At 43.4% G+C, this 138287-nt stretch overlaps 8 protein-coding genes across 16 annotated transcripts; 6 read left to right on the top strand and 2 right to left on the bottom strand.

Moving 5' to 3' along the window:
• Window positions 1–1501: 1501 nt before the first annotated feature.
• PTGES2 (prostaglandin E synthase 2) lies at window positions 1502–6022 on the top strand. Its single transcript, XM_033077895.1, has 7 exons — window positions 1502–1725; window positions 2664–2858; window positions 2966–3021; window positions 3624–3776; window positions 4301–4501; window positions 4783–4900; window positions 5275–6022. The coding sequence occupies exons 1-7, from the start codon at window positions 1510–1512 to the stop codon at window positions 5401–5403; spliced, it is 1068 nt and encodes a 355-aa protein (XP_032933786.1). The 5' UTR covers window positions 1502–1509; the 3' UTR covers window positions 5404–6022.
• Window positions 6023–8206: 2184 nt separating this feature from the next.
• Window positions 8207–25622, top strand: ODF2 (outer dense fiber of sperm tails 2). 6 transcript variants are annotated; one of them, XM_033077691.2, is made up of 21 exons: window positions 8418–8719; window positions 9055–9133; window positions 9804–9972; window positions 11117–11233; window positions 11848–12018; window positions 13850–14016; window positions 14846–14975; window positions 15252–15383; window positions 16243–16317; window positions 16927–16998; window positions 17557–17673; window positions 18530–18715; window positions 19004–19113; window positions 19795–19930; window positions 20539–20649; window positions 20830–20934; window positions 21489–21647; window positions 22504–22604; window positions 23139–23301; window positions 23629–23754; window positions 24500–25622. In XM_033077691.2, exons 3-21 carry the CDS (start codon window positions 9865–9867, stop codon window positions 24671–24673), a joined length of 2460 nt encoding a protein of 819 aa, XP_032933582.1. In that variant the 5' UTR covers window positions 8418–8719; window positions 9055–9133; window positions 9804–9864; the 3' UTR covers window positions 24674–25622. The 6 variants fall into 6 exon arrangements, with proteins under 6 accessions (XP_032933580.1, XP_032933582.1, XP_032933583.1 ...); XM_033077692.2 differs by having other exon boundaries at window positions 9819–9972; XM_033077693.2 differs by having other exon boundaries at window positions 9861–9972.
• Window positions 25623–26156: 534 nt separating this feature from the next.
• Window positions 26157–36429, top strand: GLE1 (GLE1 RNA export mediator). The gene is made up of 16 exons (XM_033077805.1): window positions 26157–26326; window positions 26619–26840; window positions 27871–27996; window positions 28155–28303; window positions 28610–28670; window positions 28929–29183; window positions 29922–30150; window positions 30270–30385; window positions 30568–30637; window positions 30974–31116; window positions 31936–32126; window positions 32564–32693; window positions 33014–33118; window positions 34093–34175; window positions 34322–34385; window positions 35073–36429. The coding sequence occupies exons 1-16, from the start codon at window positions 26231–26233 to the stop codon at window positions 35139–35141; spliced, it is 2109 nt and encodes a 702-aa protein (XP_032933696.1). The 5' UTR covers window positions 26157–26230; the 3' UTR covers window positions 35142–36429.
• A 4125-nt stretch (window positions 36430–40554) lies between these two features.
• On the top strand, window positions 40555–82959 carry SPTAN1 (spectrin alpha, non-erythrocytic 1). Of its 4 annotated transcripts, XM_033077476.1 has the most exons (58): window positions 40555–40602; window positions 45552–45791; window positions 46409–46534; window positions 47841–47981; window positions 48962–49108; window positions 49653–49786; window positions 50481–50625; window positions 50718–50872; window positions 52111–52246; window positions 52673–52774; window positions 53009–53146; window positions 53577–53687; window positions 54133–54210; window positions 54385–54540; window positions 54890–55094; window positions 55213–55394; window positions 55659–55902; window positions 56210–56332; window positions 57046–57263; window positions 57998–58090; window positions 58439–58573; window positions 58980–59128; window positions 60459–60518; window positions 62621–62819; window positions 63364–63468; window positions 63975–63998; window positions 64351–64386; window positions 65186–65233; window positions 65569–65660; window positions 65795–65939; window positions 66053–66234; window positions 66391–66490; window positions 66618–66815; window positions 66937–67083; window positions 67609–67712; window positions 67837–67999; window positions 68492–68506; window positions 70174–70305; window positions 70631–70768; window positions 71118–71222; window positions 71436–71644; window positions 72256–72376; window positions 72523–72644; window positions 73118–73250; window positions 73639–73737; window positions 74010–74169; window positions 74392–74468; window positions 74619–74828; window positions 75051–75347; window positions 75823–75935; window positions 76738–76755; window positions 78500–78562; window positions 79815–79869; window positions 80361–80557; window positions 80949–81002; window positions 81392–81538; window positions 81815–81962; window positions 82636–82959. In XM_033077476.1, the coding sequence occupies exons 1-58, from the start codon at window positions 40570–40572 to the stop codon at window positions 82759–82761; spliced, it is 7533 nt and encodes a 2510-aa protein (XP_032933367.1). In that variant the 5' UTR covers window positions 40555–40569; the 3' UTR covers window positions 82762–82959. The 4 variants fall into 4 exon arrangements, with proteins under 4 accessions (XP_032933367.1, XP_032933370.1, XP_032933368.1 ...); XM_033077479.1 differs by lacking the exon at window positions 78500–78562; XM_033077477.1 differs by lacking the exon at window positions 60459–60518.
• On the bottom strand, window positions 82750–89764 carry DYNC2I2 (dynein 2 intermediate chain 2). The gene is made up of 9 exons (XM_033077481.2): window positions 89608–89764; window positions 88728–88982; window positions 87935–88044; window positions 86771–86928; window positions 86258–86367; window positions 85359–85526; window positions 84763–84995; window positions 83935–84092; window positions 82750–83374 (listed from the first exon to the last, which is right to left on the bottom strand). Exons 1-9 carry the CDS (start codon window positions 89683–89685, stop codon window positions 83136–83138), a joined length of 1509 nt encoding a protein of 502 aa, XP_032933372.1. The 5' UTR covers window positions 89686–89764; the 3' UTR covers window positions 82750–83135.
• An 11663-nt stretch (window positions 89765–101427) lies between these two features.
• SET (SET nuclear proto-oncogene) lies at window positions 101428–111129 on the top strand. The gene is made up of 8 exons (XM_033077721.1): window positions 101428–101771; window positions 102933–102990; window positions 103973–104115; window positions 104714–104817; window positions 104995–105108; window positions 106403–106573; window positions 106672–106818; window positions 107711–111129. Exons 1-8 carry the CDS (start codon window positions 101699–101701, stop codon window positions 107732–107734), a joined length of 834 nt encoding a protein of 277 aa, XP_032933612.1. The 5' UTR covers window positions 101428–101698; the 3' UTR covers window positions 107735–111129.
• Window positions 111130–113172: 2043 nt separating this feature from the next.
• PKN3 (protein kinase N3) lies at window positions 113173–131906 on the top strand. The gene is made up of 22 exons (XM_033077897.2): window positions 113173–113246; window positions 116616–116898; window positions 117435–117583; window positions 118367–118496; window positions 118604–118755; window positions 119129–119324; window positions 119615–119803; window positions 120047–120156; window positions 120634–120777; window positions 121713–121788; window positions 123207–123393; window positions 124091–124202; window positions 124998–125074; window positions 126377–126443; window positions 126997–127088; window positions 127443–127619; window positions 127707–127769; window positions 128312–128388; window positions 128896–129038; window positions 129273–129380; window positions 129938–130018; window positions 130841–131906. Exons 1-22 carry the CDS (start codon window positions 113223–113225, stop codon window positions 131051–131053), a joined length of 2850 nt encoding a protein of 949 aa, XP_032933788.1. The 5' UTR covers window positions 113173–113222; the 3' UTR covers window positions 131054–131906.
• Window positions 131907–133096: 1190 nt separating this feature from the next.
• ZDHHC12 (zinc finger DHHC-type palmitoyltransferase 12) lies at window positions 133097–137878 on the bottom strand. The gene is made up of 5 exons (XM_033077892.1): window positions 137787–137878; window positions 137319–137455; window positions 136344–136418; window positions 135049–135215; window positions 133097–134577 (listed from the first exon to the last, which is right to left on the bottom strand). The coding sequence occupies exons 1-5, from the start codon at window positions 137869–137871 to the stop codon at window positions 134268–134270; spliced, it is 774 nt and encodes a 257-aa protein (XP_032933783.1). The 5' UTR covers window positions 137872–137878; the 3' UTR covers window positions 133097–134267.
• Between the last annotated feature and the right edge of the window lie 409 nt (window positions 137879–138287).

Consider the following 138287-nt stretch of genomic DNA (forward strand, 5'->3'; position numbering starts at 1 on the left):
CAAGTCCTCCCAGATTCTCCCGCTTAGGGGCTGCCATCAGCACTAAGCGCTTCTTTCCCAGCACAAGTGATGCTCCGTATGGATGAACCTGCATCCTGTCTGTGCGGGCCATCCCGTCCCAGCGAGGGCTTTGCTGCTGAGCCCCCAGCTCCAGCCCTGTCACCAGCTCTGCTTTGTCTGCTTAGCTCTGCTAAGCGGCTTGAATCAGCCTCAGGTCACCTTCACATTCTTCTTCCCAAAACAACAAACACGATTCACTTTGCCCTTCCCTGTCTTTGGCCTGGTATCAGCTGCACCTCAGTCACCTTGAGGAAATCTCATTGCCGTGTGGTGTTTTCATCCCCGGGAGAGAAGTCACTGGGATGAAAATAACCCACAATTAGAGCATCGATTCAAGCAGCACTCCTGATATCAAGGACTCCGTTATTGAGTGGGTATTTGGGACAAAGACAAAATAAAAGGTCATGTCCTCATTTAACATTTCAGCCATCTCTCCTTTCTGCAGGTAATAACCCTGCTGCACTGCAGAGTCAGGCTCATGTTGCACCCCAAACAGGGAAATTGGATATAAGTGTAATTAATGGATGTAACCACATGTAAATAAAACAGAAGATGACTTTCAGTGTGGAGATGTGCACTTACACTGTGGGTGCTGGTCAGAATTCACAGCCCCACAGGGCAGAGACCCACAGAACGTCAGAATGGGTCAGGTTCAAAGGATCACAGTGGCTCATCTGGTGTCACCTTCCTGCCCAAGCAGGGTCATCCCAGCACACATGGCACAGGATTGTGTCCTGACAGTTCTGGAGTATCTCCACAACCTCTCTGAGCAACCTGCTCAGGGCTTGGTCACTGCACAGGGAATATTTTCCTCATGTTCAGGTGGAACTTTCTGAGCATTAGTTCCTCTTGTTCTGTTGCTCGGCTCCATGGCCTGATCCACTGTCTGCCCTCTCACCGACAGACATCAATAAAGCCCTCTGTCAGCCGCCTTTTGTCGCCACTGAACAGGCCCAGCTCCCTCACCCTTTCAACTGCTTATTTTATTCCCAATTTACACTGTGGTGCGTTCTCAGATTACATAATTACAGGGCAGCCTTGTCGGGTGTCCCGTGGGAGGTGTCCATGCGGGGTGTCCCGTGAGGGATGTCCCGTGTGGGGTGTCCCGTGTGGGGTGTTCATGAGCGGTGTCCCGTGAGGGATGTCCCGTGTGGAGTGTCTGTGTGGAGTGTCCCGTGTGGGGTGTCCGTGTGGGATGTCCCGTGTGGGGTGTCCGTGTGGAGTGTCCCGTGTGGAGTGTCCATGAGGGGTGTCCCGTGAGGGATGTCCCGTGTGGGGTGTCCCGTGCGGGATGTCCCGTGTGGGGTGTCCCGTGAGGGATGTCCCGTTCGGGGCCTGCCCTCAGCGGGCGCGGTGCCGCCATGCCCGAGCGCCGGGCCGGGGCCGTGCCGGGGCGGTGCCGCCGTGCCCGGGGCGGAGCGGCCGCTCTCCGCCCGCCCTCAGCCGAAGATGGCGGGTGCCGGCCGAGTGTGGCGGGTCGGAGCGCTGCTGCTGCCGCCAGCCTGGCGGCTGCGGGCCCCAGGACGAGCTTTCGGTACCGCGGCGGGACGGGGAGGCAGCAGCGGCGGCGGCCGCCTGGTGCTGGGCGCTGCGTTCGCGCTGGGCGGCAGCGCCGGGCTGTGCCTGGCGGCGCGGCAGCGCCTGCGGGAGCACTCGGCCGCTGAGGTAACGCCGGGGGCGGCTCCCCCTGATCCCCGCCGTGCCCTCCCCGAGGCCTGCGGTGACCCCGCTGCGAGCCCCCGGGGACAGCGGTTCCCCAGGGACCCAGCGGCTCCTCCTGCCCCGGTTTGAGTGAGGGAAAAGCTTAAAATGGTCTGGGAGGCCCGTGGCAGAGCATTCCTTGAGCAGCTGTAAGGAAAGCCTGTCAGTGTGGGCTTCCTGCGGGTGTGGAGCCTTTTCTGTTGTTGCTTTTTTGCAGCACCCGCGCAGGGTTGTGTAACCCAGTAAATTGTAAATGAGAAACAAAGTGGGGTGGCTGCATTTGTTCTTTAATGTGTGAGGAATGATTGGCACGGCCTGTCAGGCTGCTGAGGTGTAGCAGCTTTGCGAAACGTCCCATAGCTGATGTCCCTGTGGCCCTGGGCTCTCCCTGCCCTGTCCCAGTTGTGCCCAGGTTGTTGATCCTAGGAGCGTGTACTTGGGCGCAGACACGTGCCTAAAATCAAATGCCAACTCTGCTCTCTCCACCTTGTGGCCTCAACAGAGGCTGATGTGGGGGAGGGATTGGCTTGTAAAGGCTTTACTTGTGTTTATTGTAATACTATTCAAATGGTTGTGTTTTTCTATAGAATTCTGTTTTACAGAATAGAAACTATAAAGGGGTAAACTGTCTGGATTTAACTTTTTTTTTTTCCTGGCTGTGGATAGGAGTTTCCAGCATATTAAATAGATGTTTAGAGAAACAGGTTGCTGGTCCCAGTGGGTGAATATTTAAATATTTGATGCCATTTAAAGAAAGCATCTGATAGCCAAGATATGCTCATGATCAGATGTTGACACTGAACATCGGTGACTATGACTTCGTGACAGAAATAAGGGTGGAAGGAAGGTAGTGTTTTATGTTTTAGCAGAAAGTTGAATTTTCTGTTCTCTTTCTTCCCCAGCTGCCTGTGGGGAGTCTGCAGCTCACTCTCTACCAGTATAAAACGTGTCCTTTCTGCAGTAAAGTCCGAGCTTTTCTTGATTATCATGGACTGCCCTATGAAATTGTGGAAGTAAACCCAATTATGAGGAAAGAGATCAAATTCTCTTCCTACAGAAAGGTGCCCATCCTCCTAGCTGATGCTGGGAGCCCTCTGGTAAGTCTTCCTGTCTTGGAGCCTCAGCATGCAGGGGAAAAGGTTTTGAAGAATTTCCTTTTCAATTTAACCTCCTTTTAAAAGGTTCTTTTAATCCTGTTTTTCAGCAATTGAACGACTCCTCGGTGATAATCAGTGCAATAAAGACCTATCTTATTTCCAGGTAAGAAAACAGAGTGATGAGAGAAGAGTTGAATGTGGAGGGCCCAGGTTAAGTAGAGATTTAGAAGACTCTGAGTGTGCTGTAAGTCCCTTGCTGACCTCAGGCTCTGAAGCTCTGGGTGACCTGAGCCTGGCTGTGATAATATGGGGGGTGGCTATATGTGTTGTGATGTGTGTGATGTAAAGCAAAACTTGTACCTTTCAAAAGTAAAGTCTCATCCGTGAGATTCTGTTTGCACAAAACCTACTTAAACACGGACCAATGTTAGTCCTGGAATTGAGCTTACAATTAGCCACTTGTAACATCTAGAATGAAATGGCATTGTTGTGCCTATGGCCTGTCCTTTAGGTCTACTTGAGAATGGTAGGAAGTTTTATGCCTGCAGAAATTTCTGTTCTGTCACAGACAAAGGTAGATGCGCTAATAATAGTTATTTGCAAGTAGCTGTTCCAGTCTGGCTTTTTTTTCCAAATAGAATCTGGAACATTGTGCACTTACTTTTAGAATAATACATTTTATAGTGTGTATCTTTCAATCTGTCCTTTGCTCTTGCTCCTTTTTTGTAGCAGCTAGATCTGTGCTAACTGTGTTTCTTTTCACAGGAGGAATAGCTTAGAAGAAATCGTGTCCTTTTATCCACCTATTAAAACGGTGACTGAGCAAGGCAAGGAGGTGCTTGAGTATGAGAATAAATACTGGCTCATGCTGGATGAGAAGGAGACAAAGAAAGTCTATCCTGTCAAAGAAGTGAGAGTGTAAGTGCTCTTCAGTTTCTGGGCTCTCCAAATAGGGTCACAGCCCCCTCCATATGTACTCAGGGTTAATGTAGATGTAAAATCCCACTAGGGCTGACAAGTCTTGTCACACCCCTGTTAGTGTTTCACGCGTCATTAGTTGGTTTGCTGTGTTTGTTAGATAATTCAAAACAAAGCTGTTAGACAGCCTAGTTACCACCACCATGGTCACGCAGGCCTTCAGCTGCCTCCAGTTTCCTTCTTGGCCACAGAGGAATGCTATTGAGGGAGAGTTTCCCTTCCTGCTTTATTTCTCATATTGGGCAGAGAACCTAATGCTCTATCTTAATCTTAAATTCAGTTTGAGATTGGAGGAGCCTTGCCAAGGATAACAATGCTGAGTGCATTTAAGGAAGGTCACCAGAATATCTGGGTAGGAGTGTTTGACCGTGGAAGGATCTCTGACTAAGGCTACTGTGATCCTGCCTCTTGTAACCCTTCTGTTGTACCTCATTCACTGAAAACTTCCTTTTGACTGCTTGCAGGGAAGAAATGAAGTGGAGAAAATGGGCAGATGATTGGCTTGTTCACCTCATCTCCCCCAATGTTTACCGCACCCCCAAAGAAGCCTTGGCATCTTTTGATTACATTGTCCGTGAGGGGAAGTTTGGCACCTTGGAAGGTCTCTTTGCCAAATACATGGGGGCTGTTGCCATGTTCTTTGTTAGCAAGAGGCTGAAGAAAAGGTTGGTATCACTAAGCACCAAGTACACAAGAGGAGAAATAGCTCCTCCTTAGCTGTGAACCACAGCTGTCAAAGGGCAGAACCTCAGAGTTTTAAACTGAACCATTTAATCCTGTATTTCTTCAGCTGGAGGTACTGAACCCCTCTACTCATCCACTGTTTAATTACTGACTGCCCCTTCACTCTGAAATACTGCCCTTACTTGCAAACCAAAACCAGCCCGTAAAGTGAGAAGTGATAGAATGTAAGGATAAAAACAAACTGATTCTTCCCTTTATCCAGACACCGGCTTCGAGATGATGTCCGAGAAGATTTGTATGAAGCAGTTAATGAATGGGTGAAAGCTGTTGGCAAAAATCGACTGTTCATGGGCGGGAACCAGCCAAACCTCGCTGACCTGGTAAGGGCTTCATCCCTGCAGTTATTGTCAGTGGTTCACAAATTATCCTGCTGCTCATCTCTGTGAAATGGTAAATACAAGTACAGGCAGAGAAGTTGAGCTATGTGAGTTATATTTTCCTTTGTGCAGTAATACATGGTGGGAATGTCCCCATAACTGCACATAGATTCTGATCCTTCTTTGCTGTTTCCTCATAGAAAAACATGCATAATCTTAATTACCTTTCTGCCATTCACTCTTGCTAATCAGAAGGATGGATCAGATAGCAGCACAGGGGAAGAGCCGTACTGGCTTGGCTGTTGAGACACTTATTGTACCCTAAACTATTCTCCACAGCTGTTTCAGTGTTGTTCTGACCTCTCTGCTCTGCACAGGCAGTGTACGGGGTGCTCCGGGTCATGGAAGGGCTGGAAGCCTTTGATGACATGATGGCTCACACCAATGTTCAACCTTGGTACCAGCGCATGGAAGAAGTCATTCAAAAAACTGGAGTTGCAATCTGATGCCAGCTGCACCTGCCTCCCTGAAGTAACTTGCATGGTGAAAACTTCAGAAGAAATGGTTCTTATTCTTAGAGTTGACTGGTCACGCCTAATGGACTGACACGTGAACATCAAATCGCTGTGAGAGAAAAGTCCAGTTGGGTGTTTGTAGAAGGACGGGGACAGGTAAAAGAAAGGGATCTTGGATTCTGCTGGAAAGGAGATGCTCTGAACTGAAGAATGCAGCAAAAAGGCTTCTTTCAGACAAGAGACATCCTCAGAGCAGGTTACTGTAATAGCAAGATGCTCTTGGCTGATGTTATGGCTGTGTCAGATGTGGTAGGCCTGACCAGCTTTTGCCTTAGGCTGTCTTCTGCTACTCATCCATGTCACCTGAAGTGTTTTTCTGACTGAAACACTGGATACTGGTTTTTAAGTGACAATATTTCCTGCAATAGAATCTTGTAAACCTAGTGCTAAGGGAACTGGAGGAATCTGCAGTGCTGGAGAAGGCACCCTTCCTCTGACAGCAGCGAGGCTGCGCTCTGCAGGGCATCTGCTTTCACTCTTCCATGTAAATGGTTCTCTCAGGACTTGATTCTGTACGGTCTGCAAGGATAAAGGCTGGCTTTGTTCTGTCCCTGGTGTGAGATCTGAGTCCTTACCTTACGCTTTACACCCAAAGAACATGGCCTACATTGAAATGACAAATGCAGAGCAGTTATCGGAAAGGCTTGTCTTGCATGAGATCTGTCTGGAATATCCTCGAAGATCAGTTTGTTCTTGTTTTAGAAAAAGGAGGATTAAGAGCCATCTGCATGGCCAGGGGATCTCTAGATGTTTCTGTCATGCAAGAGTAACAAAGGATTTGCTGATGTGGCAGTCAGATTAGGAGCTGTACCTGCAGCTAAGTCTTCTGAGCTGTGCTGGGTAGAATCATATAATGATTTGTATTGGAAGGAACCTTAAAAACCATCTTGTTCCAACCCCCTGCCATGGGCAGGGACACCTTCCATTAGACCAGGTTGCTTCAAGCCCTGTCCAACCTGACCTTCTAGGGATCCAGGGGCAGCCACAAGTTCTCTGGGCAAGCTGTGCCAGGGCCTGCTCATTCTCACAGGGAAGAATTTTTTTGTAATATCCCAGGTAACCCTGCTCTCTGTCAGTGGGAAGCCACTGCCCCTTGTCAAAGTGCCGCTCTAGCTGCAGAAACAGTATTTGTCATAGCAAGTGGCAATGCAGGTTCAAATTTGAGTAATATTCTGCACAGCCCAAGGCTTCAGAATCCTTAATTACCACCTTGATCAAGTTCTGTTTCCGTGGAAGAACACACAGTTTTCAGGCAATCTGATTTATTGTGGTATTTCAGGTGCAGTTGAAATTGGTCTATAATACAGCTGCTTGCCCAGTGTGTGTTCAGGGGGAGTACCTTTATTGGTTCTAAGAATGGTAGTGATAGAAATTTGGGTTTTTTTCTGAATGGAGGACTAGTTCCAAATTCAGTTATGATCTGACATTGAAGGAAGAAAGAAAATGTTTACAGTACAAATGGCTGTGTGGCTGCTCTGACTTGGATTTCTTTAAACTGTTCTGTACTGAAACTTGTGTTCCACACTATCAATAGGCAATGTTCTTTTAAACATTTATATTGAGCATGCATAAGCAGGAGGTTGAAGAAACCCTTGATGATAATTTGAGCATCCACCTCAAGAGGGAGGAAGAGATTCTCATGTTAAATGAGGATCTGAAGCACCAAGGACTCAGTGACTCCACTTCTCCTTGCTGTGCTGTGCTACATGAATCAGTCCTCTCAAAATGAATATCCGTAACACTAACATGCCATAATATTACATTAAATAAAGATTGTTTCAGGATTTTGTATCACCTTTTATAAAGTCTTAGAATGTTAAGAGATTGGAATGGACCTTAAAGATGATCTACCCCCAACCTTAGGGATGGCCATGGGCAGGGATACCTCCCACCAGACCTCTTATCCAGCCTGGCTTTGAGCACTGCCAGGGTTGGAGCATCCACAAACTCCCTGGGCAACCTGTGCCAGTGTATCAGCAGCCTCACAGGGAAGAATTTCTCCCTAATATCTAACCTAAATTGCCCCTCTTTCAATTTTCACCTCCTCCTATCACTAAAGGTCCTGATGAAGGGTCCCTCACTGGCTTTCCTGTAGCCCCCTTCAGATCCTGGAAGGTGCTGCAAGATTTCCTTATGACATTTCTCTTTTCCAGTCTGAACAGCCCCAACTCTCAGCCTGTGTTCTTAGGAAAGGTGCTCCAGTCCCCTTATCAACTTCTTTGTAGTCTCCAACAAGTCCATGTTTTTGTGTTGGGGACACCCAGAACTGCACACAATTCTGGTTAACAGTTCACAGTAAAACTGGCTGTGCACACACTTCAGCTATCACCTTTAAGACGCTAAACCTCATCTCAAAGGCAACGCCAATAAAATTCACTTAATAATCCAGCTATTCCACCCTCTCTTCAGCCCTCCCCATTTCAGCGCGGAGCAGCAGCCGTTCCGGAGGGCGCCGTTCTGCCGTGTGCGCGGCCGGGGAGTCCCGTGCCCCGGCGGGTCCCGTGCCCGGCTCGCGCCGGCCGCATGGAGCCGCGGGCGGTTACCGGGGGCGGTTACCGCCGCTCAGGATCGTTCGAATCGCCCAATGGTGGAGCCGCGGGCGGCGCGGCGGCGACGGCGGCCAGGTCCTTGCGGGCGGGCCTGTTGTCCTTGGTGTGGGAATCAGTCTCCGTGCCCAACTCATGCCCGCACCTGCACCGCCCGCCGCGCCGATGGGGAGCTGAAGTGGCTCCGGACCCCGCGCGGTACCAACTGGTGAGAGCGCCGAGCCCGCGGAGGGCGGGGCGGGGCGGCCTCGCCCTGGGGGGTGTTCCCTCACCGTGTGGGTGTCCGAGCCCCGGAAATTTTTCCTTGCTCCCTCCTTTTCGGGGCCCTTGGTGCTGCGCGGCCGGCGGAGCCGTCGGGCTGGGGGTAACGGCGCGGCGCGGGCGGGCGTTGGGAGTTGCCGGGCCCTGCTGGGTGAGGCCTGCCCTGCCCTCAGAGCTGCGGGCGCACACGGCCCCCAGCCCGCCTCTCTGCCAGCCCCAGGTGGCCACAGATTCCATGGAAAACCTCCAGAGACTGCAGGAGGAATTAAAATTTACGAGTGAGCCTTGTTGCTAAGGGAGGCGCGGTGACAGCGTTTGGTTGTCACTCGTGGTGATTCGAAAGCTTCTGTCAGTGCTGGGCCCGGGGAGACTTCAGCCCTTCCTTGGAAAAACGATGATTAAAACACCCAGCAGTGTTTGGAGTTGTTCATAGCTGGAAGGTGGGGAATCCTGTTCTTTCAGAAAGCTGTGTCTCCCTCTTCCTGAATTAAAGGAAGTACTGCTGTGTTCCTTAAAAGTTGCAGCTATAATTTGAAAGTTTCTAAGTGAATAGTGCCATCATGCTATTACACAAAACTTTTCCACTGTCTGAAACAATTGCCATTGTCAGTATCTTAGGAATTGCAGTCTCTGTCCTTCCCTCATCCCGTGTTTTACCGAGAAGCTAGTGCACACCAACTTTTGTTGTTTGGGTTCATGTACTTGATATGTTTGAGCCTTGGTGTTCAGAAGTTGGCACCTTTTCCTCTTAATAATTTTATTATTTCTCTATCAGGTGTATCTCATCCGTCAACGAAGAAGTTGCCTCTTCCCCCAAATCCGTGTCCAGGAAAGTCAAAAGCGTGAAAGTAGCTGTAAGTAACTTTACCTAGGCTGACAATATCCTTTCTGCCAGAATCAAATCAGCACTGCTGGAGGCTTTGTGTAAGATTTGCAATTCCATTATGCTGTTACATCAACTGAGGAGCATCAAGCTCCAAGATGAAGACTTGAACCTTGTGTCTCTAGGCTTTTCTGTGTTGTGTCAGGTTATGCTTATGTGTTTCTGTGGAGAATAAAGAAATGCTGTGATGCAATGGCTTTTAAGGATTTATGCTTAAAAAAGACACTCAAAGTTAAGCACATATGAAGGAGCATACAGGTTCAGGGTTCTAGGATGGAGTGGTCTGATGATTTCCTGATGGTGTTTCTTAACTGTTAAATTAATTCTCCTTCCTGTTTCAAATTTCTCTTTGTAATCAGATTTTGTTGGTTATAGGAACCCTTGATTTGCTCATTTGCTTTATGACTTTGAAATTCAATGATTCTTACAGATGTCTGCTATCAGTCCACCTGTGTTTGATCTTCAATAACCAGGTTAAAAGCAGAAAATACTGGAAGCAGAGGAATTGTTTGTGTTAGTCCTGCCTTTATAGAAGAATAGTGTGCAGTTCAAAATGGCAGATGCTACTGATAAAAAGCACAAATGTTAACCAAGGCTGGCCACTGTTCCTCTCTGAACACTGAAGAAAATGTTATTTCCAGTTTCCTTATTCACAGGTTTCCCTTCATTGTATTTCCCTTTCCCATTTGTGGGAGAAGAGCCATGAAGAACCGTTGCTCATCTCCCCCTTTGCACGTCCATGTGGATGAAAACACCCCCGTCCATGTCCATATTAAAAAGGGGCAGAAAACCACACCTACAAAATGCCAGGTACGAGTGTGCATCTGCTTGGTTGTAAGGGCTGCAGAGAGGAAGGTGAATGGCCCTAGAAACATCACAAAATCTTCCAGGTCTGTTCTACTGTTGTGTTAGAGCTGTGAGACTTCATATTTAGTGGTGAATTTGCAGTGACACATTTGCTATGTTGATTTGTTGAAAGATGATTTTACTTTTCATGTTCATGTGAGAAATGTTGCTTCCAATGTGATTTCATTTGGAGGATTTTTTCACTTTTATTTATTGGATTTGTGTCCTGATCATGTTTTCTATTTTGCTTCATATCTATTTTTGGAGGAAGGCTTTGAGGAGAGGTAGTACTTAGGCATTTCAAGTACCATCTTGTATTAAAATAAATGTGCTTAGAAAAAGAACCTTGATTCAAACCATCTTCTGGCATTAAAGACATTCTCTGTCCGCTGAGCTCTGCAGCAAAGAAGATCTCCTCCCAGCCTTAACCACAGGAGGCACAAGGCAAAACTGAAGTTGAGGTTGTAGCTATTCCATATCCTCTTTTGTTGCTGGATATTTATGGAAAATTGTCCTAAAAAGTTGATGGAAGTTGCGATCTCATTCTTCCTTATCTGCAGACATTCTGTTCCTAAGTCTTCCATTAATTCTGTGTTTGTTGCTAACGGCTAATTTCATAATGGGATGGAATGACAGTGAAAATAATGAGTCCTATTAATTAATTGCCAGTAGGGAGTGTTTACAGCATCTGATTTTTCTCTAAGGTTAGAATCGTGCAAAACCACTTTAACTCTCCTTCAGTTAGAGCAGCTCAAGTTCAATACAAATAAATATGGATCTTGTAGTTGACTGCAGAGTAGGGGAAACACTTCCAGAGCTTTCCAAAATCAATCACAGTGTCAGATGGTACAGCTGCTTTTTTGTGAGGTGAGTCTGGGATGGAGAAGGGATCTCCCAGAGATCTCTCAGGTCCTACCTCCAACCATCCTGAGTGTGCAATAGCCTTTCCTTCTGGCTGGTGTCAGCTTCCTTCAGTAGCTGCCTCATCTCACCTGATGCATCCTGCGAAACGCTACTGATGAATGATCTTTCATTTGGTTTTGCCGCACTAAAAATTGGAAATGGTTCTTTAAGGGTCTGTGATTTATTTTATTTTCTCTTTCTTCAGCAAAAGCAGAAACAGAAATCAAAAGGGGAAGGTGTGCGAGCTGTGCGGGTGAAAACTAAGGCCCCTTGGATCCCCCCAGGCAAAACAAGTACCCGTGACTCCATCTTGAAATGGGAGGTACAGCTGGTTTGGCTCTTTAAAGCAAACTTTGCGGCTTAGCCGAAATGGAAGAGAGCAGTTGAGTAGTGAGAGAGTTGGGCAGATCTGAAAGAAGCCTACTGTCACTTACCATCTATTTGAAGTGTCTTCTATAAATCTTTCTCACTTTTTAATATAGAAAAATGGAGAATTCATAAGCAGCCTCTGGCCATGCCTTTCTGTCTTCTCTAGAAGCCAGACACATTTGTTTGTTTCTTGTCATACAGTGCCCTTCAACATCTCATCTGGAGGCTCAGCGAGGGACTGCTGGTCTTAGTCTCTTCCGAAGCACGGAGCATTTGTGTACCATTGTGTCATATTTTCTTTCTCATGGGCTGATAGTTTTGCATGTTGTATTCCTGGCACTTCCTAGATGAGGATTTCAGCTTCGATTAGTTTTGCTTCTTCTTTGTGCTCTTTCTGCATTCTTGACCTTTCCCCGATGGAAATGGACAAGCCGTTTGTAAATGGTTTTTTTCTTTGCTAGCCTTGCTGCAGTGATGTGACCCAGTCTCAGTTTTTTGGCAATGTTAGCTTTGGAATACTATTTATAATGTTATACTAAAAAAGTTAAACCCTTTATTCTCTGGCAGGAATCAAGTGACCGTGTTGCAGCTATACCTAGAGAGTCAGGCAGGATGCAGTCGGTTCTGCAACTCAGCGACCTCTCCACAGAGGATGATGATCCCACTTGCTGCAGAATTAACAAATATGAAAGGAAGATCGATAACCTGATGAATATGGTGGGAACTCTGAAGAAAGAGGTGAGGAGACAGTGGAAAGACCTGCTGGGGCTTTGTAACTGTTCCTTTGACAGGATGAAGCTGGAGGCAGGTCTTGGTGCAATGGAAGGCTACCCAGGCTCTTGGTAGCTTGCTTAAAAAACAGTCTGAATTGTTTAGAAAAGCTGAACTATCCTGGTGAGAAATTCACTAAACCACACTATGAAACATTTCAAAATATTACTAGTTTAATAAGGTATTGCTGTACTTTAATTTCCAAATAATCTCTCTTGCTCAAGCCCAAAATCTGAAAACTGATGATTCCAGAAAGTGAAAAATACAATACATTGATATTTTATTGTCAAAAAATCCCCTTATTCAATGAGATTGTTTTTTCTGATACAGTTTGAAAAATGTGCAACCCAGTGATGTTGTGTTTTCCAGATAAACAGGCTCTTATGCAGTTGACACCACTTTAAAAATACGTGGGAGATGTTCCCAGGTTTCATAAGATGCAACATGGTGGGGGTAAACTGCATTTTTAACATCAAGTTAACACTCAGAGTAGCAAATCTTGTATTATTATTTTACTCAAAACTACATGGATGTCAAATCAGTGAACAAGAATAGGATTTGTGTCAAGTACATTCTTACATGAAGCATATTCTATTTTATTTATGCTACAAAGTTTGGTGGAATTACTTGCATGATTATAAAATAAAAATCAATTTTAGAACCACAGAGTTACTGAGAATTACAGAATGAGCTAGGTTGGAAAGACCATGGAAAGATCATCAAATCCAACCTGTGACCTAACATCTCCTCATCAATTAAACCGTGGCAATGAGTGCCATGTCCAGTGTTTTTTTAAACACATCCAAGGACAGTGACTCCACCACCTCCCTGGGCAGATGATTCCAGTGCCCAATCACTCTTTCAGTAAAGAATTTTTTCCTGATATCTAACCTAAACTTCCCCTGGAGCAGCTTAAGACTGTGTTCTCTAGTTCTGTCAGTGGTTGCCTAAGAGAAGAGACCAACTCCCACTTTCAGGGAGTTGTAGCAAGTGATGAGGTCTCCTTTGAGCCTCTTTTCCTCCAGGCTAGACAACCCCAGCTCCCTCAGCCATTTCTCATAGGGCTTGTGTTCCAGGCCCTTCACCAGCCTTGTGTGCTCTCCTTTGGACATGTTTGAGCATCTCTACATCCTTCCTAAACTGAAGGGTCCAGAACTGGACTCAGCACTCAAGGTGCAGCCTCACCAATGCTGAGTACAGGGAAAGAATGACCTCCCTGGTCCTGCTGGCCACACCATTCCTGATCCAGGCCAGGATGCCATGTGCCTTCTTGGCCACCAGGGCACACTGCTGGTTCATGTTCAGTCAGCCGTCAGCCAGTACCCCAGATCCCTTCCTTCACTGTGTCCAGCCACTCTGCCCCCAGCCCGTAGCACTGCAGGGGTTGTTGTGGCCAAAGTGAAGGACTTGGAACTTGGACTTGTTAAAGGTTGGAAAAGACCTTCAGGATCATCGAATCCAATCTTCGATCCATCAAATAAACTAGAGCACTGAGTACCATGTCCAGTTGTTCTTGAGCAGGGATGGTAACTCCACCACCTCCTTGGGCAGCCCATTCCAATACCTGACAACCCTTTCTATGAAGAAATTCCTCCTGATGTCCAACCTGAACATCCCCCGACGCAACTTGAGGTCATTTCCTCATGTTCTTTCACTTGTCACCTAGGAGGAGATACTTCATTTTTTAAAATACTTTCAATAAGTTTATTGACTCTGGCTGGTTCACTGATTTTTGGGATTTGGGTTCTGTGTATCACTTCCAAAACCCCTGGTTTAAGTTTTATTCCAATATCTTCAGGTCAAGATGCAGCAAATGGAGGAACAGGAGGAGATGACAAAGCGGCTCCTGGAGGAGCAGAAAGAAGAACTGCATGAGGTGACGCAAGAGCTGGCAGAAACAGAGAATGAGAACACGCGGCTGCGGCGCAACATCGAGCGCATAAAGGAGGAAAAGGACCTGACTGTGTAAGAAAGCTTCACTTCTCACTGTTCCTGCACTAGTGGTATCCACAGGCACCTCTCTCCTTTATTGCTGACGTGATTAGAGGTCGTAGCTGCTGCTGCAGCTGCACTGATACACTTGGATTTTTTGTCACCTTTTAGAAGGGGGACTCCAGATTGCAATAGCTGCAGAGAAGGGCTCTAGTATGATTTTTGGAATGGGAAAAAACCCCTACTTTGAGAGGAACCTGAGAGCAGTTGGTTTGTTTGGAGAGTCAGCCTAGCTCTGCAATTAGTATTTTGAAGTTAAGGGATTCTACTTGAATTGTAATGATATTGATAGAACAATAAATGAGCAAACACGGACATGAAAACTAGAGGAGAATTTTTGACCTTTATGAAAATCATACAGAGCCAGGAGTGACAGTCCCTGAGAGGACTGAACCATGGGCTTTTTTCTTACTGGTCCTGAAGGTCTGCAAGTCTGACATTTTTGCATCTGCTTTGTATCTAAAGAATTAGTGAAGTTTGTGTCTGCAGGGGGACATTAGTGTTTTAGGAGAGTTAGTTTTATTTTTGGGTTTAGCAATGTGTGCAGTTTTGGTATAAGCCTGATTTGTCCCCTCTAAATTTCATAGCTGTGATCTTAGCAAGCTCATGGTGTCTGCTTACTGCTTTTTCTCAAAACAACTTCCACACTGAAAGAGGGTAAATCTTAAGCAGTTTTTGTTTAGAGCTTTTATCCTCTGATTTGGGCTTTTTATGAATTTTAACCCAATCAACTGTATATCAATAGTGGCTGGTACAACTGCCAAAGCTTCTTGTTTCTCTGATGGCTGAATTCTCCTTGCAGGCTTCAGAAGGAGTGCTTGCAGCAGGAGAAGGAGTGTTTGATGACCAAGCTGAATGAAGCAGAAAGGGATGGAGCAGCAGCTGCCAGACAGATCAGTGCCCTGAAAAATACCATTGGGAGGCTCAATGTTGTAGGTGTCCCTTTTTGTTCTTACCTTTACTACATTACCCTGTTATATGGCTGTCTTAAAAAGTAATGTTATAGTTGCTAATCCAGCAATACCTCAGGAAAATTGAAGGGATTTAACATCTTTTAGGTGTTTGCTAGTTAGGTTTTAAAGTGGGATATTTACTTCCAGTTACCTTCTGCACACAAGTGTTTGTTTATATCGTGTAGGTTTTGTTTTGTTTGAGTTTGTTTTTCTCATATCTTTGTTTATTTTTTTTGTTTAATGTTTTTCTTTCAGGAGAAACACATGAGCAGCACAGATATAAATGCTCTAACAAGACAAAAAGAGCTTCTGCTCCAGAAATTGAGCACCTTTGAAGAAACCAACCGGACACTCCGAGAACTTCTTGCAGAGCAGCAATGCCGCGAGGTGAGAACTGCTGTGAATGGAACCTGGCTGATTACAGGAGGCTGTGTTGTCTCATGGGCTGGAAGGGATTTTGAAATCTTTCAACTCGTTTTTCCCAGCCCTGCAGTAGACCCTGTCAGCCCATAAATGTTGGATAGTTTTTGTTTAGGATTTTTTTCATCTGCCTAATTTGCAGAGTAAGACTCGCTTTTCTTCTCTGAGGATGGTAGAGCCTCTAAGTCTTTGACTGCTTTAAAAGGTTCAGGCACTGCTGTGTTGCCAGCTGTCTCCTCGGGATCTGGCTGTATCAGCTGATCCTGCTGGTCCCAAACACTGCTTCTGCACTTGGATTGCTGGAGTCTGAGGCCTTGATACAGCCTTAACTAATAGGAGCCTGTGGATATTCAGAACTTTGATTTTGTAGGCTCTGAGGGCAGCAACAGAGAAATTGAAAACAATTCTGTGCTGCATGTACAGAGCAATTCTCTATTGCTTGTAAGAGCAACAGAAAAATGAAATTTCTATTATTTTTGTAGTTTATATTCCATTTCAGCAAAAGCAAGGCTGATGGTAGCAGTTACCTCAGTCACCAGTGAGGCTGGATAAAAGGTCTTCCACATGACTTCCCCTGAGTAGTGGGAGAGTTCAGAATGATCTTACATTGCCATCATGCTTTTAATTTTAATCTTTGACTGGGAAGTGGAAAAACTTTCTGAGATGGATAATGGTATGTGAAATATTTAGCAAATGTGATGCTTCTCTATATCTAAGAATTGCTGCTGCAACTGGGAGGAAATACTTGATTTTCCCAGTTCCATTAAAGAGCCTGTATAAAATTGACTTTTTAGTTAACAATTTTTCTTATGCATTTATTTTGTAGAAAGATGCCCAGAAGGTTCTGGATCGTCAGGCATTTCTGCTGAAAAGGATGGCTGACACAGATGCAGAGAACATGGTAAGCAAACCCCAATCTCTCCTTTCTTTAATGAAAAAGCAGAAAGATCTAAAATGAAAAGACCTTCTTTGTCTTATATTCTGCTGTCAAATCTTACTCTAGTGCCTTTTAGATCAATTAAAAAATCATTTTCGCTTTTGTGGTAATCAGAGCCACCACATTGCTCCTCTGGTTAAAAACCTGCATTTCAAAGTGGGTAGATTTTCATTACCTTTGAAATATGGGGGCTTAGAATGGGGATATCTATATTTTGGACTCTGTTACTGAATGAGTTACTCTGTCCAGTTTTTGTTGATTTCCTTCTCTGTAAACTGAGACAAGAGTTTTTGCTTTGCCAGAAGTTGTAAAACTTGCTGTGAGACACAGGTAAATGCCCCTTTTAGTTTGTGGGGTATGTACGGTCCTGACTGGATATCCTGTGCCCTGTTGCACAAATGTATGTGTATCCCTTTTGCTTCCTGCTTGAGTAGGGTGCAGCCTGTTTTTCTGGGGATGAGGATGCTGTTGTTGTGGATAACAGACCATGCCACAGATCAGGGAGGCAGTTACACCCCTTGCCTGCTGTCCTAAATGTGTTACTGAACGTCTGTGTGGTGTTTGTTTTTCCAGCAACTTCAGATCAGGCTTCAGGGAAGAGAAAAAGAACTGGAAAACCTCACAGTTCAGATAGTGGCAGAAAAGGTAATATTGTTTTTCTGGTTTTCCCTCTCTTCTCTACTTTCCAATTCTGTAAAATCACAGGCTGTCCAAAAGATGGGGTTGTTTGCAGACCACTGTTTTGACATCAGATGACTGGCTGGCTTTAAAACTAGGCAGATACCAACTCCCACACCGTTGTGGGTTCCATATTCTGCTAATAAGACACCTATCATAAAGATGGATAGGGAGAATTCTCTTTGTTTGGACACTGAATTGTTCTGTTTAAGGTCCTGTTGGTTCCCAATGGCAAACTCCAATCTGTTCCTTAGTTTAGGAAGTAAAGGGGGAATGCAGTGGAAAAGATCAGATATGAAGGACATTTTGCCCTAGAACTTCAAGCCAGTCATTCACATGTGTTGTAAAATAAAAGGCTGCTCATTTGGTCCCTTTTTGTTGGACAAGAAGAGCTGTGAGGGTCCATCTGGAGGTGGCTGGAGATCATTCAGTGAAGAAATCTGAGATTACTACTGCATATTATACAGTGTTCTTTCTATTAGCTTGTTGAGTAAAAACACGTTTGTCTTGTTCCTGCTTATCTAGGAACAGGCAAAGAAAGCAATTGAACTCTCCAGAGCTATGGAGCAAATGAAAGCGCATTTACAAACCCAGCTGCGAAACAAAGACGCTGAGAACAACCGCCTGCTCACACAGCTGCGGGTATGTCTGCACTGCTCCCTGGGGATTTTCTCTTCCTTTGCTCCCATCGACTGAATTACTCACAAGGGGAGTAGCACAGGCTTTTTACAAAGCCTGGTTGACTGAAATATTGGCTGGTGATGTTTATACCATTAACACACAGCATGATTTTCAAATTAAGAGAAATCTTACTTTTGAGGCATGAGGCAAAATCTTAGCCTTAAGGTCTGTGTGCATTAATTAGATTTTCTTTTTCCTAAGTTAGTTACATGATAATTATTGAAAAGTTGGCTTTGGTTTAGTCAAGCATCAAGACAAACTGGAACTATTTAATTTGCTTTTTTTGAAAAATGCTGTGCCAGTTTGATCACCCTTGTTCATCTGTTGTACAGTAATAATGAGGAGGAGAAAGTTCCCCTGGTTTATTTTGATTAGAGTTTCATATTTAGAATATGTTGGGATGATGTTACAAGGAACATAAATGTATTAATAGTTTAAAGGCGCTTTAATCTGTTTTAGTAAGAGCTACATAAAGCAACATTATTATACACAAACATTTCATCAATAAAAAGAATTTTCTCAGGTAGATTGAAAGACTGTTAAAACAGTGTTATGGTCAGGAGAGAAATCAGTATTTTAGGAAGCAGCTTATGAAAGAAGAAAGCAAGACTCTTGGAAGAGGAGGAAGATGTCATGCTGCCATCTTTTTCAGCATTTAGACAGGATTGTGTAGGTGAAACTTGACTGCAAATAGCTTCAGGCTGAACACTGGAGATTTGTGCCTGGTTCTCACCATTTCTAGGAAATTAGTTGCTGCTTTGGGTTTGCAGGTGTAATAAGAGCATTGATCTATATGGTGGGTTTTGTTCCCCTGCAGAATGTGGAGATGAGTGAATCTCAGCTTAAGGAAGAACTGGAGCTTGCCATGGAACAGATGAACGACGTGAAAAACAAGATGGATGGTGATAAAGAGGCCCTGAAAAAAGCAGTCCGTGCACAGAAAGAGCGAGCGGAGCGGAGTGAGGAGTATGTGCAAAAACTGACTGCCCAGCTAGCAGAAAAGGTACCTGCTGGAACAGGAGAGGCCTAGTTTGAGGTCATGCTTTTAAATTTTTGACTTCTGGTAGCAGCCCTGGGGAGAGTCTCTTTCAACTAATGAAATTTATTTCTGTCTTGATGCCATGACCCATTTATGCCAAGTTTAGAACAAATCCAGTTTGCTCAGCTGTCACTGTATTCACTGCATGTCTTAAGTAAAGGGCATCTCTGTGTATTGTCTGCATATCTCACACCAGTGATGATTTTGTCTTCTCCCTTACTTTTTTCCTCTTGTATTTCCCCTGTCTGACAGGAGAACTGTCTTGCTGAGTGCCGGAACACTATTGAGAGCTGGAGGAATCGCTGCACCAAAGTAACAAAGGAGAAGGATGACCTTGAACTAGAAGTCGTTACACTGAACAGGTTAGAGTAAAATCAGTGCAGAGAAGGAAGCATGAGTGGGGATGAGTTCAAAGTTCAAGGATAATTTAATTGAATAATAGCATTGAAATGAATATTTTAATTGGATTGCTTGTAAATAACCAAGCAAAACCAGCACTGCCTAAGGGCTAGAGTAGAATTTGAAGAGGTGGAGAGAGACATGTGACTTCTGCTGCTGACTTGCCACAGCAAAGGCAGACTTTTTAAGGGTTGCTGACCCTTAAAACTGCTCCTTTGCCATTTTGTAATGCTTTGAATTAAGGTTATTTTTGTTTTGAAATCTTTTTGAATAGCCGGAATGGAAGATTAATTAAAGAGCTAAGTAGTATAGTTGATGGCAGTTTTATAATGAAGGGAAATAAACTTGTAGATATCACTGCAGTACAGTTGCTGCTGCAGGGAAAAGCAGGTAGCTATGAGTTGAGAGAGGCATATCTTTATCCTGTGCATCTTTGAGACAATTCATTTGAGCTCCAGGGTTAATTTCCAAGAGATATAAAAAGACTGAAGTAGTCAAACAGTGTAACAGAGAGGTGTGCGTGCATGGCTGGAGAAGAAAGATGAAAGGATAGAGAAAAGCCCTGTTCCTGTAGCTAGTTTTCAAAGGTTAGGAGCCTTACTCTTTTTTGTCACTTAAGGATTAATTTTCTTTCTGTGTGGCAGCCGTATTGCAGACTTGGTGGAACAACTGGCAAAGGTCCAGGAGAAGACACGGGATGAAAACGAAGCTTTGATGGATAGAGTGCACCAAATGAATGGAGAGAACGGTGCTTTAAGGAAAGATAACGAAAGACTAAAGGTCAGTGACTCTAAAGGTTTGAAGATTGAATGCTAGGAGGAAAAGAAGGCTGAATTATAGCCATTTGCTTGGCCACTGAAGACAAAGTCAAATTGCACCCATTGCTCCTATGCAGTTTCAAACAAGTTCATATAACCTGTCTGTGACAGGGCCAGTGTGCTGGGAGGAGACACAGGAAGTGTGTGTACCTACTTGGAAAACTGTGTTTCTTCCATGTTTTCGTTAGGAGTATCTCCAACTAGATACTAGATGTTTCATCTAGCTGGGATCTTAAATCTTGTCCTTTCACCTTCATGCTCCTGACCAGAGAACAAACAGCTGTTGTAGCTCATACGGAGAGAATGGTAATCTCCAGAACAAAAAAAAAAAAAAATTGCATATTTCTCCTGTTGTCCTTTACCATGAAGTGATCTTGTGGGTGACCTACGTCTTTTTTTCCAATACAAACCTCTGTGCTCTGCTGATGCAAATTTTGCAGACTACTGAAGTCTGGAAAGTTTTGGCAACTTATGTGGACAAAACTCTATTTTCTTAGGCTAGACAGCATTAGACAGCTCATGTGGCAGGTACTTCCAAGCACTCAATGAAAAATGTTTTCTTTTTTTCAGTCTGCTCTGAATGCAATGGAGGACAAGCTGAACCAAGCGCAGTTAGAATTGCAACAACTCCAGAACTCTGTCAGGAGCTATGAAGGGTTGATTGAAAACTACACAGCACAGGTGGGTCTCAGAACCTTCAGCCCTTGCCCAAAGGTGTTTTCTCCTTCCACTGTGGCTTATTCTGTCATGCCTTAGCTTTTGGCAACGGGAGCAGTTTCAGTTACTCCAAGGCATTGCACACACGTGTGTTGAAAACTGTACATAACAGATAAAGTCTGGGGTCTTTTTTTGAATATCCAGGCACAGAAGGCCCGAAAGGAAGCAGATGATCTGGCAGTAAGACTGGAGAAGTGTGAAAAAGAGAACAAGTCATTAAAGGAGGAAACTAATAAGAAGCTTGAAGAGGTAACTATGCTTCTAAAGATATGTTGTAGACATTCATGGATCTTTGTATTCTGAATCTAGTGAAAAACAGCTGTGAATAGGAAATCAAAGGTTTTCTTCACTCTGCCTTCTGCATAATTTTTTTCTCAGGACTTAATAAGTCTTGAAGAATGAGCATTTAGCAGCTTCTTTTTGACTGTATGGCATTCTTCAGAGATGTATAAATTATTTAGTCCTTTGCTGCAGAAATTGGTTTAGAACAGTGGATTAGGTAGGTTACACCATTATCTGATGTGGAACAGCTGACCTCAAAAACAGAGCTTGTACTTCTAGTGAAACTGTAGCCCACAATCCAGAATATTCATTCCTACACCATCCATAGGGAATGCCAGATCCTAAGTGAAAGGTTTTTGGAGTAGGAAAAGACCTTAGGCTTTGAACTCCAGCACTGGCCAAATATCCACACAGTGTTACCATGGTTGTGGACTAACAAAGCTTCATTGAAGTTGAGAAATGTTTTAGTCTTGATCTTATCAACGTTTGAAAGTTCCTCACCTTCTCTTCTTTGATTACAGGCTCATCAGAAGTTCCAGGACCAGCTTTCTGAACTGGAAAAGCTGCCTGAGATCTTGAAGTACACTGAGACACAGCTGGCAGAGTGCCATCAGCAACTGATGGGTTATGAGAAGAAGAACACGGACCTGTGTGTCATGATTTCAGATCTCCGTGAGCTGGTAAGGGACTGGCAGAAAGTACCCACGACAGTTGAAAGCTCTGATGAATGAAAACAGCATGAATTTCTAATCACAGCAAGGTTCAAACTTCGTCTCTGTTCTCGTCTCTTTTTGAAAAGATTAAACGTGCACTGCAAAATAAAGGTGTGTGGCATGTCTTTGTGCAAGAAGTTAGTGGCTTTGCTGGTAGCATTCCTTAATATTTGAAAGCTTTCTCATCCCTTGGTGCAGAATCTTTCTGGGACTTATTATCAGTTGTGCTAATGCCAGCACTCACTTCTGTTACCTCCATCCTCTTGTCAGCTTTCTGTCCTGTAGTTCTCTGCTAGTGGTGCTGGCCCAACCATTTTCTCACTCTGATTTCAGGTTTTTCCCAGTTTCTGTTTTTTGCCCAGAAAGACTGTGTAGGTATTGCAGAACAATTTCAGACAGGGATGACACCTACAGCTCTGCCTCAAGATAGCACATGATCTCTGTCTGACCGCTTTAGTCTGCTTGGTTTGGAATTATAACCCTCCCTGGTGTTTCAGACTGATGCTGTAGTGGGCTGCTGGCGTGTTTGTGGCTGCTGTTGTCGTGTGTGTGCTTGGCTTTCAGGTGCTGCTGTACCTTCAGGAATTTATGGGCCTGGCTTTTCTTTTGCAGTACAGATGAGTTTTCCTACACCTTCCCAGACTGTAACTGGAAGCATCAGCAAAATGGATGTTTAGTTCTTTTAAATCCACTGTTCCCTTTCTGAAGCTCTCCATACATTATGATTGGAACATATTTCCTTCTGAGAGCTGCATATGTTTTAGGTGGTTGGACATGTGTGTAGTGACTACTCTGTGAAATAATTAATTCCTGTAATTTTTAGATTGACCTCCAGGGGGACAAAATGGAGATGACAAGAGAGAGATATCAGTCTGCCCAAGAGGAGAAAAAGCAACTCACCTTGAAGGTGGAGGAGCTAGAAAGGTTAGAAATACTAGGCTCTCTTGCTTTTTTAACCTTCCATTTCCATTGTTTTTACAGGGGATTGAAACAGCTTCAGTCTTGTTCCTGTTCCCCACATGCCTCCAGGATTCTGTGCATTTGCTTGTGTCACAAGATTCTCTATTTAGGAGCTGTCCTCTGAAGGTTATATGCTTTTGCAGCAGCACCTGTTGTGAATGTTGTTAGACAGGATGGTGGCTTAGACAGCAGAGAAACCAGCTTCTTGTCCAATCTAGCCTGGCAATTCTGAGGTTACTAGATATTACAGTATTTTTACCTATGTTTATAAATTTCTTTTAGTGACAATGTCTCAGAAAATGCAGGTATATGGGTACTCTGTAGGTCCTTCAATCTCTGAAATTTTGATTTGAGGACTGGGGAACTGTTTCTTCAGGCTCTCACCTTTCAAAGGGGAATATAGTCTATTACCAGAGGAGTCAGGACCTGACAAAAGGCAGAATGAAACACACTCCATTTAAAATGAATAGGTTTCCTTCCCTTATTGTCTTAAACTAGAAAACTAGAGTCCACGAATGCCCAGAACATAGAATTCCTTCAGGTCATAGCAAAACGTGAGGAGTCGATCCACCAGTGTCAGCTGCGGCTGGAGGAGAAGAGCCGTGAGTGCAGCTCCCTGGCACGTCAGCTGGAGATGGCCATTGAGGATGCCAAAAGACAAGTGAGTAATTTCTCATGTTTGTGAATTCACCCAAAGCTACCCAGGCTGTGAAAGGGGAACAGTGACAATGCTGAAAATATCTTCTCAGCTTATGACCAAACCCATTAAAATCATCATGTTCAGTGAAATACAAGTAATGTGCTGGTGCTATTTGGCAGCACTGTTGAAGAGCTGAACTCGGTTTGCAACAGAGAAAAGCACTGGACTGAGCTGCTGCTTATGTATGAGAATGTGTCAGTTAAACTTTAGAGGGCTTTTCTGGGCAATGGGTAGGAAAAAAACATTCTTCCACAGACATCCCTTTAACAAAGTTGTTGTTCTGTGTAGGTGGAACAAGCTCGAGAACGAGCAGTCTCCAGAGAGAGGGCAGCCCAGTCCAAGGTGTTGGATTTGGAGACCCAGCTGAGCAGGAATAAAACAGAGCTGAACCAGTTGCATCGGAGCAAAGAGGATGTGAGTGGCTTATGGGGGATACTCTTGCTGTACTGGTGGTGTCCTGGCAACAATTGAATTCCATAAATCACACTGTGGATGTGCTGCTGAAGTCATGAAGGGCTGTGCCTGAATGTGATGTGCTGTTGTGTGTGTCCATGTGTGTGTGACATAGGACATGTCTGCTGTGTCACCAATTCAAGACTGTGTAGTAAGCTATAGGCAAGTCAGAGTACCATGATGTGAATGAGCCTGGTGTAAGGTTATGTGTAAGAAAAGAATCAGACTTTGCTTGTGTTCAAAGGAGATTTGCACCAGGTATCATGGACAGATTTCAGCTTCATTTTGCCTATGTCAGAGAGAGTGCAATTTCTTTTCTAGAGGAAATGATTTCTTCTAGAAGAAAGACTGGGAATCTTTTGTCATGTCCTATTTACCTTGCTTCCTTGCTTTAGCATTACGTGAAATTGTGTTAGCTGATGGATCAGGTCAAGTTGCTTTTCAGAACAGAGTGTGTTTCATTCCCTAGAACTACAGCTAATATATTTTAAAAGCCTGACTGATTAGCCACGTTGTCTCCTGCTTTTATCAGCGGGTTGCTGAATGGAGTTGGGAATGAGCAGAAATTATAAATATCACAGCACCATCTATGGTAATGTCATCTGCTGTGCTAATTCTGGCTCTCCCCAGCACTTTGGGGGAAGAGTTTAACATGAGGAGGATGGATGTTGCTGCCTTTCAGCCTGTTTTGTGCTCCCCTGTGCAGGCAGAGCGCCGATACGAAAGCCGCCTCCAGGACCTGCGCGATCGGCTGGAGCAGTCGGAGAGCACCAACCGCAGCATGCAGAACTACGTCCAGTTCCTCAAGTCTTCCTACGACAATGTTTTTAGGGAAAGTGCTTTTCTGGGCTCCCCCAGCCACACTCACTCTCTTCTCTGAGGGCAGTATTTCACTTGCACCTTTTTTAAGCACACAAAAGGAGCTTTGTTTCAAAAGCCTTATTGATATAGGAAACAACATTTCAGGGTCACTGTTGGGAGATTTTTTTATTGCAGAATGAGAAAATAAAATTATGTTGGTATCTGTTTAAAATGTGGGGTATCAGCAATACTGGTTTGGTGCTAAAGGTTGGTGTTACACCATGAACTGAACCCCAAAACCAAGTGGATTTGCGTATAATGGAAAAGATCCTTTTCCTCCTGTTAGGTCATGATGGTTTCAGCTCTTAAAACCTGCCAGAGGTTTGTTGAGTGTGTTGATTTTTGTAAGAACTCTCTTTGTGCTTCACTTCTCATTCAGTTTCTCTGTTGGGGAGATCATGTGGAAGCTTTTTACCTGTGGGATTTTTAAAATAATTTTTTATACTGTTGGTGTGATGCTGAAAATAACTGAGGTGCCTAGGCTCTGCCACTCACATGAGAGAATGTCCTGCACAACCACAGTGTTTGTAACAATTTTATACCAGAAATTGTGAGTTTGGTTTGGGTTTTTATACTTGATTCTTACATACTCCCTGATCCTTACCTTTATTTGTGAGTGTGATACTAATATTGCTTTTCTTCTCCTACCCTGATTTTCTCATCTTGAGTATACCCACCCAGGACTGAGCCAAAACAGTCTAAATTTGAAGGAAATCATTGTCACTTCATTTGGGATCTTGATGCAAATGCCATGTGAGTTCTGGGTGTCCATGAAATCCTGACTTTGTCTTAAGCCAACTAAGGAGAAGCTGCAGATATTCAACTTCTTCATCAAATTCCCTGCACCTTCTGGAAAATCAGGTCTTTTGTGTGTCAAGTCCCTAAAGTCCATGTGCTCTCTAGTGGCCTGTTGTTTCTACTAAATGGTTCTTAGGGGAACAAAAATAAACCTTGTTTTTATTTCTCTCTCTTTTGTATCCTATTTATATTCCTTGTGATGTGGTCATTGGCAGTGTAAGGTTTTTAAACAAATCAGGTTCCAAAAGATACGTAATTGCGCACATTTAGCACTTTAAAAATCCAAGATGTGCTGGGGAGAAACCAATAAACTACATTTTAATTGGTTATGGTGGGGAGGGATTTCCTCTTCAGGTGCTGTGTGTGTCTGAGTTTGGAAAAGTGAACACATCCCAGGGCTGTTGGTGCAGACAACTGAATTCAAACTATTTCTGTGGTTCACGGGTGGAGCTTCCCTCTGCTTCTGCGACCGGGGCTAAGCAGCGCAATGCGGCTCCAGCCCTCCCTCGGGAGAACACACAGAATAAATAAAAAATCGGGGAAGCTGCGGGTGTTTGTCGTTCTTAGCTCACAGCTGGCGGGGGCGGGACTCGAACCCGCGGCTCCGGGCCCGCCCCGCCCGTCCGCCAGGGGGCGGCCGCCGCTCCCGCCCGGCCGGAGGCGGATGCGGCCATTGCGGCCCGGAAGGGGCGGGATGGGACCGGCCCGGCCGTGAGGGACCGCGGCCGTGAGGGACCGCGGCGCTCCGTGCGGCTCTGTGCGCCGGGCCAGGGTCGCCATGGAGTCGTGGCAGCTCCGCTTCGACACTCTGGAGGCTCTGCGCCTCTCCAGCAAGGGCCAGCTGAGCTACTGCAGCCGCTGGCAGGAGGACGAGGTGAGGGCTCGCCCCGGGAGCCGGCCCTGCCCGCTGGGACACACCGAGCGCTCGTCTCGGTGACACTCAGGGCTTGAAATACCCCAGGGCTGGCCAGCGCGGGGTCAGGGAGCGGGGCTAAAGTAGGAGAGTTCGGAAAAAGTGTTGGAAAGACAGCAGAAAAAAGTGTTAAATGGGATACTGAGCTGCGATGCTAAAGCAGCTGCTGACTGCGCATTTGTGCTCATGGTGTGTTTGAGTTGTAATCAATGTTAAGGCTGTGCCGCATTCACGGAGGATGTTTTCTCTCAAGGCTGCCTTGGAAGGATGTGTGGCTCCCGTTGAGCTCTCCCCTTACTGCGGCTGGGTGCTGGACAGCCTCAGTGGGCAATTGGCCCAAGAAATCACACCCTCCGGGACTTCCACGCCCAAACAATCCACGCCACTCCCAAAACGGGCGGCTGCAGAGGGGATCCCGCCCGGCAGCCACCGGAGCTCGTCACCGCCTTCATCTACAGAGCCCAGTGAGACCAAGGTAGCTCTCTGATTACAATCCATATATTTATGGAGAAAAGAAAGTCCTAACTTGCTGCCACAAATTGTCAAATTAAGGCTGGTTTGTGTTCTGTTAATTTATGGGGCAAACGTCCTTAGTTTTAAGTTTTTGGAACATGAGCAGGTGATGATAAAAGAAGTATTAACAAGATTTTCACAGAAAAATATTTCACAGTAGACCCAAAGCAAACTCCATTTTTCACCGTAACTGGAGAAAATAGTTGGAGCTCCGTTGTGTTATATATTAGCAGCACAGGATTTGTCCATTTGGAGGGATAAGGTCACAGAGGAGGGTCAAGGCTGTTATAAAAGTCCATGAGTAACCACACCGAGTTTTCTGGAGTCTTTGAGTGACTTACATGTATTCTAATTCTGTTTTACAAGGCAGAAGGGTAGGAAGCTGGGCAATGAGCACTTGGGTTTTGGAAGTAATTAAGTTGATTAAATCATTTCATGATTTCCCTCTGGAAAGAGTAATGTCCATTGTTGTGTTCAGTGATGGCTTCACCACATGACAGTGATACTGAGCAGCAAAGTTTTGTATCATCCTGCCTCTAGTGAGACTTAAAAAATACATTTTGAGGAAAAGATATTAATGAAGCAGTAAGATGTGACAAACCTCGTAAGAGGGTCTCAAGACTCCTCCTGAAGATTGATTCAAAGTACTTGACTTGACTTCTTCCAGTGTAATATCTTCCCTGATTGTTCAGAGGACATGAGGGGTTGTCTGGGCTCTCCAGGTGTCATTTGGCCTTTGTCAATGTCCTTGAGACTCTTGGTATGTCTGCTCCCAGTTTTAGTAATTGGAAAAGTAATTATCCCAATCTCATAAATGTGCTGGAGGATATGCAAAATAGTGAGGTTGCACTGCTCTAGAAATTTGTATTTGTTGATTCCTTTGTCTGTTTCTTCACAAATGACAATTTAGGAGACTTGCTTTATCTGTTTTCCTCTGTGAGTTACTGATCCTGTGCTTAGTCACTGATTTTGTTTTGATTCTGACCATGCAGGAAAATGATCATCTTAGTCTCCTGGAAATAAATCAAGAAGTTGCTCCAGCAGTTCTGTCATCTAAAGTTGCAAAAGTTGAAGGCTGCATTCGCATGTACGAAGAGCTGCACAGACTGAAAGCAAAGGTAAGAAACAATGATTGAGGGGATGTCTGTGAATCCCAGGAGAGCTCCACAGTCAAACAGTGCAAGGACAGCAAGTTATAAATGTTAGGCAGTTTAGGTTTTGTTTTCTTCTGTCCAGACTGTTCAATGACTTCCTCTGGTGCCCCTCTGTAATGCAGGAGAGGCTGAGGCAGCGGCAGGAGGAGCAGGAGCAGATGGTGAGGGCAGCCTATGCTCAGGCCAGCGAGCAGCTGAAGCGCTTTGATGAACTGAGGGAACTAAAGCGGCATCAGGAATTCCAAGAGTTGCAAGAAGTAATGGAGAAAAGGTGAGGGTACCTCTGGTATCATTAGAATTTTATAGCATTTAATCAAAGTGAGGATTAATTCCTGACAATTCTGTGCTAGTCACTTGTGGTTGAAAATCTCACCTGCTGCTTGTCTTACCTTAACTATCCTGTTAGAGTTTGACCATCAGAGTAGATGTCTGGCTATTGTTGAGGTTTCAGTGGTTAGAAAAAGACAATATTTGTGATAGCTAAAGCTTGTTTTAAGAATAACTTCCTGTGTGTTGCTTTGTGTTTTTTCTCCTGAATGTCTTGAATACAGTTTTTTTGTCTTTATGTGTGTTGTAGCTCAAAGGAGGCTCAGGGGCAGCAAGAGAAGTTGAAGGAAGAACACCGACACAGAGCAAAGGTCTGAGAGTCTTAAGAATTCTTTCCTGACTGCTGGGTGGGAAGTGGAAAGACCAACTGATTTATTTGTATTTCCATGACACTCTGAAGTGAGGGTGGATTATCTGGTGCTATCCTGCTGCAGTGTGGAAATGCAGTAAAGGCACTTGTGTCATAGGAACAGGGAGGTCCTGTAAAGCTGGAGTCATCAGACCAGGAAGGAACTGTACAACCAGCGTTATTAAAGTATTTTATGACTGTTGTGTCTTTTTCTCCCCAGATATTGAACCTAAAATTGCGTGAGGCAGAGCAGCAGAGGCAGCGGCAGGAAGAGCTGGAACGTTTGCGCAAGGAAGAGGGCCAGGAGAGACTGCGTCGCCTTTATTCCATCCAGGAGGAACTGCTGCAGCTGAACCAGCAGATTGATCCCAACTACAGGCATAAAGACTTGCCCAGAATCGATCTGTCTGCGTACAGCAATCGTGGCAACCAGATCTGTGGGCTGGTGTCAGGGCTCATCCGCACCACGAGCGAGGTACAGGCTCTGGAGTTTTAACTTTGGCTGTCATTCCTTCATAAAGCTCCCTGTAGTTGTCTTCAAAGGCAGCTTGTCATGAGTCCCTTAAATAAGATGTCACAGCAATGATTTTAGATGTTCATCCTATAAAGCACCCAATTTCAAAGAGGAATTCTTTCCTCTGGCACTTCAGCTGTTCTTTTGAAAATGGCTTGTCAAAATGCATGAGAACTTCTGCAGGAGAAAGATTCAAATTAAATTGCTGCAAACTCTTAGTGCTGTAAAGTTCTCTCTGTGACAGTGGACTGGTTCATGAATTGTTAAATACTGAACATCTCACGGTTCTCCTCTGCTCATAAGCTTTCCTGCAGTAGCTGGCTTTCTCTTACATTTTCTCTTTCTAGGATGGGATACAAATCTTGAAAGACAAAACAATAATAAGGCTAATCCTGTGTTCCAGCTTGTCACAGCTGACAAGCACTGGAATTTACTTGCACTTGTCCAAGTGTATTCTTAATTTTTGTTATCCAAGATCTTACAAGATTTAGTCATTATTTTATTTACATTATTTACTTACATTATTTACAAATATTGTGACCAATGTTATGTGCAAATAAAGGAGATAGGGATAAAATACGTAGTTAGCTCCCAGATTATCTGAAGGCAAATGCTTCAAAGGCTCCTTACTCTTGCTGTTGGCCCTCTGACACTGGAAACAAAGGTTGATGTTGTGTTACCTCTCATGTTCCTTGGCAGAAAGGGTTCCCAACTCAAGCAGATGTGGCCAACACTGAACGAGCCCTGCAGGAGATGCGAGGGTTGATATCCAGCATGCAGCAGGAAATCACTGCAGCTCTAGAAGAAAAAAAGAGGAAAGATGAAGAGGAAAAGAAACAAAAGCAGAAAGAGTTAGAGGAAAAAGAGCAGATGAAGAGTCAGACTCCTGCCCCTGCACAGCAGTCAGGAGGAAAGCAGCAGAAGGAAGGTTGGTTAGGCTTTTTTAAAAATCTTTTTTATTCCTTTGCCTTGCATTTTTTAAAAATTAGTTTTCTCACTAGAGGTTTAGGTCTTTCTTAGTTATCATCTTTTTTTTTTAAATAACAGGACTTCAAGTTAAAACAGAAGAAAGTATCATGCAGTGGTACCAGCAGCTTCAGGATGTTGCTGAGCAGTGTGTTGCTGCTTTCAGTGAAATTGGAAACTGCAAAGGCAACACTGAGGTATGAACAAATTACTAATACTGTTGAAGAGAGATTATCTTAATTTCTATGGTAAATAGGATCACTTTGATTTAAAAAACATTTAAAACTCTATTTAGCAGCCTCTGTTACCACTCTACTCAAACTATTATAGATATTTACTTGTTTGGAAAGGATTTTAAAGTTGTTTGTTTGTTTTCCAGGTGAGGAAGATAAAAACAAACTTGCAGAAAGCAGCCACAATCCCTGTGAGCCAGATCTCTAGCATATCAGGTCAGGAAAACACCAAGAGCTCAATCCCACTGAAATTCTTTTTGCTTTAAAGATTTTATCAGGGCACAAGCATATGAAGTGTTCCTGTAATTATCCCTACAGCAGAAAGCTGACCTGCACACAGCCTGTCTGTGCAGCAGGGTTTGCTTGTGTTTTGAAGGCCTGTTGCTTCTCTCAGAGGCATTTTCTTCATCAGGGTTAAGTTTGGTTAATCACATGGAGCAAAGGTGCCCTTTGGGATGTGGGTCTGGTGTTGGTGAGCTTGATGTGGTGTGGGTAAGACTCGTCTGCTGTTCCCTTACCTTCTGTCTCCATACATTCCTTATGTATTTGCAGGCTCTAAGCTGAGAGAAGTGTTTGACAAGATCAATAACCTGCTGTCTGGGAAGGCTGTTCAGACTGAAGGGCAGTCGGTGTCCGTGACTCAGCATCCACAGGGGCTGGACTTCGTTTATTACAAACTTGCAGAGAAGTTTGTGGTGAGGAAATCTCTTCTTTGGGGTGGCACAGGTAGCCAGTGCTCTAGGAGATGCTTTTGGACACTGAGTTGTCTCCTCAGCTGTGAAGAACAATATTATTGGATGTTCAATTTGCCTGTATTAATGCAGTGAAAAATCTCAGTGTCTCTTTCCCTTCCAATCATTATTTTATTTTTTGTAGGAGGAAAAACTCTTTTAAATTTCCGGCTTACATCTTTTATATTTTGAACTAGGTAGATACAGTGTTGTGGAAAATAGTTTGATAGTTAATTTATGGTATATCACAAAACACCAAGGCTCAAACCTTATATCTTGGCAGAATTTGGGGGACAAAAATCCCCAACACTAAGGCTCAAAAGGCAAACTTCAGTCCATGCTTTGTTGTTAGCGCCTCTCAAAAAATTAAGTTGTTTTTTGAAGTTGGCAGTATTTTTCTCTTGTCTTTATTTGCAAAATTTGGGCTATTTGAGACTTTTATCCCTGCAGGAACAAATGCATACAAAAATCAGCCCATGGAGTAAAACTGTGACTGATTTGTAAAAGTTTGAAAGTGATTGTTTGGGTTGAGAATATCTGTGCAGCCTGCACTTTGAGCCTCTGTTTGCTAATCCCGTTTTTCTATCCCGAGCCAGAGTTTATTGTCATCCTCTGTGGGAGCTGAGGATATGCAGCTTCATCAGCTTTTCTATCCTTGGCTTCATAGCCATGGAAACGTTTGGATCCTTTACTGAAGGCTAACTACAAAAATGAGGATTTCTTACTTTTGCCTGAGAAACGACTTGAAGGAGTGGTGGCTGACTTTCCTTTTCCATCTTCCAGAAACATGGGGAAGGAGAGGTATCTTTCCACCATGATTCAGCTTTCCCAATTGCTGTGGTGCTCTCAGGAATCTGGGAATTACACCCTCGAGTCGGAGACATCTTTTTAGCTCACCTGCACAAAAAGTGCCCGTATTCTGTGCCATTTTACCCTGCTCGGAAAGAAGGGACTTCTATGGAAGAGTATCAGAGGTAAATGTATTACTGGACTTCTTCTGCATGAACCTTGCAAGGGTGAAGACTATTCTGAGTGAACTCCACTTCCCCCCAGTCCTGAGCACATGGGTATTGACTCTGGAGGTTCATTCACAAGTGTGTAGAAACCATCTTGTTCCCACCCCCTGCCATGGGAGCTTCCTCTAGCTCAGGTTGCTCAGAGCCCCATCCAACATGTCCTTGAACATTTCCTTGGATGGGGTAGCCACAGCTTCTTTGTGACCTCTTCCAGTGCCTTACCAAGCAGTGGAACATATGATGCAGAGGGTAATGAACAGCTTTTGCAATAATTCTTGCATGTTTTTGAAGAATCCCTATTCTCAGTGGAGTTAACTTCAAGCAAGCTGAGAGCTGCAGGGACTCAAGTGAATGTGTTTTGCTGTACTAAAACTAGAATGATTTCTCATACTAAGGATGCTTGGATATGAAGTTCGTGATTCTAAAGTGGAAGAACAAGATCATTTTCTCAAAAGGATGTCGGGAATGATTCGTCTCTATGCTGCCATCATTCAGCTCCGGTGGCCTTATGGAAACAAACAAGGGGTATGTGTGTGCCATTATATTTAGAACCTTGTTATTATCCCAGGAGTCTATTAAATGTATGAGAAACTTGTTTTGTTGTTGAGGTGTGCTGAATTTAAACTAGCTCAGGATGTATTTGAAGGAAAATGGCCGTAACCATTGTGAACAAAGCAATGTCAAGTAATTCATGGTGTGGACTTCACTTCCCTTATGTTTTCACAATGATCACGTTTTATGTCAATTTTTATAAAGAAGCAAGTCAATCAGAAAACTGTCTGATTTGATAATTGTATTTTAAAGTCATAAAGCAAGTGCTGAGTAGCTTCTTTGTTGCTTTGTAGGCACATCCTCACGGTCTGAGCTATGGATGGCGCTGGCTCGCGCAGATGTTGAATCTGGAGCCTCTGGCAGATGTGACAGCTATGCTGCTTTTGGATTTCCTGGAAGTAAGTGGTATGGATAACTGTTAGTAGTTAAATGTCTCCAGTTTAGATCCCTTTTGGGTCCTGAAGGGATTGCTGAGGTGAGATTCACAGCAGGTTTTTTAAACTTGTTCTTATTCCTTCAGAAAGGAAAGTGAAAATTTCCATGTTCTTGCAAATACAGCTTTGAAGCTGAATGAATTCAAAATTGAGATTTTTTAGAAATACAAATTATATTGTTCTGTGTGATTCTGTTTAAGGTTTCTGGTATTTTAAAAATAATTGTATGGTCTTACGTAAGATCTGTTCTAAGCACTTGGCAGTTCATACAGTGCAAGGAGGTCCTGTGGCTGTTCCAGCCAAATTAGTTCATAAAACAGGATAGATTTTTTTCTGGCTGAAAAGATCAGAGCCTGATGGATATCAATCCTATATCCTAAGATACAGGCCTGTGCTAAATAAGAGCCAAAGCTAAAGGCTGGAGTCAGGGAACACGAACACTGTTGAACTCAAGCAGCTTCTCTGCTCTTCAAATGCTTCTAAAGAGCTGTAAAAATACAGATGAGAAAGTGGGAAATTAAATACCCCATGGGAGATTCTGTTAGGGGTGGTGAAGTCAGAGGAACATTTGTCCTGTAAACTGTGTGGAGAAAGCTGATGAATCACTGCACACAGCAATAATCACAGTGGGGAAATGACCACAGTGTGCTCCAGCTAATGGTGTTAGGGAAGAGAACTATTTTTGGATGGAGGTTGGGGTGAAACAAAGGATAACAAGATTTGTATCAGTGGCCACCACAGTCAACAGGAAAAAAGGTGATTGTGGTAGCTGTAAGCACATTTTAGCATTTAGTGGATTTACTTGTTTTAGTAGGTGTATTTCTTTAAATGTCTGAATAAAGCATTTAGTCGTTGGTGTGGAACAGGTTCACTGCAGCTGTCATGCAAGTCTGAAACCCAATTCTGTAACCTGCACTTTGTGCCTTTCTGTATCCCAGGTGTGTGGCAATGCTCTGATGAAGCAGTATGGGGTTCAGTTCTGGAAAACTATGTTCTTCATCCAGAAATCCTATATCCCAAGGTATGATAGCTGGGGTTAGGAATGTCAATGTTTGCTCTGAAGTGACTCATCCATGTTTTCCAATCTCTGCCATCCACCCCCACACCCACTTGTGAATCAAACCCAAGTTTCTAAATAGATTTTGAAACGTGCTGTTGTTTCTGCAGAATCGAAGCTGTCACCAGCTCTGGCCAGATGGGCTGTTTGTCACGTTTGAAGAATTTCATGCAGGTAAAGCAGTTTTGGAGTTGTTTTTTTTAGTTAATTTTATTTTCAGGTGTTTTGGGTTTTTTCCCATCATTGAATATATACATCATTTGGATAATGAGGCTGGCACTGCTTGCCACACACCTTATAATTCAGACCTCTCTGTGATCTAACCCATCTCTTGTAACTTTTCAATTACTGAATTACCTTAGTGATAGTTATGACATCAAACATCTCGCTGCTTTCTTAGATCTAATTTTTATCAATGGAAATGTGTTTTGATCATAAAGGAAGATCAGTGAGAGGAGATGTACAGGTTGAGGAGGATTCTGCTGAGTCATTTCTGTCATGGCTATTTTTTATGAGTAGTTGCTTGTTTTTACCACCTGTCCTGACTAAATATATGGGAAAGTGACACCTTGAACTGCTCTCAGGAGTGTTTGTTTAGCATTGCATTCTGCATATTTTTTTAATAAAGCTTGCAAAATTGTAAAATACTTGATTGTTTAAGTTGTTCTGTGAATGTTGACTTAGATTATGATATTAAAATATGACACCTTTGAAATTGGACTTTCATTTAATAATAAATTCTCGTACATTTTACTAACAATGCTTTGAATGTATAGTAAGAGCCATCAGAATTCCTGAGAAGAGATGTCACATTAAGATCCATGTTTATTTATCTTTATTATTTGTCTTTCTCTCCATTAGAAATGTCTACAGGCAGAGGAAATTCCATTACCAAAGGGCATTCTGACACCTTCCTTTTGGAGAACATAAATCAGTCTGTATTTCCTTTCCCCTTTATGTTTAATTCAAGAAGATTTATTTGTTATACTTAGAAACTAATCTTTGCATTAGATCTTTATAAGTTTTTGTATAATAAATTACTGAACCTTCAAGACTTCTCCTTCATATGTTTAATCACATGGAAGATGCTTTAATTCCATTGTCCTGATGGCTCCAGAGGTTAAGGACTCTTGGACTGAAAAATTGCACAGTGCTGTTCAGCTCATGGAAATGGAAATACCTCACTCAGCTTTATGAACTCTTAACAGCCTAATCGATCTCAAACTTACTGCTAGAACTTTATTTTTGTATTTCTTACATCTTTTATAATTGAACTGTAATTATGCTGATGGACTTGTTTGTCTCAACATCATCTAAAGTCTACGGTGAGGCTGGTGAAGGTTGAGCAGTGCTGACATTTTTCTCCCTTGGATGTAACTTCACTCCAAAAGGCAGGACTCTGGTTGAAGGGAGGTAAACTCACTGCTCCAAAAGGTTTGTGGGGAAAAGAAGAGCTCCTGTAACAATTGAAATTCCATGTTTTTTTTCTATTGGAGAGGGACAGGCAAGAAAATCCTCAGCTCCTTGATGTATACAGGAGATGGGAAATCTGTTGGATTTACAGTGAGATGTCCTTGAACTGTTTGGTTTTTCTAAGATGATAAAATTTACTTCTGAATTCTACAAGGTAGTTAATTATTCTGGCAATATATTGCTGCAAGTTGAAAATGTTATTTTTACCAGACTGGGGTTATTTTTTCCTGGAGGCACTACGGTTTGAAGCTGCAGAACATGAATTTGAGGCCCTATGAGAATATGAATTTGGTTTTCTATATAATTCTTGAGATTTCTGAGAAAAGGTTGTAACATGCTTTGGAATTCAGGCCTGTAAAACCCTTAATGTTGTCTTTAAAATGGTCTAGTACCTAAGTTAAATTTGTATTTGGTTTATATATGTTGTAAACTGACTCTGGAATACTTCAGACTACTGTTACCTTGTGATTGTTCTGGGAAATTGGAAATATCCTCTCGGTGTCCTTTTTGCCAGATAACTCTGAAGCAATGCAATTTTTATTAGTATACTTGAAAATGTACAAAGTTTTTTAATACTAAGTGGAGATGTTTTAATTATGTATTGCATATCCATAATTATGGTGGAGATTCACTTTGCCAAGACAGTAATTGGTCCTGTCTGCTAGAAACAATTGTCTGCCTGTGCCAAACCCAAGGAAGAATTTGTTGCTGTACTTGTGAAATAAAATACCTCTTTTTTTTTTTTTTTTTTTCTGACAGCTACTTGGGGTTTCTAACATTTGTGGGGTAAATAAAAGTATATTTTTTTATAAAAAAATAAGATATCCTTTTCTGCCTCAGTAAAGAGCATCCACATATCTACTGTTTTAAAAATACTAATAAGATTTTCAAAATGAATAATGTGTGTGCTTCATGAGAATCAATATTTATTTTTAGATGTAGCTTGAGGTTTTATCTGCTGCTTGAGCTGAATGTTTAACTTGTTTTTGTCATTTTAGCAGGTTTGGATGTTAGCCAGTTGTTGTTGTGAAGATGCAGTGCAAATAAGGTCATATGCACACATCCCTGGTGGTTTTACATCTATATTTTATCAAACATGACCAAGGAGAGCATTGCAGATGTGGAAATACTGTGCCTTCAGGTCAAGATGCATCAGAATTGGTGTGAGTCAGACTCCTGCTTGGAGACAGTAGTTCCAGGCAGTCCCAGGGATGCAATGTCACCATAAGTGCTGTGCTTCCAATTAAGTACTTCACTCAAATAAAGTGTTATTAATTCACACAGCCATCAAACCCACTCACCACTTTGAGCCAATAACATTCTTGCTGCCTTCCAGCTCTCTCATCTCTAATTATTTAATTTTTTTTAGAGTAGAATGTGTCTATTTTAAACATTGATTTAATGCTAAAGGCTCATTTTCCTTTGAATTTATGCATCAGCTTTTCAGAAATAGCTTTCCCTTGACAGGCATTTGCCTTTTGATGCTGTGTCCTTGCCAGGCTGCTGGGTGACACTGCACGGTGCTTCAAGCAGCCCCTCTTACAGATACATCTTGATATACATTTTATAAATATGTATGTGTGTGTGTATTATACGTATATATAAATAGCTATATAATGTAAAACTAACGAAGCTGCACAAACGCCCTCCGCCCCTTGGTCCCCCACTCGGCTCTTTCCGGAACCGCTCGGTTCTTTCCGAAAACCCTCGATCCCCACTTCGCTTTTTTCCGAACACCTCAGTCTCTCCGGAACTGCTCGTGTCGTTCCGGCTTCACTCGGCTCTCTCTCGTTCATCGGCAGAGCTCGGGTGGGCGTGGCCTCCCCGCATTCTTTTGCCGATTTTTTCCGAAGTATTTCGGCTCTTTCCGCCGACAGGGCGGGGCCCGCTGCGGCGTGACGTCATCTCCGCAGCGAGGCTATAAAGGAGGGCGCCGGCAGCGCGCGCGGTCCGTGGCAGAGGGCGCGGAGCCGGCGGGAGGTCCCTGCGCACCCACAGACCCGGTGAGGGGATGGGGCGAAGGGCGGGCGGGGGGCGCCGCGGGGCCTTCACCGCGCCCCGCTCGGGCTCACCCAGCCCCGCACGCACAGCCGGGCACAGGTGTGCGGGTGAGCCGGGGGAGGGCTGAGGCTGGCCCTGCCTCCGCGGGCGTCCCGGCCGCTGCTCGCTCTCGTCCTCCGCGGCTCCGCCGGGCGGTTCTTTATGTGGGGCGCCGCAGAGCCGGGCCCGGGGTCTCCCCGCGGCCCTCGGCGAGCGGAGCGGAGCGGAGCGAAGGGCGGGGGCGCGGCGCGGTGAAGGACGGGCTGGCTGGGAGCGGCCGCAGCCGCCCTGGGCAGCGCGACCCGCGCCTGGAATCCCATTCAGCGCCCCGGGGAGGGACAAACAGGCGGAAAAAACCATCCCCGGCGGGTAACAGCCCCTGCCGTGCCCGCCCGTCCCTTCTGGGGTGCCACCCCGCCTTTCCCGGGGAGCATTCCCGGGGGATGGAGCCCCCGGCAATCATTGCACAGCAATGGCTCCCGCGGCTGCCCAGCCCTGTCCAAGGTCAGGAGATGCGGCGAGGAGCAGGAAGGAGCGATGGAGGGGCCGGGGCTGCGGGGTGAGCCCGTTCCGCAGGGCCCGGGGGTCTCGGCACGGGCGGACACGGGGGTGGCTCAGCAGAGCTGACAAGCAGGGAGGCATTCCAATCTCCCGACCTCTGTTCCTTTTATATGTGTTACTTTGTATGTAGGGCAAGGTCTGCTGCTTCCTTTGTAAAAGAATCAGGATTTGTTCTTGCCCTCGATTTTTTTTTTTGTAAATCCAAGTCAAGTGTTCCTCAATTTGTTGCCTGCATACACCTTGCCTGGTTATAACAATATAAATCTGCTTTACTGGGTCATAAATATGTGCTAATAGGGCAACCATTTTCCCTGGTATTTAAGGAAAACCAAGCAATTATCACTGTGTATTTTTTCAGCAGGTTCCTATTGGCTGTTCAGGATTTTTTTGTAGCTGTTTTCTCATAAACCAGGTTCGTGTTCCTGTCGAAAATGTACGTGACTCTTGAGCAGTCTTTCATACATATTTAAATAGGTTTTGAAGAGCAGTTGTCTGGAGATGGCGAATGAACATATCAGGGGAAAAAAATAAAAATAAAAACCAACCGAAAAAAAACCAACTCACCCTGAAATGGCTCTGTATCTTTCTGAAAAACAAATAATCCATTTTCTTTTGGCAGTTTTGCTTTCAGCAAAGTGCCAGAAGATTCCAATGACTGTGTTCAATGAAAGGCCTTAGTCAGGGATTCAGATTTGTTCAAAACAAATTTTAAATCCCAATGTGGGATTTTCGTGCATTTATATACAAGTAACAGAGAGTTCTTCCTTGAAATCTTAATTTGTCCTTATTTATGGACTGTGCAGAGAAAATAATGGACAAAAGGTTGAAAATTAGTTGCTTTTTGCTGCATTGTGTGCAGGATCTGTAACTGTAATAATGGAATTGCAAAACTGTGTAAAATACTTGAACCAAGATACCAGGTTACATTGTTCAAAATAAGTAATTTATTTCCGTTCTTGTTAAAATAAAAAGTCACAATATCCATATTGATCAGACTGAAATTTTATTCAAAGAAGCAGATTTGGATGTAATGCTTATCTGAGATCTGTAGTTCAGGAAGTTAAATATAATTCTGGTTGATTTTTTTAATAACAAAGATGGCAACAATAACAAAAAAGGTGGTTACACTGACACATTTTAAGCATTTTTTTGCACATTTTTCTCCTGCACAGCATTAGGGTAAGAGAGGCCTTGATTCTCTTGGTGGAGGGTGGTACCTCTTGGTGAGAAATTTGCATTTCTCAACTATGACATTTGCAACTAACGTTAGTAATTTAACACAAATAGCTTAGTATCTTCACTGCCTTTTTTGGCCCATTTAATGTATTTGTGGGGTTGTGGCTGTTTTAATCATAAATACATTGCTTTTTGGAGACAATTGATCACTTCCCTTTATCAGAGGAAATAATACAAATTCCTCCTCCCTTTTCTCCTCTGCCTGTTAGTGTAGTGTGGGAGTTTGTTTTTTCCATTTGTCCCTGGAGTGAGTGTGGGCAGCAGGAGAATGGGGTGGAGCAGACTGCAGATGCCGTGGATAGAGACCTCAGCCCGGGCTGTGCTCCTGGCTGGCCATGGATCCAGCACGGGGGAATGTGCTGGCTCCCTGCTGCAGCTGGCACAGGTGAATCTGTGCAAATGCCACAGAGACCTGCCGAGCCCCAGCAGGCACCGTGGCACACACACTGCTGCAGTTCTCCGTGCAGAGATTGCAGCGTGTCCATGGGGTTGGGCAAGGCAAAGAAATTTTCAGCTGACAATTCAGTGGATTGGACACTCTTAACAGCTACATCTCAAAAAATACCTTCAGTCACAACTGCTACTTACCTATCTTTTGTTGTGGCAGTTGAAAGTCAATATTTTTGTAGAAACTTACATTCCAAACCTTCTGATTGAATTTGTGTCTTCAAATTAAGCCGTCACGCCTGATTATGCTGTAGCAAGAACCGTCATTTGCCAAATCCAGATAACTTGCTTTACTTTCTGTTTTGACCTTCAGATTATGGTAGTTTCCTCGTTTGTTTTGAGCTAACTGGAAAGGTTAGTAGGTACTGATTTAACTGAGTTTTCCTGTTGATACTGTAACCTTCTTTTTGCATGAGGGGATCTGTAATTTTCAATAGCTCCGATAACACTAACACCGAATTGTTTTATGTGACAAAGAAGCAAAAGGAAAGTGATTAACAGGTACTGTGACAGAAAAAAAATCAGCCATATCCTTATGCTGGTCATTAGTTGAATGTTATCTTGATTTCCCCCTCCCTTTTAGACTCTACATTCTTCCATCATGTTGTCATCGTTTCGTAAAGTCAAAGTCCAGGTATTTTTCCGTAATGCATGAAGTGCCCTTGCCACACTTGCCTGCCTTTATTGCAGTGACCTGTTTGTAACAAAAGCCACTAGTTTGACTTTATTCTGTACAGCAGATGCTTTATTTGCACTTAGTGTGAGTCTGGTCTGCCTTTCCTTTAATACTTTTGAGTTGCCTAATTTCTGTCTGTCATGCATGATGTGTGAACATATTATAGGAGTTATAGTTCAATATAATCAGGTTTTGATACTGATTAATTTCCCAAAAGGTTTTTATTTTGAAACATACTTTAGCAAAATCTTTTTCTTTATAACAGCTGCAAATCAACCATGAGGAGAACATTGTGCATTCAGAGTTGGCTTTGGTTCCTGTTCATCCACTTGCACAAATTTATAATCCTTGAGTTGTTGTGGTGTAACTGTTTCTACAGTGATGCTTCTGTTTCAGTGGTGTTAAAATAAATAGGATGTATGGATCAGACTTCAGCTGGGGAACACAAGCAACTAGATTTCATTTGGAAATGGGAGTGATGTAAATGTTTATACTGCAATTAAAATGATAATGAAAAGATAACAAAGTGGGGATGAAAAACGCTGGGGTTAATTATATAATCTTACATTACCTGTAAACTCTGCATTTCTGCAATGCAGTCAAGGTAATTTGCTTTCTCAGGAGTCTCAGCAGAGTGCAGTCCTTGCCAGCCCTGCATAGTTTTATCAAAGGTCTCTGATGTTAAAGCAAAAACAAATTTTAAAAAACCCCCTTCTATGTAAAGACACCAAATTCAGATGGACAGATTCAACTGTTCTTGTTTAAATAGTGGAATTGAGATTTTAAGATTAAATGCCTAAAAATGAACAAGTCATTATCTGTCTTCATATTTCAAAAATGCATAGTCGAGGCAGTGCTCAAACCCTCTTGTCAGCCTAAATCAGCTTTGCAACCACTTTGGTTTAAACAATTTACATTTCTTTTTTCTTCTAATGCGACAGTTTCTGTGTCCCTGCAATACCTGCTTAAATTTTGGGGCTGGAATTTTACCTGCGCTGTGGTTACACTGTAGGAGTCTACAGCATCAAGCAGCAACTTCAGCACATCTTGGATTTTTATTATTTTGGTACTGCAGTACTTGACTGATTTTTCTGACTTAGAATTTGTGGAAGTTTGGGGCTGTTGGTGACCTTCCCTAATAGCATATTTGAGCAGTGTTCTGCTGCATGTAGTCTAACCTTTAAAATGTCTTTATTTTGTACAGTTAAATTCAAAAAACCAAAAGGCCAGGCATTCATTTTGCCCAATAGTGTTTTAAATCTCTAGGATAGGATATGGCATCCTTTAGTTTCTTCTCTGTAACACACCATGCTCAGGCTCCCTTTGCAGGAATCAGTGCTGTGCACGTTTCAGGAGCGTTCTCTTTGATTTTCCAGCAGTGCAAGTACTTATGGACTTCCCTAACCAGGCAGTCATGGTGATTTGGTTCTTCCCTGGTGTTTCCAGGGAGCTGTGAATGGGAGAAATGAAAACTGGGGAAAATGTGTGTGGGTTTTGGTTTTTTTTTCCCTCCGTCCTTTTGAAGGTTATTTTCACATCCATTTTTTTTGCTTAGAGAAGAAAGATCAGCAATCTGTTCCCGTTCCCTAGGAGGGAGTAGCTGATACCAGTTAAATCTTCTTTAGACAAGATTGACGATGTGTGATGTTGATGAACATAAAAAAAACACATTGAGCTGTTCATGTGGGCATACTTGGGAAGCAGGAATGTTTTTGTAGGGAAAATATTTCTGTTGCAGGCTACTGCTGAGGTCATGTATGCTGAATATATGAAACACATCAGGACTTTTCTTGAGAGACGATTATTTTACTACTTCTGAAGATCTTTATGTACTGATATCTGATTGTTTTTCAGGCAAAGGAGTTGAATTTTTTTAAGCTTCATGTGATTGCTTTTAAAAACACACTAAAATCTTCTGCCTAGCACTGTGTTTCACATTTGTGCTTTTAAATCCCTGAAAACATGTTTTGGTAAGGGAAATGCTGACAGCTCTGCTGTGTGCCCTGCTGTAATTCCTGTTGAACCCACCTCGATTCCGCTGCTCCCAAACTTGAATGGTGTTGCTGACATCATCGTTGTTGCACTGCAGTGTCTGTAAATACCTGCAGTTGTATATTTTAGTGTTCTGTTTTGTATAATTGGTATTGACTGGGGAAGGCATAGATGGAAGGATGAGGGTAATAAGTTTGTTTTGTTGTTTTGGGTTTTTTTCCCTTAATTTTCCTACTTCTTTTTGTTGGCTGGTTGGTTGGGTTTTTTCTTTTTAAATAATATCACCAAAACAGTGCAGTGTGAAGAAGCATTTCTGATTTTTTAAGACATAAGCCGACCTAATGTCAGTCTTACAACATGAAAGGAGGAATGAAATGTCACCAGGCCATTCCAGATCTGCTGTCTGGGGCCTGGAAAGTTCCCCCAGCCCCGTCCTTATCGCCCTGCACCGGCTGTGCCGGGCGGGGCCGCAGGGATGACGCTGGTTTATCTGGGGACACCCTGGCACAGTCACATCCCAGGGCTTTTCACCTTCAAAACAAAAAGCACAACTTTTACAAGTGCACAGGTGTATCCTGGGTGTCTTCAAAGGGTGTGGTTGAACCAAGAAGTTTTGGGAACGTCTTTGGAGGGGTGTTTGGTACTCCAGGGAGTGCTGCAGTTGGAGGTGATGCCATGGGAGGGAGGGAGGGAGGGAAGGAGACTGCATTGTTCTGCAGCATCCAGGACTTTTGAGTTCCCAGCTCCCTGGTGGCTCTGGCAGCACAGACACTGCTGACGTCGGCTGGGGCTGCAGGAAGAACAGTCCATTATTGCTACACTAAAGCACTTCTTTTACAATTGACTCGCTCCACTGTAGTTACAAAAGGAGCCTTTCTTTTAACCAATTCCAGCAAAAAGAGGAGCCAGATTGCCTGGCTTGTCTGGTGAGAGGCAAACCAGCTCCCAGGGTAAATTACAGAAGGTCTCCCATTTGGTTTTCAATATTGTAACAATGTTTGAAATGATAATTTAAGTAATTTAAATATTTCCCTAGATTAATAATGTAAATAATTAAATAATTTAAAATGTTTTCAAATTACTGTGCTGAGGTTATTTTTAATATTGAAATACAAGTTGAGTTGTACAGTGAGTGAGTGTACAGTGTTCTAGAGACTGACCAGGATTTAATTTTCTCCCAGCACTGCACAAAACCAGACCCAGCAGAGGGGCTCCAGCCATGCAGGACATTAGACCAGCTGCCACTGTGTTACTGCAGAACACAATGCAGTTTAAAAGAACTGTTGTTGGGATTCAAACACAGCATGACAGGACAGGAAAGGAAGTTTTTAGCAATAACTTCCTTTCCTGGAGGAAAAATGTTGTTTGAAAGAGTGCTGGAAAAAACAGCTGCTTTCTCAGGGAATCATATCTGTGCTTGAGCTCGAGTTATGTTCAGGGGTTTGAGCTTTTAATACTCAGATACACTAATCAAGTGGAGATTTTGGTAGCACTGCCAGGCAAAACCTGGACTTCGTTTATGTAACAGAGTCTGCACACACCAGGGTGGTTTTTTTCCTTGCCCTCTTTTGACAGTAATGAGTAGAAGAAAAAGCCAAGCTGAATTTCATTCCTTCCTGCAAGTGCCGCAGTGCAGTTGGGGCTCAGAGTTCATGGGAGCAGGGAGTGCTGCTGGCACGGCTGTCCTCTGCAGGGTGGGGACTTGGAAGGGTAGCTCAGGAATGTCTGGATTCGTCCCCATATGTTCCTTTCTATCAGATTGTCATTTTACAAATGCTTGGAAAACATGGCCCTGTAGATCACTTTCCAACCTGTGGAGTTTTCCATACAATTATGCAAGATACATGTCTAATTAAAGCATGCAGCTAACTAATGACTAAATAACAATTTAATATTTAATGACATATTTTAACTGATTCCCCATGCCTTTTAGTCTGTAGTTCTAGTCTGGATTTCTTCCCTGTGTGATAGGCTTGAGAAGTTCCTTTAGTTTGTAGAGTGCAGAATTAATGGTAGAAAAGCATTAAGTGAGTGACTTGTGTAAACACTTGTACACAAAGATATTAACTGCAAAATTGTTCAGGCACAGAGTTTTGAGTGTTGCAGCAACCTCTGGATATGCAGTTAGTTGTTAAATAAGTGGTTAAATATTCAAACTTCAATTATAATAATGGTTCCACTTTTAAAATTTGTGTTACAGTTCTATTCTAGCACTCAGATCTTTTGCTGAAAGTCAAGTTGCTTTTTGAAAGTTTAGGAACCGAAAATTAAAGGTTATTGTGATTTTAATACAAAAGAGAAGAAGCAGATCAGTAGTCAGGTCTTTGCTGCCTGTGGTACCAGTATTAGGTTTTAGTACATAAAGCAATGTGGAAGGATTTTCAGTCAGAGCAAGATCATTGGTTAAGCAAAACGCTCCTTGACTTACTTGTCTAAGGCCAGATCTGTGAAGCCTCTTACTGGTTCTTGAAAGGTTATGTAGAGAGTGGCAGGATGGATTTGTAACTTTTTTTAATTGAGAGAACAAAGAAGAGATGCATCAGACAGAGGTATTTTATTTTGTGTCTGTATCTACACATATTTGTGCACAAACCCACGTTTTTAGCTGGTGTATTGGACACTTGCATGCTACAGTTTGAGATGACACAGATTTTATATGACTGCAGCCATACTTGTCCAAACCAAAGAGGTGTTAAATGTCTTTGTAAATTTTCCTTCACCACTTTCTGCTAGAAGTGTGGTTTTATTTATATGTATGGTGCTTCTATTTTATACACATACCTGCACACACAGAGTAAGATTGTAAGTAAACCACGTGTGATTTTAAACAAACGGCTTCATTGCTGCATGGATCTCTTCCTGATCTACCAATGTTTTATAAGACAAACATAATGGGGTTTTAATTTTGCTTTCAGAAAATGGATCCAAGTGGTGTAAAAGTGTTGGAAACGGCAGAAGATATCCAAGAGAGGCGTCAGCAAGTGTTGGACCGTTACCACAGGTTCAAGGAACTCTCTTCTCTAAGGCGCCAAAAACTTGAAGATTCCTATCGATTCCAGTTCTTCCAGCGTGATGCAGACGAGCTTGAAAAATGGATCCAAGAGAAACTGCAGATTGCATCTGATGAAAATTACAAAGACCCAAGCAATTTGCAGGCAAGTCCTCCTGCCACTTTATATTTCCTGTACTGTTAATTTTAGGGCGTTACAAGTCAGCTAGGATAGAACAAACACAGAAATGAAACTTGAGCTGAGAGTGAAGAAAGATGGATGCAAATACCCATGACCTTGCAAAGTGCTCTTCAAAAGCCTGGCTTTTTTGCTGATGTAATTGAAATATTTCTAATAATGGATTAGATGCTACATCAGCATAGAAGAAGTTGCTCAGTGTAATGTAGTGTAAAACCAACTTTGTTTAATCCTAGAATTTGTTGGATGCCTTAACTCTGTGAATAAATGTGAATTATCACTTATTTTTTCACAAAAAATATATTTGTAGAAAATAAGCTTGTGTGGATAGAATTAGCTAACAGGTTCTCAGGAGTTTGAACAGTCATGTGCAAGAGCAAACACAAGGAAGAAATAACTAAAACTTGGATGTTTAAACCACCTGTTGATCCACTACATGATATGACTGATTTCAGCTCTGCAGTTTTATTACTTGTTTGCCAGTCCTGAATATGTATAAAATACACTTAAAATCTTGCTGCTGGGGAATGTGGAAGAGTCCCTGCACCAAATCTCAGTTGCATTCTTTGATGTTTTCCTCTCAGGGGAAGCTGCAGAAGCACCAAGCCTTTGAAGCTGAGGTGCAGGCCAATTCAGGAGCCATCATTAAACTGGATGAGACTGGAAATCAGATGATTAATGAAGGCCATTTTGCATCTGAAACCATAAGAGTGAGTTTTAAAGCTTTTTTCCCTCCCCCCCTCTTACAGGCCTTTCCTTAAGCACTTTGTTCAGATTGCACAGATAACTCTGTATTCAAAACCTCTCTTGAAAATTCGACAGATATTTGATTAGTGAAATCATAAGGAAATTTGTATTTGTACAGCTCAGAGGTGATTTTCTCTTTGCATGAACACCCAGCTCATAGCTTCTTTTGAATCTGGTTCTGAGGAGAACTGTTTAAAGATGAGATGTTTTTGTAGTGATTGTCAAATTTAATTGCTAAGTTCAGCATTTCATTCTAACGTGCCTTTACTGGTTCAGTCCTTCACGCCGTACCGGACTGCCCAGCGCCCGATAGTCACAGCCACCCAAGTGGGGTCCCACATACGAGTAGGTGAAGCTTGTGGCTCTGCAGTGCAACTTGTTTTTGCAATGTCTCCTTCCTTCCTTGGTTGACAGTTTGCACCATCCTTCTGGGCAGTGCTCAGAGCTCTTTCCTCCCTTGAAACCTCTTTAATTGAACTTTCTGAGTGGATCAAGTGGTATCCGCCCATGATGTTCAAAAGCTTCTCTTGAATGACTTTCAAGTTTCAGGTCTTGATGAGCAAAGTGTTATAGACAATGGGTGGAGCAGTTACTTTCCTGTTTTGCAAGTTGTATGCATGTGTGGGAGTGTGGTTTTACTTTTTGTTGTCTATAAAGTTTATAGTGGCTCTCAATAGTTTTGAAAGGCCAAGTGCAACCAGAGAAACTCAGTATTAAAACTTGTAATTGCTCCTAGTATGTCCATGTCACTTCACAATATTAGCTAAATGTATTAACTGCTTAGTGTTGAGAAGTGGTTAAAATAAAGTGAAATGGCATAAGTTTGACTTGAAACAAATGTTGCGTCTTAAGAATAAATTCCCAAAGGAAGATGCGATTCACTTACTGGTAGTTGGCTTTCATGTAAAAGACTGAACATTTGAAGGGGAGAGCAGCAAATTTTGCTATGACTTCATATTAGCATGGAATTTAAATCAAATTTTATCTCAAGATGTTTGGCTCGTAGTTATGTAAAGATAACTATTTTTTAGCTTCATTAATTAATAACAGCTGTCTAAATACTCAGTTCAGTAATTTCTAGTTTTGTGTTACAACACTTTACATAATTTGAAAACTATTTGCTGGAGGTGAAATCATGAGGTTTGTCCCTCACCCTTTGCCTAAAGTAAGATTTAGGAAAAATAAATAAATCTACTGTTAAGGACAGGAAGGGAATAAATCTCATCTTCTTTGCCAGGAGATTTTAATAACAACATCCTTTTGTTTCAGACTCGGCTGCAGGAACTGCACCGACTATGGGAATTACTGATGGAAAAGATGAGAGAGAAGGGAGTGAAATTATTGCAGGCACAGAAGTTGGTGCAATATTTACGGGAATGTGAAGATGTCTTGGACTGGATCAATGATAAGGTGTGTAATTACCTCCCTTTATTGTGTCCTTGATGGGAAAATTGATGTGTTTGTGTGAAAAATTTCTGTCAGCATAGAGTTGCTGGAGGTCAGGTAGTCTCAGAAAGCTTGTAAAGGCACTTGTACATTTTGTTTAGTTATTCACATTGCATCAGCAGTGTGTGTGCAAACTACTATTGTTCTTTTTCAGCCACAATAAAAGTTATTAGTCTAAGAGAAAGCCTGTGTGTTGGAGAGTACTTTTGGCATAATCAATTCATTCTTTGATTTGAGAAGACAAATTAAATTGAAGTTTCCTCTAAGGGAAATCTTAAATGTGTAAAAGCAAATATTTTTTTAATAAATATTTTCAATTATTTGTTTCAGAAAGGAGCCAGCCCAAGCAGCAAGCAGTGTGTAGATAGTTGCTAAATGATTGGAATATCTTTAGATGTGCATTGTGAGGGTATGAACTGCAGAATGACTGTTGGCTCTTGATTCTTTGAACTCTAAGGAAGCAGACCACAAACCACACTATCAAAAGGAAAACAAAGCCACAAAATAATCACATTGGTTTCTTTAAATGATGGTTTGCTGTTTTGGGTTCAAACTGTAAACCCTGTATAACTGTTACTGAACAGACAGTGCACTTTTTGTGCAGAAATCTTGCATCAGAAGTCTACAGCAAATGCCCATAAACAGTGTAAAAAGGAACAAATTCTAGTCACTCTGCGTGCTAAGAATTTGTACTTGAAAAATTAATATGACCAAGGACGATGACAAAGTAATCCCCTTAGTGATCTTGCATGTTTTCTGCAATAATGCATAGATGTTGGGGCAGGGAATGGAGTTTAATGAATAAACTTTGGAGTTTTAAGTCTGACCTTAAACACTGTGATTGTCTTTGACCTATTGAAAATTAGGACAGTTTACTTCCCGATTTTAAATAGTGATTTCCCATAGGATGTACTGAAATTAACTTTTTTTTTTCAATGTATTAGGAAGCAATAGTGACATCAGAAGAGCTTGGACAGGACTTAGAGCATGTTGAAGTTTTGCAAAAGAAGTTTGAAGAGTTCCAGACAGACCTTGCAGCTCATGAGGAAAGAGTAAATGAAGTGAACCAGTTTGCTGGCAAACTTATCCAGGTAAGCATTTATGGGTGTTGAAAATCTCTTGGCAAGTCAGTTATCACAGCAAACATTTGTCTGTAACTTCCCCTCTTTCCCCTGTGGTTTGGGGTCAGGATTTAATTCCCTTGTTCTTTTGCTGAACAGCCTGAATATCTGCCCCATCTGGGAATGTTCCTGAAAATATGGAGAATTGTCATTAGTAAGAGAAACTGTCATATTAGGTTTAAATTTATTTTCCTTGGACAAGGAGATTTAATATCTCTTCTAGTTTGTTATGTGGGGCCTGATCAAGGATGGAGACAGGGCAGGAAATGTTTCATTCCAGGGAAAAAGATGATACTATTTACAGCCCTCTTCCCATGGGCTAATTAGTATATAGGGAAAACACTACAAGAGTATTGAATGTTTGCACAGTGAAATTTCAGGGAAACTATTGAATTGGGTGATCATCTGGAAAGGGCAGTAATTATAAATTGATCTCTTGAAGACCAGCAGTGTTTTGTCAATGAATGTAAAACCAAAGAACATATGAAAATAGCATTATTCCTTTGCTTGCCAGGAAACACACCCTGAAGAGGATCTGATAAAGTCCAAACAAGATGAAGTAAATGCAAGCTGGCAGCGTCTTAAGGGACTTGCCCTTCAGAGGCAAGGAAAACTCTTTGGGGCAGCTGAAGTTCAGCGTTTCAACAGGTATGAACTTGGCTGGATCTGCTGAATGATGTAACCCTTGTGTGGGTGTTTAATGATGCATTCAGCTGCACACAGTAGTGTGAGAAGAGCTACTGTCTCCTGTGGCATTGCCTTGCTCTTCTGCATGACTTGCTGAATTAAGACCTCGTTGTTCTACAGTTACGTTAGAATGGTCATTCTGATGGAGCTTTTCAGAATTTGGCAGTTTTGTTAATTCCTGCTAATGGCAGTGTTGCTCTCCTTTCTTCTGAGGGCTTTTTTTCCCCAGTCCTGTCCTAGATGAGCCTTAAATGGGGTGTGCTTTTTTAATTGGATGGCAGCCTAATTGTTCTGAAGACTTTGAGCAATGTCTTTCTATTCTCATCTCCATTACAGCATTTTGAGATTTGCTGTAGTTAAGTTGGAGAAGGGTCCAGAGTGAGAAATGGATCCACTTCATGGCAGTACTCAGTGGTGCTGTAATTCCTGATTTGCATCTGGTGACAGTGGCCTGTTAAAATGCTTCAGAATTTCTTGGGAGGCAAAGAAAGTCTATTTATTTGTGTTCTAAAGGATGTTTGTAGTTGGCTGCAGTGTTTATATATATGGGTTTGTATGCCAGTACCTCTGACACATGTATGGGAATACATCCTGCTTCCTTCCTTCCTTTTTCCATACAAGACAAACTGCTTTCAATTTGTGCTTTGTTTTGAAGGGATGTGGATGAAACAATCAGCTGGATTAAGGAGAAAGGGCAGTTGATGGCCTCAGATGATTTTGGCAGAGACTTAGCCAGTGTGCAGGCATTGCTGCGCAAGCACGAAGGCCTGGAAAGAGACCTGGCAGCTCTGGAAGATAAGGTACCCTGTGAGATGTATTTACCTATAGTTTAAACGAGCTAACCAGCTTGTAAAAGGCTGGAAGCTCACTCCCAGTTTGTGCCTGGCTTTAGGTGAAGGCCCTGTGTGCAGAAGCTGACCGTTTGCAGCAGTCTCACCCGATAAACGCTTCCCAAATTCAAGTGAAGCGGGAGGAGCTCATTGCCAACTGGGAGCAGATCCGGACCCTGGCAGCAGAGAGGCACGCTCGCCTCAACGACTCCTACAGGTGGGTCACTGCAGCAGGACAGTGCTGCTTCCCTCCTTCTTCACATTTGACAGAGAGCTCTTGAAAGGAGAAGAAAGGAGTGCAGTTTACAAAATTTTGGAGTGATTCTGTTGTTTTTGGAGCAGTCTTGTTCACCAAATTCTATTTTACGATAACTTGTAGTGAAAGAAATATTTCTATGCTTGAAAAATTGTTGCAGCTTTTTGTCATTCTCTGGGTATGGGTCAACTATGAAAACAGACACAGTGATGTCCTAGGACATTTGCTATCATCTGAGTTGAGACATGCATTTTGAAGTATATTATCTGGCTATGTTTCAGTTTTGCTGAAAAGAAAAAGCTTTTTTAATACTTTTATTACAAATCTGTTCTCTAGTCTTTAAGAGTCTCTATGAAAATTGAAGTATGATGTGTTGTTTGATATATTGTCCCAGACCAAATGAGTTCCTTGTTTCTGTGGACTTTTTTTGCTGTGGAATTTTTCTTTATCCAGTCTTGTGTCTATACTAACCTGGTCTCTGAAACATAACCTGTTGGATCACTGTTGAGAAGCCATACTGAAAACAAACTAATCCTGATATGGTGGTTAGTTTATATCCTTTCTGGTTTTGTTTTTCTGCCCTTTGTTCCTTCCCACAATGTGGAGTTTTTGGCAGTGGAGACCCACACAAATAATCTTTTCCTTTACCTTCCCTACCACAGTCTCTTCAGAACAATTAACAGCAAATGTAAAAGGGAAACAGAAACTGATCACTTTTGCTGATAAGTGTTAAGCATATGCCAAAGGCAACAGCTGAAGGCATTCTGGAAGGAATTTGAGGATTTGTTTGCTTGTTTTAAGGCTGAGGCATGTGCAGTTGAAATTTTCTGTCAGTTCCCTCCCCCCCACACTGTTATAGCTGTGATGGAAGCAGCCCTGTGGATTATCTCAAGAACTGTATTTTGATTTCTCTTGTCCTCAGTGTGTGGTTAGGAATATTAATTTTACTTACTATATAAGTTCTATGTAAAATATATCTTTGAGACATTGTTTTAGAACTCAACATTTTCATAACTTCAAAAGACTTCTGTTTTGATTGAAAGCATATTTAGTTATTTAATATTCTGAGCACATTTTTGTGTTGTTTTATTTGTATCTGAGGAACAGCTTTTATGTTTGTAACCCTTTCTTTGGGGAAAGAGGAGAGAAACTCTGCAAATTAATGATTCCAAATAATTTTTTCCCTTTACTTACCTAAGGCTGCAGCGCTTTCTCGCGGACTTCCGGGACCTCACCAGCTGGGTGACTGAGATGAAGGCTCTGATAAATGCTGATGAACTTGCCAATGATGTGGCTGGGGCAGAAGCCCTTCTAGACAGACATCAGGAACATAAGGTAGAGTGGTTATACAGCCAAATCCAGTCAGCAGCCCTCTGATTTGTACGTCTAGCACAGTCTCTGAGTCAGTCTTGTAGCACTGGAATGCTTTGATATGGAACTAACTCAGTACTAGATTGCTGTCCTGATTTAATATTTTTAATTGTTTCTAGATGGCAGGTATATACTAATTACTGAGTATTTAAGAATGCTTATGATAATATTTTATTTAACAATAGCCTGATAGCAGCCAGTTGGACTAACAACTGTTTTAGAACTCCATCATGAGGAATTCCTGTAATTAAGTAGAAAGAATACATCTCAAACTTTTATTTTCATTTTAATGTAGGAATTTATACCTACGTTGTTTACATTGTAAGGTAATTCTGACACTCTATGCTAAGATAAATTTTGGTAACAGCTTTTTCACATCTCCTTCTCTAGGGAGAAATTGATGCCCATGAAGACAGCTTCAAATCTGCTGATGAGTCAGGCCAGGCTTTGCTCTCTGCTGGGCACTATGCTTCTGATGAAGTTAAAGAAAAGGTAAGTTGAGAGCAAGAATTCCTAGAAGAATTTTGTCTCTTTCTTCTGTGTCCCCTTAATTTAAAAGGATGGTCAATCACATCAGGAAGTGGAGATTTCATTGTTTACACAGAAGGTCATTTTCAATTCAGTGCTAACCACTTCTTTAGAGTCACAGTTTGATTTTACAGTGAGATGGAAATAATCTGGAATGTTAAATAAAATTTTTATGTATTTCTCTTCCCAAATGGTTAGCTGACCATCCTCTCAGATGAAAGGTCTGCCTTGCTGGAGCTGTGGGAGCTCCGCAGACAGCAGTATGAGCAGTGCATGGACCTGCAGCTGTTCTACAGAGACACTGAACAAGTTGACAACTGGATGAGCAAACAAGAAGTGAGTGCATGTCTTTGAATTCTCCAGATATGATGAACTTTAATTTCTGGGTAGTCCTCTGTAAGCTTAAGCAGTTGGTATTGCCTGCTGGCAGTGCCACAAACACCCACAAGTGAGTGGGTGCTGTGCAGAGTTATTTGTCTGACTGCCTGAAATGGTGCAATGGCTGTTTCCATCTAATGCTGAAACTATGAGCTGTGACAAGTGGGCTTGATGTGGCTTTTGTGTGTGTTAACTCTTGTAAAATACTGGTTGAATAAAAACCTAAAAAGAATTACTGGCTGTTAGAAGCATAAAGCAAACACCATGCCAGTATGCCATCTTACCTTTCAGTAATAACATATGGCAGGAAATATCCCTGACTGTGCTTGAGCTCACTTAGAGCAGCTGAGTATGGAAACATAATAATGTGTTTGTGTCCTTACTTCAGGCATTTCTGCTGAATGAAGACCTTGGTGATTCTCTGGACAGTGTGGAGGCTCTTCTAAAGAAGCATGAAGACTTTGAGAAATCCTTAAGTGCCCAAGAGGAGAAAATCACAGTAAGACATTGATATTAGGTTATCACTAAATGGACAAGAAGTGAAACAAGGGCATTTATTGACTGGGGAAGAGACACTGCTAGAGGGTGGAAAAGGATGGGGTTTGCTTTGCAGAATGATCTTCTGTTATGTGGGATGTATTAGCTCTAAATAACAGATATTTTCTCTAAAGTGAAAGATAGTGGAAAAGGTGTGGGATAGGGCTCAATTTCTGTCTCAGAGCCAGGTAACCTGGTGCTTCCTTATCATACCAGCACACAGGTGGATGAATATTTGTCAAAAACCTGTTCTCCTCCACATGGAGAGGATGGGGGTACAGAGAGAAAAAGGTGTAAGGATAGATCTGCTAATGGCATTATGCCAGTTTAACTGTGATAAACTTCAAGCAAATTTGCATGAGCAATTTCTATTACACCAAATAAATGGAAACTTGTTTTCCCTCTAGGCATTAGATGAGTTTGCTACTAAGTTGATTCAGAATAACCACTATGCCAAGGAAGATGTTGCTACACGCAGAGATGCTGTAAGTATCCAAAATGCATTTGGACTGTAGACTTTAAATCTTGCTCTGCTTCATTATTTTACATGGTTTGACTTCAATATAGGATAAGTCAGTGGAGTTGTCCCAAGAGGGGTACAGTGGTGGCTCTTATGAGCGTGAAGAATGTAAAAACCTTTTACTTTCTTTTTTTTTCAGCTGCTGAGCCGCCGAAATGCCCTCCATGAAAGAGCCATGTACCGCCGCGCTCAGCTGGCAGATTCTTTCCATCTGCAGCAGTTTTTCCGAGATTCTGATGAGCTCAAGAGTTGGGTTAATGAAAAGATGAAAACTGCAACTGATGAGGCCTACAAGGTAAACACAAAGATGAATGGTAGAATGCTTTTAAGGCAGTACTGGGCTTAATCAGTCTAATGATGCTGATAATGATGCATCAGCCAAAATGATGCCTACAGTCAGTAGTATTAATGGCAACAGAAGGAATTGTGTCATTTCTTCCTGACCCCAAGAGGCATTTTCCTATCATGCAGTAATCATGCCTATCCAATAGCTTAAGAATTCTGATTTAAGGCGTAATTTTGGCACCAGATCCTCTGATTACACCACAGCATGTCTATAAATGTAGTCCAATTTCAAAAATTCTTCAGAGACCTTTGGGTACTGATTTTGTATTGGAATATTCTATTTCTTTCTTCATCTGTAGGATCCATCAAACTTGCAAGGTAAAGTTCAGAAACACCAGGCTTTTGAAGCAGAGCTGTCTGCTAACCAGAGTCGAATTGATGCCCTGGAGAAAGCTGGCCAGAAGCTGATTGATGTCAAGCACTACGCATCCGATGAGGTGGCAACTCGCATGAATGAAGTCATCAGCTTGTGGAAGAAACTTCTGGAGGCCACTGAGCTCAAAGGTATGAATTGCTCAGAAGAAGATGGGCAAATTTCTAGAGAGTTTAGCTGGGAGAAGACAGAAAGTGAGTTAAGTTCAGTTTCCACTTGATTTACCTTGTCCTGTTGCGCATCTCTCAGGTATAAAACTGCGAGAAGCCAATCAGCAGCAGCAGTTTAATCGCAACGTGGAGGACATTGAGCTCTGGCTGTATGAAGTAGAAGGACACTTGGCTTCTGATGATTATGGAAAAGATCTTACTAATGTTCAGAATCTTCAGAAGAAACACGCGCTGTTAGAGGCAGATGTTGCTGCCCATCAGGTAAGGGAAATAATTGTTATTCCTGCCTTTTCAGATTTGTTCACTCAGAAGATGCTATTTTCAGATATGCTCAGTGAGATACCTTAGCAGGTCTGGTTTTTAATAATTTTTTTAGCTTTGGGTTTTATGGTTTAGTTATCAAAAATAATTTTCAACTGAAACATAACTTGTATGTGTCTAAAATAATAAATTTATAGCTTTAATAGAAATGAACTTCTCACTCACAGAAATTCTGACCTAATGCTGTTGCTGGATGAATTTTAGGATCGGATCGATGGCATTACCATCCAGGCACGGCAGTTCCAGGAGGCTGGCCACTTTGATGCTGACAATATCAAGAAGAAACAAGAAGCTTTGGTGGCTCGTTATGAAGCTCTGAAGGACCCCATGGTGGCTCGCAAGCAGAAACTCGCGGATTCTCTTCGCCTGCAGCAGCTTTTCCGTGACATTGAGGATGAAGAGACCTGGATTAGGGAAAAAGAACCTATTGCAGCTTCAACAAACAGAGGTTGGTCCATCCTGTTATCTCTAGGATTTAGATGTCAGAATTGCTCTGTTATAAATTGTATCTTTATAGAACATGCCTTGAAGGTTTCAAAGCTGTTTGGTGTAATTAATGTTGCCCAGAGTTACATATTTGCCTCTGAGTCTGTTATATAATTCCAGTATTTAATATAATATAAATATAGTTTCCATAGTGCTCTGTCTTCATTGTTAGAGTTCTCTGTGTGCAAGCTTGTCTGGCTGCAGCTGCCTTGAAATTTTTGTTTCATCTAATGACTGATTTAGCTGATTAATTATTTTGTATCTTTCAGGCAAGGACTTAATTGGTGTCCAGAACCTGCTCAAGAAGCACCAGGCTTTGCAGGCAGAAATTGCAGGCCATGAGCCTCGCATTAAAGCAGTCACACAGAAGGGAAATGCCATGGTGGAAGAAGGTATGTCTCAATATTTTTAAACTCTGGCACAGTCTTCTGTTCTCTGACCCAGCACAGTTACAAATTATTGCCTGATTTTATCCTGATAATAGGCAGGTACTTGCTAGCAGGATGAACTGGTCATCATTTCACCTGAAAATAAAAATAGGTTCCTAGATGGGAACCTGTCATAATTTTGACAGATCTCTGTCTACTCTTGATGAACACTTATTTAGCAATTTTGTGCCTATTTTATTTACTCTCTATAATTAAATCTGTTAAAGGGTTCTATCAGAGGTGCATAATCATGGTGTGGGAGAGGATTCTCTACAAAGACAGTAATTCTTGCTTCTAGATAAATAGGTATCTTTATTTCTGACTGGGTGTTTTTAACATGAAAATACCAAAAAAACAATTCTACAGGTCTGAAATAATATTTGTCTGATGCCAGAATTCTGGACAGAGATGACCTTTTCTGTTTCATCACAGAAATGTTATGATGTGTCTCATTTTATTCCTAATGATTAAGATATGCTAGTACAGCTGAATTGACAGGTTCAGTGTTTTCCAGTCTGAGGCAGAAGGACCAGCTGAGTTATGTTTTTATAATTCTAGCCTAAGTAGGCTTTAAATTGGTATAATTTTTGTGACTTTGAAGATTTACAAGTAATCTTTTAATGTCTGTTGGTTTTGTCTGCTGAAGTCCTTCAGTTCCCTCTACTCCTGTTCCATAGGACACTTTGCAGCTGAGGATGTGAAAATCAAACTGAACGAGCTAAACCAGAAGTGGGACTCTCTGAAAGCCAAAGCGTCTCAGCGTCGGCAGGACCTGGAGGATTCCCTGCAGGCTCAGCAGTACTTTGCTGATGCTAATGAGGCTGAATCCTGGATGAGGGAAAAGGAGCCCATTGTAGGCAGTACAGACTATGGGAAAGATGAAGACTCTGCTGAGGTATTTGAGATTTGCTTTTTAAATCAGTTTTGCATAAGTACAGTGAGGATTTGTCCACTGATAAAAAAATGAGCTATGATAATTTCAAGGTTCTTAACAAAGAGGGCAGATTCTTGCATCAAGCAAGATTTTGGCTCTTAGTCAAAAGATGACATATTTTCCTGTGTCTTAGTTGCTATTGCACATGAAATTCTGCTGCTCAGTATATTAAACCAACTATGAGGAAGCTTTACCTCTATTCATTCTTTTACAGGGTTTTGTTTGTTTAAGTATAATGAAAATAATATCAGCAAATTCCTCATGGGATGAGCATTTCAGTTTGAGTCTAGTTTTCAGCAGTTCATTAGTCTGGAAATAATTTTTTTTGTCTGGTTTTGTTTTATTGCTATGATTCTGCAGTCAAACACCATGTCCCAGGCAGTGCTGACTGACATTTTATCAACATGAAGTGCAGTTTAAAGGCACACTTTAAACTTACCCATATCACTCTGGAGACAGTTATTTCTGGTCAGAACAAAAGAATGTTGCTGAGATAAGGTGGAGGCAAAGCACCAGAAGCATTAGGACCACTATCTAGCCTGTGAATAAATAGAAGTGATTATTCCTGTGAGAGTCACAAGGCTGGCAGCTCGGAAAAACCCACGTTCCCTTTGTATGGAGTCAAAATTTATATTTTAAGCAGAGGCATATTTGTAAAATGGCAAGGTGTGCATGTTGGTATTTTCCACTTTCAGGCTCTTCTGAAGAAACATGAAGCTTTGATGTCTGATCTCTCTGCTTATGGCAGCAGCATCCAGGCATTGAGGGAACAGGCCCAGTCATGCAGGGTAAGGAAAGATGCTAATCATGTACCTAAAATTCATGGGTCAGCAAAAGGTAAAAACAAAGATCAATAATGGTTGTTGGTTTTGAGAAGTTATTGCAGACTGTGCTTGATTTTTCTTAAAAAAAAAAAAGCAGTCTGTTTTTATAATCATAAAACAACTGTATTGTTTTGAAATAAAACTATTTAATGTGGTGGTTCTCAGGGTTGGAGCCCAGACAGCACCTAAACTGACTCTACAGTAGCTTTAACTAAGGCTGAAGTATAACAACTAAAGCTGAAGGATAACAACACTGATTACAATAAATATGGAACATCTCATTTTTCCTGTGCTTTTTTTTTTTTTTTTTAGCAACAAGTTGCTCCCACAGATGATGAAACTGGAAAGGAGCTCGTTCTGGCACTCTATGATTACCAGGAGAAGAGTCCCCGGGAGGTGACAATGAAGAAAGGAGATATCCTCACCTTACTCAACAGCACCAACAAGGTGGGTTCTGGCCTCCTGCTTTGCTGCCCTGCTTGGCTCCCTCAGTGCTGTGTGTTTTGTTTGGTTTAGCCTGTGTCCCTGTTCCATAATTCTGCTGAACCTCTTCATTTCCATCACTCCTCTACAGCTGCCTGCTTTTCCAAGACTGGGCACATGTCTGTGAGAACTTTAATTCCCTGATGTGGAGGAATTTTGGGCCAAATACAAGGGGAGATATGGGAATAAGATCTCTGTCTTCAAAAGATGTTTTGTTTGAAGTGATCCCTATAACAAGAGCAAACCATTGAGAGCATCACTGGCTCCCTTGTGTTAACAGAAGTCTCTGATTTGCAGCATTCAGTTGCCCAGCGTTTTTATGCTTGATGATGGCTTCACAGTGGTTGCTTTGTGGTTCTTTTGCTTCCAGGACTGGTGGAAGGTGGAAGTCAATGACCGCCAGGGATTTGTGCCAGCTGCCTATGTGAAAAAACTGGATCCTGCCCAGTCTGCATCCCGAGAGAACCTCCTGGAGGAGCAGGGCAGCATCGCACTGCGGCAGGAGCAAATCGACAACCAGTAAGATCTAACTGATGAGATATGACACTGCCAGTATTAGCTGGCTTGGCCTTTGCTTCACAGATTGCCAGCAGCTTAGGTTAATGCTTCTTACACTAGGGAGTAATTAATTGGAGCAAAACAAGGGCCTCCTTTGCCAGAGGCACCAGATTCAGTTGTTTTATTCCTACTCTAGAATTTCTTGTTGCTTTTCCCATTCTTAACTGTTAAACTCATGACACTAGAGCTCAACTTACTGTCTGACTTGAGTATTGTATGTGTTCCTTTTGCTGTTGTACCTAACTACTTAAACTTGTTTGTGAGTTATATATGTCCTAAGCAACTCTTGTATATGTAGTTGTCACTTCTTAATGTGTGATTGTTTTTAAAAGCTTTCTAAAATTTGATTCCACGAAGTACAGTGTTCTCCCTATGTAGGGCTGCCTCTGGAGGTGCCCTCCTTATGAGCTGGGGCTACTTTGCTGCTAGCTCATCACTTTTTTTTCTGAAATGTGGTGCCAATATTTGTTGCCATTATGGGAGCTAAAGTGTGTCCCTCTCTTATTTTTTTTCAATTTTTATCGTCTTTTTTAAAAGAGCAGCATATCATTGCAAACAGAAAACTGCAAAGCCACTTGGTAATGGCCTTCTTAAAGCACATGGTGTCTGGAGATTAATTCAAGCAAGGGCTGGGGGTGATAGCTGTGAGTGCTGGCTCATCTTATCAAGCTGCTTGAAAGCCAAAGCTGAAAGTTTTCTGTGTACTCCCATCTGCACAGCTACACTGTTGTTCTGTGTGAGAATTTCCTCCCACTCAGTTGTGTTGAGTCATCAGTTATTACAGTGCCATGCAATAATTACTAGCCTTAGCTCTAGAATTAAAAAAATTAAAATCACACAAAAAAATCCCACCAATCCATAGTAAAAAACCTTTTTGCCAGCACAAAGAAAAAATGCTGGGAAATTGTGTCATATTGATCAGGATTTTAATAACAAAATTCCCTCCATGGGTTTTGCATGTGGCTTTTAGTAACTACAACATGGCACCTTATTTTGGAGCCAAGGAGAGGGGGCCACCTTTTAGTTTCCAATCCCATGGCACAATAATGAGGCAATGAGCAGCCCTTATAGAGAGAGCTCATCTGTACTGCTGAAGTTTCCTTACATGAATTGTACTCCTGGTCTGATTTGCTTTGTTTGCTTCTGAACAACACCTAATTTTCTCCATTTAAATGTGAACTCTTACCCATCTCCTACCACAGCCCAGCCACGGACGGAGCTGCTGCTTTCATTATTTTTGTTAATCTGACTAATTTTTCGCATGCATTTGCTGTGCTCCCTGTCTGTGCAGGACTCTCATTACTAAGGAGGTCGGCAGTGTATCTCTGCGTATGAAACAGGTCGAAGAACTGTGAGTAGGATTAGCCCTTTCCTAAACCATGCTGTCTCCACACTGTCACTGTTCATCCTCCCTTTGTTTCTTTCCTTGGGAAGGCTGCTCCAAAGACACATGAAGGAGGCCATTCCTGCCATGAGGATTAGTTTAGATGGATGTGGTGGTCTGTGTTTCCTCTGCTCCTCACAACCAACTGCTTATCTTGCTGGGCACCTCTGTGCTGCTAAATTGGTTCATGTTTATTCCATCACACTGGTTTTGCTTACCAAAGAGGCTTTAGGGCTTATCTAGTCTGCTTTTTCCTTAAAAAGCATCTCCTGCATTTTCTGAGATGCAGATATTAGAAATATTGGTTTATTTATATAGATATATGCAAAATACAACTACCAAGTATTGCATCACATCTGAATGTCTTAAGAGTTTGGGAAGGGTGGGGCTGTCATGGTTTATTAGATAAAGTAACACTCATGCTGGGTAGTGAAAAAACCTTATTTATATAGGATGGTTATTTCTTAATTTTACATTAACTAAATTTTGAAACCTTTTGTTCATATCTCCTGGAAAAGATATCAAGTTTGCATTATACTGGTGGAAGTTGCTGGGAAATCCAAAGCCACAGTGTTCTTTGGCTGGCCTGGCTTTTCACAGCAAATGTATTTCTAGAAAATTAAAAGTGAAACTGTTATGTAAATCTCTCAAGTGTTGCAAAGCAACTCTGAGGTTAGGTCTGCTTTTGAAACAGTTTTGCCCCAGATCCCATATGAGCTTTGCAGGTATTTAATACCTAATGTTTGCTGAGGCAAACAGCTGCAGTTAGGACAGGCTTCAAAACAGTGTTTTCAAGTCAGGGTAGAAAGTTTCTATTTAAACCCAATATGAAAGATTCTTTGTTCCTTTTTGCCCACTCTTAAACTACAGGAAGCTACAAAGTCTCTGCTTCCATGGAAGGAGAGCTGATTTATCAGTTTATAGACATTACAGCCCAGGATACTGAGGATTTTTTTCAGGAGACTTTGTCATCTCTGAGCTGTTGGTTAGGAAAATGCTGCAGCTCAGTATGGGCCCTTGTTCTTCGGGGTGGGAAATGTAAACATCCCCATCTGAGTCCCCTGCAGGTACCTCAGCAGTGTCTGACATTATTTGATTTAATACCATCAAAAGGAATATGCTTAATAATGAGAATCTATTGCTGCTGCTGATCATTGTGGTAGACTGATGTCCAAACAGATTCAGGACATAAAAAACCCTTCCAGATGCAGCTAAAATATCTCATCTTCTGGAACACTTAAAATAAAGTAAGAATGAGTATTAAGAGTGTTTTTTTTTCTGAATGCAGGTTTTTTAAAAACAGGCATCATGCATTGCTAGAGAGATTTTTTAATTCAGTGTCAGTGAATCCAAAACTGCTCTTGGATTTTTTCAGTAATAACTCGGGAAAAGTCTTGTAGGATCATCTGTGTCTAGTTGATTAAAAGGTGGTTTTAAATAACTGGCTCGTTTTAAGAAGTTTATTTGCCTGTGCAGACCAATTTAAACATTTTTGAGGTTTCGTTTTCTGTCTGTTCTAATGTAAAGGAGAAGTAATATCACTGATATTGAGAATTCCACAGATGTAAAAAGTGTACAGGAAATGAGTTTCATGGATTTCCCAGTTAAAGATGAACCCTTGACTTAAACATTCAGCAGACTTTGCACTGGAAAATGGCTAGTGAAGAAATTTATGTCCTAAAGCTGGGAGGCTGGTGGATTTTCATCATCTGATGGCAAACTTGATGTACTCTAGGAAATTATCTCTTGGCGAGTAAGAGCCTATGGAGTTATTCCTGCCCTGCAGTGATTATGTGGTTTAAGAGCCTACCCCAACCTAGGCTGAGATTTGGGTTTGCATTTACCCAGTGTGGTGTTGCATGTGAGAGTTCCCATTTTGGTGTGCAATCCATGTGGAGGAGAGACCTGGACAGTCTTCATTCCCAGCTACACGAGTAGCTCATCCTGTAACCCAACAGGCATAAGTTCAGGGATTCCCCATTTTTGGGGACCCCAGTACTTGGGAAATTCCTGTGACTGGACTCAGTTCCATCTGACTGTTCCCTGCTTTCCTTTCCTGCTTCTCCCAGATATCACTCTCTCCTGGAACTGGGAGAAAAACGTAAAGGCATGTTGGAAAAAAGCTGCAAGAAGTTCATGCTTTTCCGTGAAGCCAACGAGCTCCAGCAGTGGATCAATGAGAAGGAAGCAGCGCTCACCAGTGAGGAAGTGGGTGCTGATCTGGAGCAGGTGGAGGTTCTGCAGAAGAAATTTGATGATTTTCAGAAGGTATGTTGTGATGCTGCATAATGTGTGTGTTAATTCTGGCCTTTCCCTTCAGGCTTTCCAATCATGTATCCATGACAATTCTTCATAGCTGAGTAGGAAACATGGCTTTGATTGGAGACATAAAATAGAAGGTATATATAAATTTATTTCAATTTGTGAGGATAGAGAATCTCACATTCAAGTGTCTTCAGCTTGATTGCATTCCCCAGGTTGCTCCATGCTTCCCAGCTCTCTTTCAACACTTTGCAGCAGAGTCTGCCAAGCTTTGGAGGAGTTTCAGTTTGTGTAAAGCATAGCCTTCAGTTAAGGTATTCCTGTTGAAAGGAAAGATGCATTTGGTTTCCATCTGCAGAGTTATTTCCCCAAGATATAGGGGAAGAAAAAATCTGGCAGCTGGGATTCCCTGGCACAGGCTCTCTGGGAGCTCAGGGTCACTGTGTTTAATTCCTGCTGTTCACACCCTGGCACTCCTGGTGAGCCCCATTGTTCCACACGTTTTGCTTGGGTGAATTTTAATGCTGGGACATTTCCCTGTTCTGTGCAGGATCTCAAAGCCAACGAGTCACGCCTGAAGGATATAAACAAGGTTGCCAAGGACCTGGAGTCAGAAGGGCTGATGGCAGATGAAGTGCAAGCAGTACAGCAACAGGTGCTCATTTTTTCTGCCTTAATCTAATCTAAGAAGCGAAATATTTTCCTCCTTTCTTTTGTCTGTTGTCTTTGCCTGGCGTTGCAAGAGTCAGTGTTCTCTAGTGTGGCCATCCCAAGAAGACTTTTAGAATTATTTTTTTAAATAATGCTAGAGCAAATTACAGCATTTCTCTTTATAGGAATGCAAAGTCTTTACAGTAATATTAAAAGTCATGGAGAATCCATGCATTAACCTTGCTCCATATAAATTTGAAATTTAGCCTTTATTTATTTGCAGGAAAATGGGTGAGGAATGGTAGGGAAAAAGAGAAAATAGAGCACAATAGAGTGGAGCAGGTTTGTGGGTTTTCTCTTTTGGTTTGTGTTTTTTAGGGTTTTTTTCCAGCTTTTTATGTATTTGTGCTGTAAATAATTTTATCCTGTGCCAACTAAGTATGAAGCATGTTGGGAAAAACATTCTATCTGTTAGAAAATAACAAATTGTATGTCCTCTCTCCTTTGCAGGAAGTCTATGGGATGATGCCCAGGGTAAGTGTTAATTTCTGAGCTGGATGGAGTGGCAATTGTAACAGGTTTGGGATGTACAAGGAGAAGTTCAACCATAATTGTAGTTTATTTCCATGATGGAACTCACTAATGACTTTGAATGGACATTCAGAGATTATCTTATCTATGATCCCTTTATTTCCTGAGTGTCTTGCCCCACATCACAGATCTAAGCGAGCAGCATAACCCAAATTAATACAAATACTTGCATGAAAAAATGTATTTACTCTGTTAAGAACTGAACACAGAGATATTTTTAAGATTTTTTTACTGTATTCTGATAGTATTAGATTCTGCTTTGTATTTAAAGCTGCTTCTTCACTTTTTCAAACAGGATGAAACTGATTCTAAGACAGCCTCTCCTTGGAAGGTAGGTGTTATTAGTAGCACACAACAAGAAAACAAAAACTAGAGCACATCATCTTTTTGAGACCATTTGCTTCTCCTGTGCCACAGAAATTGTCAACAGCCTGGTTTTTACCTCTCTGCAACAAAACTGTTTAGAAACTGTATCCCACTGATCATCTCTAGCTCATTTACAATAGTTAGACATTCACTAGAGGCTTACATGGAAGAGCTATCACCTGCTAAAACACAAAAATATCTTAAATGTTTTTTGAATTGTCCAACATTTCATTCCCGTTGTTTTATGTCTTGCATCCACCCTGTTAGATTTAAAGCTGCTTGTACATCTTTTAAGCTGTGTGAATGTAGGGAAACCAGGTTAGTATGCAATATTCTGTCAGAAAATGCACCTGTGTTGCCAAAACTGGTGACTTTTTAAGTGTTTTTTGCAAATTATAAGCATGTACATCAAATTCTAAGAGTCTTATAGTAACTTAGCAAACTATGACTAAGATTTTGGGGGGTTTTAATTCATGTATTGAATGTTGCCTTTAAATTTCCTCTTCTTTGTCCTCATTAAGATTTGTTTGCTTCAGTTTACACTAACATGACAGTGCTCACTTGTGAATTCTGACTTCTTCCTCTGCTCTATAATACCTTAGGTATTATAACCAATTACTCTTAATTGCTTTTGTAATTTACTTACATTGTCTCTCTTACTGGTTTCTATTTGATTATTTTAAGGACTTTTCTTTCAGTCTGGTTTTGCTTTTGGTTAGAGTTGACTTCAATGCTGTATTTTTTATTTCTGCCTTTTCACACAGTCTGCACGTTTGATGGTACACACTGTGGCAACCTTCAACTCAATCAAGGTAATTCCACAACTTTCTATGACCTGATTTAGAAGTTGTGAACATTTTTACCATCATTTTCCATAGTCTTTGTCTTTCATTAGACTTTATAAACTCTTTTAAAAAATCAATTTATTGGAAAAAGCATTAGTATATACAGCATTTACTTCTCAAGTTACATCACTGTCTTATTATATACATAAAATAATTTGGTTTTACAGCTCAGGAGAAACCCTTCAAATTATTTTATTTAACTAAGCTATCTGAATCTATGCATTTTTCTGGAATTAAGCAGAATTTAGTAACCTTCAGCTGTAGTAAAAGGCCAGTCTTGACTTTTCATTTTCATCATCCAGGAGCTGAATGAACGCTGGAGATCCCTGCAGCAGCTGGCAGAGGAGAGGAGCCAATTATTGGGCAGTGCCCACGAGGTCCAGAGATTCCACAGGTGAGGGGTTTCTGCTTTGTCTGTCAAGAATTCTGAAATACAGCAGGACCTGTTCTAAAAAAATCACATTCAACCCCCAGCTTGTTCAATGGAGGGTGATCTTTTAACTCTCTTTTTGCCTTCCTTCAAATCAGAGATGCTGATGAAACCAAAGAATGGATAGAGGAGAAGAATCAAGCATTAAATACAGACAACTATGGGCATGATCTGGCCAGTGTTCAGGCTCTGCAGCGCAAACATGAAGGCTTTGAGAGAGATTTGGCAGCTCTGGGAGACAAGGTGAGATTCTGAGGAAGAAAACCCCAAAATTTTCTTTTTATCTGCCAGAAATTATTGAACTATAGCAGTTCTCTCTGTCTTCATTGTGTCCATTTCCCTTTCTGTAACCCTAGGTGAATTCTCTTGGTGAAACTGCCCAGCGTCTGATCCAGTCACATCCAGAATCTGCTGAAGATCTCCAAGAAAAATGCACTGAGTTGAATCAGGCTTGGAGCAGCCTGGGAAAACGTGCTGACCAGCGCAAAGAGAAGCTTGGAGATTCTCATGACCTGCAGCGTTTCCTCAGTGACTTCAGGTAGTGATGGATTCCCCCTCTCAATCTGTTTATTATTATGTGGCTTATTGTTCCACAGGAATATTTCAGTGAAGGGTTCAGGAAAGGACTCTTCTCCCTGTTGTAAGTTATTTCAGTGGAGGGAGGGAAAAATTCCCTTTTACTGTGTGTTCACAGGGACCTCATGTCTTGGATCAATGGGATCCGGGGCCTTGTCTCCTCAGATGAGCTTGCAAAGGATGTGACTGGAGCTGAAGCTTTATTGGAAAGGCACCAGGTATGTGAAAGATAAGTGTATCATAAACATCAAGAAATGGTTTTTTTCTGACTTTTTCCAATTAGAGATCTAAAAATAGGTCAGTTCCAGCTCTGATTATTGAGCAGCACATCTCTGCCACTTGCAGGAACACCGCACGGAAATAGATGCAAGAGCTGGCACTTTCCAGGCATTTGAGCAGTTTGGACAACAACTTCTAGCCCATGGACACTATGCCAGCCCAGAGATCAAGGAGAAGCTGGATATTCTGGACCAAGAACGGACAGACCTGGAGAAGGCCTGGGTACAGCGCAGAATGATGCTGGACCAGTGCCTGGAACTACAGGTACTCTGCTGCAGTTTGGATAAGAAAAATAATTCCTCTTTTCATTAAAAGTTTATCATTTCATGGTGATAACAGTGCTCTTGATGTGGCTTACTCATGCTTTGGGCTTTTTTCTCCCCAGCTGTTTCATCGGGACTGTGAACAAGCTGAAAACTGGATGGCTGCCCGGGAGGCTTTCCTAAATACAGAGGATAAAGGAGACTCCCTAGACAGTGTGGAGGCACTCATCAAGAAACATGAAGATTTTGATAAAGCAATCAATGTCCAGGTAAGAAGTGTAGCTGAAGTTAGGGGAAAATAGTTTCCTTTTTCTCATGTGAATTACTAGCCAAAGGAGTTCCTGCCATGTATGGCTTCTGAAGTTCAGTTCCAAATATTCAGCCATGTGGAATTTGGTGCAGAAGTTTAGAAGCAGCTTATACAGATCAGGCTGTATTTCATTTCCTACAGACAATGTAGAAATAGTGGCAAGTACTTGTGTAAATTTACTGATTGGAAATTACTTTTCCCCTTTATTTGTGGCAGAAATTTCCAGTAGCAGAAAGCTGCCTAGATTTATTTAGAGATCATACTGCTGAAGTTTTTAGCCCAAAAGGTCCCTTTTTTTCCTAAATGCCACAGGTGAAAAGTGTTCTAATTTGAACTCTGCAGTCCTGTAAAAGAGAGACTTCCTTCATAGCATCCCAGTAATGTAAATTTAAAGAAGATAAAAAGGCCTGTTCTGTTCCAAACACTGCTCATCATTTGACTTTAGAGAACCACAGTTCTAATTCATGGTTTCTGGTTTGAATAGGAAGAGAAAATTGCTGTGCTGCAGTCCTTTGCTGACCAGCTGATTGCTGCAGATCATTACGCCAAGGGAGTCATCGCCAACAGACGCAATGAGGTCCTGGACAGGTCAGTGCTGCCCTGGGAGGAGGAGATGACTGCAAATCCTCTTTAGGGGTGTTCTGCAGCTGTTGAAGGTGATGCCTCATGTGGCTCTAGTGTTTTGTTCATTGTATGTGTCAAATTACTGCAGGTGGCTTCGTCTGAAAGCTCAAATGATTGAGAAGAGATCGAAGCTGGGAGAGTCTCAGACCCTCCAGCAGTTCAGTCGTGATGTGGATGAAATAGAAGCCTGGATCAGTGAAAAGCTTCAGACTGCAAGTGATGAGTCCTATAAGGATCCCACAAATATCCAGGTGAATGTGGTTCTTGGTTTAAAAATCAGAATATCATTGTTAACTTTGCAAGGCATCCTCTGGTTTGAAAATCCACGCTCAGGAATTCTTGTTCAGAGATGACAGAATAGTGCATCAAGTTGGACATGTTCTCCTTTCAACAAGGAGAAAATGGAAGTTACATTATGCATGAGAGGAGACCCAAAATAGGACTTGGTTAGTAATTATTCATGCCTATAATTAATTATTCATGCATATAATTAATAAGATATGTGGTATCTGCAGCAGAAAGTTTCCTAAAGAAGCCCAAGTGGCTGTTCTGTCTCTCTCCCAGCATCTAGACAATAATAAAATAAGGAAATGGATTTCTTGGGTCTCAACTCTTTTGCATTATAAAATGTGAAATCTCATTTATTTTTCACTATTAAGGAATAAAGTTACCTCTTATGTTTTAATTCTGGTTAATGAAGTAGTATGAATGCACTGAACTACTTCTCTCAATCTGTTTTATAGCTTTCCAAACTGCTGGTAAGTAGTTTGGACTAGCCCTGGTATGTGAATTTATTTTCTCTGTATAAGCTTCTGTGTAAGCCCAAGCTCTGGTTGCTGCTCCATCCATCAGTTCATGCAATCTCTTTTTCTGTTAGTTCTTGACCTCCATCCAGGTACAGCTGTTGGTCCTCGTCCTATGGGTGTGGCTTTTTTGTTAATTCCTATTCAGCATCATTTATTTATGTATTTGTTTTGCAGGTGTTCTGCATGACCTGTTTAATTTATGCTGCATTAATGATGTAGTTTAGGCTTTTTTAGGAGTTAGCCCATAGGAAAATGGGGTTCTATCCCCTTTTTGAGAAATTTGGCTGTTTGATCATCACTTGTGGTGATTTAACACAGGGCATAATGCCAAAACCATGAGCTTGTTTGTAGAATCAAATGCTGAAGATGGAGGATTCAGTAAATGATAGGTCTTGATTGGCTTAGTTCTTGCAATAGCATAGAGGGGAATAAAACCGAAAGAACACTCCAGAAAGAGATGTACCAGATGGAAAGCTGACAGCACTTGTAGAATCCAAGTAGTGGAGTAAAATGAGGATATGTGGAGGGAGAAGATAGAACAAAGAAAGGGAAAGATAATGAGAAACAAATGAAAGAATAATTTTTCACTTCAGAGTGTGGTACTTTCAATTGCTACTTTTTAGTTGGAAAAAATGATAATTTTATATTAAAATAGAAAGGGTTGTCTGCAATTTGTTGTCATGGTAATTATATGGAGATAGGCAATTGGCACCTTTTAAATTGAATTTTCCAAGTTGGTGGATTTAGCTTTGAAGAATATGCTTTTATAATCTCAGGATTTGAGTTCCCAAAATGAAGCAGTTCATGCAGAATTTCTCATACCAGCACTACAGTATTTTTCCTTTTTTATTTTTGATCTAACATTTCCTTTCATTCCATTCTCTAGGATACTCTCTACCCATGTCCAATGTCACTAGCATTTCCAGTTTATACTTGCAAATTCTGTCTTGTCACTTCTGTGCTGTTGTCATATTCCTGGTGGGTGGATGGATCACGGATACATGAGAGCTACACACTCCTTCCCACACCAAGGCTCCTTTTGTTCTCATGGTGCTCTCAACTTGGCAGAGAAAAATTCTTACTTAATAATTAAGTTACGTTTTTATAGAAGTTTCTGGCTGTTCATTCAGTATTTATCTATATATTTATAATAGGGCTGTGTATGACTAATATCACAACTGTGCAGAAAGCAGATAAGCTGGAGCAGTGATTTCTGTTAATTACCTATAGATTAGGAAGGGAAGTAGGAATCTGTGCAATTACTGTAGCAGTAGAAAGGATGATCTGCTCTACTCAGGGTATGTGTAATTGCTTTCCAAAGGGGTGCATCTTTACTGCAGTAACAGCTCAGCTCAGCACAGAGAATTTTGCATTGGCAGCTGTGAAACACAGAACATGCTGCCAGAGTTCTGTGTATCAGCTCACCCACAGTTTAGCCAGACCAAAACTTGGTGGTTACTCAGGTAATGAGAGTAACCCCTGGAGTGAGCAGTGAATACCCTCCCCAGAGAGAACCTCTTCATCTCAGCCCGTACACAAAGCTGATGACAACCCAGCCCATGAGAACAACAGAGGAGCCCTTTGTGCAGTGCCTGATGGTGTTGGGTTTGTCCTTGCAGAGCAAACACCAGAAGCACCAGGCCTTTGAAGCTGAGCTCCACGCCAACGCCGACCGCATCCGCGGCGTCATCGACATGGGCAACTCCCTCATCGAGAGGGGCGCGTGTGCTGGCAGCGAGGACGCCGTCAAGGTGGGCACCTTCCAGTCTTGCTTGGCTTTGCTTTGAGCAGTGTTGGGGTAACTGAGGCAGGACAGTGTCCCTCTAGAACAAATCTTGCTTTTGTATTTCAACAGGACAGTGTAGATCAGGTGAATCATTCTGCTTAGGTCTCAAGGAGGATAAATTTTTTGATCCTCTGATTGAGGTGTAAATTATAGCTGGGCAACATGAAATAGTGACTCTAGCTTGCATATCTAGAATCAACAGCCAAACTTCCACCATGTTCTTGTTTTGCATTTATCAGAACTTTTTTCATGTTTCATTTGTGACATTTATCTTTCCCACTTTGTGACAGGCACGCCTGGCTGCCCTGGCTGATCAGTGGCAATTCCTGGTACAGAAATCAGCAGAGAAGAGTCAGAAACTGAAAGAAGCTAATAAGCAACAGAATTTCAATACTGGAATCAAGGACTTTGACTTTTGGCTTTCAGAGGTAATAAGATGGGAATTAATTACTTGAAAAGCATCTTTTTTTTTTTGTTTTTATTACCTTTGCTGATTTTAGATTTTGAGGAGCACTGTTTACCTTTGAGCAAGTCTAGGTTAATTTAAAAAAAAAAAACTTTGATTACTAGTAAAATTGTGTATGTGTTCATGTTATTATAAAAAATAAGGTGAGAAGAAGCAAATTTACATGGAACCTTTTAGGTACTAAATAGGTGACAAGGTAAAGGTTTAGTAGAAAATTGAGAAGTAATTTGCATGGTTTTAAACATTATAGCTTCAAGGAGTTTGTGAAACACAATTTGTTCTTCATTCCATGTTTCCTTCTCCATCCTCAGGTGGAGGCTTTGTTGGCATCTGAAGACTATGGGAAGGACTTGGCATCTGTTAACAACCTTCTGAAAAAACACCAGTTACTGGAAGCTGATATTTCTGCTCATGAGGTATTACTTTCCCTTTTAGTTTTGGAAGATGAATCACAGTCAATAAGCAAATTCTATAGGTACAGCTCCTGATACCTGCTGCAGTCACAGACTTGTTGAAATGTGGTTTTTAATGACACCTGTGACTGCGGGTCAGATTCTGATTTTCATCCTGATGTAATGAGCACAGAAACGAGCTCTGAGCAATCCCTGCTCTCTCCCCCTCATCTCCAGGACCGCCTGAAGGACCTGAACAGCCAGGCTGACAGTCTGATGACCAGCAGTGCCTTTGACACATCCCAAGTGAAGGACAAACGCGAGACCATCAACGGGCGCTTCCAGCGCATCAAGGGCATGGCCAGCGCCCGCCGCGCCAAGCTCAACGAGAGCCACCGCCTGCACCAGTTCTTCCGGGACATGGATGATGAGGAGTCCTGGATCAAGTGGGTGTTTGGGAAGTTCTGGGCTTGCCAATGACACTCATATCCTTTAGTGTGGCTTTAGAGCTGCTTTCCAACAACTGTGTGTCTATAGGAGATCATCTTTGCTGCCATTCCAGAAAAACTGTTTTGGGTGTGGTTTTCTTTGGTGAAATCTCAGTAAGCAGAAAAACACTGTTTAGGCTCAGACATTTCATTCTAGTCTTTTTGGGAAAGCTCCTACCAAAAATTCAAACCTTTTTCAAACCAAAATTCAAGTACTTTCTTGATTCTAGCCAGTTGTTGTAATTAATCAAATGGTCTTTCCACATTGGTATTAGTACCTCAGGAGGAGGAAGAGGCTGATAGAAATCATTCCAGTTAGAGCACTTCTTTTGTCATGCTTGTAAAACAAAAATTGGACAACTTTACAAAAGACATCTATATCTTCAAAAAGAAAACATTACAGAGGATTTCTGTTCTTCAAAGATAAATAATGAGCCCTCTGTCACCTTCCGTCCCTCACACAGGAATGTGCTGCCAGGAGCCACTTGCTGTTTGCTAATAACTCTTGTACACAACTTTTTACATCCAATATCTCTTCACATTTTATCTTTTTTCTCTGTTGAATTTAGAGAGAAGAAATTGTTGGTTAGCTCAGAGGACTATGGCAGAGACCTGACTGGTGTACAGAATCTGAGGAAGAAACACAAGCGCTTAGAAGCAGAATTAGCTGCCCACGAACCTGCTATCCAGGTAAATGCCTCTCCCCATAGCAAGTTTCTCTATAAGCAGCACCCTTCTTGATTGTGGAAGAGATGAAAACCAGCAGGAGTTCTGCTGGACCCCAAACAATGCACACGAGGAAGGCAGGTGATGTTCCAATAACTGTTTCTCTGCAGGGTGTTCTGGACACGGGCAAAAAGCTTTCAGATGACAACACAATTGGAAAGGAGGAGATACAGCAGAGGCTGGCTCAGTTTGTGGATCACTGGAAAGAGTTAAAACAGTTGGCAGCTGCTAGGTATGAATTTCTGTAAAATTCAGTATTAATGCCAAGTTACATGGACTCAGTGATCAGATTTAGAGAATTTCAGGGTATGGGTTATTGGGAATATGATGTAACAGCATCTATCACTGATCACAGACTCTGCAAGACAATTGGCAGTGTTCTTCAGAGGAAACATGAGCCTCTTTTTGAGGTGTGTGTTGTGTTTAGCCTTTTCTTGCACCAGTTGGAAACCACAGACTTGCAATCAGCTGGCTTTAGTCCACTGCCAGGAGATTTTTCCTGATTAGAAACTGTTGGGAGAGAGTTTTCTTCAGTCCTTTGGCAGCTGTAGGCTTTGTAGTCCAAGGAATTCCTGGAGCTCCAGCCATGGCTGTGGCTGGAGGAGTGAAGTGTGAATGAAGGGGTTCAGGCTCTGCACGTTGTTTTTATATCTCACATCTCAATGCCATAAAGAAACACTGACAAGTTTTACCTTCCCCACACAGGGGTCAGCGTCTGGAGGAGTCTCTGGAGTATCAGCAGTTTGTAGCAAATGTTGAGGAAGAAGAAGCCTGGATCAATGAGAAGATGACACTGGTAGCCAGTGAGGATTATGGGGACACACTTGCTGCTATCCAGGTATGGAGGAAGTTGTCAGCACTTTATTGTTGATTAAAGCATAACAAACCTTTTCTTTAACTGTATTTACAATTTAGAGGTCATTGGTGGCTCCTTTTGAAGGCCTACTTTGTAAAAAAATGTAAATTCACTTTATAAAAGCATCCCAATAATGTTATATCCTGTAGAAATCACTTGAGGTGTCATGTAGCTTTGCATCTCTTGACCTATGATTGGAAGTCAGTGGTCAGTTGCCTTTTATCCACAGAAAACCAGTAAGTTGTGCTAACCAGCAAAGATTAATTTTTGACAGAAAAACTTTATGCTAACTGATGATTTATAAAATTAATTACTTTTTAATAAATAGTGAGAAATAATTTTTAGAAGTGCCTATGTCTTGTATTTGCAGGGCTTGCTTAAGAAGCACGAGGCATTTGAGACTGATTTTACTGTCCACAAGGACAGAGTGAATGATGTCTGTGCTAATGGAGAGGATCTCATTAAAAAGGTGAGCATGACCTAGTAAAGAGAAACCTTCAAAGCCTCCCCAGAACATCTTCATGTTCAGTAGATTTGCTCTTCTCTGTCACGTCTTTGAAAAGAGCTCTTACTCATTTTTTGTGGCTGAATAAGTTGTCAGTGTTTTGCTTTCAAAGCTGTTTCTGAGACAGTATCTTTCAGCTGAAGTCCTTGCTCTGTCACCAATGTCCTGAATGCCTCAAATGACTTTAACATCATACAGGATGCCTCTTTTTTTTTTTTTTCCTCCCTGTCACATAGAACAATCACCATGAGGCGAACATTACTGCCAAGATGAAGGGGCTCAGAGGCAAGGTGTCAGATCTGGAGAAAGCAGCAGCTCAGAGGAAAGCCAAATTGGATGAGAACTCAGCCTTCCTCCAGTTCAACTGGAAAGCAGATGTGGTGGAGTCGTGGATAGGTATGTTCTGTGCTGGAGTGCAGCATTTGGTCACAAACAAACCTTAAACTCCTTCATTTCCAAAGGTCTCCAGTAGCTCCTCATGTGCTGTTGTAATAAGCAGAACTAAGCTCATAGTAATCAGCAGTGCTGTCCCTGCTTTGTTAGTAACCTGATCTGGAACAGAAGGAATGCTTGAGATGGAGAAATTACATTTTTGCAAATATTTGTTTCATTTTCCAGGGGAGAAAGAAAACAGTCTGAAGACAGATGATTATGGACGTGACCTCTCTTCAGTGCAAACCTTGCTCACCAAACAGGTCAGTGCTGATGCTGCTGCCACCCCTGAGGGAGGGACCAGCTGAACTCTTGTGAACACACAGGAGTCCATGTTTGAAATACATGCAGGGTATAGGAAAGGCTAAAGAAAAATACAATCTAAAATACCTTTTGTTCTTTTAATACTCCAGGAAACATTTGATGCTGGACTGCAGGCTTTCCAGCAGGAGGGAATTGCAAACATCACTGCTCTGAAAGACCAGCTGCTTGCAGCCAAGCACATCCAGTCCAAGGCCATCGAGGCCCGGCATGCTTCCTTGATGAAACGCTGGAATCAGCTACTGGCCAATTCTGCTACCAGGAAAAAGAAACTCTTGGAGGCTCAGGAGCATTTCAGAAAGGTGAGTGGTCAACAAAAATCTAATTGTGCACATGATAAAAAATACATACTTGCAGCTTCTGTAGCTTGTTCATGCTTTTGCAGCTAATGATTTTGGAGATCCTGGAGAATTAACATAAGAATTCCTGAGATGCTTGCAAAGCAAACTCTTGCATGATAATTCCAGATGAACTCACACAGAATATTTCCATTACTGAACAACTGTATTTTTTCTCTTTTCAAGGTTGAGGATCTCTTCCTGACTTTTGCAAAGAAGGCCTCTGCCTTCAACAGTTGGTTTGAGAATGCTGAGGAGGACCTGACGGATCCTGTGCGCTGTAACTCACTGGAGGAAATCAAAGCCCTGAGAGAAGCTCACGACGCTTTCCGTTCCTCCCTAAGCTCTGCCCAAGCTGATTTCAACCAGCTGGCAGAGCTTGATCGCCAGATCAAGAGCTTCCGTGTGGCCTCCAATCCCTACACTTGGTTCACTATGGAGGCTCTTGAAGAAACCTGGAGGAATCTGCAGAAAATTATCAAGGCAAGTCAGTGAGGGAAAGATTCTCTTACACAGCCTTTCAGTGGTCCTTGGAAATTGTTCTGTGAGATAATGGGTACAAGAGTTTGTCACCATAATACAGTCAAAATATCTCAAAATTCATGAGCAAAGAAAAATTGCTGTTAACTATAAACTTGTGCTATTGTCACTTGTTATCATGGTTTTCCATTTGTGGCTCTCCCAAAGGCAAACTACATCGGTCTCATTTCCTAACTGTAATAGAAATTTAACTTTTCTGCTATGCAGTGAAACAACTGCTGGTTCAATTCCAGTTCTCAGGACTTCAGTTCTGAATTACCACCTGAAAAGCATTTCTCTAGATACCCAGGTCACTGAGAGCTCAATCTTGTTTTGAGGCTTAAAACTGTGCTGGGATGCAGCTTTTAGTTTTTGCTTTCTGTTACAGGATGAGACCAACCCCTTTATTTCTCTGAAATTATTGTTGTTCATTTCTCAGGAACGTGAACTGGAGCTGCAGAAGGAACAGCGAAGGCAGGAGGAAAATGACAAACTGCGTCAGGAATTTGCTCAGCATGCCAATGCCTTCCATCAGTGGATTCAGGAGACCAGGTACAGTTTCTCTTTCCAGGACCTGCCCTTAGAGAATTCCTTAGGTAGTATTTGTATGCATCCTCCATCTCTTTGGACTGTCATCCTACTGAAAAACAGCTCATCAGGACTTGTCCATTCCCTGCAGTCAGGATTTGAGAGAAGCTCCATTAGCTACAGGGGAAAGGAAAGCCCTGAAACATCAGACTTCAAAAATGTTTCTATTTCTGAATTAATTTTCCTGCAGTAATTCCAGTTATCCAGGATTTCATTTTTCTCCAGTTATTCCTGAACTAGGCTGCAGCACAGCTGGGGAGGTGGAGCACAACTAGCTCCAAGCAGACTCTGAAGTGCCAGCAGTGTTTCTGTTAATGCCCCTTTTGTATTGAGTAGTGTATTGGGAATCTTACTGGAGTTTAAATAGAGAAAGAAGATGTGAAAAGAGCTTAAAACTTCATAATCGTTTCCCTGGGCTGGTGTCTAATAATAATGTTCTCTAAGGAGAGGGAGCAAAGATTTAACAACTGTGTTAGAAACAAAAAGTCTCAAGGTTGAGCATTGCAGGTGCCTGCGCTTAGTCAATGCTGTCAGCAGCTCTGACAGGTTCTGGTTGGGGGTCAGAGGAGGTGAGTTCTGTTCCATGTAACCCTGTGATTCTCTGTCTGTGTGTTTACAAACAGTTCTATATGTGTCTTCATGAAATAATGAAATATAAATATGATTTTTAACTTTTTGATGTTTGCTTCCCACCCGAATATCTATCCCTCTCTTACTGTCTTGTCTCTGTCCTGCTGCCTGATGTTTGGATCTTCACATTCTACAGGACTTACCTGCTAGATGGGTCAGTATTGAATTTTATATCTTTCAAATTTTGTGACGTGTTCTGCTCTGTGTGTTTTCTCCTGTCGTTACATTGCTTGTGAGAGCTGTGCTCAAACCCCTCTTATTTGAAAAGAGCAACCTTTTGCTGAGGTGCACAGACACAGGAAACAAGATTTTGGAGTAGTTAACTATAAACCAGTAGAAACATAAAAATTTCCTAGTCAAAAGCAGAATTACAACAGGTAACCACAGGCACACCATGGAATTCCTGCCTTTTGCTCTTGCTTTTTCTGAGGGCTTGCACAGGAAAAGACCCTTAATTTGAGAAGATATGTGAGAGTGTAGCTGCTTTGCAAAGGCAGGATATTCTGACATTTCTAGTTTTTCAGCTTAAGAGACTTGCTTAGTGAAATAAAACATTTGACCATAACTGTTCTGAGAATAACGAAATCTCCAAAGCATTGACTGGTTTTGATAAGAAGGGAAGATTCTTAAAACAACATTTTGCTGAAATTACGTATTTTAAAACCCTGTTGTTTGCAAATATGAACTGCCCATTTTTCATCTGCAGGACCATGGCCCACACAGATTTTAGCCTTGACAGGAGAAAACCAATCTTCCTACATGAATCCAAGAAGCTGTTGGAATTTGCCAGCAGTTTTAAGCCCACTCTGTGTCCACAGCAATGATTCCTGATGAGGATGTGTGCTGGTCATTTGTCTGGAAGTGGAAAGGAAATAATAAGATCTTTAAATGTTTTCAGACTACCAAGGCCTCTGCAAATGTGTCTGTCTGGCCAGTTAAATTCCTTCAGCAGGATGAGTCTCAGCACAGTGGAAGCTTTGTGATAAGATGTGATGTCAAATGCCAGCAGTGTCTGGGCCAGGGCAGAGGCTGTGTGTGAGCCTGTGCACAGGGCTGGAGGAGGCCAGGGCCTTGCTCCTGAAGCGTGGAATCTTCACAGATAATTCTGCTGCTTATTTGCCCTGTAATGATCACAGTCTCTTGTGTTCTGCCAGATAAAAATAGTTTGCCCTGGTTTTGTTGTACGGTTTAGTGGAACCAAGCAGATTTTCCTGGAATGGATGCTGAATTCCCTGCTCCTTTGTCAAGTAGTGTTGTAGATTAGTTCTGGTATCCAAGAATGAGTGAACAGAAAGGAGCCATTCACTGAAAGACGCAGGGTCAGAGTTAGAGATCCTCATGCCAGGCTCTTTTGTTGAACAAATTACCAGAGGGCTGCTGATACGCCAGGCAGAATTTGTCCCTAATTCTCTGTGAATAGATTAAAAACGTGGACTTAGTTCCAAGAGGCACTGGCTGTGCTTAGCTTGGCTTGGCTAGAGGGAAAGCAGAGTGTCAGGAGAAGAGCTGCTGTGCACACTCCTTGCTTTGCAGCTTGTGCGTGCCCAGCACTGCCTGGGAGGGGTGTCCTTTGGGGAAGGGCGTAAGAACAATTTGGAGTTTAAGAAGAAAAATTCTTTTAAACAATCTGTAGATGAGCTGACTGCAAAACTTCAGTTTGTCTCTTAGTGAGACTCACTTTTTTGTGACTTACATGAAAATAATAACAGTTTATTTTTGTGTATGTGCAACCAGCATTTAAATAATTTTCTCTCATTAAGTACTTGCTTGTGTTTGCTGCAAGGCAGTGCTGGCTTGGAGTGTGGCTCCACTGCAGTGGCCGTGTTTTGGTGTGTTCTTTCCTCTGTTCTTTCTTTTCTTCCTTTTTGGAATTTACTTGGTTTCTTTCCTTTGACTAGCATAGCATATCGTCGTGTCATTCGTGTCTATCAGTATGAAGTTGGGGATGATCTATCTGGAAGGTTTTTTCCTCTTATTTTCTTACCTCACTTTGGTTTTCAAACGCACTCGTTAATTCCAAGGCTCGCTTTCCTTCCAACTAACTTTCACGGCTTAGAGATGCTTGGAGGTTTGTTTTCCTGTTGGTTCTTTCCACGGTTGGTTCCCAGCTTCCTGCTCAAGGCTCTGGGCGTGCGCTTCATCTCTAGGCGGGCGTTGAGTCTGAGCCTTAACCCTGTGGTGAGAAACACCCAGATGTTTGGTGCATTTTCATTGCTACAGAGTGATTCAACACTTGAAATCCCCATTCTCAAGAAGCTCAAAAGCACATGGGAAGACAGAATCCAGTGGGGATGAAAACCTGGTTTTAGTGACTGAAATACCAGAGATTCAGGTTTTAGGAACTTTATTACCCCAGAGTCAGAGGACACCCCACCTGCACAGCAGCCAGGCTCAGTGTCCATGTGTGGGTCATCCAGAGCAAGCTCTCACCGTACGTGTTGGAAGGACAGAGATTCCCAAACACGGCTGCTTAGAGATTGCTTGGGATCTTGGGATGGGGGAAAAGCAGCATCCAGAGACTGTCCATAGCTAGTCTGTATGAAGGAGATCTTGGAGCCCCTGGCCACTGTGGGGATCTGCATGTAAAACTCAGGGTGGAAATCACTGGGCAGAGTGGCTGAAGCTCAGCTCCTCTGGGTGCAGCATGGAGAGGTGGGGTGGGAAAGGCACCTTTCCACCAGGCACTGCCAAGCAGCAGAGGTCTGTAGCTCTCTGCAAGAATTATGCCACATTAAGATTACTTCTCAACCAAACCAGTAGTTCTCACCATCTTTTTTACCCTCATTTTCCCCTTTGTAACACACCTTTGTAGAGCTCCTGTACCTGACTGCAAATCCAGCCCATCCCCAGTGACTCACCTGCAGTTGGTGTGTGTGGTGTGTGCTGGGCACGGGGCAGGGGGGTGGGACTGCACTAAGTTCTAATTCCATGAGGTCCAGTAAAGCGGGTGCTTTGAGTCTGGCATGAAGTGTGGCTGCTGATCACGTTGCCTTTCAAATGGGGCTAGAAATTAACTCTATACAGAAATAAGAATCAGACAAAATGTTACAGTGTCAGTCTGAAATAGGATGAGTCAGAATAAACAAATAACAAAACCAGTGTTTAAATATCTGAAAGGATTTTTCATTTCAAGGAAGGACTGTTAATTTCAAGCCCCACATGCCATTTTTTTTATGAGATAAGTGCCTTCTCTCACTGTTGTTCTCTGTTTAGGTCATGTATGGTGGAGGAATCAGGAACACTGGAGTCACAGCTGGAAGCTACTAAAGTAAGTGATGTGCACGTATGGCTAAAACTGCATTTCCAGCTGGCTTGGGAACATAGGGTGGGAAGGGAAATGCATGTAATTGTGTGGGAAAATCTTAATTGATTTTAGACATTTGGAATACTGAAGAGACCTCTGAGATTATCTGTTTACATATCTGATGTCTACTTATGTTGCAGGCCATGAAACAACACTGATGTGGTTTTCCTTTTTTTTTCCTTTTTCCTAAGGGAGGTGGGTAGGCAGAGAGGATACAATATTCTCAGCACAGTTCCTAGTAAGAGGTTTTTTAGTCTCCAGAGCTGTTTGTAAGCCCTGGATGATAGCAAGCATTAAGATGAACATTGCTCTGAATCTTACTTCACAAATCCCAGTATATGGACATAAAGTCCTAGGAGTAAAAAAGAGTATAACCCTTCTTCCCCTGCCAGCTTTTGTTCTAACTTTTTTTTTTGTGCTCCATTATTTATCTCCTCTTTTCTCCCTTCTCACAGCGCAAGCACCAAGAGATCCGAGCTATGAGGAGCCAGCTGAAGAAGATTGAGGACCTTGGAGCAGCTATGGAAGAAGCACTTATCTTGGACAACAAATACACAGAACACAGCACTGTGGGGCTGGCACAGCAGTGGGACCAGCTGGACCAGCTGGGGATGAGGATGCAACACAACCTGGAACAGCAGATCCAAGCCCGGTAGTGCCTGGCCCACGTGTGGTTTGAAGTGTCTGACTGGGGCTGGGGAGAAAGACAGGAGCCACAGCTGCCCATGCCTGTACCCAGCCTTGTGTGGTCTGTGCCAAGGAGTCTCCTGTGCTCAGACCAATGGATGCAGTGAGCTTGTACATCCCCACCACCTCCCTGTTCCCTTCAGAGGGATGAAGGGAGCAGTTTTGGAATACCTCCCATTGGCCATGAGCAGTGGTGGGGTCTTAGTGGAATGGTTTTATTCTGTGGAATAAGTGTGTACAAGTGTTTCCACATGGAATAGTTGTTTGCTCCCTTGTCCTCACCATGTGGTGCAGCTGTTGGACTTAGAGTACCACAGTTCAGGAACTGCTAATCAGCTTTGCTGCTTCCTTTTCAGGAACACCACTGGAGTCACCGAGGAGGCCCTGAAGGAGTTCAGCATGATGTTCAAGTGAGTTGCAGGGAACACATGCCAGAGGAAGGCCTGGGAGATATTTCTGGCACATGGATGGCTCCTGTTTGTAGGATCCATTTGTGGCTCCTTTGTTGTCTGCCCCACTCAATGGAGTGCTGAGCTGCTCCATTCTCTGCCAGAGGGCAAAAGCCTCCACCCCCTGCTGCTGGGAATACAGCTGGGTTTTTTTGGTGGGGAAGGGGTGATTTTTAAGCAAAGTTAAGAATTGGTCCATATTTTTCATGTATGCTGGATAGAACTATTTATTGATACAAACTCATTTGTACAGAATAGGGGCTGGTTATAACCTTGATCTAGTTTTCAGCACACTTTACAGCTCTCAGGATTCAGTAACTGACACATGTGGGTTCTGGTTTTGTTTTTAGGCACTTTGACAAGGACAAATCTGGACGACTCAATCACCAGGAGTTTAAGTCTTGCTTGCGCTCCCTCGGCTACGATCTGCCCATGGTTGAGGAAGGAGAGCCAGACCCTGAGTTTGAGTCTATTCTTGACACTGTAGATCCCAACAGGTACGTGAGTCAGACCTTTCTGTACTGCAAAATACATGGAGGTGTTGGCTGGGGAGTTGGCTGGAAGGTCTTTCACAGGCTGAGAGCTGTGGTTGTTTTCACAGTGACTCATGTGAAAGCCTTGAGGAAGGCAAGACTGACATATGTAAAGAAGAAATTCACTTTCAGAGAATGATCTGGTTTTGAGTCTACTCTCCTTCCAGAACAGTTCCAGCCTGTCTCTGGAGGGCCTGGCAGTGCTGTGCTCTGGGTGCTCACTCTGTGTTTTGCTGGCAGGGATGGACATGTCTCGCTGCAGGAGTACATGGCCTTCATGATCAGCCGGGAAACAGAGAATGTGAAATCCAGCGAGGAGATCGAGAGCGCTTTCCGCGCCCTCAGCTCCGAGGGGAAGCCCTATGTGACCAAGGAGGAGCTCTACCAGGTAAGTGCTGATTGTCAACCCCTGGGAGGAGCATACAAGACTTTTGTGCATAGATAAAGCCCGGCACTAATGACTTGGAGGCTCAGGTCACTGGGGCTGAGTCAGTTCTGACCCTGCCAGGAGATCCCCTGCAGCACACACAGAAATTGCTGTGAAAGTCCTACTCAGTTTCTTTCTTGGCTCTAGAGAGGAAAAGCTTTAGTTACCAAAGAACTGCTCAAATTGAATAAAACAAGCGCTACTCAAAGGCCTGGAAGAGAGTGCACTTCTTCAGAACTTCCCTTCCATCATTTGGGAAACTAGATGGGGGCTGTTTCTCCAGACAATAATTCAAAGGAAAAGCTTGAGCCTAAGTTTAGACAGCATGAACATCTCCTCCCTCTCACTGCCCTGCCAAGACAGCAAGTTTTTCCTGTCTGAATACCACCAGCTGGCAGGGAAATAAAGAGTTTGCAGTGCTTCCTTGTCCCAGTTACCTGTTCTGTCTTCTGCTCGGTGGGAAGACTCTGGTCAGGCCTTCCAACCCTTAACCAGATAGTGCCAACAGGCAGAGCATTTCCATGCTGGGCGTAGTTGTGCTGCTCTGGTTTGTGCCCCGGGGGATGGGAGGGCTGCCTGTCAATGCCTCTTGGCAGCCCCAGAGCCTCTCACCCCCACGCTGTCTCTCTTTCAGAACCTGACCCGGGAACAGGCCGATTATTGCATCTCTCACATGAAACCCTACATGGATGGCAAGGGCAGGGAACTGCCTTCTGCCTACGACTACATAGAATTCACACGTTCACTCTTTGTGAATTGATCTGAAACACTAGTACCAAAAGATGCAAAGGACATGCTCACGTTTGCTGACTGTAGCTCTGCATGTGTCTCTCTCTCTTTGTGCTCTACAATAATCAATGTTACTTTATGATGTAACCTTAAAGTGCTTAGCTTAAAACTCTTAGGGAAAAGAAACATGTTGCAGTGTGCTTCAATAAAAGTTACTGGTCGAACCACATAATCTTGTGTTTAATGGTTAAATTCAAATTTAACTGTCATGTGGAAGCTGCTGGTTCAACAACTCCAGCTGTTGGGTTACCTGTGTTTTCCAGGCCCACACTGGAACAGGTGAGTGGGGAACTGCTCCTGGAGTCAGGGCAGTTCCAAGCTTCACACAGCTGTTGTGCTGCTCCCTCAGTCCATGACCTCACTTGCCAGCTGCTCCAGGTGACTCATTTCCCTGGGTCCCTGCTCTGTGAAGTCGGAGCTCAGCTGCCAGACTTTGACTGTCCCAGCAGCATCCCCTGCTGCCAGGAGCCGCGTGTGCTTGGTGTTGAATTCCAAACAATACACAGGGCAGTCGCTCATGGACTGCTTCAGGGACACTGTGGGCTTCTGCTTGCTCCTTGCCAGGTCAAACAGGTGCACCTCTCCTGCAGACACAGACATTCATTGCAGCTTCATGGCAACAGACATTGTATCTAACAGCAGGTGAGTATCTGCTTAGTCTGGCACCGAGAGTTATTTTTAACCTGTTTCCCCACTGATGGGTGTCTAGGCTGTGACAGACAGCTGACATTACTGCAGGCAGCACAGATTTATTCTGCTGTCAGAAACCTGAAACCAACTTGCCAAATTCTATGAAATCTCCATTCTTTAACTCAAAAATGTTTGGGCAGTTTTCTAAGCAGAAAGTTCTGGAAGTAGATGTTAAAAACATCCTGGAAATAGATTTAGCCACAGTGATCTTGCTGTGCTGTATTCCTGTGAATGACTGTGGCAACAGATTTAAAGGTACCATAAGAAATGAAAAATAACTCTGCTGCTTCACCTTGCTACAGTTAAAAATTACTTCTTTGTACTAATTACACAGTGCAAACAATGGCCACTGCTCTGTGCTTGTGGGATCTGCTAATCAGTACAACTGACTTTACTAATTAATACCCAGCACTCTTAATTTTATGCTCAAGAGGAGACACCTGCAGTTACTTGCCTTCCCCAGATGCAGCTGCAAAAACCAGTGGTCGAACTGGAGACCAGCATACACAGAACAGGTATTTCTTTGATAACTGTAGAGCAAAGAGGGGCTGTGTCTGCAACATGGAGTGCAAGTGAACTTGTCCGTCGGTCCCACAGCTCAGAAAGAGGTTCCTGGGGGAGGAAGGAAGCAAGAAACAGCTCTTTTTGTTTTATTGCTAACGATAAAGAACAAAAATCAGTCAAGGAGCATGACCTCGGACAATATTCCTACTTTGTAAAGGTCTGTGTTTCCTAAAGCAGCAATTGCCAGGCTGTGCTGTGGGCTGTAGAGATGCAGCTTTGTTACTGCCCTCAATTAAGCTTAATGAGGGCTTGTATTGACCACTGAGGGGTTGTGGCCCAGGGCTGCCTGAGAACTGCTGATCTAGAGCTGGGCATTGTTCGAGCCGGGCTTGTCTCATGTAAATTAAATGCAAACCTGGGCTGTCAGCATGTTTCACAGAAACGGGGCTTGGGGCCTCCACGGATGGTGGGTGAATGCTGGCAGAGATGGGAGCTTCTCATTTAAATTCTGGCAGCTACTGATGTCAGAAAAATCTACAGTAAGATACTTAGTGATCTGCCCAAGTGAAGGACATTTTAATCTTCCTCGCTTTAAACTGAGTTTTAATTGTAACTAACAGGATGATCTAAGGCAGGTGCTAATGGTGCGTGTGCCCACATGCAGCACAGTCCAGCAGGCAGCTTCACCAGAGCCAGGGAATGCTTCTCCTACAACTGGGCAGTTCCTAATGTGCCCGGTGCCCCCAAGCAGTGACAGTGTCCCACATGCAGCACTTGCCTGTGGAAGGGCGAGCAGCTCACGGAGTACACGGGCCCAGCGTGAGGGGAGAAGGCGAATTGTGCCGGGGCCCTGAGGGGAACGGAGCCGCCCGGCCGCGGGAGAGCCGCAGCCTGCGCCAGGGCAGAGCACCGCAGGGAGTACCCGCCCTCCACACCCACCACGAACACATCGGCATCGAAGTGCGAGAAGGACAGCGAGGTCACCCCCACAGCTGCCTCTCCCCAGGCCACCTGGGGAAAGAGAGACACAGCTGGTGTGAGCTGGGGCTCCAGAGAGGCACACGTGGGCAGAGCCTGCTGGGGACTCCACACAGCTCCGTGTTTGTAGCACTGAATCCTTCCTACAAAGGGGTTCACATGAATTCACATTACAAGTTCTTCATCCCAGCAACTTCTCTTTAGAGCATGGCAAAACCTCAGCTGTTGTCAGTTTTCCAAGAATGTTTTCCATATGGCAAAGGAGTTGTGCATCGAGGGTGTGTATGTTCAGAAGGGGCTTCTGGCCCTTCTTGGGGCAGGGTGAGCTCTGACACTTGGGCTCCAAGGTTCAGAGTGTTTTTGTGGAAAGAGCATTCTTTGAGCTGCTGAACTCACCTTCTTCAGGTGAGTGCTGCGAGGGACCTGCTGAGCCACGATGGCAAATCCTTCAGCCAAGGCCAGCCGCCCATCCCGCTCCTCCCTCCACACCAGGATCTTCCCATCTGTGGCCACACTCAAGAGCCGGGCGTGGTTTCTGTGCTTGGTGTCAGGTAACCAGTTAACCTGTTCCAAAAGCCATAAGCTCAGGATAACGGGGACTGTCACTGCTGCCCAGCCCCTGCAGCCTGCAGTGACTGCATCCACCCAGCACAGGAGCAGAGCCAGGCACCAGCCCAGTACCAAACGAGCTTCTGCTGGGAGCTGGCACAGCCACAGACACAAGGAAAGAAATGCATCCAGTGTTTAGGGCTGAGTCTCAATTGCAGTTTCTGTGGTTCACCTGCCCTCAGTTTTGGGATAGCATTTATGGCACTTTCACCCAGCTGCAAACAACAGCATTTTCCTGAGTAGCACATGAGAAAAATACACAGAATGTCCAGAGTCGCAAGGCCCCAGAAAGGCAAAACCCTTAGGAAGCCAGACTGCATGACATGTTTGTAAATCCCCTTAAAGCATGTGGTTTAAGTTTCCAGGGATCAGTGACACTTTCCCATTTGTTTTTAAACCACTCCAAGTATCATTGGCTGTATCTCCTTTGATAAACAATTACAGTTTGGGAATAGGTCTGCTCTTCATTTATCCTGGACAGTGAGAAGTTATTTTTTTACAAGCTAAGTGTCTGTTCACAAGCTAAATTTGGGGAAAATAAAAAAACAATATAAAAGCCAAAAAATAATATAACTGCTGAAATACCTGTGAACTGCCTGGCTGTGGATGTGAACCAAAGGGATGACACAGAAGAGTGGCAACTCTCAGCTGCCCCAGCCCTGTCTGCTGTCAATGTTCTTTGTTACCTGATAGACTGGGTCAGTGTGGGTGTCATCTGTCATCCCTGTCCTCAGGATCACAGGGTCTTCTGTCCTGCTGGTGTCCCACACTACCAACTCCCCACTGAACAGGCCACCTGAAAAGACAAATATCTAAGGTCTGACAGCTCAGAACAAATGCACAAATGGAGCAATGGTGGAAACAGACCCACCAGCTTCAAAGGTTGGGCAGTTCTGGGCTGTGCAAGGCACAGCCAGTTCTGGTCTAAGAGAATATTGCTCTGCTGAAATAACTTTATTCCCTTACAGCCAGAGCTGGATTTCCTTCTGCCACCTCTCTCTGAGAAGGGGATGTAAAGGCAGGTGTCACTGAAGAGGCAGCAAGTCCCAGTTCAGATGCAACAGTGCACTTACTGTGTTTGAGGAGCTGCAATGCTGTACCTTTACAGGAAATCTGAGGCTGAACTCAGAGAAACCAAAGCATCCAGGTTGCAGGAAAAAGGGTATGTTTCAAGCATGGTTTGGGGTAAGAACACCCACCAGCTATCAGTGATGGCTGGGAGGGATGGAAAGCCAGACACATGACAGAACTGGGAACATCCACCACCAGGTCAGGGTGCTGTGGATTCAACCCTCTTCTATCCAGATTCCAGGTACAAACATAGGATCTTTCAGTGCTCCAGTCCCCATGGTCCAACCTGAAAAACAAAAAGCTGCATCTTGCTTTGTGTGCTCCAGAGGATTCCAGTCCAGCAGAGCTCTGAGATTTCTCACTGGTCACCTCAATGTGTCCCATCATGGAGGAATCACGAGGGGATGGAACTTCTCTGTGGGCTGGTTTATACAGGATGTGAAGGGCACATGTCTGTGCTTACAACAAAGTGGCAGCCAGTAAATTTTGGGTACAATTTCCCTATTCTAAGACCTACTCACCATTCAAATAATGGGAACAATCAAAAGGGTGCATATGGAAAGTTCATGGAAGGAATTCTGCTGAGGTTACCCACAGACACAGAAACCACATCCTCATCTGCAAACAGTTGTAGACTGGGAGAGCAGAAGGAGCAATTAACATACAGGTTTGCCCTGTTTTATGCATTCTCTCATGGATACCCTTTTTGCTGGGGCTTTTAATCTAAGGAAAAGGGGAACATTAAAAAAATAAAGGCAGCAGTAGGGCCAAGAAAGAGGGGGCTGCTACAGACATTACTGGATTAGATATATGATTTGTGAAACCCTGATTTCAGAAATCCTTAAATATGTGTTGTTACATGTCCATGGCACCAGGCACATGTGTGAACAGGTGCCAGCTTCATCCAGGGTGCTCAGAGATCACATGAAACATCATGATCTCAGAGAAGATAAAGTGCATTCTCCCAAACCTCACCTACAGATATTTGCAAGTGCATCTGCTCTTTACATTTTTCAAACAGAATCTGCCTAGAAACAAATCAGTGAGATCATGTATCCATTTTCAGGGCAGGGGGAAGGTAGAAGAAATAAAAGATGTAATTCAGGACTTGCCTGAGATTTTGTTACTTTGAAGATTAATTATTTAACTTGTATAAGGAGTATATGTAGATACTTATATATATATATATGTCAGTTTATTACTGCAGAGAAAGCAAATATATCTAGACCTCAGGTCAGCCTGAGACACCACATCAGCCTCAGCTGCACTCTCCAATCTATCCAGATACTCACCGGCCATAGGAACATGCAATGACAGATCCTGTGGCATTCCAGGAAACACTGGTGACCTGCAGGTTTTGATTCTGAGCCTCTGGGTATGACAATGTATGCAAACACAACACCTGGAAGAGATCAAATCCAAGCACTGGAGCAACAATCTCCAAACAGAGAGGAATGAGATCTGTGCCCACCCCTGATGTGATTGCAGCGTGGTTACAGTGTGGGTTTTCCTCAGTCCAAGAATTTATGTGAAAAGGTTGTTGAATTCCTGTTGGGAAATAAACCCACAACACAACTGTCACTCAAACACCACCTCTCAGAGAGTGCACAGCTCTGGAACGCTGTTGCTGAGAATTTACAGCAGCTGCCAGGTGTGAGTTTGGCACTCACTGAGCTCCACAAGTAACAGATTGAAAATGCCAGTCCCAACATGTACTGTCTGATACAGAATTGCTTCCATTCCTGAGCACCATGCACTAAACAAACATAATCTAAGCAGGCAGAGCTGCCAACTCACTGACTGCAACTGTTCCTAGATGCCTGCTAGGCTGGAGTGTTCTGAAGGGGCTGAAGAAAAGCCTACACCAACTGCAGACTTCCTCCTCTCACTGCTGCTACAGCTCAGCCACCAGCAGCAAGAACAGTTTTACCAAGCAAGGAGAAAAAAACCCCAAGGCAATCCAACTGGTAATGTTTAATTACTAGAACCTGGCAAGAACAATCACAGCAATAGGGACTAGAACTAACAACTTAGAGTAACTGCAACAGACCCTGCTTGGACAATGACCTGGATTCTGTCACTTACTCTTTCATCCTGATCTGTCCAGTTCACTTCAAAACCATCAAAGGCATGACTTTTCCAGTTTTTATTCAGCTCTTTGATAACAGCATCCTCCACTCTCTGAAGGAATGACAGAAGCCCAGTGTAATCTACTTGGACTTCTTGCTGGAAGTCTTGAACAGCATCTTTGCTCTGTTCTGTCTGCACTGCAGCATCTCGGGCTGTATGAGACTGTGCTGCAGCTTCTGTTGTTGAAATTTTCCCAGTCTGGCAAGTTTTCTAGTAAAAGAAGACAGGGAGTCTATAATCCAAGCAGAAAAACAAGTGTTGCACAACGCATTCAAAGCACCTCCCCATTCCAGCCCCTCTGCACAGCTCTGGTTCATGGTTAAACACAGGGAACCTCCGCACCTGCCCAGGTGTTGGTGATGCGCTTGTGACCTTCCCATAATCTGACTGGAGGCAGAGATGCCCGAATGGCAGTCAGATTCAGGCAGTGCTCTAAAGCACGGAATGGGAAGGACGGGAGAAGGTAAGGAGGCAGCGAGCTCCAGGGTAAGGAACGAGCAGCGCACACGGTGCCAGCGCAGCATTAGGAGTTCTCAAACCGCGGGGCAGCAGCCGCTCGGGTGGTTCTTTGCCAATTCGCACGCAGGGGCTAAATCAGCAAAACGCTGACGGGACAGGGCGGGCGGGCACACACAGGCCCCGCTGCACCGGCCCCGCACCAACAACCTGGGCGGGAGATCTCGGTCCCGGGCAGCGCTGGACCCGCGGGACCTGCGGGGCTCACGGACCAACAGGGAGGGGAAGTCGGGGCACGACCCCAGAAGGTCCGGGAAAGGCCCTGAGAGCCGGCCCCTGCCCGGCCCGTGGTGCAAGAGCCGCCCCGGGGGTCACTCACCGACTCGCAGCGCGCGCTCCGGGCGCTCCTCCACAGCGACTGCACGTCGGCACCGGGTGCCGTGCTGTCCGCGAACATGCCGGCACCGGAGAGGGCCCGGCGGGCCCGGGGGTCGCTGCCGGCGGTCGCGGCCCGTGGCTCTCCCACCGCTCGCGCCTCCGGTTCCCATGGAAACGGGCGCGCGGTGACGTCACCCGAGCGCCGAGCCCGCGGGCTGCGAGCGGTAAAGTGAGGCGGGCGGGGCCATGTTGGGGAAGGGCGCGGAGCGGCGGTGGCTCCTGCAGGAGAGGGGTGCGGGCTACCCCGGTACCTTCGCTAGAGCCGTGGCTCCGGCGGAGGTTGCTTCTTTCCCTTCGCTCGCTCCCGCCGCGCCGCCGGGGGCACGAGCGGCAGCGCAGGGAAGGGCGCGGGGCTGCCCGGAGTCAAGATGGCGGCGGGGAGGGGGCGACAAAGCGGAGCGCGGTGAGAGGGGGAGCTGGGCCGGTGTGAGGGAAGCGCCAGCTGGCCGTGACCGGGTGTTTGCCACAGAATGGGGCTGGCTCAATGATGGGGTCGGCTTAATGCACACTGAGTGGCCGGGGTGTGCTCAGCCTCACTGCTTTGCTCTCTGCCGCCGTTGGCTTTGATGGGGCAGTTACGGTAATTGGTGCCGAGGGTGAGTTTCTGTGTGGCCGAGCTGGCTGCAGCTCCCCGGGAGCCACCCCGGTTCGTGTCCCCTGCACCGGGATAACCTGTGCTGCTCCTGTCCGCAGGGACAGCGACTGGCGGTGTAGCCTCTTTTAAGTGATTATTCCTAACAGGTATGACTCTGCTTGGAGATTTTTTTCTAACTAACTCATTGGAACAACTTGATGATGAATGCACAGGCTAAATTTAGTGCTGGCATAAGCAGGCACAGATGCACCAACTTCAGTGGAGTTATTCCGGCTGTTGCTGGGAAGGAGTCTGCTCTGTGTGTAGGCATCACGACTGCAGGATACAGAGTAGGAGCTCAGCAGAACGGTCCCAGTGCTTTCACCTCTTGAGCACACGAGTCCATTTATATCACAGCTGAGTGCAATGGTTCTTCTGAGGAATTTAAAGTACTACACAATTAACAGTGAAGTAAGAGTCCCTAAAGTGCCTGGTAAAGAACTCCTATTGCCATTTTACAGACAGTGAAACTGGAGCAGAAAGAGGTTCAGCGGCACCCCTCTCGAAAGCAAAATGTCTCAATGGAACTGAATCCTTTAGAATTTCAAATCCTGGCTGGGTACCTGCTGTGACTGTTCTCCTGGCTGCTGTGCACCATCGAGGTACCCCATAGAAGAGCCAAGAACATAAAAGCATAAACACTCTTGGGCTGGACTGATGGCCCTTTTAGCCCTGTCACCTCTCTGATTAGCACAGGAGCTAATCTGAATTTCCAAAGTTCAAGCTTGGCATCTCCAGCAGAAGCTGGTTCATGTGGAAGCACAAGCAATGGCAGTCAGAGTCTGGGTGTAACTCTGAGCACTTTCCCAGCTCGCTTCTCCTGCAGGCAGGCTCCTGGCTTTGGGTCACTGCATGGAGCAGCTTTTCATGTGTTGGAAAACTGATACTAAATATTTAAACCCAATAGCAGCGTGGTTTTCTTAAGAGGGTCTTCACACTTAAGATTTATCCTCTAGAAATAGATCATCTTCAGTCATCATTAAATTATCTTTAATTTGTATTATTAGAACTGCCAAGCCATATTAGTCTTTAGTAGAGGAGTAAATATTATGAGTGTGAATTAATATATAGGCTGCATCATCATAAAAATGCTAAGCACAAACTGCAACTTAAAAATTTTAAATAACTTGTCTGGGGGAATTTAAGGAGAAAAGTTTGTGGGTTTTCGAGATGGTAAAGAGATAAGAAAACTGGAATTTAAGTATGTGAAACAGACTGAAATAAATCAATTTTTTTTAGCCAGTAGTATGCAAAGTTACTGCAAATGTAGAACATGTTCCCTGTATTGTGGTGCATGTCTGGGCTTTTTCTTCCCTGAGGATGAGAAAGGAGCAAACAGCTCCAGACACGGACTCTTCTAAGTAACTGCACTTTGATCCTTTATTCCAATTTCTCTGATTTGCTGGTGTTTCAATATATCAAAGGTATTTCAAGAAATCTTACGTTGCTTTTTTTTTTTCCCTGGCCTGGCAGTTTAAGATATATAGATGGTTTTGTCTTCACATCATCAGAAATAAGGCAAAATCAGGGATGAGTGGGGGAGGGCTGTTACTTGCCTGAGGCTACCCAGTCTCTTAAGTCGCTGCTTTTACAGGGCTGTTCTGTGCTTTTTCCTCCCTGCTTCATGAGACAAAGTGTAGGAAGTTTTCACTTTCACATAATGAAGCAAATCAGCATCAGAAAACAAGAGAAGGTTGAGGTAAAGAGAAAACAAAAACAAAAGCGAGGAGGAAAGTATCAGAAAAAAGACAGCTGTAACAAGAAGCTGCACGCTAGCGAGTGATCGCTGTGACCCGAGCAAAAGAAATACTCGGAGCTGCATCTCAGTAAAAATTCCCCCACTAGGGGTGCAGTCGCTGCCCTCGATTTGTGATAAACGCAACTATTCGGTTCTGTGAGGCTCCAGGCAGGCGAAACAGCAGATTGTACCCGAATATGGAGAGCTGTAACTGAGCCTTCTCCTTTTCCACCTTCCCCTCCATTCCTTTCTCCCCAAACAGATGCATGTATAGACAATAAAACAACGTGCACGGATCAATCCAGCCATGAGAAAGAGTTCTTGGACTCAGTCTGGCAGGGAGTGGCTCGACTGGGCATCGGCATGGAAGGTATTGCCTTTGGCAATTGATGACGCTGTTCAGAGGAACAGAACTTCATACATATTCTCCTTTATTCAAAGCAAACCACAGCCAACAAAACTCTTCAACAAACAGTGAGGTTTTGTTTCAAAGATTTATCACTCCAGAACCTACTTGCTTCTCCAGCTTCTGTAACCAGCAAGACCTAATGCTGTTCCCTCATTGTTCCCATCCTACCTGTGCACTGCTGAACAGGCCAAGGTGACAGATGTGGTCTGGCTGAGGCCTGGCTACTGAACTACTGCCTTTGCATCAACCAAAGGATGTAATCTGGAGTTTGAAGAGGCTTTAGCTGACATTTTGTGCTTGTTATTCAGGTATGGACAATATCTGATCAGTTACTCACATGTTTCTTTTTTGTTAGAAATTCATGATTTTAAAATTCACCAAACCTTGAGGGAAGTGAGGGCCCCACAGTTGTCAGTGTTGAACCCATGTCTGTGTACTCCACCAGGTGCTCAGAAGCTTGATGAGGGTTCAGGTCCTCCAGCTATTTCTTTTCCAGTGCCATCTGTAACAAGCTCATGCATTTTCTCTAATTTGTGACCTCCTTTTCCCTGTCCCCACTCCCAAATGTCCCTGCAAATGCTGTGCCCTTTTTGCTTTGAAAATCTATTTTTCCATCTTAGCAGAAAACGTCAGCTTGCTTCTGAAGTCCTGCACACCAAAAGACATGATACATTATCAAAAGAATCCATCTCCATTAAAATCATGATCTTCTGTGCTGTGCAGAATTAGTCGGGGGTTCATTATAAATATGGGTGCAGTTTCTTGCCCTGTCCAGGTATTGTTTATCCCCTATTCATTCCTTCATGATTAATAATAAGACAAAGATTTTAGTCAAGTGTAACCAGAGCAGGAAGGAGCAGGGGGGAAGCTCTGTGGCAGGTGGCAGCAAGTCACCGCCACAGGGGCACAAAGGCACTGCCGGCAGGGTTGGAATGGCAAGCAGAGCTGGCACGGGGCCCAGTGCCATGGACTGTCCAAAGAGGCATCTGTGAAAGGCTCAGGATCCTGAATCCTGGCTGCCATGGTGCTCTGAACTCGGTGGCAGCTGAGAGTCTCTGCCTTGGGCAGGGATTGCTGCTGTCAATGAGTGACTGGCAGTGTCGCTCTCCTTTTGGTCTCAGCAGCCTCTAGTTCCTGCTGAGTTCGTAGCAGCACGTCCAGCATCTCATCTCAGAAATAAAGGTACAATCTGCTGTGCCACTCCTCAAAGGTACCTGACCCTTTGCAGTGCTGACAGCATGAAAGAAAACAGAGATCCCTTAAATTAATCCCATATTCAGTAACCATGCATGACTAAAAATTAGTTATCTGTTCTGTACATCACTTCATCAACTCAGATTGTGTCTGTAGTATGTCAAACAGTTGTTGGAATTTGAACTGCTATGTTTAAAGCCAGTGGCTATATTAAAAAGCAATGTGGACAGATATTAATCCTCTAAACAGAACTGTCTCTCCTTTGCAAAATGGTTTCAAAAAAGGACATTCAGAAACAAGTTGTTACGTTCCACCTGGTACCATCAGATTTGTGCTTGTGTAAAGCAAGCAGGCAGAATTTGCATGATAGTTCTGGATGGCTCTTCAGAAATCTCTGTATTTAATTTCTAGTATGCCACTTTCATTTCTGAGACATTATTTCTATGAACACCGAATATTCAATAAATACATCTTAGTTTTATTGGGGTATGGATATGTAATTTAAGAATAACGTTCCTACCACGTTAGCTAATGCAGCAAAGACAGATTTGCAAGGACTCATTTTACTGATACAAATTTTGCCTCCATTTAGAGAGTTTGCATATTGCCAGGTTAGCTAAAGAGCCAGCCAAAGCACTTACTGTGAAAGCCACTTCTTAAATGGCAAATAAAAATACCTCATTTCATTTTTCTTTTCACCCAAGTGAAACAGAGATTACAAAGAATCCTGGAACGTATTATACAAGCACAGAGAGATAACTTTACAAACTTATGCACGGCAGAAAGATTATCACCTTCTCAAAAGCACATGGAAGATGAAGGGAAGCAGAGTAGCTTGTATAGACAAATTGGATATGTCAGTGCAAGTGTTTTAACTGCTCACAGAAAATGCCAAGTGATTTGTAATGATCACTTTCTTTTTATCGCCTCCCTTTATCTTGTAGCAGAGTGACAGTCTGGTACTGAGAAATAACAGAATGAACCACCCATACAGCCCCTTTCTGTAACTTCTTTCTTTCTTCACTATATATGTAGGGTTCCCAGCACAAGTACTGATCCCAGTCCAGCTGGGGAAAAAAAAAAGGGAAAACATGACAAAACAGGGCTTAAGCAGCATGAATGTGGCTCTCTCTGGAGAAGTGTAAAAGACAATTGCACCAATTACATGCTGGTTTTGGAACTCCATGTAGCCTAAGCCTATTGAAATATATATTTGTGAGCTGGAGTGGAGGGGAAGGAGGATGCTCTGGAATGAGGCCTGGAGCTGGAATGCTGTCGTAAAGGCAGCAGTAGGAGGCAGAGCTATAAACTGGCTGCAATCCTCAAATTTAAAAAAAGGTCCGGAAACATTTAAATGCCAAATTATGTGACACCTTTCATTCCTGTTTTTTCTTTTGTCCTTAGTTTTCCATTTAATTGACTGAAACTTTTCCTATTTATGCCACCAACTGTGTAAGCTGGGCTGACTAAAGGCATTTTTATTTTTCTCTACTCTAGCCTGACAAACTGCTTATGCAACAGCTTACACCTTTAATAACACCAATAAAACTGCATCAGAACTTTAGAAACCCTCCAGATTTCTTAACATCAAGGCCTGAGAGAACTTGCAGTGCTGGCATGTGACAGGAGGCAATTTATAAGGAATTAACTCTGACAGTCACTTTATACAGCTGATTTTCAAAGATCTAGGCACTAAAGATGTGTTAATGAGGGTACTGAGGCTTCATAATTAATTATATTAGCATCTCTTTGTTACTCTCTACAACAGCAGTGGCTGGTTGACATTTCAATGGGAGTCTGGTGGTATTCTTTGTGATTATTGTCCAGGAGTACAGTTATACCTTAGCTCCCAGAGGGAAACGTTGCATGTAAATGCCGCTGTGAATTGCAGGGGCCTTTGGAGCTCAGTAAAAGCCCTTGAAGGAGACCCCGCTGGAAAATGAATGGATGTCAGTAAAATTTCTCTAGTCTGGAGTCTCTCTTCAGATATGGACTCTCCTCCCCCTTCCTTTCCCTCCCCCCTTCCTTCCACTGAGCTGGTCCTTCTCACAAGGCTTAAGAACAGCAACATCGAGCCCTTGCTGAATGTCGAGTTCCAGACCCCTAAAGGAAGGAATACTGATCTGAACAAGGCAGTGAACAAAGTAAACCTGAAAATAGGGAATATTTTCACAGGCTTGAATTTTCAGTGCAATAAAACCTGAGCTGCCAGAAGGAGTCCCAGAAGTGGTGAGTCAGATAATAGATGTACGGCTGTGGTGGGAGGGAAATGGTCTCTACTTTGTTTCATACCACCCCACCCCCCCTTTACAAAGGCAGATGAAATTATTTTCCAGTCATACCACTGCAAAAACAAACATGGAGTTTAAAGGTTATTTCCTTTGTGTGTTTCTGAGAGACATTAGTTTCGACTCCAAAGGGGAAAGGAAGATGTTTTGTCAATGACCTCAATTTCTACTCCGAAAGTTTTTACAGTATCACCTGAGGTGGCAGAGCTGCTCTTTTGTTTACTGACATATTCCACTTGTTTGTGTTAATTTTAAAAATTTTACAAAAACAAATTGCTGTTTTCTTCACACCAGTTGCAGTTAGAACTTTGTCGTGGTTGGGCTGAGTTAAGGGCACAGTTTGACAACACCTCTGCTAAGTGAAACTTGTGCAATGTGCTCCTCACTCTTTCATTCCTGTCTTCATGAGACACTTTTATAACACTGTTCCTGCATCTGCACCAGGGAACCAGATGAGTACTAGTCTGAGTTTAAAAAAAAAGGGGTTGTGGGGACTATTTTTAATTGAAATCAGATTCAGATTCAATTTAACACACAGAGAAAAAAAATCACTGGCACAATGCAGGAACAGTGTAAAGGGGAAGAGGGGAGGAATGTGTGGTGGGGAATGCATAAGTAGGAACTTTTACCAAAAAATAGTTTGTCAAACCATGTTCTGAAAGAATTTCCATTTTTCCAAGCCAGAGCCACTCTTTGCTGTGTGTGCAGGTAGAACCTTGCATGCAGGGATTACAGTTGCAGGACTCTCAGAGCTATTGTAATACCAAAAAATAATAACTGTTCCTACAGACTGACACAATTAACCAAATTCCACTCACAGAGCATTGTTGGCAACTCATGCAGTATTTTATGTAGCTCAAATTGGAGACCAGTTCTATTCCTGAGTTCCATCTCCAGCTCTAATGAGCAATAACTCTCAATAACTCTGGTATTCACTTCACCTACCAGTAAAAGAATTACTTTCCTCACAGAGCTTTTTACATTTAACCAGATTTTTAAAATGAGCTTTGACATTCTCAGATGACAAGAATAATGTGCACAATGTATTATTATAGCAAAAACTGTCTATGACAGATTCCTACATGTTTTCCTGTCTTTTGTCTCACCTTTCCTGTCACCATACTCCTACACCTGACTCAATACACACCACAAATGTTTGAGTAACACCAACTTCAAACTAATGAATTGTAATGAATGTACTTGTTCTGTGCTGAGCAATGTTGTGTGTGTTTATTTTTATCTGCTACTTTTTGGATGAAGACAGAGGTTACTCCCCCTGAGAGTTCAAATATCAATAGTTCTCTACATCACAAGGGAAGTTTTTAATGATACCCACAAAAACCGCTGCCACTTGTCTTGGTAACAAGACAATGGATAAAATAGACAGAGTGTAAAATTTTTGCCTCTAGTGCTGTTCCCAAGGGACCAAATGTAGAAGTGATAGTCAACTTTTCTAGGATTCAACAAGAGTTTTCCTGCTGTAGGACTGAGGAAGATAAATAAGAATTTTAAGAATTGCCCAGAATTAAAATCCTGGAAAGCAAAAATTTATAAATTGACTCTGCAGAAATGCTGTCTCCCTCATTTAATTTCCCTGTGAGTAGAGAAGATGGAGAGGATCTTCTGTATCTCTTCTTGCAGAAGCACAAGGTAGAGTTTATCTAGTCCTCAACATGTCTGAAAAGCTTATGCCTCATATTCAGAAACGTCTAAAGTTTTGTTGACTTTCAATTTAATATTTTTAAGAGTATTTTGACTGCCTCTTTGCCTCTAGTATCTGGGAACAAGCACAGGTGTTATGTAACCATACATCTCTTCATGGATTACAAGCAGGTGCTCTGGTAAGTTAGAGATGGTGTAGAAAAAAATAAGTCAGGTTTTGCAACGATGTCTAATGGAAATTTAATAAAAATATTAATAATAATAAAAAAACTAATACAAATAGGGTCAGTGGATTTATGCAGTGACATATTGTTAGTCACTGCCTGTTGTCTGTGCTATTGAACTGCTGTCCTGCTTCAAGGCAATTACCAGCCCCGAAATATTTTCATCCGAAGGTTTAAACTGCAACAACTGTGAGGACATGTGGAAGATTCTTCTGTCATTATCTCACCCTTCAATTCTAACATGAATGCTTGACTGGGAAGGCTGTGACTAGTGGAGATGAATAAACAGTTGTGCTGGTATTTGACTGGTTAATGTGAGTGCCAAGCTGTGTGTGTAGTGGGGAGGCTCAGCAGTTCCTGGGGGCTGTCAGGCTGATCACACACAGCAAACCCTGCCCTGTGCTCTGCCTGTGGCTCCCTGTAAGCCCTGATGTGCCAGTCAGGCTTTGCTATCAAGTACAAGCTTGTGTCTTCTTGAAATGTGCCTTCAGCTCACAGGTGTACTCAGTAACTTGAAAGCTTTCATATACTCGAAAAATTTGTCTTGCACTCCAAGGGGGAATCTTTGTTCTTAATACACAGCCCAAGCCTGCAAGTTCTTTATGGAAAACCCAGGCTCCCAGCATAGATGTACAATTGGTTTGCATTTCAGCAATGGTAAAATGATCCTTTTTTTGTATTTCTCTACAAAAATTTCCATTTCTTTGGGATGGAAGGCTGTGAAACTATGAGTTGCTATTAATTATATTGACTGGATTACTTGCATGATTGTATATAGGCCCATTTTGCCTTGCAGAAATACTTAGGGGGAGATGTACTTTTCTTTTTTTCACACATCACTGCATTGTATTGGAGAGGATTTTAGCAGATTTTCTGATTTCATTTACCAAATTGGGGGTTCAAGTTTAAAATTTACTGCTAACTTGACATTCCAGAAAGTAACCATGATTACCAATCATGTCTCTGTCTTGTAGTAACATACCTAACCAAGGAAAGAAACACTGGAGACCTGAATTTTAACTTCAAGGAGCAAACATGAGATTTCCTTTACAAAGAAAGGATATGGACTCTGTTTAGTCAATTCTTGAGGTAAATGTGCAGTTATAACTGTACATTTATACCCTCAACAGTTATTCAAGGACTAAAACTGCCTTAAAGTTTAGTTGCAGGTTGTGAAAACAGAAAGATTTGAAGGGAGGTAACAGAATATTTATCAATAAACACTCTACAATTTTGGGGGTTCTTTTGTTAATCTCAGGGATATTAAACTCATAAAACTCATGCTTTTACTATTTACATGTATTTATATTATTTTAATATTTATATATAATCAATATACCCTTCTTTGTTGATAATAGCTAGTTTTAGGGTAGTAAAAACAGGTCTTGGAAATATTTTTTAACAGTACAACAGTTAAAATTCATGATTACTTGTTTTTACATAATCAGTGTATCACTGTAATCCTGTACTTCAGGAATACCTTTTATAGACTAAACAAGGGGTCCTAGCAGGGAAGTGACAGGTCCCAATTGTTCCTGCTTGGAATTAGCTTTCAAACTTGCCACCTGTATTTCAAATTACAGACCTTCAAAGACTAATCTAGAGAAAGACAATATAGTAAAACACAGGTGAGAAGAGAGGAAAAAAAACCCAGATACAACTGCATAAAGAGACCCAAATTAAACAGGAGAAAACCAAGCTGCACACGTGAGGAAAACCAAGCTGCACACACGAGTTTACCTTGTCTGAATTGGAAAATATCCATATTAATCAATCTTGGGAGATGCAGACAGAATAAGGAAAGAGTCATCTTCACTTCAGGAAGGCCTTGAGACATCTGCCTCTTGGGAAGGATTTCATAATCCTGCATTTATAAAGTTGTGATGCTTTGCTTACCTTTTATGCCCAGCGGTTACAATTGCTGTGTGTGAAACCAGAGAAGGAAGGGGTGGCAGCTCCTCTGTGCTGCTGTTTGCACAGGGAAGCACAATACAAACCCTGCACATGCCACAGCCCTTGAGGGTGGCAGTGAAAGCGAGGACATTGCTGGTGGGAAGTGACAGCTGGCAATACAAAAGAAAAAACAATGGGGATTTGGAAGCAACAGGTGGGAGCAGCATTCAGAAAAGTATAGTCAAGACTTCTGGGGGGACAGGAACTAACCCTCATTGAGTAGGTCCAGTAGAAAAGCAACTTGAAGAGGCAAAACAGGAAACAAGCAGGAAGACTATGCTGATGTTGTATGACTGGGGAAGGAAATACAGACAGCAAATTCCTACTTCATCAAAACTGTACTTGTTCCCTAGCCTAGTCTGCATCCTAACACTCATCTGTGAATGACATGCTGCTGCTTTTGATAGGAAACAGTGACTTGGCTATTCCTTTAAGAGCAAACACGGCGAGCTGTATCTGTGGAGCTGCACTGAGCTCCCCCATGACAGGTGGACAGGAAAGGGACAAAAAGGGTTATTTAAAGTCTGCCTGCAGTGGCAGGTGTGCTGGCAGGCAGCTCTGTGACCTTCTGGAGTCGAGCTCCCCAGTAACTGGATGTGACTGACAGGGCTCTGTGCCCTCAACACAGAATGTCCCAAGTTATTTATACGGGTTTGTTAAGTCTTGAGGAGGCTGAAGGGGCACTCATGGTTCTCACACCCACCTGAAAGGAAGGGTGGAGGCCAGTCCCGTCTGCCTTGCCTGCAGTGAGACCAAAAATGAGACGGCCTTAAGCTGAGATGGGAGATTCTAATAAGATATATTTGAGAGAGATTTTTCCCTGCTAAGATGGCCACGCATTGGAACAGGTAGAGTCACCATCCCTGGAGGTGTCTGGATCTGGCACTCTGTGGTGCGCTTTAATGGTTTGGGGCTTTACAGTGGCAGTACTGAGTGAACATTGGACAGTATGTTCTTAGAGGTCTCTTCCAATCATGGCGATTCCATGATTGCTTTGTGCCATGGCCCAGCTAAGGGTGGGAGACGTGGATGCCACATCCTCAGAGCACGGCAGGCTGGAAACGCGACTTCACTCCCGGCAGGGAAGCGCTGAGCCAAGTCCCGGGGCAACGCCTCAGGCAGCGGCACCGCAGCCTTGTGAGACCCGTTTGGGGATCGAGGATCCAGAAATCCATTCCTGCCCCTCGATATCCCCCCGTCGGAGGAGGGGCCGGCGCACTACGGCGTCGGTGCCTCCACGGGCCGTGAGGGGACGGGGGGAGCGGGGATAACTCACGGGGCCTCGCGCGCGCCGCCACAGCGATGGCGCGATGGCGCGAGGGCGCGCGGGCACGTGCAGCGCGCGCATGCGCGGCCCCTTCTCCTACACACCCCGCGCGCGCCCCCGCCGTCCCGCGCGCGCCGTCCTCTGTGTCTCCGCGCCGCGGCCACGCCCCCCCAGCGCTCCCCGACCAATGAGCGCCCGGCTTAGGGCGGTCGGGGGGCGCGGCCTCCCGGCGGCTGCGCACGCGGGGCCTCCCCGGCGTGTGTGTGTGTGCGCAGTGCAGTGCGCCTGCGCATCGCACCGCCCGCGGCACAGCGCGCCCGGGGCGGGGGGCTCGGTGCGCAGGCGCGGTGTGAGCGCCGTGGCCCGGCCGGGCGGGGGGGGCCGCGCATGCGCGCCGCGTGCCCGCCCCTCGCCAGCAGCAGAGGAGGAGGCGGCGGTGGCGGCTCTGGGCGAGGGAGCGCGAGGGGAGTGAGAGGCGCCGTTGCCGCCCCGGTATCCGGCAGGACCGCGCGGAGGAGGCGGGAGCGCCCCGGCGGCGGAGGGACCTGAGTGGCGGCGGCAGCAGCAGCAGCAGCAGGAGGAGTCAGTGCCCGGCCCCCCCCCCGCGCAGCCCCGTTGCAGCCCCCCCCTCCCTCCCGCCCTCCGCGCTCCGCAGCCACCAACATGTCGGCGCCGGCGGCCAAAGTCAGTAAGAAGGAGCTGAACTCCAACCACGATGGGGCCGACGAGACCTCAGGTGAGGCCGCGCCGGGGGCGGGACGGGAATGGCGGCAGCCGGCGCGGCCTCCGCCTCGCGCCGACCGCCATTTTCCCCCGCCGCACGGGCCGCGGCCGCGCCGGGGGCGGGCGGAGCGCGGGCCCGGCCGGGCGGATGTGCAGGCCCGCCGGCGGCGGGAGGAGGCCATGTTAGCGCCCTTTTGTCTGCGCTGCCGGCCCGGCTTCCCTCTCCGCGGGGCCGGGCGGGGGGCGCTGCGGCTCGGCGGAGGAGCGGGACCCCCCCGCCGCCCCTCCCGGAGCAGCATCCGCGGAGCCTCATTGTGCTCCGCCGCCGCCGCCATGATGCGCCGCCGCCTCCCGCGCCGGCTGCGGCCGCGTGGTGCTGCCGGGCCGCGCGGGGATGGAGCGGCGGAGACACGCGGTGCTGGGGCCGCCCGCGCCGGCTCCACGTGCGATCTCGGCTTCTAAAGGTCGGAGTTGCCCCCGGCCGCAGCGCCTTCCCCACGTGCGTCCCCCGCGCCCGCGAGGGGAGGGCAGAGCTGTCCCCCAGCGCGGGCCGTGCCGTGCGGGACGCGCACCGGGCGCTGCTCCGCTCCAGCCGCTTCCCGCTGCCGCTCATTCATCTCCCGCGCGGTGGGTAAACAGCGCTCCGTGACCCCGGCCTCGGCCAAACGCGGTCCAGGGGAAGTGCCCATTAGAAAATATCCGCCAAACGGCGGCTTTCGCGTCTCTTTCATTTATAACTGGCTTTCCGAACGTTCTTTTCGGTTTTTGGAAGGTGGCATGTGCCCAGATAAGCTGTTTCTATTGATATTCCTGTGCTCTGTAAATTACGTTTCTTCAAATGTGTCGGTCGTAGCAAATGTGGCTTACAACTTTTTAATTAATTTTTTTTTTACTTATAACTTAAGTTGGCTTGTAAAACAGCGTAGCGGGATGTGAGCTGTGGTTTCTAGGGGTGAACTCACTTTAAGGGCTGTTTAGTCAAACTTTGCTGCACTTCAGCTGCAGCACACCCTGTAGAGCTGGTGCTCTGAGGCCTTGTAACTCTTGTGACATTTAAGAGAAATAGCTGAGAACTTCTGCTGTAGATCACTAGAGAATGTTCAAAGAGAAAGCCCAGGTGATTTGTCAGGCTTATGAATGAAGGAATATTGACACGTTTTAATTTGTTTTCCAGAAAAAGAGCAACAGGAAGCAATTGAACACATTGATGAAGTACAGAACGAAATAGACAGGTAAACATTATTTAACTTCTAAAATGTTTTACCAGAAATTGAAATACAACTGACAAAAGTGAAAGTGTTTAGTAAAGTGAGTACTCAGTAGTACTCACTATCTGAACTCTGCCAAGACATACCTGTGTTCTGACTTGATTAGAGACATTAAAATAACAAAGAAGTGTCCTGGTTTCTTGCTTAATTGTGTATAATTAAAGAGGTAGAACTTGAGTTTAAAATTTTAAATTAATTGTGGTATTTTTGATAATAGAAATGTATTTTGCACTGGCTTCTCAAGTTAATATGTAAGCTATTTGGCTAAAATATTTTCCTCTTAGCAGGCAGAACCAAACACTTGGCTGAACAGTCAGCTTTTATTATACATTTTTATTATAATATTCATATGCTTGTGCAATAATACACAGAAAATGTCTCTGAGATGTTAATTTTGTATGCCAAAGCTCTTGGGGCTGTGGGTTCTGTGTCAGTCCCTGCCTGCATGTTCTCTCCATGCTCAGTGTCCTACAAGGACTGCAGGTGTCTGTTGGGGCTGTGAATGTGTGAAGCTGTTGCAGCATCAGGGCTTTGCCTTTTTACAGCAGTTCAGTTTTAAGTCTTTAGATTTTACTTGCTGCAGAATTGCTTTGCTGTAGCTTCCTTGCCTGCCTAAAAGTTATAGAGGGCAGGTGATAGGGCTGTGTTACCCAGCTGCAGGTTTTATGCAGACAAAATGTTCAAGAGGTGAAACTTTGCTTTGCATAAATAAAAGTCCACCTCTGCAGAACATTCAAGGTACGCAGAAGGTTCCATTCAGACCAGTGAGATTGCTTCTGGCAAGTGGCTTTTAACAGCTCTGAGCTTCTGGGGTTTTTGGGACACTTCATCTTGAGAATGTGGCAGACTGGTCTTAACAAACCCTTTCAGCTTTTAGTTAACTGCTCTGATGTGTCCTTAAATCCCAGTTCTCTCCCTGTGATTAACATGGCTCTTTCTATTGCAGACTGAATGAACAAGCCAGTGAGGAAATTTTGAAAGTAGAACAGAAATACAACAAACTCCGCCAACCATTCTTCCAGAAGAGGTCAGAATTGATCGCCAAAATCCCGAATTTCTGGGTAACAACATTTGTCAACCACCCACAAGGTACGTTCTTAATAGCTCTCTTTTTTTCCCTGTAAATTCAGTGTTTTCTTGCTTGTTATATGAGTGTCTTAAAGCTGTGAGGGTCTTGTGGAGTTGTTACTAAGCATACAAAACACTTTCTGTCCTAGATTGCATTTTTTAAGCTTTTTCTTTCTTGCATTTGTTGGCCAAAGGAACATCTTGTTTACTAAAATACTTAAATCCTAACATTTCATTCTGCATTTTTAATTGCAAGTTTCTCACTTCATTCAGATTGTTGGGGACTTAGAGCGAAAAAAGCAAACAAAAAAGTTATTCTAGATTGTTTGGGTGTTTTTTACTTGGAAGTGAGCTCCTTGGGACTCTTGACAATAAACTTTCTACAAAACAAGTTTGTAGACTGCTTAGATTGGGCAAATTACATGCATGAAAATCTGTTTCAGAGGGAGGGGTGGGTATGTGTGGGTAGGCTGTTGGCTGGTAACTTGAAAAGGAAGAGCCATGAGAAGTTGGCTCGGACAGATGTGTTGCTTTTTAGATCTTCCTGACTATCAGTTTCTTGTGTTTTGCCTGCTGGTTTCATGGCTTTGTTAATGTGGGATTCCTCCTTCTCTCTCAGTATCTGCACTGCTGGGAGAAGAAGATGAGGAAGCACTGCATTACTTGACCAGAGTTGAGGTGACAGAATTTGAAGACATCAAATCAGGTTACAGAATAGATTTTGTAAGTACTTTAAATGGTTCATTCACTTCACTTGTGATTTTGCTGGTTCTAATTAATTGCATCTTGGGTTGTCATTTATAACTCAAATCTCTGCAATCACCTATTTAATGCCAGGTGTGACTTAGTATGTGTGTTTCTATTCTGTGGGTTCTAACTCTTTTGCTTTCCGCTCTGCAGTATTTTGATGAGAATCCCTACTTTGAAAATAAAGTTCTCTCCAAAGAGTTTCACCTCAATGAAAGTGGAGACCCATCTTCAAAATCGACTGAGATCAAATGGAAATCTGGAAAGGTAGGTATTGCATCTGGGAGAGCACAAGTGTGACCAAGGAAAACATTCCCAAGTGCATTAGCTTGTCTCTTCCTTGGCCAGGATCTAGACTGTGTTGTGTTGTTTACTTAAAATAGCTATTAAATGAAGAATTCCAAGGACAGCAGGTTTAGAAGGATAAGATAGCAGTGTGTAGTCTTGTTTTATATTTTTCTGTATTTCCTCAACTTCATTTCCAGATGCTACATCTTTTGTAGAGTTTGCAGCCACAATAATGTTGGCATACCTGTCACCCAGGCAGTGTTCAAGCATCATTAATTTGCTGCACTTCATTTCTGTAGAAGTTAGAAGTGTTTCAGTGTTATCCTGAAGATTTTGAATTGAGTTTTTAGAAGTAGAGCTGAGGGTTGCAGTTAAATTGCCACTTGTTTTGTCACTCTCAGACCAAGGAGGAAATTTAATGTTTTTCATATTGAGAGATGGAACTTCTCCTCTTGTACCAGAAATTGCTTTCCTGTACAGATCAGTTGAGTGATCTTTACAGTACACCACAAAAGCAGTGTGAATTCTGCCATTGTTCTGCCTTAGACAGTCTAAACCTATAAATGTTGTCATTCTGTCAGAAGAAAAAAATACTTAAAGTACGGTGTAATCATATGGTCAAATAAATTATTTAATTTCAGACTTAACAAAAACATTGTTGCAAACTTACTATACTTCTTTTCTAGGGTAAGGTGATAGATACAGACCCTGCATGTGTTCTTGTGACCGTGTGTTTTAGCAGTTTTTGTGGGGCTTTTTTTGCTCTTACTGCAGAGAGTGGCCTGAAGACTTCAGAGTGGAAAATCTTAGGCCAAAAGGCCTAGGCAGGTTTTCATCTCCAAATGAATACAGAGCTCAGAGGTGTAGAAACTTTCTTAAACTGGGTATATGTAGTAGTTGCTGCAATTACAACTACTCTGAGTAGTGTTGGCATTGTGAGACCTTGTAAGTTCAGTGTGTCATTAAACACTTGTCATACTTGTGTTGCCCTGAGATAGGGAAACATCAATCAAATGTGAGATTGTGTGAATTTTCAGTGTTCCAGTGGAGGCCATTGAAAGAAACAAAGTGGGTTTACTGTTCTCATGTTCATGAGAAATGCAGCATCTTCTGTCAGTTATTTAGGTTTCAGATGTTTTACAGACTTACCCTCAAAGAGGGAGGGGAAAGTGATTTCTTAGGATTGTTTAAACAAGTGAATTTTAAAATGGTGTTTATAGGGAAAAAATGCCATAGAAAGATGCTTTAGGGAACTTCTTAACTTTGTTTTCAGGACCTGACAAAACGTTCAAGCCAGACACAGAACAAAGCCAGTAGGAAGAGGCAGCATGAAGAGCCAGAAAGCTTCTTCACCTGGTTCACTGATCACTCTGATGCAGGGGCTGATGAATTAGGAGAAGTCATCAAGGATGACATTTGGCCAAATCCCCTACAGTACTACTTGGTAGGTACAGCCCTGGGCAGGGCATCTGCACCCACAACAGCTTGATGGAAGAGTGAATTTGATCACTGTAGTTGATGTTGCAAATGTGTCTTTAAAAGGTTCCTGATATGGATGATGAAGAAGGGGAGGGAGAAGAGGATGATGATGATGATGAAGAGGAGGAAGGATTAGAGGATATTGATGAAGAAGGAGATGAAGATGAGGGGGAGGAAGATGAAGATGATGATGAGGGAGAGGAAGGAGAGGTGAGTAATCTTGCCCTTCATGCCATTCAAGTGGTGTTTGAGACGGATCTTGTAAGAAGACAAAGCCATAGTGACAAAGGTGAACTGGTTCTTTTCTGCACCCTAAGGTGTGAGAATTGTGACTGCATTAACTTGAGTGGTTTCAGGTAGTGATAAGTATGTTTGTGTGTTTGAGAGATAGTGTAAGTATGTAGTTTCAGTAAATTTGTAAGGGAAGTGCTCCAGGAGAACCAGGATGTTAATGTGACAAAGTTCTTACTCCATTACTGAGCATTCTAGCAATGCTTTACATATAAATGGCTTTTGTTGATGCATCCAGTCATCCTTCCCACTTGTTGGTTTATTTCTGCTTATGACCAGCCTAGCTAAGGTTTTCTGTTGGCTTCAGGAGTTAGAAATTTGCTTAGTAGTAAGTGGGATTCCAAGGTCAGCATCCAGGGTGTTGGGAATGTAGTTTAGAATGTCTTAGTTTCTCTGAACTCTGACTTCAGGCAGCACAAACTATGTGCAGTGAAAGGAGGGCTGCTCTAGGCTCTGTTTTATAACCTAGAATTTGACTTGTGAAAGGTGAAGCATTTGGTTCTTCAGAGTTTTAAATGAGGGGGAAAAGATGACCCCTTCACTTTCCACTTCTTAAATCGTGTCAGTGCTTGTAGTGATTCTAAGTCAGGGTTTCTCAAACCTCTGATGTGTTTGCCTTGGGACACCCAGGCAGTGAGTGATTTCTGTGTGATCAGTGGCTGGGCACCCAGGGCAAGTGTTACCATCCTTTAATGAGGGAAGAGATGATCATACAGCACCATGAGTCGCACTGTAAAAAGTTCTGGTCACTGCATTTGCTATCTGAAGTTTAGTGATTAGATTTATTTAATTGTTGCTTATCTTTCAACAGGAGGATGAAGGAGAAGATGACTAATTGAACACTGATGGATTCCAAACCCCCTTTTTACCTTTTTAATTTTTCTCCAGTCCCTGGGAGCAAGTTGCTGTCTTTTTTTTCTTGTGCTCAGTCGCCTTGTTCTCTTGAGGTCTCTTTTTCTCTCCTCTACACCATGGTTCACGATTTATTTTGGGGAAATATCTTGAGCAGAATACAGTGGAAAAAAGAATCTACCAGTTTCTGTTTCAAGTTCATTTTTATCCCTTTCTCTCTCAAAACAAAAACTGTTTATGAATCCAACACACCATGTTCTGTGGGAAAAAAGAAAACCTTCTGCTCCCTTCACTCTGCTGGAAGCTGAAGAGTGCTAGGCCCCTGTGTAGTAGTGCATAGAATCTAGCTTTTTTCCTTCTTTCTCTGTATATTGGGCTCAGAGATTACACTGTGTCTCTATGTGAATATGGACAGTTAGCATTTACCAACATGTATCTGTCTACTTTCTCTTGTTTAAAAAAAAAGAAAAAAACAAAAAAAAAAAAAATAAAAATGGGGTTATAGAAGGTCAGCCGGGGTGGGTTTCAGAAGTTTGGGTGGGTTAAGTGGGCATTTTGACAACATGGCTTCTTCTCCTTTGGCATGTTTAATTGTGATGTTTAACAAACATCCTTGCAGTTTAAGATGACACTTTTAAAATAAAATCTTCTCCTAATGATGACTTTGAGCCCTGCCACTTGATGGAGAATCAGCAGAACCTGTAGGATCTTATTTGGAATTGACATTCTCTATTGTAATTTTGTTCTTGTTTATTTTGAAATTCTTTTTTTTTTTTGTTTTTTTGGTGTTTTTTTTCTTCTTTTTTTGGTTTTTTTTTTGTTTCACTGGAAAGGAAAGAAAGATGCTCAGTTTTAAACGTTAAAGTGTACAAGTTGCTTTGTTACAATAAAACTAAATGTGTACACAAAGGGACTGGTTGGTCTTCACTGAAAGAAACAGTTTTTATATCCTATTTAGAACTTGTAGTTTCTTGGCATTTTTGGGGGCATTTTGTCAGTATTTCTGTAGTGCAATGCAGCCTTGTGGTTGTGTGGACTGAACCAGTTCATGTAGTTTCCACTCTTTCAGTACCTGTCAAGTGTTTCCTTTGGTAGTTCCTGCTGCACACTGACTCTCGAGTTCCCTGCAGGGTCATGTGCTGTGTGTGAAGACACAGGTGTATATTCATGTTTTGCAAAAAGGAAAGCCACTTGGTTTGTAGAATTTGTAGTAATTTGTTGTACTGTATCTCCAGTACATCAGCTTGTATGAAAATACCATGCAAGCTCAGAATAAAAAGACCAAGGGGTGGTCTTAAAATATTTGGGTGGTTTTGTAAGTCTTTTCAGTTAAAAGCAGATCTTAATTGCAGGCTGATTTGGGGGCTATTTCAAAGAGCAAGATTCGTAGTAAAGTTCATGTATAAAAAGTTGCTACTTCACTGCTTTTTTTCCTTGGTAGCAGCATGTATATGTGCTTTAGATACACTGTACTCTCATTTTAAGAGACTGCATTTGAGAAACTTGTAACAATTTCACATAAGGGTGTTGGAACTGGTATTCCACAAAATGTAATGGAAGTTGTTTTAACATGCTTTGCTTTTGAAATATTTAAAAAAATGTTCTATCAGCTCATCTGAAATTCAAACAGCTCTTTGGATGTGTAGAAAAGACTGTCTTCTGGGAAGACTTGTTATATTCTCTGATTCCTTTTCCTCACAGAATTTGCTGTAGTCAAATTCAGCTTTTTTTGATGCTTAAGAATACACTTGGCAGAACAAGATCAATGTCTGGTGCACAAATAACATGTGTGAGGGAAAACATTCTGTAAGTGTGTGGTCCAGCTTGGATTCAATCCAGTTATCAGAGACAATGCAACGTCCAGTCTCGTGTGATCAATGCAAAAATGAGACAACCATGTACTTTATTCCATCTCAACAAAAGCTTCTGCCCTCATCCTGCTTTGCAGAGCCAAGTACAACGTTGATCAGTAATGGTTTCTTACCATCTAGAGAGAGGAGGAACAAAACCCCATGAAGTCCTATAAATTCTAGTGTTTTTTAATTTGATTCCTTTTTGTTGTAAGATTGAAAATAGCTTCCTGTTGTGGTAGAGGGTCGATGTGCTGTTACTTGCCATGATGCCTCATTACTTAATTTTTATGTAGTCCTAATTGTAGTTCCTCAAGGAAAATAATCTTTTGCTAGTCTTGGATGCTTTAGGAAAAATATTGTGCCATTGTTGTTCCATCCCTGTTGGTTACTAGCAGAAAACTTATAAAAACTGTTTTGAAAGTAATCAAAGCTTCAGGCTCTGTAAAGTCAAATACCAGGAATAAGAAATGAGAAGTCTGGATAATTAAATGCTACTTAAGAGATTTTTCATGCGCATTCTTTAGGATTTTACAGGGTGCCAAAATACTCTTGCTACTGTACTGATAATTCTAAATTTGCTGTGAAACTTGAGGGTTTACTCCTGGCAATGGTTAAAGAGTAAACTGACATGGTAAAAAAATAAACCATATTAGTTAAGTGTTACTTTAATTATTTTTTTTCTAGCATGGAAATGATTAGGGATTAACACATTTCTCTGCAATGCTGAAGAAATACTACAGCTGGCATTCGTGTGCTCTGACTGTTCACTTAATGTCTAATTTGGCTGAATATATGTAATGGGTGTCCATTTTTTTACTGGATTTATTTTATATGTGTATAAAGAGCTTTTAGAAAGACATCCACCTTGGATAATAATGAGAGATTCGTTGTTATTAAATATCTATCATTAATTCCCCACTGCTTGAGCTCTTCACATCCAGTTAATCTCACCATGTGAAATTTGTCACAGGTGGTACCTGACTTGAGGTTTTTTTGCCTGAATTTCCAGGGTTAGAATATAGAGTTGGCAGCAATTTAATAAAGGTGAAGCTGCTGTGCTGGGGCTATATGGCCTAACTAGCTCAAAGGTTATTTTTAAGTTTAAAGTTTAATTGCTATAAAATGGGATCTTCTGTCTGTAATTTCTAGTGCCAAAGGAAACAAATACATCTGAGTGTGTAAATACAGTTAGAAAGGTTTGGGGTTTTAAAAGAGATTATCTGTGTACTTATTCATACTTGTCAACATAGTTTCTGTCCCTGTAAACAAGCATTATCTGAATCGATTGCTCAGTCATTTATGATATTCATTTGAATCTGTAAGCTCTTTGTACCACACTAAACCAGGTGCATAAGGATAGTACTTTGTTTATTGGATACTGTTCCTGAATTTCGAAGCCATGTTGTTTTTTGTTTTGGTTTGGTTTTTTTGTTTTTGAAAGAGAATGAAATCAATTAAATAATTTCTCTGCTGTACCTTCAAGCTATCCTTCTGTTTGAAGGAATTAAAATACATTTAACTGTTACTTGCTGTTACCATTTCTAAGAGTCTTTTTCACAAGAATCAGTTTTTTAGTCCCAAACTCGGCACAATCTTTCACGGGTGAGGTGGACAGCGTTTGCTTCTCCTTTATGGGGAAGAGTGAGTGACTGATACACGACACTTGCTTCCTGCGAGAAACAGATTTACGATTAATATTCTCCCTCCCTCTCCTGGATTAAAAATTGAAACTTTTCAGACTTTTTCTTGATCATCATCTCCACATGCATGTGCTCTTTGGGGTACAATAGAGGATAGGGGCTGCCGGTTCAAGGTCGGGACGCTCCTTTAGACCCACCCTGCTGTGGGAACCCCCCAAGAGCCCGCACAGCTCCTGGGGAAACGCCCAAAGAGCCCGCACAGCTCCTGGGCAGGATCAGTGCATGGTGCCCTGCGGGATCCCGGAGGGGCACATCGTGCTCCCGGTTATGGCACTTACCTTTCCGGGGACAAGGGCTTGCTGAATGGGCAGGAGCTGCTGCTCCCACCTACCGGCAGGATTTGCGGGACACAGCTGAACCACGCCTGGGGACTGGGGATGGGATGCTGGGCAGTCAGGGACACGGCCTCTGAGCCAGCCCTTTTCCTCCAGGCTGGGGAACTCCAGCTCCCCAGCAGCCCTGAACTGCCCCTGCCCTTCCTCTGCCTGCCCTGCAGGGTCTGACACCTGAAGGAAAGGGGGAGCTGCTCTATAAACCCCAAGGGACCCCTGGAGAGCCAGAGCCCCCCAAGCACATCCCCAGTGCCAGCCAAACACAGCCCTTACCCCCCGACTGCTGGGACAGATCTGCTGGAGGTGCCCCTACTCCTCAGGAACTCAGGCTACACTTCCTAGTTTGATTTTCCCCTCTCCAGTATTTCCACTGAATGAATAGTCAAAATAATTGCTTAAACAATAAACAGAGCCTGGACCATGTTCTAAATAGCATCAGGTTTCTGAAGGGATTATATTAATCAAATGCGCTTGCTTTAATAACAGCAGGGGCATATTCAAAGGTTTTGTATTAGTTTAAGGCTTTATTAATTCGAGTCAGTTAAATAGGTCCAAATTTTTAATTTAATGATGAGTTCCTTTTATTAATTACTCAGTTGCAAATCACAAAATATTTAGGCTTGAAAAACTGTTCTAATTAAGTAAAAGGAACACACATCTGTTTATTAGTGTATTTCTAAATTTGTATGTGGGAATACTATCACTTCCAAATGCCTTCTGATTCACAGTTGTGCACTGCTCCAGGATTGAAAAGCTTTTTAGCAGGGTAGCAACATTATGTAATACTGCTGAAGAGTGTCATTAAACACCTGAAAGCAACAAGTCTCTTTTTAATTTGTTTTCATCTGTTTTAAGCACTGACACTCTGATGCTGTGGCAGTACCGCAGCACGGTGTTTTTTCACTACAATAGCTGGGGGATTGCTGCAGCCTCGCCAATGCATGCGGGACGTTTTTTCACTCAAATATTCTGCAGAAACCTCAGATCCTGCGTGTGAAGGGGCAGTTCTGCAGGGGGAAACTTCCCCGGAGCCCAGCACTGTGAAGGCATCTCCCCGTGGCAGGGATGGGAGCCGGGGATCCCTCGCAAGGAGAGCTGCACTCCGCTGGTTCCGCTGGGAACAAGCGCCGGTCACGAGCCATGGGAGAACCGAAACAGGGAAGCACCGATGGCCCCAGCACAACGGGCCCGGCCGCGGCCACCCGCGGGCGTTTCTGCTCAGGGCTTCCAGAGGGACGGATCCGCCACCGTGCCTCCCGTCCCCTCCCCTGGGCACGGCCCCGCAGCCTCTGTGGCACTGACCCTTCACCGCTCCTTCCCCGGGCGCTGTCCGGTACCTCCGCTCGCTCCTTCCCGCCGCCTCACGGGAGCCTCGCTCTCCCCTCAGGGCGGGCGGAGGCGGCACCACCTCAGCCGGGGGCTGGAGCGGCGGCTGCCCCGGGGCCGTGTGGGGAAGGGCGGCTCCCGCTCCTTGTCCCGCTCCCGAGGGCCGCCCGCCGGCGGCTCCCCCGGGCCGCCCCCGCGAGAGGGCGCTGGCGGCGCCCCCGGGACCGCCGAGTTTGAAAAGTGCCGGTCCGGGCGGAGCAATGGCGGCAATGGCGACCCCGCAGGTGAGCGCTGAGGGCTCGGGGGTGGTAGCCGGGCGAGCAGTGCCTTGGTGGGGGGGCTGTTCCCGCGCCTTTTGGGGTTCCCTGTGCCCTTTGGGGTCCCTCCATCCATGCCCCGCCGGGGGAGCACCGCACCCCGCCCCGCCCTTCGGGGCTCCTTCACGGGGCAAGCACGGCTCCGCCCTTCGGAGGTCCCTCCATCCATGTCCCCGTCGGGAAAGCAGTGCGGCCCTGCGCTCTCTGGGAGTCCCTGTGCCCTCCGGGGGTCCCTCCATCCATCCCCCCGCCGGGAAAATCCTGTGTCCCACCCCGCCGGAGCCCCGCAGAGGCGGCTGTGGTGAGGGGCTTCAGCCGCTCCCCCTCCGCTCGCATGGCCGCGCCCCAAGGAGGTGGGAGAAGGTGCGGGAAGCTGGTGGGATCCCCTAAAAATGTCCCTCTTCGCCTCAGGGAAATGGGGTTGGGGCCAAGTTGGTGCCTGCCGAGGAAATCTCTCGGCGTCGAGGAGGTGTTGGAGGCGAGGCAGGGCTGGCGCGGGGCCGGAGGGCAGGCAGGCTCCGTGCTGGGAAAATATTCTTGTCTGGAACAAACTCCCCGGAGAGGGGGAGATGTCCTTCCTCCTTCCCTTGAGACGAAAGTTTCAAGCCTAATCTGGGAAAGAAGGGACAGAGAGACCGACACAAAGAGCGCTGGCTGCCGCCCGACCGGGTTCTTCCCATCCCGGCGCTTCCTGGGCTCGCTGCTTCCCACCCTCGGCTTTGGAGTTGGGAAAGCTCCAGGCAGCACCACAAGCGACTTTTTCCTAAATTAGCCGCTAAGTTAGTGACTTTTGTGACTAAGTTAGTCACTAAGTTAGTGACTTTTTCTTGTAACACTTGAATGAGGCTCCCCGATGTGGGCCTCATCCCTACGGCACAAAGTTGCTGTGAAAGATGGGATTTAAGATGTCCTGGGAATGTTTGGGCTGCAGGGAGGATGGCAGCCTCACCACTGGCTTATTAAATGAAATTATAAATCAATTTCTGTGTTAGTGGTGAAAGTGTAAAGGCCAGGTCTGCTCTGAGCTTTGTGCAGGTGAAACTCATTTCCAAGCTGGGCATACTTGATGGGATGTGATCTCCCTGGCTGCAATCCAGAGGATTAAGTGTAACTCATACTGCTGAAATCTTTGCTAGTTAGACTTGTGTATGACACGAGCCTGGCAGAAGCCCTGGGTGAGCTCCAGCATCCCCACTACAAATGCCAAAAGCAAGCCAATTTCAGCTGCTTTGGGTATTTCTCTGCAAGCTGCAAATGCATTTCAGGATTGTGTTGGAGACTGACCTTCCCAAGGAACCCAAGAACAGCTGCAGCACAGGCTGTGCCAGTGTCCTGACACCCCACTGAAAGTCCTGAGCCAGAAGGCAAAATGGCTCAACCCACATGCAAATTTGTCTTTCCCGTGCTTCTCAAAAATGGAGTATTTTATCTTCCTGGTGCAAACAGTGTTGATGTTATGGCACCCTCTGATCCACAGAGGGGAAGATGGGGAAGTGAAACGTTACATTCTAAATATATTAAGAAATTTAGTGTGGTGCGTTAACTGATATTCAGATTAGCTTTTGACAGAGACTGATGTGGAGGAAAATTGACCTGAGAACTGCAGAGACTACCTGTTGTCTGAATCAATACCCAGAGCTTCATATTCAGCACCTTTTATTGGTATTACTCTTGTACCACTCTTTGCTCTGAATGGATCCAGGGGGGGAAATTCTTACACCCATTTGCATAGTTTGGATAGAAGATGAATCTATGTGCTTTTATTAGTTGTTTAAATGAGAATTGTAACCATCAAGCTCCTTTTAGTAACTTGCTGCAGGCTGGATAAAGAGCTTTTTGATTTTCCAACTTAGGGCTGGTAAAGGTTGCCTGTGACTCAGGAACTCCATGATTCAAGTTCTTCCTCACAAAACTTTGGATGTCTTTCAAAGCTCTGGCTTAATTCCTGGCTTTACTAATTGGGCGAGAACTTCCTGGAATCAGGATGTTAGTCTGAACCTTTTTGTTTCGTTACCAATCTGAACAACTCCTATTTTGGCTATTGTGGCCAGATCTTGGATTTAGGCCAACTTTTAAAATGGATTTTCCCCCCTTTTCCTTTGTGCTGTTGGACTGAAATTGTAGCAAAAACTGATCAAGGATGTTGAGTTGAGTCTTCGATTAAATAATTGTTCCTGGAGGAGGCTTTGGAGGCACTACACACTCTGGAAGTATATTAATGTACATGAGTAACACAAAGCCAACGTGGTTTGTTGTTGGAAATGTGGTCAACCAGTGACAGAGTGTGAAAACAAGTCGGGATTCCCGAGTGCTGTCTTTAGGCCCTGACGTGCTCTGTGATGTTAAGCCAGTTAGTGTAACAGTGCTTGATCATTTCTTTTGAGTTTAAGCCATGGGTGTGAGTCATTAATGCGAGGTTATGAATGCATTCATTGCTTTGGATGCCTTAAAGCTGCTCTTCTTGTTGAAGAGAGAAGCACAGGCTCTTGCTGGGATGTGTTCTGGTGTTGGGTAGCACCCTTAGGGATGCTTTGCAGCTCCTGTCAGAATCCAGTGTTTATTTGGGCAGTGAGATAAACCTCTGCTCTGCCCAAACTGGGCATGTCCAGAGTCTGTGACAGAGCAGCTCTGTCCAGAGCTGTTCCTGAGCCATACATCACTAGAACAAGTAGTATTGTAAATGTTGTAAAACAAAGCCCAGGACAAGTGTGAATGTCACTAATGCTACTCAAAATATTCGGTGTTCAACGTGGCCTTTAGAGAACAGAGATTGAGACAGCAGTCTGCTCACCTTTTCAGACACAGCAGACAGTCAAACTTTTGCTTGATAATTTGTAGGAACAGCTGTAGGGTTGTGTTCTTCTTCTTCAGGGACAACAGCTGAGAGTTAACACATGCTTGTGGCATTCCTAAAAGCTCTAACAGATTAGCTGAGATGTGTCTTTGAGCAGCATGAAGGCACAGTCAGATAAAAATCTATATCTAAAACATCATACTGGTAAAAGTTAGTCTTGGTCAGAAGAAGAGCAAATATTGGCTGAACTTTGATTCTTGAAGAACAAAGATGTGTGTAGACATTAAATAACAAGGGGATGAGTAAGATGAGGGGTTTTCTCCATTATAATTTAAATTAAGGCATGTTAAGATCAAAGTTGTGTTCTGTCCTCTGTAATTGAAATGTAAGTTGTCCTCTTGAAAAATTGGTGAAAGATTGACTTCAGAATTTCTGAGTGAATTGAAGGAGTGGAATATTATGAGGGTATTGCTGCAGTGTCATAAAAATGGTTGGCCTGTGTTGTCTCTGAAATCTTCTTGCTCAGTGCTCTTGGGCTGCAGGGCAGCTCTCTCTTGCAGCTGGGCAATGGTGTGAACTTAATGGATCCAAGCTTCCAGCAGAAACTGGAGGGTGAGAAGGAGCTGCTTCGCCGGGCTATCCAGAAAGAACTGAAAATCAAAGAGGGAGCAGAAAACCTGCGCAAAGCAACAACAGACAGGAAGAATCTCGTTCACATCGAGCACGTGCTGAAATCTTCCAACCGAAAACTGGAGCAGCTGCACTGGGAACTTCAGGAGCTCAATGCAAGGATTGTGATAACAGACAAAGAGGAGAGTACCACAGGTAGGTCTTGGGTCATGATTGACTGGAACATTCTGACAGAGTGCTTCAATCTCTAGAGATATTGAATTGTTACAGTCCATAGCAGAGGGCTCATGAGTAGTGGGAGCTTCTTGGTGTTTAGCTGATGAAATTAATTATCTGTGGTATAAAAAGTTCAGAATGATGCTATGAAGGTGAAAGGAGGTGTAGGGAGAAAACCAGCTGGGAGTGCCAGGCATGAACAATATTCAGGAATAGGTTGTAGGTGGAAGAGATATGAATAGAGTTTGGGCATTTGAATATCCAAGTATTTTATAGGATGAATGTGTATAAAATTGGATGAGTGCTTGTTAGGACAGGTTCATTGAGAAATTAAGAAATATTTACAGAAATGAGCTTGAACTTCATTTGGAAGTGTTTCCCAGTCAGTTTTGTAGACAAGACCTTTTTGTACCTTATTTTACAGCCAACTTTCCTTTGCAGAATCACCCATCTACAACCCAGTGAAATGAAATGAGACAAGATGACTAATGGTATTGATTGTGTTGTTTGTGCAGATGGATCTGTATCTCCAGATCCCTGTCTCTGGGAAAGAAACCCAGACCCCATGGCAAGGAAGGTTGAAGCTTTGAAAAAGCAGCTGCACGTTGAAATGAAAGTGAAGCAAGGAGCTGAGAACATGATCCAAATGTATTCAACATCCAAGGTAAGCAGGAATAAAGAGCCATTTGGGAGCATGGATTAGTGGATCAAAATTTGTCTTTTAAGTCCATACACAAATCTCTCTCTGATAATTGATGTGGGAGAGAAATTAATTTGCAAAGCTTGTTTGCCTGAATCCTAGCTCTTTGAGTCTCAGCATATTGACAGCACATAAGGGTGGTATAAGAGGTACATTAAGTCACTGATGAGAAAAGAAAGCTAAGAAAGCATTGGTGTTGTAACTGAGTTAGTTGGTGATGTTTTGATATCACTGAGTTGTTTAGGATAAAGCACAGTATGTGGTATCTCTTTATGTGAGAAAAATTTTCAGAGGTTTACTGGATTCATATTTGTATCATTTTTTGAGTTTGGCATAATCGTATTTAAAAGTCAAAAGATAATGTAAAACATTTCAAATCCAAGCTTATTATGAAGCTTTATTCAATAAGACCAGCAGTGTAAGAGTTCTGTGATATTTTTGTTTGTTCAAAACCTCTGCTCATGGAACACTGTAAGCACAGTTAACCAGGGAACAACAAGTCACAGTGACTGCAGGATTTGGTATTAACTGGGCACATCCTTGACCTGTCCTTTCCCTCTGCAAATGGAGATCGTGATCTCAGAGTCCTTGATCCTCAGTGGTGCCTCCTTTACATAACCACTCGTGTATTCCATTCCAGAGTCAGTTATGACTTTGTGCAAGTACCGCTTCACCCTTGTATGTGAGCACATCAGCATCACCCATTTTTAGTGATCATGGTTCTCTGCACCTGATTCCTTTCGATAGGAGCGGAAGCTGTTGGCTACAGCTCAGCAGATGCTTCAGGACAGCAAGACAAAGATTGAAATAATCCGCATGCACATTGTCAAAGTATCTCAGTCAGCAGGAGGGATGGAAGATACAGTGGATCCAGCAGGTAACATGCTTTAAGTAACTAACTGATACAGATGTAGACAGAGCCCTAAGATCCACAGCACTTGGCTGATTTTCATCCTTGCCATGTTTTACCTCCCAAATGGCCAGTGAGGATGGGGACCACCATCAGTGCTTTGGAGCTGCGCATCGAGGAGCTGAGGCATCACCTGCGCATTGAAGCTGCTGTAGCAGAGGGGGCGAAAAATGTGCTGAAGATTCTGGGGGGGAGTCGGGTACAGGATCGCAAATTTTTGGCTGAGGTAAGCAGACATTGCTCAGGCCTTCTTGAGAGGGTGGTTTCATGCCCCCACATTAGTGATTTATCATGAGTGATCAGGGTTAACCGAGTTACTAATTTAGGAATTTCCTGTCTCTGTCGAGACAGACTGGTATCACTTTCCCTTCTAGAGATAGCGTTCCTTGCTTTGGTGAAATTTCTCAGAAACGTCAGAAATGATACAAGTGGGGGTTCAAGCTTTATGGGAAAATATTTTATCTTTGTCCTGTATTAGCAAGATGTTGTCTTGTTGGATTTTTTCTCAGCTTACTGTAATTCATAATACCTGGCCTGAGGCTCTACATGGAAAAATTTTACCTGCTTTCTGTTCACACTCTTTCTCTTCACACTGGTAGGCTCAGGGTCGTTTGCAAGAGTCCTCTCAGAAGATTGATCTGCTGCGCTTCTCCCTGGAACGTCAGCTCAGTGAGCTTTCTCCTGATCACCCAAAAAGAGCACTCATTAAACAGGAACTAGTAAACACTTCCTCCCTGGGAGCCCGGCGTGGCAACATCCAACCCACTTCAGTCATCAAACCTACAGCCCTTACAGGTAAAGGGATCCTGCATGACATGTGAGGAGGACAGAGAGGAAAATGAATTCTATTTCTTCTCATTGTTGTTATATGGACATTGGATTTTCTAAGGGCTGGACTTCTGTCTTCTAGGTCAGGCAGAGCTTTCTGAGCATACAGATTTGCAGTCTGTTAATATGGAGTCAATTTAAACTATTACTCAAGAAATCATGAATCTGAGAAATTCTGGGACCTCTTTGAGGCCAGACTGACTGGAATCACTTTATCTTTTACAAAATAATATTCCTCATTCTCCTAAAATCCTCAGGAACACTGGAAGTGAGACTGATGGGGTGTCAGGATCTATTGGAAAATGTTCCAGGACGTTCCCGAATGACAAGTTCTTCTCCCATCTGTGGCAGCCCAAGCGATTTGAGGTCCCTTTCCCGGACACGAGTTGGCCTGGGCATCCATGGCCGTGGTGTTGCAGGAAAATACCGGAATGAAGAGCCATGTAGTGAGTACAGGGTTCCCTGCTGACCTGCTGGTGGCACATCAGAGCAAGGGGGCTTCTCACTGGGTCAGCCTGGTACGAGTGTTGTTATAAGAAACCTGATTTCTGCAAAACTAAGAGAGAGAATAAATTGCATTATGCCTGCTCCTCCTAGGACTCTCCTGGAAATTGGTTGGGATGTCCACCCTCAGCATGAGAGATTTTCTTTGGTGAAACATTATAATCCATGTTTCCTCCTTTGTCCAGATGAGGTCCTTGCTGTGCTCAAAGTCGACAATAAAGTGGTTGGCCAAACAAACTGGGGACCAGTTAATAACCAGGCGTGGGACCAGAGCTTTGCCATTGAGCTGGACAGGGTAAGTCTGCCTCAGATTCATGTGGTGTTTGCTTTTCCTTTTAACCTTACCTGATTTGCTTGTTTAGCTGCCATTCCACTTAGCTCAACCCTGTATTGCTGCTGTCCCCATGTCCTTTGGTTTGCCAGTTAGCTCGGCCTTCCCCTGGAGGCAGAGCATCTCTGCCAGAGAATCAGATAGAGCAGCATCTGCTGTCCTTCTCTCCTTATCTGAGCAGTTTTATTTCATCTTATCAGCAAAGCAGCTTTTAAGGATTTATAAAGGGGAGCCAAGACAGCAACCTCCAAGCGGGTCCATAGCTAAGAAGATCTAAAGACATCAGAAGCAGGGAACAAAAGCACTAAAGAAGTTTTTTATGTATACTCTTTAGTTTACTGATTTTTTTTTAAACAAATACATGTGCCATTTCCAGAGCATGGAGCAGTATGTAATTATTCTGCCTTTGTTTTCTCTCCCACCATTCACCCGTCTCACCAGTCTCGTGAGCTAGAAATTGCAATTTATTGGAGAGATTGGAGAGAACTCTGTGCAGTGAAGTTTTTACGTTTGGATGATTTTCTTGATAATGAGCGTCATGGGATGTGCCTCTCACTGGAGCCCCAAGGAATGCTTTTTGCAGAGGTATAAATGTAAGCTTTGTTTCTTTTTCAGGGAATTCTGTCTGTTTAGGGTGTCTGCCCTGAAAGCAGTCGTTCAACCCAGAATACAAGGAATGGAAGGAGCAATAATCTAGAAGGGTAGAATGGTACCTGAAACCCTCTTGCATCAATAACCCATATAAGAATAAGGAACAACATGATAGAATAGATGTGCACATGCCATAGCCTGGAGTGACTCTTAGCTGCTCCACTGTAATTATGTGTGTGTGTTCTGTGAAAATCCGTTCGTTTTTATTTGCTTTCATTGTGAGTCACTTTAATTAAACATATGGCTTAATGGTCAGGATTGAATCACAGAGACTGTAGAATCAGAGATCCAAACTCCCTCTGGCTATGCTTATTTTATCATCTTTCTGAGGCTAATAATAGTTTGAAGTACCATCAATGCAGAGATCATCTCGATAATCCCTTAAAAGCCTCAGTATTTTCTCCTTTGTATTGTGATGAAAGTTCCTGTGGTTATCATTCCAAAGTAGGATCTGAACCTCATGTACCAAAATTTCTCCCTACCTTCTTGTTTTTTGTGGTTGGCTTGTGGCATTTGGTTTTGTTTTTACTTCTGTGCCATGAACTACTGTGTCTGTTGCCCTGCAAATGGGCGTGTTCTTTATACATGGCTTCACAAACTAGATAGAGTTTTTGGGAAATACAAATTGGTCTTAATTCTGGGGGTGTTTTTAATTTCAGGTAGCAGATAATTGCAGTCTCTAAACCCACAACTGAAGTAGAAACTGATTAGAGTGAATGTGGAATAACCAAGTCTGGAGTATGGGAGTGACTTGAATCTTGCCAAACAGATAGGAAGGGAGATTTTGATGAGAAGACAGGCATGTGTGAAAATCTGGGTTTACAGTTTAAATGGAGAATCCTGACAAATCCCTTTTGCTTCTCTGACAGGTGATGTTCTGTAATCCTGTCATTGAGAGGAAGCCAAAACTGCAGCGTCAGAAGCGCATTTTCCCCAAACAGAAAGGTGAGGCACTGGAGAAGTGACTGTCCAGGGTGAGAGCAGGGGTTTGCACAAGCAGGTTCTGCTGTCCTACTCAATCTGAGAGATGTTAAAACTCTTGCTAATTACTGTGTTTGTGGAAGTTTGTTCATTACATGAAGTGCAGGCAGGCTGGGTGCAGCACCATCTGTAATGTAGCAGTGTCGTGGTGCTGTTACTCACAATTAACATTGCTAGGAGGATTTAATTGCTAATTATTTAACAGACTACTTAGCTTTGGGGCCTCCAGCATAAGAAGGACATGAACTTCTTGGAGCAGGGAGGGCCACCAAGATGCTCAGAGGGGTGGAGCCCCTCTGCTCTAGACACTGGCTGAGGGAATTGGGGCTGCTCAGCTCAGAGAAAGCTCTCAGGAGACCTTGGAGCCCCTCCCAGTGCCTTAAAGAGGCTCCAAGAAAGCTGGAGAGGGACTCTGGACAAGGGTCTGGAGTTACAGGACAAAGGGAGAATGACTTCCCACTGATAGGGCAGGATTAGATGGGATATGGGGAAGAAATTGTTCCCTGTGAAGGTGGTGAGGCACAGGTTGCCCAGAGAAGCTGTGGCTGCTGCATTCCTGGAAGTGCCCAAGGCCGGGTTGGATGGGGCTTGGAGCAAGCTGGGATAGTGGAAGGTGTCCCTGCCCGTGGCAGGGGATTTGAGTTAGGTGGTCATTAAGGTCCCTTCCAACCCAAACCATTCCATGATTCTCTGAGAAGATCCAGGACTCCAACTGTGCTAATTTAACCAGCCATGCTGTTACTGATGAACAGATACTGGAATGTTTTCTGAAAAACTCTGAATTACAGAACTGTAGCGTGAACAGGCTATTGACTATCTACCAATTCTCTAGAGCTAGCATCTCAGATTTATGAGATTTGTGTACCGGAATTGCTTGCATACTTTCTTATTTCTCTGCAAATTCTTTCTTGTGAAGCTGAATAAGGCAAAACTTTACACACTGAGCTTTTGTGGCAGTGAGGATAAATGAGATTTTATATTTATATTCTTCAGGAAGTAATAAAAATAATAAAAATATCCCAAATGTTTTACTCTTTTTAACACATTTTCAGAAACTTCCTGTTAACATACTGTGTAATTTAAATGTAGTGTTGAAAGAGAAGAAAACCTGACTTGAAGTAAAATCAATTTTTAATGTTCTATTCAATTTCAACTTGAAGATCATTATGGTATTGCATGGAGCTGAACTTAGGTGAAATAGCAGATCTGTTTTATCATCATCATTAATCTTTATTCCCTGAAGAAAACTTCATTCTCCCAAGGGTGAGCTACCCTTTTGGGGTAACCCACAAGTGTTTGGTTGAAAACTAGAGTTTAACACTAGGTGAGACTGTAATTTGTGTGCTGTAATCTTACTGGTGGTTTGACTCTGACTCCTCCAGGGAAGGAATTTCTCCGAGCTCCTCAGATGAACATGAATGTTGCAGCTTGGGGCCGCCTGATGATGAGTTTCCTCCCTCCCTGTAGTACCATCAGCACTCTAAGTCCCCCACTTGATGATCCCAATCACACAGATTTTCCTCCAGTTTCCCCACAAAGTCATGGTGATTCAGTGTCCAAAGGGAGTAGGTAAGTGATGTCCTGAGTGTTGTGTAACACTCTGAAATGGGTGTAGGGTAGATCTTAAAATTCTGTTGCACCTTACTGAGATGAAGACACTAATGAGAAAAATTTATCTGTCTAAAAATGAGATGTGCAGTTTCTGTGCTCAAAAGGAAATTCCATTCATTAAATGTCTTCACCAGTACAGTAACTGATCTATGCAAGGTCACCATGTGATTGGTATGATAAAAGTGAACTCTGCTTTCATGAGTAATGTAGCACTCAGAAGGGACATATTTGAGATTTTCAATGTGCTATTGAAGAAATTTTCCCCAAAAATAATTTTTTAAAACGGACTCAGTTATTCTCTAAAGAGTATTCCCACTGATGCACAGGACCTAGGAAAGAAAAAAAAAAAATTCCGTTTCTGTGTTGCTATTAAAATCAAGATTTCTTTAAATTCTTGACTTATTTCTACATACCTGTGTTTCATTAATTTTATAGCATCAGTGAGCCAGTGTTAGAATGTGAGTCTAACCATCTTTTAATTAATTTAGAAGAGCATATATCCTGTTGGTACTTCACAGACTGATGGTGGGAATCAGGGAGCCCTGTTGTACAGTGATTTGGACTGAACTAGCACAGCAGAGGTGATGCAAAGGTGTCTGTGCACAGTGCTCTACTCTAAGGCAAAATTTCCTTCAATTCTGTCTTACAAATACAGTGACTGCCCTGTGGCTAAGCTTGCATCTGCTGATGAAGCACCACCCAAGCCTCCACGCCTTTTTCTGGTGGCCAACTCCAAGGAATCAACACCATCTCCTGCAGATTCTCCAGTAACTGTCTGGGCTAATTGGGAACGTTGTCTTTGCTGCTTGGTGTTCTTTCAATTTGTTTATTACTGAAGAAATTTGCTATACTTTAGGGAGGTACCTCATTAGCTGGCTGATCTCCAGGAATTCAGAATCCAGTGAATTGTTTTGGCATGGAGTCTTCAAAAAGAGTTGCACTTCTACTTTTTTTAACACCTCTTTTTAAAAAATTGTAACTTGCTTTTCTTGGAGAAGCAAAATGTGAGGTGAGCATTGGGAGTTCAGGTCAAGAGTACAGAACATACTGCACAGAGGAAGCAGGGAAGGAGGGTCAGCAGGCTTTCAGGAGTAAATGAGGTTCTTTGTCATTAAAGAAACTGGGCAAAACCAAGAGCAGTTCTACTTTTCTGTCAGGAAGGAGCAGGAAATTTGCTTTGAGTGGTAAAATTATCTATTCTACCACATTTTACCCTTGCTCATTTGGCTTTTGTGATAGAGGAAACTGCATTCTTTGATCATTGTGACTCTTGACATGAGATGCCATTTTCTAGGAAGTAAATGTTCTATCCTAGACTTTTAAAAGTGTTTATTTTAAAAGATTTGACCCTATAAAAATTATTGTACATGGGAATAATTTTGTATATTCATAGATAATCTGTTTTTATGCTACTTACCTCCAAGCAGAGGCAATGACCATCTGCAAAAACATGTCTGTGGTCATGCTGGATCCTGACAGAGGACAAAAGTTGCATGTGGGTGTTCAGGTTAGACTTGATGATTTCGAGGAATGACCCACTGTGTTTTTCTTTCTCCTCCTAGTGCCTGAAGAGGCTCCATGTTGAGGAGAAGTCTTGCAGCTCTCCTGTAACAGGATTTCCAATCCCAGCGTCTCCAAGGTAACTGTGGATACCTTGGGCTGTCTCAGGTCACAGATTAAAGAGTCACTGGGCTCAAATTTTTGAGCATGAAGTCTAAAATTCTGCTCAAGGTGTGCTTTGGTTTCTCAGCAGCAAATTCTTAATGCTGGGTGGGGACAATACAATGAAAAATCTGCTTTGAACTTCACTTGTCTAAATGTCTGCTGTGTCTGTTCATTAACCCAAATATGAGCCTATTGGTAGGCTGTGCACTGCAGTGTAAGAGGTGATTTAGTGGAAAGTAGAGTCATTTAGCTGTCTTCAAGGGCTTCCTTGTGTTTGAAGTGCTGTGGTGTAGTGTATTTAGGTGTGTCTGTGTGCTAAGTAATACATTCCAGAACTACTTTTGGCACCCCTCACGCTCTTCTATTTCTATTGATTTACAGTATATTGTCTCTCATTATGATGGGAGGCATAAAGCAGGAAGTTGATTATAGTCTGTGGCTTATACAGACACATTTTGTATCTAACAGGGATACACAGCAGTAAATATACCCAAGACAAGGAAAAAATCAGTTTACTGTTGTTGAACAAAGACTGACTTAACAAGCAGAAATAGCGAAATCTTCATGGAGAGATACTCAGCTCTTCATTTCACTTTACTGGAGGAGTATGGAGTATGTCTGTTGCCTTTTAAAAATGATCCTGGACTAAAACATTTAGGATGTAGGTTGTTTTGGGTTTTTTTTACTTATTTGCTAGCAATTTTTTAGCCTGAGTTGCCTTGATAACACCTCATGGGTGACATTACCTTCTATGGCATCTCTTTATTCAGCTGTTTTCTTCCAACAACATGTTACTGTCCCAGTGTGTTTAATTTCCAGTTCCTGCTTGAGAACTTCTATTCTTCTTACACCCTTGTCCTCCTAGCACTGTAGGCATGTTTATGTCTGATTATAATTGCTGCTGAGCCTGCTTAAAGGAGCGTAGCTGAAATGGAGTTTTACTGCCCAGAGGATGGGGGTGGAGAGGAACTAATCCTGTTACTGAAAGTAACTGAGGGAACAAGCCTAGAAGAGTCAGAATTGTTGCTCCTGTAATTGTTGTCAGTACAGGTGGAAGTCAGACTGCTGCCGATTTCCTTACATCAGGGTTTCCTTCTTTCTTTATTGGCAGAACAGCAGCTCAAGCTTTAGTTGTCAGGATTAGGTGAGGGGTGGTTGGCACAGCTGTTTGCTTTCCTTTTCGCTATACAGAGTTCTTCCCTTGACACAAACACACAATCCTTTGTTATCTGCTCATGCATCTCTCGGGTGCTGTCTCTTCTCTGTTTTTCTTCAGGAAAAGGACAGTGCAGCTCGAGGATTTTCACTGCATCGCTATGTTGGGCCGTGGCCACTTTGGGAAGGTAGTAGAGAAGTACACTGTGAAGGGGGGCAGTGGTTGTGGCAGTGGGGCTCTGTCTGGGGTCTGAATAGGAACATTGCAGTACAAGAGAGATCTGTTGCAGTGCAGATACAGAACAACATACCCAGCCCAGCAGCTGGTAACTGTTGCTAACAGTCAGAATTCCTGAGGATTTGTGACTTCAAAGCCTGGAGAAAGCTGTCCTGAGTGTGCTAAATCAAATCACACCGTTGCCATTCCTTTCATGAGGATCACTAGTGGAAGAGCTCTATTCCCAAAACTGTGCATAGCTCCCTCTGTGAGAACTCTGAGGTGCTCCTGAAGCACTGGGCCAGCTGTGATAGCATTGTTTGGGAGAAGGACATAACTTACACTGACATCCTTCTGCAGCACAAGGAGCAAAACAGAAGTGCTCTGTTTTTCAAGTTCCTTGAGTTTGGTTTCGAGGATTACTGTCTGGAGTGGATGGAAATAGTTGGTGTCAATTTGAGTTAAAGTAATCTGATAAGGAAATATGAGATTGTTTGAAGTACAGCTTTTCTGTTGTCTTTCAGGTACTGCTAGCCCAATACAAGGCAACTGGGAAGCTGTATGCCATCAAAGCCTTGAAGAAAAAAGACATTATTAGGAGAGATGAAATTGATAGGTGAGCTTTGTTTAGAGATGGTACTATTGCCACCACTAGTGTAATCAAATGCTAGCAGGTATGGTGTGTACTGGCCATGGTATTCTTAAGTTAAATGTGACATTAAGACTTGGCTAAGTAAAATCAGAAATAAAGAAACTTAGAATGGTGTCTAACTTTTGTTAGAATAACACCGGAGGAACACTCTAAAACTCAAGGTTTGGAAGTATATAAGATAAATATTATATTAGCCCTCACTTTTTATTTCTCTAACTTAAGATGTAAAGGTTTTCTTATTCATCCTCTCTTTCTCAGAACAGGCTTTTCTGCTGAGTCTGTTTAACGCTGACATTTTCATTCTTTGAATCCTGGCAGCTTGAACTGCGAGAAGCGAATCTTTGAGGTGGTCAATTCTTCTGATCATCCATTCCTTGTGAACATGTTTGCATGTTTCCAGACCCCTCATCATGCCTGTTTTGTGATGGAATACACTCCAGGGGGGGATCTGATGATGCGCATACACGAAGATGTCTTTTCGGAGCATACGGCACAGTGAGTGACAATTAGTCTTGTCTCCAGGCACTATAAATTTTTAACTTGAATCTCATATATTGTCTGATAACTATTTCTGTCTTTTAGGTTTTATACAGCCTGTGTGGTCTTGGGGCTCCAGTTCTTGCATGAGAAGAAAATTGTTTATAGGTAATGCAGCAGAGACTCAAGACAGTTCAGCAACTTGAAGGTTGATTTTTCCTGTAGCAGTGTCTTGAGCTCACTCTCTTGCTGGGGTTTCTAATCTTTCTGCCTGTCTTTATTTTCCCTGCCGCTATCAGCATGTTCATCGTGCTCACAGTAGAGAAAGTCATCTAGAAGCTATTCATCTGGCATGTTGCAGGTGATTAATCCTCTGTGACATGTCAATACATTCTGGGGGGCACCTGTAAGTGCTTTCTTTTTTACTGGGATAGTCAGGTAATTTGTCATGCTGATGTGGGAGCTCTTTTCCAGATGAATAAGCTCCACCCAGCTCCAAGCTGCTTTGTGAGCCTTTCTTGTAGGGGAAAATATCAATCAATTAAGGGAAATCTTCAAAATAATGCATGATTAAACCAAATGTAGACTTTACTCAATCTAGATTTTATTCTCTTTATTAACATCTACCTTCTGTCTCTTGCAAAAAAACCATATTGGGTGGCAATCCTCAGTCTTCATCCACTGTTTTCTTTCATCTCCTTTGCCTGCAGGGACCTGAAATTGGATAATCTCCTTTTAGATGCTGAAGGATTTGTGAAGATTGCTGATTTTGGATTGTGTAAGGAAGGTGAGTAACTGAAGAAGCTGAAATTGAGCCATCAGGATCAGTTTGGGATCTGGGCTTTAGTAGGTGTTTGTGTGTAACTTGTATTAATCCCCATTTAAAAAAATTAAAATCAAAAAAGCAAACAACAAAAACCCCCTCACCTATCTCTCCATGATGAATTTCGAAATAATACCTTGTTATGTAATCTTCAAGAGACTTATGAAAGCATTTAAAATGTGCCTGTTTACTCAAAGGAACCAGAATGTAGGATAATATAAAACATGTAGATGGGTAAATGAGCAGTGGAACATGCAGGAAGTTCCCTTGAGTTTGCTGTTTATTTAAGCACTGTCTGTATATTTCTTATTTGGAGTTGTTGGGGGCCTCAGGTTTCACACTTCTCACTGGTAATTCCCCTTGCCCAGGTAACAACATCAGGTGACAAACTATAGCTTTCAGGAGGTGAGGCTGCATCAGATCCATTCAGTAACTTGTGCTGGATTTTACCAAAGTGTTCTTTTCCTACAGGAATAGGTTTTGGGGACCGGACAAACACCTTCTGTGGCACCCCTGAGTTTCTGGCCCCAGAAGTGCTGACAGACATCTCGTACACACGGGCAGTGGACTGGTGGGGCCTGGGTGTGCTCATTTATGAGATGCTTGTTGGTGAGGTAAGGGCAGCTTCCCTCAGGGCTTCTCACTATCAAGCCTTGGGGAACTGACCACCCCAAGTAAAATTTTGCTAAATGTAGCCAACTATGTATTAGTTCTTCAGTTACATTTTTCTCATTCATAGTGCTTGTCAAACAGTAATTAATCCATACACCTCCCTGCTGTTCTCATGCTCATTTAATAGTGAGGAATGGGTGCTATGTGGATTGAATAACAGAATGTTTCACCTGCAGTCACCATTCCCTGGAGATGATGAGGAGGAAGTCTTTGACAGCATTGTCAATGATGAAGTCCGGTATCCACGATTCCTTTCAACTGAAGCACTTTCCATAATCCGTAAGGTAAAGGGCTGATGGGTCTCTGGGCCCCTGAGGAATTTGCATTTACTGTGTAAGTAGATCCAGAGGGACTTGATTAGGATTGTATAGCATTTGTGTGTATAATCTGGAGGTGCTATATAGGCTAAGGAAATATTTAAAATTTGCACATATTTTCTCTTCCTTCTCTTTACATAAATGCAATTCTTCCATGTAAGGATGACTAAGCAGGCTGCTTACTGTTCCTGCTAAGTCTGGCACAGAGAAGTGTTGATTCAAGGACAGGAATGTCAGGGCCATTCAGTGGAGATTCAGTTTTTGAATGTGACCCCATAGTCACAGGTGCACAATTAAGCTGAGATGCTCCATGCAGTTTATGGTAGGTATCTTATTGCTGTTGGCAAATTGTTTACAAGGAACTAGGTCTGAGTTATTCCTGGCACATGATGACCTTGGTGCAAAGTGAGAATGAGGAAACACTGAGGGATCAATCCACCTCCTTTCTTTTGTTTTTCTCTCTGGAACATTATTTCTGTCCATGCTTGTTCCCATTGTTTAATTTTGAACTGATATTTCTGCAGCTGCTTCGGAAATGTCCGGAGCGTAGACTGGGAGCAGGGGAAAAAGATGCAGAAGAGATTAAAATTCAGCCCTTTTTTAAGGTAGGAACTTGGTTTATACCTCTCTTTTATTTCTTGTGTTTGAGCAGAGAGTGATTTGCTGTCTGTTGGTACTTAGGCTTATTTCCCTTTGTTATCAGGGAGATCTTAGTGATAGTTTCAGTTGCACCTCACTGCTCCATTCAGGAATATGTTTCAAGTCTTGTTTGAAATGACATTCCCAAAGTCTGTTTTCTGGGATCTTTATGCTTCCAGAGACAGTTTATTTCTGATTATGCTGTTTCTATGTATAAATATACTTAACTTGAGAGACATGAACAAATATTCCTTTTAAAATCAAACTGCAGCATCAAAGATGTTACCTAGTGATGACAGTGATTGTCAGTCAGTCTATTTGATCACCTGCATTTGCAGGATACACACGACTCTTAAGAGAAATGGAGGTTAAATTGCTTTGTGTCAGGGGTATGTGTCTGTTCCAGGCAAATGTTGCCATCCCTCCTAATTATTACTTATCTGCTCAAAAGTTTTTAGCCTTATAGCCCTTGGCTTTTGCACTGGAGCAAGAAAAGAACTTGGATGTCAGCAGAAATTGCTGGGATCTACAGATTCACCTGGTCATGGCTGAGCTATTGTTTTGTTCCTCCTATATACAGTTGTAAAATACACTGCATGGAATCTCTGCACCACCACCTGTGCTGTTTGCTTTGGGCCTTTTTTCAGTTCCCTCTTTTTTTTTTTTCTAATTAGTAGAAATAAGGCATGCAAATGATCCATAAGGGAGGCTGCAGTTCTCCCTCTGACTTCCACATTTCATAAATAATCTTTGTGTCAATCTGGCCTGTTTCCTCCCTTTTCTTACAGGGAATGGATTGGGATGCCTTGTTTGCCAGGAGGCTGAAGCCCCCCTTTGTGCCCACATTAAGAGATCCAACTGACATCAGCAACTTTGATGAAGAGTTCACTTCCCAAAAGCCAATCCTTACTCCTCCTGAGGAGGTTGCTCTCCTAACCCGTAAGGAGCAGACTGTCTTCAAGGACTTTGACTTTGTCTCCAAACACCTTTTAGGTGTGTGATTCCTGGGCTATAAAAACATGAAGAGATTGTTACCACCTTAAGAGGACAGAGACTTTGCATGGCCAGTGGAAAAGCCAACAGGATTTATAGTACAGGTAGTGCTGATGGCTCCAGGATGAGGTGCCCTGCAAGCTGAATTAACCTGCTGTGGGTTTTCCAGCCTCATTTGTTGGAAGGATCCTGGATGTGTATTACCTTTAAGAAATAATTAACATTTCACTGGGTATATCTTCTTCTGTCACTGAATGTATATGAAATTTGGAATTTAAGCTGGACTTGATGAAATCAAATCATCTCTGCAACCCAGGTTACTCTTTGCAAAAAGCCTAAGTAACTAGTGTGACTTTTTAAAGTTGTAGCATAGCAGGGGAATGGCCACATCTCACTGATTTTCTAGAGCTGCAGCATTCCCTCCTGGTAATGGTTTTATGCCATTTCCCATTCATAATTATGTGTGTGCCAGACAAGGAATGGATTTTAACATTACCAAGACAATAGTGTTTGATAATGATCCAAGTGATTTATCAGAAGGAAGATTAATCTTTCTACTTAAGCTATTGATTTTAATGATATCAAACTCCACAGCTTTGCACATTTTTTTTTCTTTTTTGAAAATAAAGTTACCTTTCCCTATAATAAATATTCAGCTTTTCATCTCCTTTGTGTCAGCTGAATGTTTCAGATCAGGGCTAACCAAAATACTTAACATGAAGGAATTTAGTTTTCTCCATAAATGCCAGTAGTAATATTTTCTTTCTTTCCTCCTTCTCACTCAGGTTGTCTGTGTACATATTGCATGGTGTCATCAGCTGTCAGATACCAGTGGCTGCAGTCAGGTTATCTCTGCACAGATTTTATCAGTGTGTACATCCTGTATCATTTTTGGGGACAGCTAAGTAATTACAGTCAGTCCTGGAAAAGCAGTGAGTTAAAGGTGATTTCATTGCCTTGTAATCTGTCTTGTAATTATACTTGACAAGATACATTTTCATGTCTTAAATTCATAATGTTAGTTCGTTGGGTAAAATGGGAGGAGTTTTTAGAGATGAGGCATCTGATGCAAACAAGGACACAATCATTGCTCTTTCAGTTTGTCTTCACCAGACGGAGACAGGAGTGGGACTGAGGCAGCTCTGCTGTAGCTGGAGACAAGGATCTAGGGAATTGTTAAGCCAAGTGCTTCAGGATTCAGTGAGGTAAGAGCTCTGTTGTAAAAACCAGGGATATCTCACACTCAACCTCGATTTCCTGTTTTCAGAGCCAAGTATAGCTGCTTCTGAAAATTCCCGTTACAAAGATCCTTTCAACCTCCTGCTCAGCCTGGCAGTGCACTGGCCTGTTAGGGCAGGGTACACATTTTCCTCACTCTTGTCTGAGTGGCAGTTGGTGTTGGCCCCTGTGGTGTGTTTTGTGGCTTTAGTTCAAGGCCACTGTGCAGTGGATTGTTAGCACAGGTGAAACCTAGCGCTTGAATTCATAGAGAGTCATAGAGAATTTAAAAATGCATATTTAATATTTTATTTTATAATTTATGGTTGAGTAAAAAACAAAAACAAAAAAAGGTAAATTAACACCCAGGTGTATTTTAAAGAAATACCAAACAGAGCAAAACCGCTTTGAGCTGTTGAACCTGCTGATAAACTTTCATTTGACTGATACTTGAAGAACCAGGAATTGCAATGTGACACGACCCACATTTTAGCAGGTACCACAGCAACACAAGCAAACTGCAGAATCCTTCTGAATGGTGTAGCAGCTTTTCAAAAACAATCCTTAGTGTTTTGAAATTCCTCTGATAAAGCTTCTACCCTGAACAAACCAGACTGTACACAGATTATAAACTCTGGAGCTGGTTACAAAAGGATCTTTTGCTGCATTTAAATTGCTTTTGAACTGTCATGCTGTGTTAGTAACTACACAGTCTTTTCATGAGTGCTCATCAACTTTAAACCCTGAGTGCTTCTGAGCTGGTGTTAATTCCTGAGGCAAGACAATTAAGGCACAAGATAATTTTAACTAACATTTTGTTGTGGTGGTTTTTCTTGTTTTGTTTGTTTTAACAGAAAAGGGTCAGAACTAAAATTCTCACCACAGCCTTTTTTGTTTTAAAGCTAAGATTGGTCATGCCAAATTTCCTTTTAGTTCCCCATGGAAATCTGAAGTATGACCTTTTATTTCAGTGGAAAACAGATCCTGTTGCTGCTGTCCTGAAAGCTGTCAGCATCTCTCATCTCTGTTAATCAACCAGGACCTGGCAGCTTTTGTCTTGCATTGAAATTGTATTTTATTAACATGTCCCTAGTGAGTTGAGGTAGTAGTAGTGTTACCAACAGTGTTACTGGAGTTAGGCACGAGGTACCCACCTCTGCTCCTGCTTCCATCCCAAGCTACAGCAAAGGCCTGAGCACAGTGTTATCTACAGAAGTAACTCAGTAGCCAAGGATTACCTTTCTGTTCAAAGAAAAGTTAAGGTATCATTCTTCACTGACTTGATTCAAAACAGTGAATTGTTTTGCAGCATCATCAACTTAAAAAGCCATGAGGAAGCTGCTCAGGGCATCAAAAAATACAGGTTAATTATCTTGTAAGATTAATTGCATGTCTTACAGCTCTTTCTCATGCACATTAACAGTATTAAGCCTTAAGTCTTTGTGGAAAGCATTAAGCTGAGGCATGTGGACAAAATAAAATTTGCTTTTGACTCTTTAAATATTTACTCAAGTATTTCTCTTACATGCCTGATGCTACTGCCAAAAGGCACTGCAGTTCTCACAGTCAGAACTTGGCTGAAAAAAGCCACAGGAATTACACTGATCCTGGCTGGTTTTATCTGTAATTGCTGCTGTTCCCTAGCAGCAAAAGGGAGAGAGACCTTGGAGAAGTGAACATGAATAGTAACACTAATCTTGTATTTCTCCTGGAGAGATGTGGATGCACTAAACAAAAGGAAATAAATTTAGAGAAATACTTTGCTCAGTCTAGAAATCAGCTCTGCTGGCTTTTCCCTTTCCAGAACGGAATTCTTGCCTTTAACAGTGCTATTTATATATAAAAAATAACCCAGACTATCCCTGAAATGTAATTTGAAGATTAACAGGTTCTGGAGCAGATTGCACAGTCCCTGTTGCATTAAAGTTCAGTGCAAGGAAACAACATCCCTTGCATTAGCAAAGCTTTACCCAGCAGCCTGCCAGGTGTGTTGGCACACTGGGACTAGACAAGCTCACTGTTCATGTGAACATAGATGTTCTCCCATGCAGTGAGGTGGCGTGAACAGAAGAATGTCCAGAGATTGAGGATTATCCCTTGGTCAAAGGGGTTCTCCAGCTCGGAGTGGCGCAGGTAGGAGATGCGGTGGTGAGACATGAACTCCCAGGTTGTGGTGTTGCATGAGATCAGGTACAGCTGGGAGACAAGCAGCAGCAGGACCACAATGGTGAATATGAGTATCAGGAGGAAGGACACAAGCAGGAAAATGTTGTGTTTCAGCCACTCCCAGGATTGTTCAAAGTAGAGGCCTGACCTTTCAATTCAAACAAATAAATCTGCAGTTAAAGAAGCAGAACTAGTTTCATAAACTAAGCAAACTTGATGACACATTTAAATTTGATTCATAACTAATGAGCTGCTGATAATCCTTGACAACAGAGAGTTAATATACTATGAAGAGACTGCACCATAGGGATTGGAATCTAAGTTTAGAAGATGCTGCTTCCCCTAACAGCTGTGAGAGACAATCACCCTGAGTTAACTCCTCTCCTGAACAGCTGGAACCCTGTTGGAGTTGCCAGCACTTGAATGTGTAAACAAAGATTGTGTTACAGTGACTGAAGCAAAATGAACAATGAAACTTAAATTATCAGATTCTGCTCCAGGATGCAAAAGAGGGTGAAGATCCAAAGCCAGTCCAGCCACTGCTATGTTCTATGGCAGCCTGAGGAGCACCACAGCTTTCAGCAGTCTAAGAGGTCCAAATGCCATCTCCCAGCCTTACCAAGCAACACGGCCTCCCCACAGCAGAACCACAAGCTGCACACTCAGGTAGACTATGAAGAGGGGGTGATTCCTTTCTCCTACACAGTTCTCAAGCCAGGGGCAGTGATGGTCGTAGCGCCGCACGCAGTGCTGGCACAGCTGGCAGTGCCTGGCTCGCATGGGTTGCTGCAAAACACAATCAGAAAAAGAAAAAACCCACTGGCTACAGTTCATGGCTGTCCCACTCCTGTTTGGTAGAAGAGAACATCATGCAAATCTGTCTTTCTCCACAATATTGTCCCTAAAACACTCACTTATGAGACAACAGCACATCAACGTTGCTAAGGTAAATCAAAGGGATTGTGATTCTCCTGGTCAAGTCTCAAATGGGTGGCATTTAAATCAAATTATTCTCCCACACTCCTGTCCACACATTCTCATTATTATCTACTCACTGTATGAAGTCCAGCATGCCAAGGAGGGAGACAAAGCCAATCAGTGTGGCCAGGAAAGCATAAGCCAGGGTACTGAGGTGAAAAACCAGGACCACTACTATCAAATAGAGCTGGCAGGGATGCAATGCTTTTTGGGAATGCACAGAGAGGTGCCTCCATATGAGTACAAGACACTTGCACAGAAAACAGCTCAATTACCAGGCACAGAGAAGGTGAAAGACCTTCTGAGAAAAGTAGTGCTTCCTAGGATTTGTCCCCTGCAGTGTATAAAAGCTTTGCCAGCTTTTCCTCTTGCAATAAGCACATTCCTCCTGGTTGATACTCTTCAGGAATTTATGGGAGCTAGGGTAATGCTTAATTTCATTAAGCTGATAAGGATCACTCTGAAAACAAGCCTTTTTAGGCTGACTGTTTTAAGAGCTAATTTCATTGCTGTAATTTCTCCTTCATGCTGTCTTTTACTATTCAGGCCAGTGTTTTGTTGTTTTAAGGCCTCTGAACAAGTTCACAACAATGAGCAGTTCTCACATGTCACACTCAACTGCCTTTCTGAGTATCAAGATATTTTCAAAATAACTTCTCTGACAGTACTGCAAGGTCTGGTTGACATGGCAGTAAGAATGCAGAATACAATTTTCTCATGGCAACAAAACATTCTTGTTTCTATAAACCAGCAGGGAATTGTTCCAGCCTTGGAAAACTGGCCTGTGTGCCAGTGTCCATCACTACTACTTGTGTAGCTAACAGTCTGCCCAGCCTCCTCTGAGCAGCAGTTAGAGACCACCAACACCAGCTGAAGAACAATAAAAGCTTTCAAATCACTCATCCCTTCTTCTTCCAGCACATCCTGGATGCCCACCTTCACCAGGCAGTAACCACAGCGCCGCAGCTTAACATCACCTGGAATCTGAGGGATCACCGCCCCTTGTCCTTCCTACAAAAAAAGAGAAAGGGAGGGACTGAAGAAGGTTCTTGGACTGCTGTCTAGGCATTACTGAGCTGTCTTGCTGCATCCTTTTGCTTAACAGTTACACAGTGCTTGTTATGTCTATCATTAGGAGCAAAGTAATTCCTTAGAATTCCTACAGAAGCTGCAGACAGTTATGGTAGAGTGAGAGAACAGGTTACTGTAACCCTGCAAGGAATGTTTGCACAGAGGCAGAAATAACTGTGGACAAAATATACTCTGGGACAAAAACAAAGTTAGACTTCACTTATAAACACAGTAACAATATCTTTTCAGTATGAGCAGTGCTAATTAGTCATAGACAGCCAACACTGGCATTAATGATTGATAATGCTTTTATCCTACTATAAGGCTGTTAACCTTGAGCAGACTAGCAGTTACTGAAACTTTGCATCACCATTTATTTCACTGTAACTTGTTTGTGGATGTGTCCTCTGAGAGGGTAACAAATCCATAAAGAGTTCAATAAATAGAGCTGCAGAGAGCACTGTCTGCCAAGGCTGCCTTTCAGTTCGGGACTTTTTTTGCATTTATACCACTTATCAGTTATTGTAAAATAGGTCATATATACACTGCACAGGCCACTGCAGCCTCTGCTCTAGGAGAGGACTTGGGCTCAAATGGCACAGTTATGTACAAGAGCACTGTGGAGTTAAAGGCACATTTAAAGCCTGTAAACCCTATTGCTGTCACGAAATACCAGTGTGAGACAATCTGTGCCCATCTCCAAATGGTCTGTGCACGTGTTGTTCATGCCAGCACGACAGAAACTGTTTCAGATTGTTCTTACCTACCAGAGTGGAAAAAGTAGAAAAGCCTATAGACTTTACAGCTACTCCACTTTGTTCTATTCATGAAGGGATTTACCTTCACTTCCTCTTCAGGCTTAACAAAACCCGGATCCATGAGAGACACCTTGAAGTACAGCAGGATCGAGCATAACACCAGCAAAACGAAGATCAGCGGCTGAAGCAGCTCCCCGCGCTCCTCTTGCTTTTGCAGATCTGAAAGGTACCCAAAAAACACAGAGCAGCAGCTCCTTGTGAAGCGTCCGGGATTTTTCTTTTTGGGCTCAGCAAAGGGGTCCCGAATCTATGAAGATACAGAGAGACAGGCTCTCTCTGAAGGAGAGAGGAGAGGCTGAGAAGGGGCTCCCCAGGATCGCCCCTCCCTCGGGGCACCCCCGGGCCGCGGCCGGGCGACCACGGCCCGTGTCCCGGCCCGGCCCGGCCGCCATCCCCGCCCTCCCTCCGCCGGCCCCCGGGGGCGGAGCGGCCCCGGCCCGGCCCGGCCCCGGCCACCCCCTCCCCGCGGCCCGGCCGGGCACCGCCTCACCCGTGCGGTGCAGGAGGAGTCCGAGCGCCAGGGCTGTGCTCAGGGCCGGGTGTGCGGCCCGCACCCAGCGCCCGCCCGGGCCCATGGCCCCCCGGCTGCAGCGGCTCCGCCGGCCCGGAAGGCCTCGGGGCAGCGCCGGGCGGGACACGGGCAGGGCACCGCCCCGAGGCGGGGCCAGGCCGGCCCTGCCCTTGCGGGGGAGGCTCCGCTGGGATGTTCGGCTCCTTCCACGGCCCCCACGTTGTGCCTTGCGGGGTTTTTCCTCGAGGAATGTGTTGTCCCTGAGCCCTGTCCTGCCGCCCTCACGCCGGGCTCTGGAGCGCAGGGCTGGGCAGACTGTGCAGAGCCTTCTCCACAGCGGGGCAGGCACTGCTGGATGCACAGAGCTGTGATGGTCGGGCTGCAGGTGCCATTCAAAGGCTCCTCGAGGTGGTTCCCGAGGTGCTGCACCGCGTTAACCCTGCTCTCGCCAAGCTGGTTATTCCATGTGTTGGTTTCCAG

The sequence above is a fragment of the Catharus ustulatus genome, chromosome 21, assembly GCF_009819885.2.
Source record: "Catharus ustulatus isolate bCatUst1 chromosome 21, bCatUst1.pri.v2, whole genome shotgun sequence".
Taxonomy (NCBI): Eukaryota; Metazoa; Chordata; class Aves; order Passeriformes; family Turdidae; genus Catharus; species Catharus ustulatus.

What these genes read in the sequence shown, in the direction of transcription:
- PTGES2 (XM_033077895.1), top strand. Translation starts at nt 1,510, where the DNA reads ATGGCGGGTGCCGGCCGAGTGTGGCGGGTCGGAGCGCTGCTGCTGCCG. An exon ending in CTGATGCTGGGAGCCCTCTG is followed by an intron (nt 2,859 to 2,965) that starts GTAAGTCTTCCT and finishes CCTGTTTTTCAG; the next exon opens with CAATTGAACGACTCCTCGGT. An exon ending in AGCCAAACCTCGCTGACCTG is followed by an intron (nt 4,901 to 5,274) that starts GTAAGGGCTTCA and finishes TGCTCTGCACAG; the next exon opens with GCAGTGTACGGGGTGCTCCG.
- ODF2 (XM_033077689.1), top strand. Translation starts at nt 9,745, where the DNA reads ATGTTAACCAAGGCTGGCCACTGTTCCTCTCTGAACACTGAAGAAAAT. An exon ending in AAGATAACGAAAGACTAAAG is followed by an intron (nt 19,931 to 20,538) that starts GTCAGTGACTCT and finishes TCTTTTTTTCAG; the next exon opens with TCTGCTCTGAATGCAATGGA. An exon ending in TGCATCGGAGCAAAGAGGAT is followed by an intron (nt 23,755 to 24,499) that starts GTGAGTGGCTTA and finishes TCCCCTGTGCAG; the next exon opens with GCAGAGCGCCGATACGAAAG.
- GLE1 (XM_033077805.1), top strand. Translation starts at nt 26,231, where the DNA reads ATGGAGTCGTGGCAGCTCCGCTTCGACACTCTGGAGGCTCTGCGCCTC. An exon ending in TGCACAGACTGAAAGCAAAG is followed by an intron (nt 27,997 to 28,154) that starts GTAAGAAACAAT and finishes TCTGTAATGCAG; the next exon opens with GAGAGGCTGAGGCAGCGGCA. An exon ending in AGGAAAGCAGCAGAAGGAAG is followed by an intron (nt 30,151 to 30,269) that starts GTTGGTTAGGCT and finishes TTTAAATAACAG; the next exon opens with GACTTCAAGTTAAAACAGAA.
- SPTAN1 (XM_033077476.1), top strand. Translation starts at nt 40,570, where the DNA reads ATGTTGTCATCGTTTCGTAAAGTCAAAGTCCAG. An exon ending in ATAAAGCAATCAATGTCCAG is followed by an intron (nt 67,084 to 67,608) that starts GTAAGAAGTGTA and finishes TGGTTTGAATAG; the next exon opens with GAAGAGAAAATTGCTGTGCT. An exon ending in TTGACTTTTGGCTTTCAGAG is followed by an intron (nt 70,769 to 71,117) that starts GTAATAAGATGG and finishes CTCCATCCTCAG; the next exon opens with GTGGAGGCTTTGTTGGCATC.
- DYNC2I2 (XM_033077481.2), bottom strand. Translation starts at nt 89,685, where the DNA reads ATGTTCGCGGACAGCACGGCACCCGGTGCCGACGTGCAGTCGCTGTGG. An exon ending in GGACAGATCAGGATGAAAGA is followed by an intron (nt 88,045 to 88,727) that starts GTAAGTGACAGA and finishes GATCTCTTCCAG; the next exon opens with GTGTTGTGTTTGCATACATT. An exon ending in GCAGCACTCACCTGAAGAAG is followed by an intron (nt 84,996 to 85,358) that starts GTGAGTTCAGCA and finishes CTCTTTCCCCAG; the next exon opens with GTGGCCTGGGGAGAGGCAGC.
- SET (XM_033077721.1), top strand. Translation starts at nt 101,699, where the DNA reads ATGTCGGCGCCGGCGGCCAAAGTCAGTAAGAAGGAGCTGAACTCCAAC. An exon ending in TGGGGCCGACGAGACCTCAG is followed by an intron (nt 101,772 to 102,932) that starts GTGAGGCCGCGC and finishes TTTGTTTTCCAG; the next exon opens with AAAAAGAGCAACAGGAAGCA. An exon ending in GTACAGAACGAAATAGACAG is followed by an intron (nt 102,991 to 103,972) that starts GTAAACATTATT and finishes TTTCTATTGCAG; the next exon opens with ACTGAATGAACAAGCCAGTG.
- PKN3 (XM_033077897.2), top strand. Translation starts at nt 113,223, where the DNA reads ATGGCGGCAATGGCGACCCCGCAG. An exon ending in CATTTTCCCCAAACAGAAAG is followed by an intron (nt 121,789 to 123,206) that starts GTGAGGCACTGG and finishes TGACTCCTCCAG; the next exon opens with GGAAGGAATTTCTCCGAGCT. An exon ending in CATCTCCTGCAGATTCTCCA is followed by an intron (nt 124,203 to 124,997) that starts GTAACTGTCTGG and finishes TTCTCCTCCTAG; the next exon opens with TGCCTGAAGAGGCTCCATGT.
- ZDHHC12 (XM_033077892.1), bottom strand. Translation starts at nt 137,871, where the DNA reads ATGGGCCCGGGCGGGCGCTGGGTGCGGGCCGCACACCCGGCCCTGAGC. An exon ending in AGCCTGAAGAGGAAGTGAAG is followed by an intron (nt 136,419 to 137,318) that starts GTAAATCCCTTC and finishes CTTTTTTTGTAG; the next exon opens with GAAGGACAAGGGGCGGTGAT. An exon ending in TGGGGAGGCCGTGTTGCTTG is followed by an intron (nt 134,578 to 135,048) that starts GTAAGGCTGGGA and finishes TTGAATTGAAAG; the next exon opens with GTCAGGCCTCTACTTTGAAC.